At 42.4% G+C, this 116,624-nt stretch overlaps 4 protein-coding genes and 2 pseudogenes across 5 annotated transcripts; 3 read left to right on the forward strand and 3 right to left on the reverse strand.

Moving 5' to 3' along the window:
* Window positions 1-3,668: 3,668 nt before the first annotated feature.
* On the reverse strand, window positions 3,669-6,152 carry LOC148098009 (fish-egg lectin-like; annotated as a pseudogene). Its single transcript, XR_015716633.1, has 5 exons — window positions 6,061-6,152; window positions 5,717-5,784; window positions 5,378-5,630; window positions 5,257-5,337; window positions 3,669-4,025 (listed from the first exon to the last, which is right to left on the reverse strand). The product of XR_015716633.1 is annotated as a fish-egg lectin-like (transcript).
* Window positions 6,153-11,827: 5,675 nt separating this feature from the next.
* On the forward strand, window positions 11,828-14,417 carry LOC102797793 (fish-egg lectin-like). The gene is made up of 5 exons (XM_087830540.1): window positions 11,828-11,939; window positions 12,074-12,310; window positions 12,397-12,614; window positions 12,698-12,822; window positions 14,054-14,417. The coding sequence occupies exons 1-5, from the start codon at window positions 11,885-11,887 to the stop codon at window positions 14,193-14,195; spliced, it is 777 nt and encodes a 258-aa protein (XP_087686666.1). The 5' UTR covers window positions 11,828-11,884; the 3' UTR covers window positions 14,196-14,417.
* Window positions 14,418-20,011: 5,594 nt separating this feature from the next.
* On the reverse strand, window positions 20,012-25,897 carry LOC148098010 (uncharacterized; annotated as a pseudogene).
* Window positions 25,898-48,581: 22,684 nt separating this feature from the next.
* Window positions 48,582-57,671, forward strand: e2f7 (E2F transcription factor 7). The gene is made up of 13 exons (XM_087830527.1): window positions 48,582-48,801; window positions 49,280-49,384; window positions 49,843-50,151; window positions 50,343-50,502; window positions 50,681-50,920; window positions 51,535-51,690; window positions 51,783-51,926; window positions 52,039-52,215; window positions 52,382-52,466; window positions 54,919-55,255; window positions 55,721-55,895; window positions 56,170-56,537; window positions 57,118-57,671. The coding sequence occupies exons 2-13, from the start codon at window positions 49,280-49,282 to the stop codon at window positions 57,271-57,273; spliced, it is 2,412 nt and encodes an 803-aa protein (XP_087686653.1). The 5' UTR covers window positions 48,582-48,801; the 3' UTR covers window positions 57,274-57,671.
* An 8,198-nt stretch (window positions 57,672-65,869) lies between these two features.
* csrp2 (cysteine and glycine-rich protein 2) lies at window positions 65,870-78,786 on the forward strand. Its single transcript, XM_087831188.1, has 6 exons — window positions 65,870-66,035; window positions 67,945-68,063; window positions 70,188-70,356; window positions 72,935-73,064; window positions 74,930-75,023; window positions 78,574-78,786. The coding sequence occupies exons 2-6, from the start codon at window positions 67,952-67,954 to the stop codon at window positions 78,648-78,650; spliced, it is 582 nt and encodes a 193-aa protein (XP_087687314.1). The 5' UTR covers window positions 65,870-66,035; window positions 67,945-67,951; the 3' UTR covers window positions 78,651-78,786.
* Window positions 78,772-116,260, reverse strand: zdhhc17 (zDHHC palmitoyltransferase 17). The gene is made up of 17 exons (XM_087831187.1): window positions 116,181-116,260; window positions 102,920-103,023; window positions 102,285-102,407; window positions 101,033-101,110; window positions 99,994-100,138; window positions 99,633-99,697; window positions 98,602-98,764; window positions 98,326-98,451; window positions 96,151-96,293; window positions 94,376-94,478; window positions 86,368-86,490; window positions 85,697-85,759; window positions 85,509-85,602; window positions 83,550-83,633; window positions 83,291-83,448; window positions 83,053-83,147; window positions 78,772-81,625 (listed from the first exon to the last, which is right to left on the reverse strand). The coding sequence occupies exons 1-17, from the start codon at window positions 116,241-116,243 to the stop codon at window positions 81,487-81,489; spliced, it is 1,869 nt and encodes a 622-aa protein (XP_087687313.1). The 5' UTR covers window positions 116,244-116,260; the 3' UTR covers window positions 78,772-81,486.
* Window positions 116,261-116,624: the final 364 nt, after the last annotated feature.

Here is a 116,624-nt window from a genome sequence, read left to right on the forward strand (position 1 = left end):
CCATTCAAGTGGGTAAAAAAATATCTAATAGAGATCTCTTCTCTGAGATATAAATGTTTTTGTTCGTTCATTTGTCTTTTCAGCTAAACTAACCACGAGGATTCATATTGGGAAATACAGTGGCTTGCAAAAGTATCAGCCCCCTTGAACTTTTCCACATTTTGTCACATTACAGCCACAAACATGAATCAATTTTAGATTTTCAGATTAGATGGACAGCGTTTGTGAACAGAAGTTTTCAGATCTTGCCACAGATTCTCGATTGGATTTAGATCTGGACTTTGACTGGGCCATTCTAACACATGGATATGTTTTGTTTTAAACCGTTCCATTGTTGCCCTGGCTTTATGTTTAGAGTCGTTGTCCTGCTGGAAGGTGAACCTCCGCCCCAGTCTCAAGTCTTTGGCAGACTCCAAGAGGTTTTCTTCCAAGATTGCCCTGTATTTGGCTCCATCCATCTTCCTATCAACTCTGACCAGCTTCCCTGTCCCTGCTGAAGAGAAGCACCCCCAGAGCATGATGCTGCCACCACCATATTTGACAGTGGGGATGGTGTGTTCAGAGTGATGTGCAGTGTTAGTTTTCCGCCACATATAGCATTTTGCATTTTGGCCAAAAAGTTCCATTTTGGTCTCATCTGACCAAAGCAGCTTCTTCCACATGTTTGCTGTGTCCCCGACATGGCTTGTGGCAAATTGCAAATGGGACTTCTTATGGTTTTCTGTTAACAATGGCTTTCTTCTTGCCACTCTGCCATAAAGGCCAACTTTGTGCAGTGCACCACTAATAGTTGTCCTATGGACAGATTCCCCCACCTGAGCTGTAGATCTCTGCAGCTCGTCCAGAGTCACCGTGGGCCTCTTGGCTGCATTTCTGATCAGCGTTCTCCTTGTTCGGCCTTTGAGTTTAGGTTTACAGTTGTGCCATACTCCTTCCATTTCTGAATGATGGCTTGAACAGTGCTCCGTGGGATGTTCAAGGCTTGAGAAATCTTTTTGTAGCCTAAGCCTGCTTTAAATTTCTCAATAACTTTATCCCTGACCTGTCTGGTGTGTTCTTTGGACTTCATGGTGTTGTTGCTCCCAATATTCTCTTAGACAACCTCTGAGGCCTTCTTCTTCTTCTTCTGTCAAGTTTAACGGCAGCTTGCATCCAAAACTGTTGCATTACTGTCACCTCCTGGCTGTTAATCGTCCGTCATTCCTGAATCCTCAGATCCTCTTGATGAGACCAGTATTTCTCAAAAAACGAAAAACCACCACTTTCCCTTCACCATGACTTAACTCTTTAACCACTCGTTCAAATGTAAGTTCCCTTCCACCACTCATTTCACCCCACATCACCCTCCTGTGACTTGCATACTTCCTGCAACTAAGGAGTACATGCTCAACCGTCTCCATAGCAGTGCACCCATCACACAACCCAGTCGGATGTTTTCCTATCCTAAAAAGAGTACCATTTAAAAAGCAGTGGCCTGTTCGTATTCTACTGACAACAACCTCCTCCTGTCTATTTAATCCGCTACTCCTCTTAACTTCTATTGTGTTTTGCACCCTATACAAATGTCTCCCTTTTGTTTCATTATCCCATGCCATTTGCCAGAAGTTCCTACTTTCTGTCCAAACTACACTTTTCCCTTCAGATTTTGACAGTGGTATCTGTGCATCTATATCAACTCTTTTAACAGCTGCTTTGGCCAACCTATCTGCACTTTCATTACCCAAAATACCCACATGAGCCGGAGTCCACATTATTACTACATGTTTATTTTGGTCAGACAGTCTATGATGAGCAAAAAGAATGTCATACAGAATTTGCTGATGGGTAGTTGTGTATCCTTGTTCAATACTTAATAATGCCGACAATGAATCACTGCATATCAGTACTTTTGAGACTCTGCTGTCTTCCACCCATTCTAGAGCCAGCAGTGTGGCATACAATTCAACTGCATATACACCCAGACGAGTTGATGTTCTTTTCGCAATCTTGAAATTTAACTCCGGAATTACCACTGCTACACTAGTTGCTTCAGTCTTAGGATCTTTTGACCCATCTGTATAAACCTGTAAAAATTCACTGTATTTGCTCTCCAATCTGTTATAAAATCTTTGACAGATATCTGTGGTCAATTTCTGCTTCTTAGTGTCCGTTAATTATTGGTCTATGTCAACATTTCTCAATGTCCATATGGGTAACCTCTGAGGCCGTCACAGAGCAGCTGTATTTGTACTGACATTAGATTACACACGGGTGCACTCTATTTAGTCATTAGCACTCATCAGGCAACGTCTATGGGCAACTGACTGCACTCAGACCAAAGGGGGCTGAATAATTACGCACACCCCACTTTGCAGTTATTTATTTGTAAAAAATGTTTGGAATCATGTATGATTTTTGTTCCACTTCTCACGTGTACACCACTTTGTGTTGGTCTTTCACGTGGAATTCCAATAAAACCGATTCATGTTTGTGGCTGTAATGTGACAAAATGTGGAAAAGTTCAAGGGGGCCGAATACTTTTGCAAGCCACTGTATATCACCTCCCAGGAGATCTACCTCTGGACTCTGATATTTTTATTTTCAAGGAGAAAAATGGATTTCAAACATGCATCCAATGGCTATGTGCTAATAATGTTAGCATGTTGACTGTGTGTCATACTTCCTTATAGTATAATTTACTTATGGATGTCCATTCTCACATATTAAGGGCTACTGTATATGGTGAAAGTTTGTCAAGTAAGACAAAGTGGCATGTTACTTTTTGATCTTTCAGCTGAATCACTTTATCCAGAGAGAAGTTGTTCCTTTAACCCTGTAAGATTTAGTGTATGAGAACTACTCTGACATTTATGTGAGCAGGGCCAGAGTGACAATGAATAGATTAGGATGAGCTCTGGTGCAGGGTTTCATGTCTTATAAAAGCAGACCCTGGCCAGTGTTTTCCCACACCCAAGGTGAAATATCTGAACACAAACACAAGTAAAAACCTAATGTGTGTGCGAGGCTTCAGGAAACCCCAACAGTGTGGAAGGATAAGGAATAGGTTGGAAATAAAAGTGCAGATGACAGCATGATGGATGAGGATGACTGTGCTTACTTCTAAGTCCCATAATCTCAGGTTTATACCGTTACCACGGAGGATAGACACTAACAGAACTTTTTACATGTTGCAGAACAGATGTAGCCTCATGTCATTGTGATGTAAAACATGAATAGGAAACATGAGGACATCAGCTTGTAAGCTATAAGTACATGAACAAACTGTAAATGACTTATGGTTCAAACTAGCCTACCATCTTTTACTATTAGTTCATCTATAGATTCAGCATCAAAAGTAACAAATTCTTGACTTTGACATAATTATGACATTTACGGGTCAATGTGAAGCACTTCTGTTTGAACTGAGGTGGAAAATGGGTGCAGCTACTCTGCTGTATAGGAGGAGGTGTTGTTGCATTGTGCATCTCCCATAGTGGGATTTATAATAAAAGAACACCAGAGGTCTGGACCCTGTTAAAGTGATGAGTATATAACACCATCATAATCTCATGTAAGCTTGTCTACTATGTGCAATGATCACAAAGCAAAGAGCCAAAACAGTGACAGGAAAGCCAGTAGCTGTGCTGAATACAACTTGCAAAAATAAAAAACTGAATCCAAACATCCTCAACGAATCAAGAGTTTATGAAAGGATGGCAGGTGAATGATACAGAAGTAAATATCTGACAGCATTCTAGTAGTTATGCATGTTGTTACTGAATCACTTAAGTTGTAATCACAATAAAACAATCAATTATTTTCCCACGTGAATTTTTCATTGTTGACATAATGCTGATCAGTTTTTATATTGTTTTATGCGACAGAAGAGAAAACACTACAACCACTAGTATGAACATTTCAGGATGGTCCCATAGTCAGTCACGACCCACAGATTGCCACGATCATAGCTCACATGGCTGATGCGAGAGGGCATTGGTAATTTGGTCCAGCTCGTGCCTTGTGGAGTGCTGCTGTCGATGCCTTGTCTGTAGAGAGAAGACATTGATACTTAAATCATTGGATCTGTTTTATTTGTGCAATTGAGGTTTTGGCCTCAGCTCCTCGCCATATTATCTGTCCTGAGTTAAGAGTTGTAAGTCTCATGGTTGCTCGGTCTGGTGATCCAGTGATAATGTTTTTGATTACTTCATGTTCTGTGATTTGGGGGTTTCTCATGGTCTAGTCTGTTGCATTTCTAGCTCCTTTGGTTATTCCTTAGTATTGTTGGTGATTTCTAGTCTTTAGATTTTGTTAATGTTCTGTGTTACATCTAGTTATCTAGGTTTCTATGTTCGTGTATTTCCTGTTTTACTTTGGTAGTCTCATGTCCTGTGTTAGAGTTTTCTGTTTTGCTTCCTTCCTGTCTCGTGTGTCAGATTAGTTCAGCTGTGTCTCTCTTCTGTATTTATTGTGTGTTTTCCTTTGTTCTTTGTCGGGTCGTCTGCATTTCCTCTGCTCTTCTTCACTCCACATTTTCAGGTTTCAGGTTTTCTAGTTCAATGTTTCAAGTTTCATGTTCACCTTTTCCCAGTTTAGGTTTTGTTAGTTTCCTTTGTGCCATTTGTTTTGTAATATTTGTTGCAGCCCTAAATAAAGGCTTGCTTTCTGTTAACATCCACCTCCCTCTCCATTTGTCTGCATTTGGGTCCGCATTCTCTTCTCTCCACGCTGTCTGCCTTAGCAGGCGTGACAGGAAGAGGTAAATATGTTTAACAGATGTGAAAAATGAGATTTCTATGATTTCTTTTAAGTGAACACCTAAATGTATTATAGAGGAGAGACAGATCATTCAAAGAATCCACAACTGAAATCTGAAAATTCTGTAACGAGTTAGCTAGTTACTGAGTTTCTGAGTTACAGAAACTATGATGATTATAAGTAAACATTACTAGTTTTCTTTTTTAGCATTTGACTGGTGATTCTACACATGAACATTTTATGGCTCAGTGATCATTACAATGAAAGTCGCTTCTAGAAAGATTTAAGCAAAAATTGCCTTTGTGAGCAATTTGTTATTCATTTGTGGAGAGGTCATTCTAAGGTTGAAGAGCAAAATAGTGGTTGATCCATTGCATGGATAACAACAGAGAAGTCAAAAACATAATAACCTGATTCAAACAGAGACTGAAAGAGTCAAAGCAAAAAGAAAGAAAGAAGAAAGAACAGAAATACTGCCAGGGCTAGTTAAAATGCTATCAGACTAGATTAAGTGTTTACCTTTGGAAGACAGCTCCTCCTCTATTTACAACAAAGACACTTCCATCAGTCCCAATTTCAACCTTTACTGCATCTCACCATCTCAGCAAATATGGTGAGATGTCTTGATCATACAAATAACAACACAAATGATCATTAAAATAAAAAATAATTTACTGTGAAGTAGATGTTTTGACCCGAGTTCACTCCCCAGCATCCATATTTTGAGCTGCAACTGACATACATTAAAAGCCCAGGCAGGGTTGTCCAGCTCAGGGTGCTCTGTTCCCTGTAGGCTGAGGCAATGGTGCTTTTCAGACAGTGGATGGTGGAGGTGTCAGTAACTCCCACCACCTGACCATCACCTCCAGCATCCACCTGCTGTAAACTCTCACCTGAAGACACACAGAGGTACAGATCATTCATTCTATCAGCTGCTACTGTGCACACTCTACTGTGTTAAGTCTGTGATAAAGCTCACCATTCGCAAAAACAAAGCTGCCAGCTACGTATTTGTAGACCCTGTTGTTGAGGTCAACACCCCTTTTTCTTTTTTTTACACAATTTAGGCAAAGGAGGAAGTTGTGAAAGAGAGAAAATAAAGAAAGAGGCAAATCTCTGTTAGCGGAATTATCGCGGATCGCCCCGTGCATGATAACGCGTTGACACCATGCAGCCCCACGCATATATATATATATGCATATATATATATATGCATATATATATATATGCATACAGTGGAACCCCGACTTACGAAATAAATTCGTTCCAGAGGGTCTTTCGTAAGTCAAATTTTTTGTACGTCGAAGCACCTTTTTCCATCACCTTTTGAGTGAGGCGATGCTGGCTGAAGATGAAGTTCGTGGTGGAGGAGGACCTCGCTCATATTTATCAATAATTTCTCTTTTTGTTTCCATCGAGAGCACTTTATGCTTCTTCTTTTCACTCGAATTACTTGCAGAAAGTTTTTTCGGCCCCATTATGAATGAACGATAGGCTAATTGCAAACAAAAAGCACACAAAATAGCGCACTGCAACAACAATTCGTCTTTCACGTGGAACAGCGAAACGCAAGTACGAAAGCCAAGGGGTTATCACATGATTCGGAAGGCATTGTGGGCATTCTGGACTAAGCCAGCGGATTTCGTTACGCGGGCATTTTGCCGTACCACGGGCAGAAATATTGCCGTTAAGTGCCTTCGTAACTTGAATTTTTCGTTAAATGGGGTCTTCGTAAGCCAGGGTTACACTATGTATATATATATATATATAGTAGGGGTGCAACGATACACAAAATTCACGGTTCGGCTCGGTTCGATACTTTGGTGTCACGGTTTGATATTTTTCCGATACAAAAAATATGTTCATGCCTTTTTAATTTGTCATTTATTAAAATTATAAATATATATTTTAACTCAAAAGTACAGTTTTTAAATTTAATGTTGCTGAAACAACAAAGTAATAAAAAAAGAAATCTATCTGATCGAGAAATCACTCATCTTTGGAAAAGAGAGTTTATTACAGAGAAATGTCTCTTTCCAAAATAAAAGCTATACTATACGCTTCTTCTGGGCTATATTCTCAGCAGCATATTAAACATATCAGGTCCCCATAAGGAGAATCATGTGCTAACGGCTGTCTAAATGACTCGGGTAAAGTTTGTAGCATGCGTGCTTGTTGTTTTTGTCTGCTTCCACTTGTCTTTGCACTAGGATGATGTCGATGTAAATGTGCAGTCATATTCGTTATGTTCCCACTAGTGCTGTCAGCGTTAATCTGAAGTGATGTTAACGCCACAACACGGCAAATCTCCGTTAACGAGCTACCGCGGATCGCCCCGTGCGTGGAGCTGGACGGCGTCAACATGTAAACGAGCTAACTGCGCTAACACACTAGTTCCCACCAATGTAATTGAGCATTGCGTGGCACATCCAACATACTGTTTTACTTTTGTCCATGACACGCTTACCTTCAGGGTCACACGTCACATGAAGACCAAAATAGTTCCAAACGCCAGATCTGAATGAGGGTGGGGGAGGTTCAATTTGCCATGTTGCAAGGAGCTTAGCTTCTGTCTCGCTAGCTTGCCCTGCGCTCAGTGAATCTGCGTTCGACTACTCCGCCTAGGCTGCACTGTTGAGCGCAGATCCACTGAGCACTCAACACAGACAGCATCGTCAGAAGGAAAGTTGATAAAATAAATTAAAAATTTTGTATTGTTCGATACATATGCGTACTGAACCGAAAGCACTGTATCGAACGGTTCAATATCAATACGAGTATTGTTGCACCCCTAATATATATATGTGTGTGTGTGTGTGTGTGTGTGTGTGTGTGTGTGTGTGTGTGTAGGACTGAAACTGAAGGAAATGAAGAAGTGAAAATGTTGTGAAAGCTAACAAAGCCCAAGAAATATCTGATTCATACATTGAGTTTGTGCCAGTTCTGCTTTTGTGCAGAGTATATTTTGTCCTTTTTTTTCCTTCAGTGTTTTCATAAATTGGTGTTCTGTAAGGATTTTGCTATGAATGTTAACAGCTATCTCGCTTGGAAAGATGGCTGAACAAGGTTACTATCATATTTTGGTTTTGGTTATATTTAGGTCCAGGCCTTTGCTGTCATACTGCCACAGATGCCAGACCTCCTCTTTGTAGTTCCTACAATAATGGTGTCATCTGCAGATTTGACAGTGCTGTTACCAGTGTTGGGTAAGTTACTTTAAAATAGTAACTTAGTTACATTACTAGTTACTCGTTACTTTCAAAGTAACTAGTTACTAGGGAAAGTAACTTTGGTTTTACTCTTACTACAATTACAATTCTCTTGTTAATGTGTTGCTTCCATAACTTTGCCAGTCTTCTAGCTTGCTTACTTGCCACAAGTGCACTGCGCACCTACCAATAGAAAGGAAAAGATAATGTGCATATTTCCACGAGAGAAATCCCACGCCTGGACCGTCATTGACTGCTGCCATGATTCTAGCCTACGTCACAGCGTCATGTGCGCCTTTTACATCCAACACAAAAACTGCAGTCGTGATGCTCGTAAATTCTGCCTTCTTAATAGGAAGATGTAGGTAACACCAGACTGCCGATGAGCTGCATACAGGGCTGGACGGGGATAAAAAATCGGCCCGGGCATTTTGACTAGAGACTGGCCTGCCATTATAGGAAAAATCATAAAGCCTTTGAATGAAAACAAACGCTGTTGTGACAGTGATGTACACTGTCTTGATGGTATATATTAGGGGTGCAACGATACTCGTATCGATATCGAACCGTTCGATACAGTGCTTTCGGTTCAGTACGCATATGTATCGAACGATACAACATTTTTAATTTATTTTATCAACTTTCCTTCTGACGATGCTGTCTGTGTTGAGCGCTCAGTGGATCTGCGCTCGACAGTGCAGCCTAGGCGGAGTAGTCGAACACAGATTCACTGAGCGCAGGGCAAGCTAGCTAGACAGAAGTTAAGCTCGTTGCAACATGGCAAATTGAACCTCCCCCACCCTCATTCAGATCTGGCGTTTGGAACTATTTTGGTTTTCATGTGACGTATGACCCTGAAGGTAAGCGCGTCATAGACTAAAGTGAAACAGTATGTTGGATGTGCCAGCAATGCTCAATTGGTGGGAACTAGTGTGTTAGCGCAGTTAGCTCGTTAATGTGTTGACGTCTTCCAGCCCCACTCATGAGGCGATCCGCGGTAGCTCGTTAACGGAGATTTGCCGTGTTGTGACCTTAACGTCATTTCAGATTAACGCTGACAGCACTAGTGGGAACACAACCAATATGACTGCACATTTACTCCGACATCATGCTAGTGCAAAGACAAGTGGAAGCAGACAAAAACAAGCACGCATGCTACAAACTTTACCCGAGTCATTTAGACAGCCGTTAGCACATGATTCTCCTTATGGGGACCTGATATGTTTAATATGCTGCTGAGAATATAGCCCAGAAGAAGCGTATAGTATAGCTTTTATTTTGGAAAGAGACATTTCTCTGTAATAAACTCTCTTTTCCAAAGATGAGTGATTCCTCAATCAGATACAGGGCTCGCAAAATCGCTAGCCCGACGTCCTGGGGCTTTTTTCCAGTCGGGCTACCAAAATCTATCTCTGCCCTGCCCGTCGGCCTATCGTAGGAAGGAAAAATATATGTCAATGCTTTTGCATTCTTTCGGAAATGTAGCTGGGTAATTATGTCATTGGCATCGGCCACTGTCAATATGTGACATACTGAAATCGCGTTTGAATTTGCGCTTGTTTTTTGCTTTCACTTTGCAATCGCGTGAACTGTGTATAGAAAGCGACAGTACTGATTGGTGAGTGATGATAATTTGCGCACCAATTCCTCTGACATCGTCTTATCAATCGTTAGCTTACTATGCAAACATGACAAGTGAAATCTCCTGCAGCTTAAACATGTGAGAGGTTGATCGCGCAGAGAATCGCTGAGCGTTATGTTAGTGCGTGTGTAAAAGCAGCAGGATATATATTTTAGTTCTGCTGAGCCAAATAAGACAGGTCAGGGTGAAGAAGTGACAAAACGGAAAGGTTATGACAAATCAGACTATAAGGCAAAAAGAAAGTGCAGCTTTATGGTTTCATGGACAAAAGAATTTCTGTGGCTGCAATATGACGAGCTAAATAACCAGGGCTGCACATAAGTGGTCCGCAGGTGCGCATTCGCTGTCAAAATAAAAACCCGCACAAGATAAGAAGTTGCAACGAGTGTTTGCGTACATAAGATTTTCAGGAAGAGGACAGACATTTGTTTAAAACTCTTAAAGATGTCGAAGAAGCTCCTTTAAGCAATTACTGTGATGTTCCTCCACCTCCAAAGAAATGTCAGAAGGAGTCCGAACCACAAAAGAAGCACGTATTCTCGGAAAAGTGGTTGCAGGAGGTGAGCTGGCTTCAAACAAATGATGAACGCACAGAGATGTGGTGCAGAATGTGCCGTGAAAATTTAATAAATGACAAATTAATAAAAAGGCATGAACATTTTTTTTGTATCGAAAAAATATCGAACCGTGACACCAAAGTATCGAACCGAACCGAACCGTGAATTTTGTTGTATCGTTGCACCCCTAGTATATATGCATCAATCTATCAATCCTTTGTTGTAAGATTCAGATAATTATTTTTTAAAAGCGAGACATTTTAAATGAGAATAAGAAAGAAAAGTATTTCTTTGTGCCCCCCTCTCCCTGTTAATGCCCCACCTGGCCCCCCTGGCAAAACTTTGCTAGACCCGCCCCTGCACAGTTACCAGCTGTCAGCTACCTAAAAAAGGATCCTGGGGTTATTTGTCTCTCAGAAACAGTTCATAACTTCCCTTCAACTCATTTATGTCACCTAAAAGGTAAACCTGTTTCTCCATCACCTGTTCAGCTCTGATGATTCAGTGAGGACATCTCCTGGTTTCATCTTCATGTTTCCCTCTCACCAGATAACCAAACCGATATCATGACCAGCAGCTTTTTTGCAGCTGTGGCTCCAGCAAACATCAGCTGATGTTAGAAATTAATATTAAATAAATTCTAACAACAGCTGATCAAGCTTAAACGTGCTGCTGTTGTTTAACGCGACATCGGCTGGTTTCCTCTTCTTTTCTAAAGTAAAAACCTATGAAATGAACAGAGTTTAGGGTATCTACTCAAACGATGAGACAATATAGACAAATAAGTTGTAATGAACAAAGGCTTTGTCCTGAAGGGAACATACAGCTTACACATTGTTGTGCTACATCTTTGAGCTAATATTAAACTGAAAACAGTCCAATTTGTAGCCAGAGGACTGAGAAGTAATGCAGACTCTGTTGGCCAAAGGAACAGGCTTGGTACACAGGCAAAAAAACCTTGGAATTAGCTAAATAATGTAGTTATAGTTAAAGACGTATACTGCTACATATACATAGACATATAAATCACAGTTTTTTAAATGCTTGGATGATTATTTTTAAAATCATTACATTACAATCAATCATTACTTAATCATTACAACCTTGTTCAGCCATCTTTCCAAGCGAGATAGCTGTTAACATTCATAGCAAAATCTTTACAGAACACCAATTTATGAAAACACTGAAGGAAAAAAAAGGACAAAATATACTCTGCACAAAAGCAGAACTGGCACAAACACATCGCTCAATGTCCTGAGTCAGATATTTCTTGGGCTTTGTTAGCTTTCACAACATTTTCACTTCTTCATTTCCTTCAGTTTCAGTCCTACACACACACACACACACACACACACACACACACATATATATATATATATATATATATATATATATATATATATATATATATATATATATATATATATATACACATAGTTTAACCCTGGCTTACGAAGTTAGCGGGGTGATGGAAGGTTTGTATGTTTCATGGAAATCATTTTATCTTGGAAGAATCTTCAGAGTCTTTGCTTTGTGGTTGTACTTGAAAAAAATCCCTCTTTCACAACTTTCTCCTTTGCCTAAATTGTGTAAAAAAAAGACAGAAAATCTGTTTCATGTTTCACAATAATTGGTAAATTATAAAATGCACACTCACGCAAACGGTGCAGTGCAGTAGCTCAGCAAACATCCAGTAACACACCCAGAAGAGTCCTGCAGCAGACAGACTCAGGAACAAGATGAAAGCTATCGCAGCCTTGCTGCTAATGCTAAACTACCTGTCAGTCAGTCATGGTAAGTCCAGTTTTTCAAAATAAAACTACACTATCATTTACTATATTTGTTTAAACCAACCAAGAAGCAAATTTCTTTTATCCTTAAAATAAATAAAGGTTCCATTCATATGACTGATGGTTTTTTCTTCATAGGCGGCACTTGCACAGAGGGTCCACAACAGTTTCCTGCTGTACAGATTGATGCTGGACAGGGGAACGTTGTGATGACAGACAGCAACAATTATGCATACTTTCTGCTTGGATCACAGTGGTACAAAATGGGCTCACTCAACCTGAAGCATGTCTCAGTGGGACCTGCAGGAATCTGGGGTGTTGACCTCGACGACAGGGTCTACAAATACGTAGCTGGCAGCTTTGTTTTTGCAAATGGTGAGCTTTATCACAGACTTAACACAGTAGAGTGTGCACAGTAGCAGCTGTTTGAATGAATAATCTGAACCTCTGTGTGTCTTCAGGTGAGAGTTTACAGCAGGTGGATGCTGGAGGTGATGGTCAGGTGGTGGGAGTTACTGACACCTCCACCATCCACTGTCTGAAAAGCACAACTGCCTCAGCCTACAGGGAACAGAGCCCCCTGAGCTGGACAACCCTGCCTGGGCTTTTAATGTATGTCAGTTGCAGCTCAAAATATGGATGCTGGGGAGTGAACTCAGATCAAAACATCTTCTTCACAGTAAATTATTTTTTATTTTAATGATCATTTGTGTTGTTATTTGTATGATCAAGACATCTCACCATATTTGCTTTTCATGACAGAAAGTAACACCGAGCACCTGTGGCATCAGTGGCTGGATACAAGTGGATGGTCTTGCAGTAAAGGTTGAAATTGGGACTGATGGAAGCGTCTTTGTTGTAAATAGAGGAGGAGATGTCTTCCAAAGGTAAACACTTAATCTAGTCTGATAGCATTTTAACTAGCCCTGGCAGTATTTCTGTTCTTTCTTCTTTCTTTCTTTTTGCTTTGACTCTTTCAGTCTCTGTTTGAATCAGGTTATTATGTTTTTGACTCCTCTGTTGTTATCCATGCAATGGATCAACCACTATTTTGCTCTTCAACCTTAGAATGACCTCTCCACAAATGAATAACAAATTGCTCACAAAGGCAATTTTTGCTTAAATCTTTCTAGAAGCGACTTTCATTGTAATGATCACGGAGCCATAAAATGTTCATGTGTAGAATCACCAGTCAAATGCTAAGAAAGAAAACTAGTAATGTTTACTTATAATCATCATAGTTTCTGTACCTCAGAAATTATGCTGCTCTGGTTATCTTTGTCGTTACAGAATTTTCAGATTTCAGTTGTGGATTCTTTGAATGATCTGTCTCTCCTCTATAATACATTTAGGTGTTCACTTAAAAGAAATCATAGAAATCTCATTTTTCACATCTGTTAAACATATTTACCTCTTCCTGTCACGCCTGCTAAGGCAGACGGCGTGGAGAGAAGAGAATGCGGACCTAAATGCAGACAAATGGAGAGGGAGGTGGATGTTAACAGAAAGCAAGCCTTTATTTAGGGCTGCAACAAATATTACAAAACAAATGGCACAAAGGAAACTAACAAAACCTAAACTGGGAAACATAAAACTTGAAACATTGAACTAGAAAACCTGAAACCTGAAAATGTGGAGTGAAGAAGAGCAGAGGAAATGCAGACGACCCGACAAAGAACAAAGGAAAACACACAATAAATACAGAAGAGAGACACAGCTTAACCTAATCTGACACACGAGACAGGAAGGAAGCAAAACAGAAAACTCTAACACAGGACATGAGACTACCAAAGTAAAACAGGAAATACACGAACATAGAAACCTAGATAACTAGATGTAACACAGAACTTTACCAAAATCTAAAGACTAGGAATCACCAACAATACTAAGGAATAACCAAAGGAGCTAGAAATGCAACAGACTAGACCATGAGAAACCCCCAAATCACAGAACATGAAATAATCAAAAACATTATCACTGGATCACCAGACCGAGCAACCATGAGACTTACAACTCTTAACTCAGGATAGACAATATGGCGAGGAGCTGAGGCCAAAACCTCAATTGCACAAATAAAACAGATCCAATGATTTAAGTATCAATGTCTTCTCTCTACAGACAAGGCATCGACAGCAGCACTCCACAAGGCACGAGCTGGACCAAAATACCAATGCCCTCTCGCATCAGCCATGTGAGCTATGATCGTGGCAATCTGTGGGTCGTGACTGACTATGGGACCATCCTGAAATGTTCATACTAGTGGTTGTAGTGTTTTCTCTTCTGTCGCATAAAACAATATAAAAACTGATCAGCATTATGTCAACAATGAAAAATTCACGTGGGAAAATAATTGATTGTTTTATTGTGATTACAACTTAAGTGATTCAGCAACAACATGCATAACTACTAGAATGCTGTCAGATATTTACTTCTGTATCATTCACCTGCCATCCTTTCATAAACTCTTGATTCGTTGAGGATGTTTGGATTCAGATTTTTATTTTTGCAAGTTGTATTCAGCACAGCTACTGGCTTTCCTGTCACTGTTTTGGCTCTTTGCTTTGTGATCATTGCACATAGTAGACAAGCTTACATGAGATTATGATGGTGTTATATACTCATCACTTTAACAGGGTCCAGACCTCTGGTGTTCTTTTATTATAAATCCCACTATGGGAGATGCACAATGCAACAACACCTCCTCCTCCACAGCAGAGTAGCTGCACCCATTTCCCACCTCAGTTCAAACAGAAGTGCTTCACATTGACCCGTAAATGTCATAATTATGTCAAAGTCAAGAATTTGTTACTTTTGATGCTGAATCTATAGATGAACTAATAGTAAAAGATGGTAGGCTAGTTTGAACCATAAGTCATTTACAGTTTGTTCATGTACTTATAGCTTACAAGCTGATGTCCTCATGTTTCCTATTCATGTTTTACATCACAATGACATGAGGCTACATCTGTTCTGCAACATGTAAAAAGTTCTGTTATTGTCTATCCTCCGTGGTAATGGTATAAACCTGAGAACCTTAGTTCAACCTGATCTTGAACTAATGTTATCTTTAGTTCAAGATCAAATTTCCTCATTCACACACTGCAGGCTGTCAGAATGGTTGATTTGGTGTGTCAGTTCTACCATTTGACATCTGATGCTGATGTGATTTGACATCAGTTTCGACAAGCTTTGCCACACTCCTCTAAATAAACTGACAACTATCTAATGTGGTGTCTTGATGCATGCTCAGTCATCCAGGTAAGGAAATGCAGAGAGTTGATTTGATATTAAACAAATATGTAAGACTGCTTTCTTTCATTTGTGCAACATCTCTAAAGTTAGAAATATCCTGTCTCAGAGTGACGCTGAAAAACTAGTTCGTGCATTTATTACTTCCAGGCTGGACGACTGTAATTCATTATTATCAGGAAGTCCTAAAAACTCCCTGAAAAGCCTTCAGCTAATCCAAAATGCTGCGTTGAATGACTGTGTTGAATGCTGAGCTGAAGTCAATAAACAGCATTCTGACATAAGTGTCCTTTTGTCGAGATGGGAGAGAGAAAGGTGAAGAGCAGATGAGATGGCATCATCTGTGAAGCGGTTTTGGTGATCAGCAAACTGTAGCGGGTCCAGATTCAGTGGAAGCTGAGTTTTCATGTGCCTCAATACCAGCCTCTCAAAGCACTTAGTGATGATGGGCGTAAGTGCCACCGCGCCGAGTGTTCTTTGTACTTGTGAAATGTGTGTTGATCTTATCTGCATACTGCCGCTTTGCGTCTTTGATGGCCCATAATAGATCTGGTCTGGCTGCAGTGTAAGCTTCTCTATTTTTGGACTTAAAGGTAGAGTCTCTGATTTTCATCAGGTTGCGTAGCTTTGCAGAGAACCAGGGTTTATGGTTTGCATAGGTGATGACGGTCTTGGAGGCAGTGACATCCTCAATGCATTTGCTGATGTAGCTGGTCACTGAAGTTGTGTACTCCTCCAGGTCCACGGTGTCTGAGTGTGTAGCAGCTTCTCTAAATATATCCCAGTCTGAGCATTCAAAGCAGTCTTGCAAAACAGCTATGGCCCCTTCTGGCCATGTTCTCACCTCTCTGAAGGTTGGTCTGATCCGTTTGTTGATGGGTCTATAGACTGGGGTGAGAAGTATGGAGATGTGGTCTGATTGTCCGATGTGGGGGAGGGGTGAAGCCTTGTATGCATGCTGGATGTTTGTTAGTGGTGCAACAGATCAAAAATCGCACGGTTCGGATCGGATAACGGTTTTAAGTCTCGGATCGGATCAATTTTCGGATCAGCAAAAATAGAAAAAAAAAGACAAAAATTCAACTCGCCATTTATCTATTTAAGTATTTTTTGCCTATTAAAAACATTCAACTGAAGACTCATTCCAGGCACTTATATAAAAACAAATTAAGGTGCAATATGGACATTGTGGACCATGCTGGGCATCCTCTGCATCCTCTGCACACGGCCATAAACAACCAGAGGAGTCTGTTCAGTGACAAGTTGCTTCTCCTAATGTCAAGGACCAGCAGACTTAAAAAGTCCTTTGTCCCACACACCGTTAAACTGTTAAACTCCTTGCTGGAGGGGAGAGGGAGGGGAAACGGGGACAAAGGAGGGGGGAACAAGTAAGCTGTAGTGCCTTTTCACTGTGCAATAGTTTTTGTTAATATCCAACGGTGTAATAGACTCATTTGAAATGTGCCGTTCCCTTGTATTCTTATTCCTATTTATTCTATTTATCCCTTTTGTATACTCTGTATTTATACATGTGAATATGTGGTATATTTCTGCTCACATTCTGCAACTTCTGTCGGCCCACCCGAGGGATAAATAAAGTTTCATCTAATCTAATGTAATCAGTGCAGGGCTTTGTAGCTACCACTCCGCAACGAGTGGTCACGGTCACGTGGCTTTCCGTTGCCCTGGAGGTCCACCCATTTGTAGTTAGAGCAACAGAAGATACCTGGGACAGTTCAGCCATAACTTTAAACTTTTCCTGCTCATACATGCTCGGAACGATCTTGTCACACTGAAGTGGACGCGCAACGAGATATCTTAGCGTGGCTCAAGCACGTTCATCACAGTTTAAACCCCGTATTCCGTTTTGCACAACGGAACACGGCCTCCCGTCTGCAGCTAAACACCTCAATATGTTAGTAATAGCTTTAGCCCGGTCGGATTGGGCAACAAAGTGCTGCTTAAATGCTGCAAACTCCTCTGCTCCACCACTTGGACCGCTAGCGCTGACCGTAACTATCGCTTGACAGACTGACCACGCGCATCATACACATACTTTTTTTTTTTTTTTTCGAATCTTCGGATCACGTGCGTACCGAACCGTGGAGTGGGATCGGATCGGAGTTCGGATCAACTGTGATCCGTTGCACCACTAATGTTTGTATAAACAAGGTCCAACATATTGTCTCCTCTTGTTGCAAAGTTAATGTTCTGGTGAAATTTGGGTAGAACTGATTTAAGTGTGGCGTTGTTAAAATCCCCAGCGACAATGAAGAAGCCATCAGGGTGGGCTGTTTGCAGATCACTGATAATCCTCTAGAGTTCATTGAGTGCTCCACTAGCTTTAGCATTAGTGTTAGCACTAGGTGGGATGTAAACAGCAACGATGCAATTTCATCACAGTAAATTCTCTTGGGATGTAAGACGGCCTGCATCTGACTGCCAAGACCTCCACAAGTTCTGAACAGTGCACAGATACAGTCGCTGCATTCTTTTAAGAGTGTCAGCCTTGAATGGGAAATTACTTGCCAAAGTGACTCACTGTACTCAGGAGATCCAATTGCTACTCTCCGGCAACCATGTTGAGAAGATCAGTCTGTTTTTATTCAAAGCCCCTGAAACACCTCTGGTATTAGGTTATCCGTGGCTACAGCAGCACAACCCCCAAATAGACTGGTCTCACAGCTGCGTGACAGGATGGAGTGGAGTGATCTTCTTCCTGGAGCGTCCCTGCCTACCAAGCGATTGTACAGTATTTCTAAGCCTGAACGCGAGGCCATGGAGCGTTACATCACAGATTCCCTCGCATCAGGTATTATTTGGCCGTCCACGTCTCTTCTCTGGGCGGGATTCTTCTTTGTTAAGAAGAAAGATAAGACCCTGCGCCCCTGCATTGACTTTCGGGGGTTAAATAACATAACTGTCAAGAACAAGTACCCCCTCCCACTGCTGGCGTCCGCGTTTGAGCTCCTGCAGGGTGCCGTTATTTTTTCTAAACTCAACCTCCGCAACGCCTACCATCTGGTCCGCATTCGGGAGGGGGATGAGTGGAAGACTGCGTTTAACACTCACCTGGGGCATTTCGAGTATCTCGTCATGCCATTTGGCCTCACCAACGCTCCAGCGGTTTTTCAGGCCATGGTGAATGATGTCCTTCGGGACTTCATTAATCATTTTGCTTTTGTCTATCTGGATGACATCCTCATTTTCTCCAAATCCCGTGCTGAACACATTAAACACGTGCATCTGGTGCTGCAGCGGCTACTAGCAAATCAATTGTTTGTGAAGGGCGAGAAGTGTGTGCAGTCTGTCTCTTTTTTGGGCTTTATTGTGGAACAGGGGCAACTGAGGGCGGATCCTGCGAAGGTTAAGGCGGTGGTGGAGTGGCCGGAACCCAAGAACCGGAAAGTGGTCCAGAAGTTCCTGGGGTTTGCCAACTTTTACCGACGGTTTATCTGCAACTTCAGTAAAGTGGTGTCCCCTTTAACCCACCTCACCTCTCCCAAACAGCAGTTCCTGTGGTCGCGGCGCAGCAGGCCTTCGACCAGCTGAAACAACTGTTTAATTTTCTGCGCCTGTTCTCATCCAGGCGCACCTTAATCAACCATTCGTAGTGGAGGTGGATGCGTCGGACTCTGGTGTGGGGGCAGTGCTCTCGCAGCGATTGGAAGGTAAATTACATCCGTGTGCCCTCTTCTCCTGTCGTCTGTCTCAGGCCGAGCGCAACTATGACGTAGGGGACCGAGAGCTGCTTGCTATCAAACTGGCCCTTGAGAAGTGGCATCACTGGCTGGAGGGGAGTGAGCACCCCGTTCTCGTTTGGGCAGATCACAAGAACCTGGCCTACCTTCAAGCGGCTAAACACCTCAACGCCAGACAAGCCAGATGGGCCTTGTTTTTCACCCGTTTCGACCTTGTCATCACTTACAGGCCAGGCTCGCGCAACACTAAACCCGACGCCCTCTCACGTCAATTCTCACCGGTGGGGGATGCAGAGGACAGAGACAAACCCATCCTCCCTGCTTCCTGTATCGTCGGGGCAGTCACCTGGGAAATTGAGAGGCTGATCAGAAACGCCCTGCAGCAGGACCCTGACCCTGGGTCTGGACCAGCGGGCCGACAGTATGTCCCTGTGGCCGTTTGGGGCAAGGTGATCCATTGGACACATACACCAAAATTCTCCTGCCATCCGGGTCGACATCGCACCCTTAGCTTCTTCCAGCGTCTGTTTTGGTGGCCCTCCCTCGCCAAGGACGTCCGGGAATATGTGGCTGCCTGCCCTATTTGTGCTCAAAACAAGGTGCCAAGCTCCCCACCGTCAGGCCACCTGCGACCGCTCCCCGTCCCTAAATGCCCATGGTCGCACATTGCCGTGGATTTCGTCACGGGACTGCCGCCGTCAGCAGGTAATACTACCATACTCACAATCATTGACCGCTTCTCCAAGGCAGCACATTTTGTGACCTTGCCCAAACTTCCCTCTGCCTTGGAGACGGCTCAGCTGCTCACACAACTACATGGCATTCCTCAAGATATTGTTTCTGATCGGGGTCCCCAGTTCACCTCCCAGGTGTGGAGGGGATTTTGTTCTGAGCTGGGGGCCCGAGTCAGTTTGTCATCTGGTTTTCACCCTCAGACTAATGGCAAGGCTGAAAGGGCTAACCAGGAGCTGGAAGCGATGTTGTGGTGCGTTGCCTCCTCCAACCAGTCCTCCTGGAGCGAGCAGTTGGCCTGGGTGGAGTATGCCCACAACGCTAGCACCTCGACAGCCACAGGGGTGTCTCCCTTCTAGGCGTCCTTGGGATACCAACCCCCCGCTCCTCTCCGTCACTGAGGGTGAGTTGGCGGTTCCTTCAGTATAACATCACATGCGGCGTTGCCGACGGGCATGGCGGACTACCAGGGCAGCATTACAGAATAAGACCGTCATTGCGTTCCGGTCCCTGTTTACTGTGTCGGGCAGCAGGTATGGCTCTCCTCTAAACACATCCCGCTGCGGACTGAGTCTAAGAAACTTGCTCCTAGATTCGTCGGTCCGTTTCCTGTGCAAGAGGTCCTCAATCCTGTGACTGTGCGTTTGACCCTCCCTCGCACTATGCGTGTTCACAATGTGTTTCATGTGTCTCAGGTGAAACCGGTCCGGACCAGTCCGTTATGCCCTCCTTCCAGGGCCCCGCCACCAGCCTGGATTATCGACGGCGCACCGGCTTACTCCATAACACGTATTATGGATGCTAGGCGTCGCGGTAGGGGCTTTCAATTTTTGGTGGATTGGGAAGGGTACGGTCCGGAAGAGCGCTCTTGGGTGCTGCGGTCCGCGGTTCTTGATGATGGCATGGTGAGAGAATTCCGCTGTCGGCACCCGGACAAGTTTGGTAGGCTCCCGTTAAGGGTGGGATTAATCAACATTCGCCAGCTGCCATGAATTATCCACCATCAGACCCTGATGTATTTAACACGGTGACCAGGCTTCAGTCAGCGCTGGATCATTAGACTAAAATCGTTAGTAGTGTCTTGATCGTGTGCTCTTTCCAACTCGCTTTCGGATTGCTATTTACTCCTTTTTTTGTCTTTCACACCAGGAGGTGGAGAAGAGAACACGGGAGCTGGGTGAATGGACCGCGGGGGCCACGGCCAAGGGATTTCACTGGACTGAAATTGTTTCACTCTGTAAATAAATTCACTGTCTCATTGCAAGGAGATCTGCGCTCGAGTCCGCTTCTTCCACACACCACGACAGTTATGCTGCAACAGGTGTAGGCTGCTGGGGGATTCCCATGATGCATTGAGTTTTTCCTTTCCAGTCACCTTTCTCACTCAGTATGTGTTAATAGACCTCTCTGCATTGAATCATATCTGTTATTAATCTCTTTCTCTCTTTCACAGCATGTCTTTATCCTGTTTTCCTTCTCTCACCCCAACCAGTCACAGCAGATGGCCCCGCCCCTCCCTGAGCCTGGTTCTGCCGGAGGTTTCTTCCTGTTAAAAGGGAGTTTTTCCTTCCCACTGTCGCCAAAGTGCTTGCTCATAGGGGGTCATATGATTGTTGGGTTTTTCTCTGTATCTACTGTACAATATAAAGCGCCTTGAGGCAACTTTTGTTGTGATTTGGCGCTATATAAATAAAATTGAATTGAATTCCATCCAAAGAAATCATTAAAAGCCCCAAATTACCATGACATTCATGCCCATGATCAGGCTGAGCTGGCTGAGCAGAGAAAAGGAGTGTCACAACTAGGGATGGGTATCGTTTAGGTTTTATCCGATACCGGTGCCAAACCGCTACTTTTGAAACGGTGCCGGTGCTTAAACGGTGCTCAAACCGGTGCTTAAAGAATGGAAAACACAAAATTGGTCTAAAAACCTCTCATGTTCAGCTGGGGGGTTTTTTTGTAAAAAGATAACATGTTAGCCTTTTCTGCAGCTATAGGGCATATATGGCATCACTCTTGGCTGGAAGCAGTGCTTAAACAATGGAAAAAACACAAACCTAGTCCAAAACCCTCTCATATTTAACTGTTTTCCAAATTTTCGTTGGTTCTTTTAGCCTTTTTGGGCAGGGTGAAAGGAGTATCTGCCATCAAACAAGAAGACAGCTGCATGTAACTACGACGGTGGTGGTGGTGTTACTTCCTTTGACAGTATCACAGTATCAGCTTAAAGCACTTGTTGCAGGCTGCTGAGTTTGCATATTTTGCTGTGAAGTACAGCCAGACTTTTGACCGCTTCGCCTTGGGCGTTTTTAATCTGTAGCTCTGCTCTAAAAGAACGTACGTACCTGGACCCGCCTACTATCCTCGGAAACGTAAAATGATTGGCTAGAATTCAAAGTGTGTGACATCTCAGGAAAAAAAAGCACCGAAATAAAGCACCGAAATGTGCGCTGCTTTTCGGTCTGGTTACTACCGTTTATGTCAGAACCGGTGCCTATAACAGGGGTCGGCAACCCTAGGCACGCGTGCCGAAGGGTTAACTGATGGCTCGACCATAGCTGGACTGGCCATTGGACATACCAGGCATTTGCTCGGTGGGCCGATGATTTTTTTTTTTTTTTTGAAACGGTATAAACAATGAAAGGTGGTGGATTGGCCAGATGCTGGCTGGTGTGTAAAAATAACTCAGTTGTTTGTTGGTGGCATCGCAGAACTTCCACAGATTCAGTAAAATTAACAAGTGGTGGAGGCCAGCAGGTGGATGAGGGAAAGGGGAGGCAGGAGGAGGAGAGACCCGAGGCAGCCGACGGTCTGAGCGTCAGGTGAACTGAACTTCAGGTAAGAAGTTATGACCTGCAGTCTATCTGGGTCAGATATAAACCAAGTTTAGGTGGAGTTTATTTTCGTTGTGCTGACTTTTTACAGTCAGTTACAACAACTCGTACTGCGTGCTAGCTAGCATGACGGAGTTTCTATACAGCTGGGTGGGTGCTATGATGTTACTGATAGTGAACTTTATTTTATTCATAAGGTTAGTTAGTAGAGTTGCCAACCGTCCCGTAAAAAGACAGAATCGTCTCGTATTCAGAGAAAATAGTACGAGTTTCGTGTTGAGCTGAGAGGACGCAGTTTGTCTCGGACTTCAGCTGTTTCTTCTTCTCTCATTCTCTCCCCTCCCTCTCCTGTTGCTACTTCAACCATAAAACTGATCAATGATCAGCTGATCAGCTTTTCTCTCTTGTTTGTTTATCGCCCACTTTGCGCCAGAAAGAGGAAACCAGATGTCGCACTAAACACCAGCACGTTTGATCAGCTGTTGTTAGAATTTATTTAATATTAATTTCTAGTATCAGCTGATGTTTGCTGGAGCCACAGCTGTAAAGCTGCTGGTCATGATGTCGGTTTGGATATGTGGTGAGAGGGAAACATGAAGATGAAACCAGGAGATGTTTTTACTGAATCATCAGAGCTGAACAGGTGATGGAGAAACAGGTTCACCTTTTAGGTGACATGGATGAGTTGAAGGGAAGTTATGAACTGTTTCTGAGAGACAAATAACCCCAGGATCCTGACAGCTGGTAACTGTGCAGGGGTGGATCTAGCAAAGTTTTGCCAGGGGGTCCAGGTGGGGCATTAACAGGGAAAGGGGGGCACAAAGAAATACTTATTTTTATTTAAAATGTCTGGCTGTTATTAAATAATTATCTGAATCTTACAACCAAAGTTTTTATCTGATGTAAAATGTATAGAAATCATACATATACCAACAAGACTGTACATCACTGTCACAACAGCATTTGTTTTCATTCAAAGGCTTTATGGTTTTCCTATAATACCTGGGGGGCCGGTCTCTAGTCAAGCCCGGGCTGTTTTTTTGTCCCAGTCCAGCCCTGGGCACGACACGCAGTGAATTAATCTGAGAAGGTGCATCAAAAAATAAATGGCTGGGCCAGCGGTGCACATCGCAAATCAGCTCGCATACACACATTAGTTGTGCCGCTTCTTAATGACGGTATCTTAGCTAACAACCCCAACTACCAAATTCAACTTGTAATTGGCTAAAAATAACTTAGAGGGACGTTGTTAGCTTTCCATATTCCGACACTTCAAAAGCTTCAGGAGCTGTCTGCTCAGCGCAGCATCAGCACCACGGAGATACACGAATACATCCGTAGACTCGAGACACAATGCATTTTTGGGACTTTCAGGTGTTTGGACCAATGTTTTATTTTCTGATCAAACCAGAAATCTTTAATGAGCAGCTAGATTTGTCTCGCATTAACTGGCTGAGTTAATGCCAGTTAATGCAACATAGAAGCAGCTGGAATCCACAGCTGTGCGTGTTCATGGAGCTGCATGTTCACCTGCTGGACATCACAACCTGAAAAGTTTAACTGTCTTCAGAACATTGCAGAGGCCTTATTGACAGTATTTAGAATAGATAGAAGAATAGAATAGAATAATCCTTTAATTGTCCCACAAGGGGAAATTTGGTTGTAACAGCAGCCAAAAAGACACATATACAAACAAACAGTACACAGGACACAGAACAGAAACATACACAAATTTTCTTACATATTTACATTAAGGACAATGGTTACTATATACAGAGAGTACTGTACAGTTATTAAATTAAATAAAAATAACTACAGATAAGAGGCAAACCAGGTTGTAGTGCGAATCGGTTAATTAAATTATTGCAGTTACAGCGTTGATGTAAACATCTATGTTTGTTGGGAGCAGTTCAGATTGTACAGTCTGACAGCTGCAGGGAGGAAGGACCTGCAGAAACACTCCTTCATGCATCGAGGATGCAGCAGTCTGTCACTGAAGGAGCTCTGCAGTTCAGCAACATCTACATGCATGGGGTGGGAGACTCTGTCCATCAGAGATGTTATTTTGGCCAGAGTCCTTCTGTCTCCCACCACCTGCACTGGGTCCAGGGTGCATCCCAGAACAGAGCCTTCCTGATGAGTTTGTCCAACCTCTTCCTCTCAGCTGCCGATAAACTGCTGCTCCAACATACCACACTGCTGTAAAAAATGACAGATGCCACCACAGAGTCATAGAAGGTCTTTAAAAGCGCTCCCTGGACTCCAAATGACCTCAGCCGCCTCAGCAGGTAGAGTCTGCTCTGACCCTTCCTGTAAAGAGCATCAGTGTTGTGGCTCCAGTCCAGTTTATTATTCAGGTGAACACCCAGGTACCTATAAGAGTCCACTATCTCAATGTCCACTCCCTGGATGTTCACCGGTGTCAGTGTGGTGGGTCTGCGTCTCCGGAAGTCCACCACCAACTCCTTGGTTTTCCCGGCGTTGATCAGCAGGTGGTTCTGCTGACACCAGTCAACAAAGTCCAGAGTCCACTGTCTGTACTCTGAGTCGTCCTCACCTGTGATGAGGCCGACTATGGCAGAGTCGTCAGAGAACTTCTGTAGGAGGCAGCGTGGGGAGTTGATGGAGAAGTCTGCAGTGTAGAGGGTGAAGAGGAACGTGCCAGCACAGTTCCCTGTGGGGCCCCCATACTGCAGACCAGCGTGTCAGAGACACAGCCCTGTGACCTCACATACTGTGGACGTTCTGTGAGGTAGTCCAGTATCCACTGGGACATGTGGTGGTCCACTCTCGATAGCTCCAGCTTATCTCTCAGAAGTCGTGGATGGTGTTAAAAGCACTGGAGAAATCAAAGAACATGATCCTCACAGTGCTTCCAGGCTTCTCCAGGTGAGTCAGAGCTCGGTGCAGGAGGTAGATGATGGCGTCCTCCACCCCAATGCCAGGCTGGTAAGCAAACTGTAGCGGATCCAATGAAGACCTCACCAGGGGGCGCAGATGGTTTAGAACCGACCTCTCGAGGGTCTTCATCAGATGCGATGTCAGGGCTACCGGCCTGTAGCTGCTGAGGTCCTTGGGATGGGAGGTCTTTGGTACCGGTACCACACAGGAGGTCTTCCACAGCTGTGGTATTTTCCCCAGTGACAGGCTCAGGTTGAACAGATAACCTAGGATGCCACACAGTTCATCTGCGCAGCATCTCAGGAGCCTGGAGCTGACGCCATCTGGACCTGCAGCCTTCCGCACCTTGATCTTGCGAAGCTCGTTCCTCACTTGAAGTGCTGAGATAGGGGGGAGGGGGGTGTATGTTGGAGTCCACAGAAGCCGGGGGTGGGTGTAATGACTGGGAGCTGGGACGTGTGAAGCTGAGAGGTGTGAAGTCCTGAGATGAAGGACAGGCAGTCCCTGAAGATGAAGGAGTTTGCTGCAGGGGATGGATCATCCATCCATCCATTCGCTTCCGCTTCTCCTTTTCAGGGTTGCGGGGGGCGCTGGAGCCTATCCCAGCTGTCATAGGGCGAGAGGCGGGGTACACCCTGGACAGGTCGCCAGTCTGTCGCAGGGCCAACACACAGGGACAGACAACCATTCACGCTCACATTCACTCGCACATTCACACCTAATGCCAATTTGGATTTTCCAATTAACCTATCCCCACAAGCTGCATGTCTTTGGATGGTGGGAGGAAGCCGGAGTACCCGGAGGGAACCCACGCAAACACGGGGAGAACATGCAAACTCCACACAGAAAGACCCCGGCCTGATGTTGGAATTGAACTCAGGACCTTCTTGCTGTGCGGCAACAGTGCTAACCACCGTGCCACCATGCTGCCTGTTTGATCAAACCTATTAAAATATTTATTTAGGTCATTCACCCACCCCAAGTCTCCTGCAGCCTGGGGGGTTGGTTTTTATCCTGAGATTGTCTTCAGGCTGTTCCAAACCCCTCTGATGTTGTCCTGTTGCAGCTTCTCTTCCATCTTCCTCCTGTAGTTTTCCTTTCCTTGCCTTATCTTCCATTTCAGCTTCTTCTGAACAACTCTCAGCTCCTGTTTGTCTCCAGATCTAAAGACTCTCTTCTTCTCCTTGAGGAGAGCCTTAATTTCAGGATGTATCCATGGCTTGTTGTTAGAAAAACAACGTACCTTTTTGATGGGTATGGTGTTGTCCACACAGAAGTTCATGTAATCCGTAATGCAGTCTGTGATGCTGTTGAGGTCGTCCTCCAGGGGCTGCAGAGGTTGTCCCACACAGTAGAACGGAAACAGTCCCTCAGGTCAGCCTCTTCAGTCTCTGCCAACCATTTCCTTACTGTGCGTTTCACTACTGGTTCTCTGTGTACTAGAGGTTTATACACAGGCTGGAGATGAACCAGATTGTGATCTGAGCCCCCCAAGGGAGGGAGAGGTGATGAGCTGTATGCCTCCTTGGTGTTGGCATACAATAAGTCCAATGTTTTATTGTCTCTGGTGTGGCAGGTAACATACTGGGTGAAGGTGGGGAGAGTGGAGGACAGGGAGATGTAATTAAAGTCCCCAGAGATCAGGAAAAGGGCCTGAGGGTGCTGTGGTTGGAGTCTGCTGGTTGCAGTGTACAGGACCTCACAGGCTGCTGCAGCGTATTTGTATTTGGCTCTACGTATCTGTGTGAGCAGATTTTCTCTCACATGAGTGTCCTCAGGTAGTCGTCTGAATGCTGGACACTCGCAGACCTTTGTCTCTGAGTGGGAGACCAGAGATCACATTAACATGTGTCTCTGTATTAACAGACATGCCATATTGGCTTAGTTTATTTTTCTTATCATTGTTGTGAGGAGACCATAAATAGCATTTGTATTTTCTGTTGTACAGTTCATTTGCTGTTATGGATAAAAAGTGTATTTTTTTGTTTCGAAATAGCTGATAACTATTCGCTGATAGCTGCCAACATCTGCAAACAAATATAATTCTATAAAGTGGTTCTATATAGTGTGTAACTGTTCATATAGAGTGTTATTAAATTTATCGCTAATGCAATCATATGGCACACTGACTTCTGAGGAAATTGTAAATGACACTCGCCATCAGAAAGGTTGCCGACCCCTGGCCTATAAGAACATGGCAAAATAGCTGATTTTGACAGATTAAGTTGTAAATTATTTCTACAGATTTAATATTATGTGATAAATGACCTGCATAATGACAGATTAGTTTATATGTGTATTTTAAGAGTCTGCAAAATAACAGATCAATTTCCTAATCTGTGTATTATTTGCAGCAAAACAGGGCCAAACATGAAAAGAGTTGCATTTTTGCTATCACTAGCTAAACACAGATCCAGTGACAATGTAATGTAATGCACGGTTTGCACAGTTTCCTTCTTAAGTGTTTGTGTGGACAGCTAAAAGAAAAAATTTTCCTTCATCGCCCTTAGAGCAAACTGAAAATGAAAAGGATCTGTGAACATGTGGTGCTTAAACTGAAACCCTGCCCCAGAGTTACTGGTGACACTAACATGAAACTGTAATTTTATTGATTTTGACAGTAAAACACACGGCTCACAATCTTACCTTTGGTACACATGACCAGACGTACTCACTGCAAAGACACTCCCATCTGTTACAATTTCAACCATTTTTGCACGGATCCCAGACACATGAATCCAGCTACTGGCGTAACAGCTGGTTGGTGAGAGACTCTGGTATTAAAATGGTGAAATGTCACTGTGGTGGGGCGTGGTCTGCGGTGCCGTGCGGACGCACCTGCACGGCATCTGCAATCACGCCCGCCGTGTTAAAACACGGGGACTCAGGGGTTGGTGTTGGGTGGTGGTGAGATGTAAATAAAAATGGCTCTAAACGATACTCCGTGGTCCCGCCGTGCCTTATTCTTGCCACATTGGTGCCGAAACCCAGGAGGCAGCACGGCGGGTCCGTATCGGAGCCAGGAAATGGAGGAGCTGGCCCAGAGGGTGGCCGAAATGGCGGCCGCCCAGCGGGAGCAGGAGGCGGAGGTGCGTCGCCAGCAGGAAGAGCTGCAGGACCAGTCCGAGCGCCACCTGTAAAGGATTGGGGAGCTGGCGGCGCTGCTCTGGGCTCTGGGTGGACGAGCCGCTCCCGCCAGCGCTCCAGCCAGCAGTGGACGAGCCGCTCCAGCCGGAAGAGGTGGAGAAACCGGGAGGGGAGATGGCGGTCCCCGTGCCAGGGGAGCCTGCTCGACCTGTGCCCGAGGTCGAGGATCGAGCTGCCCCGGAGCGTCAGATGCGCCCGGTAGTGAGCCCCTCCCGGGGCCGGCGGGGTCGTGCCGGCTTGCCAGGTAGCCGGCCTCCGGACCAGTTTCGCCGCTGCTGCTGGAGGCGTGGCCGACCCCCGGACAAGGCTCGCCGCCATTTGAGGTGTGGGCAGCCTCCGCAAGGGACTTTACTCTGTTCCAAGGTTGGGAACCGGTGGGGTGGGGGAGTAGGTATGACTCCCCGGCCTCAATCGGGCGATGGGGGTGTGTGGTGGGGCGTGGTCTGCGGTGCCGTGCGGACGCACCTGCACGGCATCCGCAATCACGCCCGCCGTGTTAAAACACGGGGACTCAGGGGTTGGTGTTGGGTGGTGGTGAGATGTAAATAAAAATGGCTCTGAACGATACTCCGTGGTCCCGCCGTGCCTTATTCTCGCCACAGTCACAATTAGTGAAAAAGATACACAATCATGAATTCAGTTACAGAGACTGCAAAATATCATTAAAGTTCAATAAAAACTAAAGTAAAACTAAAACGGGAAACATTTTAGTTTGCAAGGGAAAAAAATGCTGATATGCTTTTGCACTTTTTAAATGATCAAACTGGTCAGATTTGCCTGTAAAATAAGTACGAAGAAGCGTCAAATGTTTGTGTTTGCATATGAAATAAATAATTAAATGTCTTAAAACTGCCCCTGAAAAATACCACCGTACTATAAACATTCTAAAAAATCTCTGCACCTTTGCTGAACTACTGTACCAGGATGCATATGCCTATGCGCATGTCAAAGTATGTGAACCGTGAGACTGAACTGGTTTTTCAGGCAGTTCTGAATAGCTAGGAAAGGAGGAAGTTGTTTTTTTTTTTTTTCATTTACCAGAAAGTAAGGATCAGAACTGGTAAACACGTGATCCTACCACTGATAAATACTAATGAATGCAAAACAATAAACTACCTCTACTAAAGATAGCTCTGTCCAGTCGACTGCATATCTATCTATCTATCTATCTATCTAATCTATCTTGTCCATGACACTAGATATAAATAAAGATTGATTATGAACACAGTTGTTGATTATCCATCCATCTTCTTCAGCTTATCCGGGGCTGGGTCACTGGGCCAGCAGCCTAAGCAGAGAAGCCCAGACCTCCCTTTCCCCAGCCACCTCTATCCAGATAGATAGAGAGATATAGTTATAGATATAGAAGATATAGAAGCTCTGTATTTTTCCAAGCAGTGAGAGAATATTTAGTAACAGGGAAGTCTGTGATTGTATTTATAAGAAACAGTAATACGTGCTTGTAACACACTTGAGTAGTTAGGTATCATACCTCACAGGCTCAAATGTCTGTCGTTCAACATTATTATCTTAAAAAAGTATAGTTTTAATTAATTAAATTCATTTTATGAAATTATTTTTAAAATTAGTTTTCTTTAACTAAAATATAACTAAAATGTACCAGATTTGTTCACATATACGACCTATATCACATAATGGAAGTTTTTGAGACACTTGCCATTAAGATCCCAAATGCGGTTTTAATTGACGGAGTAACTGAGCACTCGGTTGATGAAGTTATACATTTCCTTGAACAGTATGGTGACATAGGCCACAAGGTTACTATAGATTCACCAGAATCTGAATTTAATAACATGCTTGTCGCTGAGTACGCTTCGGGTTTATCTTTAACGCGTTTGTCTCAGTTGTTATCTGAAATTTATGCATCAAAAGTTAGTGGTTCCAAGACAAATACTTACTTGGCAGACTTAAAAAGAATAGCCAAAATATCTGGGAGGTATTATGCAGAAGTCCTCAGTGAGGGGATGACCCAGATGACCCAGACGCCGGTCCCTTGCAGAGCTCAACCCAGAGACTCCAGTGGTTGCAAAACCAGAACCAGAAGATTCAAAACCTCCCGATTCAGTCTTTCCTCCTTCACTACCAGCCTCTCTTCCATCTAAGTCCCCTTCTGTTGCCAGTGGTGCTGAAGCACAAGGTGGAGAGAGGCATTCTGCCTCCAGTCCAGTGGCTGATCTCAACCCTCCTGAAGTACAACGCTATCTTGTGGAACATGTTGTTCGGAGTGGGGACAGCTCGCTGCATGCATTCCATCGACTGAGATCATTTTCTGGTAAAGTGCCCAGGAGTCTCTCAAGAGACAGATTATGATACATGGCGATCAGGTGTTGAATTAGCCCTGAAAAATCCATCTATATCTGATCTGCAGCGCACCAGACTGATTCGTGACAGTCTACTGCCTCCTGCCTGTAATATGGTAAAACATCTCAGCATTGACACACCACCAGAAGTCTATATGAAACAACTTGACTCAGCCTATGGCACTGTGCAAGATGGGGAAGAGTTATATGCCAAGTTCATGGACACCTTCCAGGACAGTGGAGAAAAGCCTTCGACCTATTTGCAACGTCTCCAGGTGGCATTACAGCATTCAGCAAAAAGAGGAGGTGTTTTAGAGAAAGACATGGACAACCGACTGTTGAATCAATTCTGCAGGGAATGTTGGGATAACAATTTAATATCGGAACTCCAACTTAAAAAAAAGAAACACAACCCCCCCAAATTTACTGAACTTCTATTACTCCTTCGAACTGAAGAGGACAGAGAGCCAGCAAAGACATTAAGGATGAAACAGCATTTGGGACCGACAAAACAGAAAGCCACCACTAATGCCCAGTTTGCCAATACTGGGGAAGAAACTAACCTCTGTACTGTGCTAACCACTCTGACTAAACAGCTCTCACAACAGATGGCAGCTATACAACAGCAGCTTGCAGCTTTGACAGCACAGCAGTGTAATGTCAAACCACCGGTTGCTGCCTGCCCAGCTCCAAAGCCCTATGGGCCGAAGAAGGTTGGTAAGAATCCAAAACCTAGCGTCTCTAGCCCTAAACCAGGGTTTTGCTTCCGCTGTGGAGAAGATGGTCACATTAAGCCACAATGTGAAAATGCACCCAATTCAGCATTGGTAAGTGCTAAGCGGAAACAATTTGACAACAAACAAAAGTGGCAGAAGCAAAAGTCCTCTGCTTCTGAGGATTTAAACTAGTTCCAGTTCCTGTTGAGGGGCAAACAGGAGCTGAGCTGGACCAACCTTGTCCCGCTGAGAACAAAAAGCATGCCAAGTGTGCAAAATTGCAGACAAAGACAAAGATCCACACTAGATTACCACTAGGATTAGTTGGATCCAGATGTACAGCAGAAGTCAACATTGCAGGTTGCAACTGCCCGTGTCTACTGGATACTGGTTCCCAGGTTACCACAATTCCAGTTTCATTCTATAATGAGCATCTCTCCGATCAGCCATTCCACCCATTGAATGAGCTTCTTCATGTGGAGGGGGCTGCTGGTCAGTGTGTTCCATACCTTGGGTATGTTGAAGTTGCCATGACATTTCCAAAAGACTTTCTTGGGAGTGACTTCCCAGTTCAAACGCTTGCACTTGTTGTTCCTGATGTGAGACCTGATTTTCCAAACTCAGTACTCATTGGCATGAATACACTTGAAATTCTTTATGAACAATTCTCTTCTAGTAACTGTTCATCATTCCAGCCTACCTCTTACGGGTACAGAGCAGTTCTGCAAACTCTCCAAGTGACGTGCCAACAGAATTGTAATGATCATCTTGGTGTTGTGACCACCAGTGTTGGGTAAGTTACTTTAAAATAGTAACTTAGTTACGTTACTAGTTACTTCTATCAAAAGTAACTCAGTTACTTCAAGTTACTCGTTACTTTCAAAGTAACTAGTTACTAGGGAAAGTAACTTTGGTTTTACTCAGAATTCTCTTGTTAATGTGTTGCTTCCATAACTTTGCCAGTCTTCTAGCTTGCTTACTTGCCACAAGTGCACTGTGCCACCTACCAATAGAAAGGAAAAGATAATGTGCATATTTCCACAAGAGAAATCCCACGCCTGGACCGTCATTGACTGCTGCCATGATTCTAGCCTACGTCACAGCGTCATGTGCGCCTTTTACATCCAACACAAAAACTGCAGTCGTGGTGCTTTGATTGTACTCAGAACTCGGAAATTCTGCCTTCTGAATAGGAAGATGTAGGTAACACAAGACTGCAGATGAGCTGCATACAGGGCTGGATGGGGACAAAAAATCGGCCCGGGCATTTTGACTAGAGACCGGCCCACCATTATAGGAAAAATTATAAAGCCTTTGAATGAAAAGAAACGCTGTTGTGACAGTGATGTTCACTGTTTTGATGGTATATATGCATCAATCTATCAATCGTTTGTTGTAAGATTCAGATAATTATTTTTTAAAAGCCAGACATTTTAAATGAGAATAAGAAAGAAAAGTATTTCCTTGTGCCCCCCCCCCCCCCCCTCTTCCTGTTAATGCCCTACCTGGCCCCCCTGGCAAAACTTTGCTAGATCCGCACCTGCACAGTTACCAGCTGTCAGCTACCTAAAAAAGGATCCTGGGGTTATTTGTCTCTCAGAAACAGTTCATAACTTCCCTTCAACTCCTTCATGTCACCTAAAAGGTAAACCTGTTTCTCCATCACCTGTTCTGCTCTGATGATTCAGTAAGGACATCTCCTGGTTTCATCTTCATGTTTCCCTCTCACCACATATCCAAACCGACATCATGACCAGCAGCTTTTACAGCTGTGGCTCCAGAAAAAATCAGCTGATACTAGAAATTAATATTAAATAAATTCTAACAACAGCTGATCAAGCTTAAACGTGCTGCTGTTGTTTAGCGCAACATCCGCTGGTTTCCTCTTTCTGGCGGAAAGTGGGCGATAAACAAACAAGAGAGAACAGCTGATCATTGATCAGTTTTCATGATTGAAGTAGAAACGGGAGAGGGATTTTGGTTGCACTAAAGAAGTGAAGCATCACATCAAGCTCCATGACAATACCCCTTTTAAACACAAAGCAAGACCTATTCATCCCCAGGACATAGAAGCTGTTCGTAAACATCTTCGAGAGCTTCTAGATGCTTATCAGGGAGTCGGAGTCATCATTTTCATCACCAATAGTGGTTGTCAAGAAGAAAAATGGAGACATTCGACTGTGTATTGACTACCGCAAACTCAACCTGCAAACGATTAAGGATGCATATGCATTGCCCAACTTGGAGGAATCGTTTACAACACTCACTGGATCGAAATGGTTCTCAGTGCTTGATCTCAAATCTGGTTATTATCAGATAGAGATGGATGAAGCTGATAAAGCCAAAACCGCTTTTGTAACGCCAATTGGGTTTTGGGAGTTCAACCGAATGCCTCAAGGAGTTACTAATGCACCTTCAACGTTCCAAAGACTCATGGAGAAGTGCATGGGAGACTTGCACTTGGGCCACCTTGGAGTGGAACGGACCCTTGACCTTGCCAGGACTCGGTTCTATTGGCCAAGAATGGCAGTGGATGTGGAAAATAAAATAAAAACCTGTGGCCGGTGTATTCGCCGGAAAAGCTTGCCGGAGAGAGCTGCTCCTCTTGTTAACATTCGGACATCACATCCACTTGAACTCATTTGTATGGATTTCCTCAGTCTCGAGCCCGATACCAGCAACACCAAAGACATCCTGGTACTGACAGATCATTTCACCAAATATGCCCTTGCCATTCCAACACCAAACCAAAAGGCAAAAACTGTGGCTAAATGTCTTTGGGAAAACTTCATCGTTTATTATGGAATTCCAGAAAGACTCCATACAGATCAATGGCCAGACTTTGAGTCGAAATTGATAAAGGAGTTATGTGCCCTGTTGGGAGTCCAAAAGTGTCACACAACACCGTACCATCCAAGAGGAAACCCAGTAGAGATGTTTAATCACACTCTACTGGCCATGTTGGGAACTCTTGAACCCAAACAGAAATCCAAATGGAAACAGTTTGTAACACCACTCGTCCATGCATACAACTGTACCAAAAATGAAGTCACTGGCTACACCCCATACGAAGTAATGTTTGAACGTTGTCCTCGTCTCCCCATTGACCTCGCTTTTAATCTTCCTGTACGTGAGAAAGAACATCAGACACATTCACAGTATGTACAAGACTTAAAAGCTAGGTTGAAAGAAAGTTATCTGCTATCTTCAAAGAATGCTGCAAAGAACGCTGAGAGGAACAAGACTCGATTTGACCAACGTATTATACCATCCAAGCTGGAAGTTGGAAGCAGTGTTTTGGTGCAGAACATGAGGCTGAGAGGTAAACATAAACTTGCTGACAACTGGGAACCAGATGTCTTTGTAGTGCTGGAATGTGCCAAAGATCTCCCCGTCTACACCGTAGAACCAGAATGCAAAGACGGCCCAATTCACACATTGCACAGAGATCTCCTCCTTCCGTGTGGGTTTCTTCCTGCAACAGAGTCAGGAACATCAGGTGAGACTATTCCAATTACACCCTCTTTAACTCGTCAACAGACCAAGAAACAACAGGAAGCTCCTGAGTACTTTGTTGAAGAGAACGAAGTCTGATTAATCTTAATATCTTTCTTTCACTGTCATTGAGCACAGCACTACTTATTCTCAGGGAAGACTAGCTTCAGCTTCCTCACAATTTCTTGTAGTTTAAATGTTTTTGATACCTGCAGATCACTCTGTGACACTTTGGAGTTTTCACCCTTTTTGTCTTGTGTAGTATCTACTTTAGTGCTGCCTGATCTGAGGTTTATAAGCACATATTATCTTATTTGCTGCTTTAGATCATCATCATACTGCATTGGCCAGTTACACTCAAGCTCTAACACCTGACTTTCTACTCAAGGCAGCCTCACAGCTGCCACCTCTCTGCTGCACTCTGCCCTCTTTGATGAGGCTCATCAAGGTGTGTTTTAGCAAAACAAAGCTTTAAGATTTCCCCTTAGGGGCTCGTGCAGGGCGTCTACCCAATCCAAAAGGTCAGTGGTTTGCACGCTTTGTGGAAGTATCCTCAGGAAAAATACTGAACCCCGATTGCCCCTGTTGCATACATGTGAGCGCTGACGTGAATGTTAGACAGATTGGTTAGGTATAGAAAAAGGTGATTTTGTGTGAATGAGGCTTGTAGTAAAATAGAGCTTTGAGTGATCCGAGTGGAAAAGCATTATGTAAGTACCAGTCCTCGCTACTCTCTGAAGGACTGAGGTGAGGCCTGCAGTGTCTTGTTTTCTCCTTTTTCACCTGCTAATCAGACATGGGTGTGTGAGGTGCAGTTAATACCAGTGTCATTTATTAGGTTTTACTAAGTACATAGGCGGATATTTTATCACACAGTTGGAATAAACTTTTTGCTTCAGTACAAAAACACTTGCTTGGTGAGATGATGCTTCATTCTTTTCATTTTTTACTGGCAGTTGCGACTTTTGTGTTTATCTAGACTGAAGGGAGCGGTGCCACAAAGAATGCCGTTCAGCCACACAGAGCAGTCTATGGAAAACCCGGAGAGGTAGCCTGTTTAAAGCTAACTAGACACGATCCAAAAGAGAATCGACCCAATTAGACCCCAAATCAGGTCTCATTTTCCTTTCATAAAGGTCAAATAAATCAAGGTACAAATCCATTCTTTATCGGAAAGGAAATGAGACATATTTACAATTTATAAATGCATTGTACATAAAATACAACGTATATTTGCACTGTTTATAAATCTAAAAAACAAAAAAGCCATTTTCTTTTCTTTGTGCTTGTGTTTTAATTATGAAGCTGCAGATCTTTATAAATCTATGTCACTTAACCAACAATATACCACGTTTAGCCTTTCATGTATTTCATAAAATAGAAAAATGGAAATGTGTGGAAAATAGTGTGATGCCAAGTGTCAGTTACTTGAAAAAGGTAATTAGTTACTAATTAAGGAATACTTCTCCAAGAAAATAATCCCATTACTTTCCTGATTACTTATTTTCAAAAGTAATTAATTACTTTATTACTTAGTTACTTTTAAAAAACATGATACACAACCTGAATACGTAATAAAGCAACAGACCTTTTCTTTTACTTTTAATCTTTTAACTTTATGCACAATGCATCAAGCAAAAATTTAATTGTACGCAACAGTCTTTGACTTGAAGTTCGTTTAACTTATTTTCTGCATATTCCAGCATATAAAATATGATAATCTTTGGTGTTTACACTCACTTTCAAATAGATGCACGTAAAACACACTCCCGTGGCTGCCTGCTCGGTGCTTGCTCAGATTCAGAGTTTAATAGAAAGAAGTTTTCTTCCCACGCAGAGTGTACCAGTAGATGCTACTGTTTTTGTCACTTTTTACAGAATCAAACTCAAAGTAATATAAGTACTTCTACGCTGCATGGTTGTACTCTCTCCCGCACTCCATATTATCCATTGTTGATCAACACACGTCTGTTGTTGCCACGGATGTTGCACGCTCGCACGTCACTGTCATGAGACAGTCTCACAAACAAAATCACGGTTTAGTAACTCAGTGCTACGGGAAAGTAACAGTAATCTAATTACTTTTTTCCAAAAGTAATCCCTTACTTTACTCATTACTTGAAAAAAGTAATCAGATTACGTGTTACTGCCCATCTCTGTATATGAGGTTTAAAACATGCATTGCCCAGTTGCACCATTGCCTGATGTTCTACTGTAAGAATTCTCAGAACAAAAAAAGAATCTTTTTCTTAACTGCAAAATCTCTGTGAAACTTTGTAACCAGTCAAGCATCCCTGCAACATGACACCTCCACCTTCCTCTTCACTCATACCAAAAGCTTTGTGGGTGGATTATCATCTGATGTGTTTTGATAAATCTAATATTTTAGTTCATGTTAGGTTCAGTTTTATGATCTGATTCACATTTGTACAAGTTATAGATCATAAGCGCAGTAAGAAAAAAGGCACAGAAACTGCAACAACATCAGACGCTATTAGTTCCTCTTTCAAATGCTTCCACAGTGTTGACCTCTCAGGTTTATATTTTATTTTTTTTTTACCTCTTTACCACTGCAAAAAGGCCATGCTTGTCATAGGTAGGTTTTGGGACATCAACAGCACCTTTTCATCTTGCAAACGTATTACAGAAATATGTTAAAGCATGTAATATTTCACAAGATTATACTTGAATTGAATATATATATTCCACAGGAACACTTATTAAACAGTCTTTTATGACCTTTGGTTATGACTTGTGTGTTTCTGTGTATACAAGGAAGAGGTTTACGTGTGACTTACAAAGAGAAAGAATTCTGTTCAGACGGTGACAATAGCATGAGAGACAAAAGCCAAGGAGCGAAACCAGGTTGAGAAAAAAAGAAAGGTGGAGCAGAGAAAATGGGACAGAGACTCCTGTTGTCTAGTCCCCTCTCTGTTACTGTGATGGCCAAACCCACGGCCACACTCTAAAGTCGGTAACTCCTGTATTTTTCATTTGAACACAATAGCACACTTGAGTTTGGTGGCCAGGGCTTAAAGCTGTTAAATACAAAGAGAGATAATTGGAACGCACCACCACTTCCTGCTGAAGGGGGAGAATGTGTATTTTCTTTAATTAAAAAAGCTTTTGTAATTAAATTAAATATTGGAGTTCAGGGTTTAGTGGTTTTTGATTTTCTTCTTCGGTGTTTAGTTTATTTAAAAAACTAGACTGTACTGCATCATTTTTGTGGTTTATGATTGTGTTTTGTTTAGTTAGCCCTCGTGTGTCATAGTGGTCTGATCAGCCATTATAAAACCCTTGTGTGTAATTAGGTCAGTTAGGTTTGTTGGGGCAGTCATTTGGTTTGCTAAGTTCACAGTTCTTTGCCTGAGTCCAGTTTTGTTTCTTTGACCTCTTTTATGAGTTCAACATTTATTACTGTATTGTAAATATAATTTTTAGGTTAAATAGAGTAGAATAGAATAATAGAATTAAATAAATAGAAATAGAATAGAATTAAATAAATGGAAACCCTATTTTTCTAATAATTCCTGAGATGACTCAGTCCATCACAGTTACCCAACCCTTCTCCCCTCACCTCCCACCCCCACTTCTCCTGCCAACATACAAAGTGTGTGAATGAAGCACAGAAGAGTGAGGAGAAAGTAACTTGGACTCCAACCCTCATCTACCTTACCCACTCCTTCTTTAATCTGCACCGGCCCCTTAACTACCATCGCTAAGCTCTTATGCTCTTTTTATGCCAGCTGTTGCCATGGAAGTTGCCACACCAGATCTCTGGCTCCACCTATACTTGGCATCTTCTTCTGTCACACAAACCCATAGTTTCCATTGGCACCATGCTGACCAATGGCACTTTTGTGAATTAATCAAAAATAAGGCAGTACTTCCTATTTTAACACTCCTTATAATAAACTATTGAAAAAAACCTCCATATGTTGTTAATGCTGCAACATTCATATATTTTAGATAAAAGAAGTTACTGTATATGTGAAAGAATTTGACTGAGCTGTCTAGATGAGTAGAGCAAGACTTAGGTGGCTCTTCAGAAGAACAAAATAACAAGAAATACCAACAATTGGCGTCTCCTTTTTCAGCTACAGAATGGTCCAGTTGCTCCACAGTTGCTTTAGAGATTTTAATTAAAAAAATATCAAAAGTGATGTTAAAGAATATTTTTATTTTAAACTCAGCATCTTTTGAATTATTTTTTGGTTTGGCCAAAACAAAACACATAAACAAAGTTGTCTTATTTATTTCATTTAGACACAAACTTTCTCCAGGTTGTAACTGCTGGCAGTGGCAGTAAACCCCCAGCACCGCCCCCAGATACCCACACACACACACACACATGCACATAAGCACCCAGTGCTTTAAAAGCCTGACAGCATATGCTAGGAGTACAAATTACTTTCAATTACTTAGATAATATAAATAATGTAAAACATAGGCAGTGAAGACAGATCACTTTTCAGCATCTGCTAACATTTGGAGTTCAGTGGTGACCCTGCTGAGGCAATGTGTTGAGAAATCGAGCCCTCGTGCGACGATCTGTTTCGCTGCAGAGTTGTGCTGAATCCACTGAGCTCAGCCCCCTGCAGACATCCGACGTTCTCCATTACCCATACATCACACACACATATGAACCCTAACGAGCATCTGGCCAGTCGACACTACATCAAACTGCAGCAGATTGTTTTCCTCTAATGCTGCTTTTGTCCTGCTTGCCAGGTAGAATCGGATCACGTCCCTCTGCAGATGTGAGTATCAAACACTACCATTTACACTAAAGGCGCTCATGATAGAGAATACCTCTCTCAGATGTGGCTTATTTTCTATCCACGCCATTCATCTATTATTATTCATGTTGTGTGATGTATCATCTGTCTGTAAACCGGCCTCTGGCCTCCTCGTGTTTTCTTTTTTACAGACAGTTGAGATGGAACTAATGCAATAAAGACTGTAACATCTGTGGCCTCTGATGACTTGTGTTTCCATTATTTTTGTATAACTGCATGTCTACTCTAAGATTTTGGGATGCAACAGTCATCCCAATGCCCCGACTGGTTAATTCAAATGTCCAGTGTGTCTGGAGATATCTGTTTAATTTTTCTTTCAGATGCATGAAACATAAGCAGATTTCCATAGAATTTGTTATGCGTAGTTATTTATGAGTCCTTGTTAAGACAATATGACAATGTCAATGTCGAGTCTTGGATTACTCCTTTATGCTGTGCCAAACTCTGCTCGGATCAGCTGGTTGTTGTGTTTGTAGTCCAAACAGGTGCGTTGCCAACAGGGAAGCTGCAGAGTGCCCTCTGGTGGACAAACTACTTTAAACTCTCAAACTTGAACTTTAAACAAAAAGGGGGGGGGGGGGGGGGGGGGGTTATGTCAGCCGTTTTACCTATAATATAGAAACAATGATATCCTAATAATCATGAAAACCCCCTAAAACCCCTGACCTCAAATCAAAATTTCCCAGTTCCGTTTTGGAGAAATTCAGCATGGTAAACTGCACTGTGAGCCTTATCATAGAGATCGGCGAAGGCAAATGGAGAGAGAAACGCTGGGCCGCTACAGACCCAACAAACTCAACTGACGCCCTGACGACAGCCTAATATGGACAAATCACAGCCTGCTCAGCTGAAAACACAAACACAGAAGGATCCAACTCCTTAAACACACATTTTCTCAGTATATTGTAACAATAGCACTGAAATGTTGAAACGAAGAAATTGCAAAGTTTCTTTGTATCTTTGTTCTAAATTTGATGCTATCAAGTGTTTCAAAAAAAGTTAGCGTTGCCATGACGATTTGTAAAGATAAATCCAGTGTACAACTGCATTTTATGTTCTTTGAGTTTATTCCTAATTCCATATTCTTATTTAACACTCTGGGTATTTTTTTGGTATCTTAGAAAAATGTAAGCAGTGAATGAAATATATGTTTTTTAAAAATGTTTAAAAAAGCCGTTTCCATTTTCTAAGACATCGGGGCTTTCAACATTTGCATGCACTGCGTGGAGTAAAGCACTTCTTAATTTGTTTGCATTGCTCTTGAATTCAGCTAACCAAATACTGATGAATGCCAGATTTGTGTGTGTGAGGAACAATTTGTGAGAATTCGACAGAAAGGTTTGAGAAACATCACTTTCTGGCTAAAGACCAGTTTTTCCTTCCCACTGTCGCCAAAGTGCTTGCTCATAGGGGGTCATGTGATTGTTGGGTTTTTCTCTGTATGTATTATTGTGAGGCGACTGTTGTTGTGATTTGGTGTTGAATTGAATTGAATTGAATTGAATTGAAATAAAATGTGCTTTTTGTTGGGGTCCATGGGTGAAATGTTCTTCATTAATGTAAAGAATACATCTTAGCAGTATCTCATTGCCATTTCAGGGGTACCTATTAATGATTTATCTAGTCACAGTCATCAGTTAATGAGAGTGTCAGAAAATAATGTGTTACATGGGTGATGTGGTTTGTTTTAGTTTGCAGGCTGCTTTTAAAAAGCTCGCTGCCAACACAACACACAACAACAACAGTGTTTCTCTCTTATTGTATTTAACAAATAAATGTTTGATATTTCCTAAAGAAACAACAGCAACCAAAAATTGTAGTTGATAAACAGTCTTTTAGCCAAGTGAAGTATACATGAAAAGTGAGAATATGCCCCGACTGCATGTACAGTGGGATGCAAAAGTTTGGGCCACCTTGTTAATAGTCATTATTTTCCTGTATAAATCGTTGGTTGTTACAATAAAAATTGTCAGTTAAATATATCATATAGGAGACACACACAGTGGTATTTGAGAAGTGAAATGAAGTTCATTGGATTTACAGAAAGTGTGCAAGAATTGTTTAAACAAAATCAGGCAGGTGCATAAATTTGGGCACTGTTGTCATTTTATTGATTCCAAAACCTTTAGAACTAATTATTGGAACTCAAATTGTCTTGGTAAGCTCAGTGACCCCTGACCTACATACACAGGTGAATCCAATAATGAGAAAGAGTATTTAAGGGGGTCGATTTAAGTTTCCCTCCTCTTTTAATTTTCTCTGAAGAGTAGCAACATGGGGGTCTCAAAACAACTCTCCAGTGACCTGAAGACAAAGATTGTTCACCATCATGATTTAGGGGAAGGACACAGAAAGCTGTCTCAGAGATTTAAGCCGTCTGTTTCCACAGTTAGGAACATATTGAGAACATGGAAGACCACAGGCTCAGTTCAAGTTAAGGCTCCAAGTGACAGACCAAGAAAAATCTCAGATAGACAGAAGCGACAGATGGTGAGAACAGTCAGAGTCGACCCACAGACCAGCACCAAAGACCTACAATATCATCTTGCTGCAGATGGAGTCGCTGTGCATCGTTCAACCATTCGGCGCACTTTACACAAGGAGATGCTGCATGCAAGAGTGATGCAGAGGAAGCCTTTTCTCCGCCCACAGCACAAACAGAGCCGCTTGAGGTTTGCTAAAGCAGATTTGGACAAACCAGCTTCATTCTGGAATAAGGTGCTGTGGACTGATGAAACTAAAATTGAGTTATTTGGGCATAACGAGGGGCGTTATGCATGGAGGAAAAAGAACACAGCATTCCAAGAAAAACACCTGCTGCCTCCAGTAAAATGTGGTGGTGGCTCCATCATGCTGTGGGGCTGTGTGGCCAGTGCAGGGACTGGGAATCTTGTCAAAGTTGAGGGACACATGGATTCCACTCAGTGTCAGCAGATTCTGGAGACCAATGTCCAGGAATCAGTGACAAAGCTGAAGCTGCGCCGGGGCTGGATCTTTCAACAAGACAACGACCTGAAACACTGCTCAAAATCCACTAAGGCTTTCATGCAGAGGAACAAGTACAACGTTCTGGAACGTTCATCTCAGTCCAGACCTGAATATTATTGAAAATCTGTGGTGTGAGTTAAAGAGAGCTGCCCATGCTCGGAAGCCATCAAACCTGAATAAACTAGAGATGTTCTGTAAAGAGGAATCGTCCAAAATACCTTCAACCACAATCCAGACTCTCATTGGAGCCTGATTTTGTTTAAACAATTCTTGCACACTTTCTGTAAATCCAATAAACTTCATTTCACTCCTCAAATATCACTGTGTGTGTCTCCTATATGATATATTTAACTGACATTTTTTATTGTAACAACCAACCATTTATACAGGAAAATAATGACTATTAACAAGGTGGCCCAAACTTTTGCATCCCACTGTACATCTGACTCCAGGACCATGGATACTGAACCTTCTGTTTTTAACCAATGGGGTGTTTTTATCATGAGAAAAAATTGCCTGTGGAACTGAAAAATCTGACTTCAAAGATCTTAAAGAATACTGACAGATTAGTGACTAACTTAAAAACAATATGAAATGTATAAGGAAATCCTTCTGTAAGGCTTAAATTCCTGTAGCGAATAGAAACTTATCTTGAAAAAAAGGTTTTGCCCAGATGTAATTCATTCAATTTACTGTAAATATTTGTACATCGACATACAGCAGTTCATCCTCAGCAGACACAAGTCAGCTTTTGACATGTGACTAGTGTTTTGGGCTTTTACAGTTTACATACAGTTCCAATATTATATTATATTATATTATCCATCCATCCATCCATTCGCTTCCGCCAGTCTGTCGCAGGGCCAACACACAGGGACAGACAACCACTCGCACTCACATTCACTCGCACATTCACACCTAGTGGCAATTTGGATTATCAATTAACCTATCCCCACTGATCAAATTCCCCAACAGACAAGGCCTGCCCAGACCTAATGCCCAGGAGGCATTGAAAACATTAGCACTAAACCTTCCTCAGCATAATGCTCCCACTTCAGCTGCAGCATCGCCTCAGTTATCAAGACCGCATGCACCTTTAACACCAATCCCAGGCACGCCAGACGCACTGGCCTCTATTCAGCTACTTCCTGCAAGGTACCGCAGGAGACCGTTAACAGCAGATGAGATGGATTACATCCAGCGCGGTGGACCAGAGTGACATGAAGTGACGCCATCACTGCAGCCAAAGTCCTTATATGTTGAAGATCAGTATGTCTTTAATCCTGTTCCTCAGCACAAGAGAACCTGATGCCACATGTAGAATAAAGTATTACATGGATCCTGTTAAAATGTATATATGTTGATTGTTAGTTGTTTAAGTGTATATGAACTCCATACAAACAGATGTTCACTGTAAAACATGCTGCAAAGGCACACTAAAAAGCGGCACGGTGGCACGGTGGTTAGCACTGTTGCCGCACAGCAAGAAGGTCCTGAGTTCAATTCCACCATCAGGTCATTCTGTGTGGAGTTTGCATGTTCTCCCCGTGTTTGCGTGGGTTCCCTCCAGGTACTCCGGCTTCCTCCCACCATCCAAAGACATGCAGCTTGTGGGGACAGGTGTATTATATTGTAGTTTGCTGGTCTGGAGCATTCAAGTGTGTTAATACAATGTCATAAACTTCTCAGGAGACAACCCAGCAAGTTCATTCCATGGTCAGACTACGCTATCCTCAGAGAAATTCCAAAATAAAAATCCAAGCACTACATTTGAGACTCTACTACCACTCTACTCAGTTAGCATATTAAATGTTAGCGTTATGACAGTACAATTAGAAAAAGACTGGTTTGTATATAGCACTTTTTTCTATGCCTAAGTGCTTTCTATCTAACATTAACACCCTGTTAGATTGCAACACACTGGAGAGCAACTTGGGTTTGCTCAAGATTAATTTGGTATACATACTGGAGCAACCAACGATCAAATCACCAACTTTCAATTAAATTTTATTTATATAGCACAAATCACAACAACTGTTACCTCAACGCACCATAATACAGAGAAAATAGAGAAAACCCCAATCATCTGATGGGCAAGCACTGGTGAGAGTGGGAAGAAAAAACTCCCTTATAAAAAGAAGAAACCTCTGGGAGAACCAGGCTCAGGGAGGGGTGACCATCTGCCACAACCAGTTGGGGTTGAGGTGAGAAAGACAGGAAAGAGACGTGCTGTGGAAGACAGCCAGAGATTAATAATAACTAATGAATGAATGCAGAGTAGTGTATAAAAACAGTGTGTGGAAAAAGGTGAGTGAAGAAGAAACACTCGTCATGCATCATGGGAACAGCAGCTTAGACCTATAGTAGCATAACTAAGGGGGGGGGGGGATACAGGGTTATCTGAAATCTCTCTCTAAACAGGACATGGCTGTACAGCTTAGGTTTGGTTGAATATGTACAAACCAAAACACTTATAGAACAACGAGGGTTGTACAGATAAGACCAAAGTGGGCATGTTTAGCCATAATGCACAGACTGGCAAAAAACATGTCACAGCAACACGGCACACATCATGCCAATGATCAAGCACAGTGGTGAGGGGTCAGGATTTAGGCTTGTTTTACAGCCACAGGAACAGGACACAGTGAAGTCATTACATCAATCGCAAACTGCTCTGGAATACTTTTTAATAAAGAGCAGCTTGCGATTGATGTAATGACTTCACGGTCCCCAACCCCCGGGCCTCGGTCTGGTACCCGGTCCGTGAGTCGTTTGGTACCGGGCCGCGAGAGTTGAGGCTCAGGTGTGAAATGTATAGTTTTCAGGGTTTTTATCGGTTTTCAGCGTTATTTTGTTATCGTTTTTATCGTTAACTCTGTTTTCCTGGGTCTTTTCACGTGTGTTATGAAGAAATCTTCTTTTTTTCAGTACCAGTACTAGTTTTATTTTGTTGTATTTATCCGCCACACCTTAAAGGCCGGTCCGTGAAAATATTGTCGGGCATGAACCGGTCCGTGGCACAAAAAAGGTTGGAGACCGCTGTTCTAGAGTCAAATGTGAAGCCAAAGCTTGGCTGAAACTGGGTCATGCAGCGGGACAATGACTCCAAGCATAGCAGCAAATCTAAAACAGAATGTCAGAAAAAGAAAAGGATTAAGGGGAAGCAATAGTCCAGTCAAAGTCTAAGAGAGTTGAACACAAAACCTACAAACCTCGTTGAAGAGACCGATAGAGTCATACAGAAAACAGTTACTTCAAGTTATTGCTGCTAAATGTGGTTCTACAAGCTATTAAATAACAAGCTGTACTTAGTTCATCACAGGACTGCAGAATGCTGTGAAAACATTTTTTCACATGACTGTATGTTGTTCCTGTCATGTGCAGCAGTTTGGGATTCCCTCCATTATTAGTAACATTCTCCAAAATTATTTCTTGTGTGTTTACTGGTGATGCTTTTTTAGGATTATGTCTGAAACCTTTCCTAAATGCCAGTGTCAGATGTGAAATGTCTTTACTGAGATCAGTGTGAACTGTAACAACTTTTCCAGGGGAGTAGTTTAATAAAAGGTCAGAGCAGCGAAGCTGGGACAAGAGAAAAAGTCTGTCAGAGTGACAACAAGTCAGAGGAAGGTAACAAAGGGCAGAAACAGATAGAAGTGGAGGGAGTCCACTTTAAAGCTTGAGCTTTAAAGGAAATCTCCACTAGCCTGTTGTTTACTCTCAGTCTAATGGTTACTGTGTTCCCATAGTAAATGCTGTCCTGAGTTTCGTTTAGTGAATTTAAACAATTCTCTGACTATATTGCATTAACAACCACCACAGAACATGCCTGAACTTGCTGACCTCAAATCAAGCCAAACACCAACAGAACAAAAGGCTTGAATGCAACTGGATCAGTTAGAAACACTGGTTGCTTTCTTACTGTTGGCCTTCAGTTCAGTGCTACAGTCAAAATGAGGGAATATCAGAGTAGCACCAGGATAAATAAAGGTAATCATCGTTGTGTCATTTTGCAAAGAAAATGATTAACAGAGTGTGCAGTTGTCATTTTGTCACAAGTAACTATCCATCCGTCCATTATCTGAAGTTTACCCAGGTCCCTGTGATAGGAGTTAGCAGTCTAAGCAGAAACACCCAGACCTCCCTCTCCCCAGCCACTTCATCCAGCTTTTTAGGGGGAACACCAGTGTGTCAACAAGCCAACCCAAGAGATATAATCTCTCCAATGTGTCCTGTGTCTGCCCTAGAGCCTCTCGGGGTAGGAAAAGCGAGTTTTTATGCATGAATGACATGAATTTGAATGACAGCAAGATTTTCTTCTGTTTTTTGGTGACAGCGTGCTGTCTGTGAGTGACAGTGAAAGTAGTAACTAACAACTATTTGAGAAACCACAGAATGCCTGAGATCAATGTTACATTCATTTGAATTGTTACCTGGTTTATGTTTTCCCTTAAAAAGCGAGAAAACAAACTGTAAATTGATGCATAAAAAGCACAAATTCTTGCACTGCACTAGAAATCCAGCAAACTATTGGACACCGACATTTTTGTCCCCAAATGTACCATGTAGTTTAGTAATAGAATTATTTGTTTTATCTCTTCATCTCTTCAAACTTGAGAAAAGCAGTCTGCTACAGTCATTATTTGCAAGCCAACCTTTTCTGTGAGACATAACTCAAATTTAGCAACCCTACAATCTTGAAATACAGGCACGTTTCCTGCGCTTTGAGATAAACACCTTTGAGGTTACACGTTTTCGTTATTGTCTGCTGTAGCTCACATCTGACTGGGAGCTGGCGGCGTGCTGTGTGTACTGGGGGCTATTATGCAAGCATTTGGGGTTCGTGACTGAGAGCTCGTCCTCTGCCGCGAGATACCAGTTTGCATACAGGGCGGGATCCCGGCTGCTAGAAAGTGAGCCCACTTTCCCACCGCCGCTTTTCCCGCTATAGCCCAAGTACTGTTAGCGCCACTCGCGCTCCTCCCCCTTCTGCCGCCTCCCATCTGTCTGTTTCAGCAGCTAATCAGCTAATTACAGCCGTCCGCAGAGACTAGCGCCGGAGTGATTAAGCTGAACATATTAAAAGCGCCTTTGTAGGCGCAAAAAAAGTTCTACTTGCCGCTGCTAGGACCATGGGAGAAGACGCAGACAAGCCAAACTTCTCAGCTGAGAAACAAAGATCGTCTATAGAAGTAACTCCTTGACCTCTCAAGTGTCGGCTACTCACAGTATGCCTAAAAGGAACAGGCTCTGAAATAAATGTCAGAGTTTTTATTTTAAATAAATTTTAGGTATTACCAAATACTTACTAAAGAAATCGCAAACTATAAGCACAGGGTACCCACGAATTTTCGCACTGTAGTGAGAAGGCCGGTCTTTTTATTATTATTATTATTATTGTTGTTGTTGTTCTTTTGTACTTTCCCCATCAAATTTACTCACTGTCTAAGCTTCGAGTCGTGTAAATTCTTTTAATTAAAAACCTAACAAAAACTTTTAGAATAAATTAAACACCTTCAAATTTAATCAGCCAGAACTTCAGGTTCCATGTAGGTAAATAAAATCACTAGAGTGAGATATCTTCTTATCACCATCTTCGTGAACATAAACGCGCCGGTTGCCCCGCCAACACAGATCTGGAGGCGTGGACGTCCGGTCCCTCATTGGTATTATCTGAGGCGCGCACCCGAGTACTGAGTGGCTGGAGCCGTATGACGGAGTCAGCAGCTGACCGCTGATTGGCTGAGTGACCCAGCTGTAGGAGAGCGCCAGAAAACAAGCTTGAGCGGGTGATGTTGGATTCTCCAAGGAGTAGTATAGCTGAACAGGAGTCTGAGGAAAGGATTTGAGGAGGACTGCCTGCTTCTTTCTGAAGAGGGAAATAAACTGCTATGTCGATCTGAAGGAGCGGCGCCCTGACAAGTGTGTAAAACGGGGACGCAGAGCCACACTTGACGATTTCATTCATTCAACAGCGAAGGTAAAGAGTGGTGATTTCCCTCCGGAGGGTTTCTGATTTCTGCAACACAGCTATAATAGTGTCCCTGGCTAGGTAACTAATTAATGCTAAGTCTTACTGACTAATAATATCCATCGGAAACGCATTTACCTCTATTCACAGGCTCAGCAACGGCTAAAGCTGTGGACCCATTTGCATAAAATAATTTACGGCCGCAACTCGTATCGCAGCTTAGAAATAACATTCTACTAACGTTGTATATTAATACCTGTAGCTGTAAACTTATTACTGTCAGCTAAAAAGTTAATGCGGCACTTCAGCTGTAAAGTTACAGGGTTGAGGGTTGAGGAAGAGCAGCGCAGTTAGCTTTATGAAGGCTAGTTAGCCGATGCTCTTTGCGCCAAATTCAGATGACCACGGATCTGGGTTTACTTTTAAGTGTAACTTTATAATTCCCATTCTCAATATTTGTCTTTACTTTGGAACGCATTTTTCCCAGATGGAGGTTCAATGCCTCGCACTGAAAGACCTCTCAAGTCCAAGGAAGAGTTCAACGGTGGGGCCGGAGGAGGAGGAGGAGGATGGGGCTCGCGGGGAACAAAAGGTAGGCTAAGGTGGCACCCTGCTTTAAATCAGGTGATGCAGGTTTTATAAGATTCATCTGAAAGAAAGCTTTGAAATCAGAGCGCTGTGTTCAGTCACGTGAGAGCTTCTGAAGAGCTTAAGTCCGCTTATTGCTTTTGGCTTTCAGTAGCAAGGGCTGTGGGCTACAGTGCTAAGATCTTGAGGGTTGTACAAATCAGTGTGAGTAGCTTGATTCCTCCAGATTCAGGAGCAGGCCTCCGGTCTCAGCATATGGGTGGCTTATTCGGATCTTTGGAGATGTGTGTTTATATAGTGGATGAGTTGGTATGAATAAATTCAACCAGGATTACATGTTTTTCTTTCATCATTCTTTGCTATAAAATGACCCCTTTGCAATTCATTCTGTATGAGAGGATATTTGAGCCTTTATTAAGGCAAACCTGCACTAATTCGATCACATAACTGTCTCCATCACAGGAGAACATGTGTGCAGAGAAGAGAAAATCAACACCGCTAAAATCTGCAGAGTCCACCCTTCCTACTTTGCTGATCAACAGAAAAGGTGCTCCCTCTGAGCTCACCCACATTACCCCCATCAAACACACGTCTCTGACCGAACCCTGGACGCCGACGGCTAACCTGAAGATGCTGATCAGCGCGGCAAGCCCAGACATCCGGGACAGAGAGATGAAAAAGGTGCTGTTTAGACCAATAGAGAATGATAAAGACCAGCCAGCGAGCCCAGATAATGTGGTGGAGGATCCAGAGGTGGAAGATTCTTGTCAGGTGTGGTGTTTTTGTTTGTTGTTTTAAAAAGGACATTTTAACACAGATTGGATTTATTGTGTTGTAGTTTAAATTAATATACTCCGAAAAATATATTTTATTGAAGTCCTGTTTAAAGACTAGTCATTTAAGCTGTGGGTTGTTGGATTGGTTGACTAATCCAAAAGACAACGGCATTGATCTCTGTCCAGTTTGAAGCCGCTGATGAAGAGGACGATGCAGAGAAAAAGCCGAGCAGAAAGCAGAAAAGTCTGGGTCTGCTTTGCCAGAAGTTCCTTGCCCTTTATCCTGATTACCCACCGCTTCACAGCCCCATCTGGATCTCGCTGGATGAAGTGGCAGCCAATCTGGGTAAGAACCAGTAATTTGAGAGCAGCAGCAGCAGTTGGACACAGGGGAAGGAGATGACTACAATTAGTCTCACTGTAAACTCTTCATGGGGCCAGGAAAACACTGCTATCGAATTTGGGAATGACTGCTGCTCAAATCGTGCACACGTTTTAGAGAAATGTTCCTGTAATCCTGTCAGGGGTGGAACGGCGGCGGATCTACGACATCGTGAATGTGTTGGAGTCCCTGACGATTGTGGGGCGGATCGCCAAAAACAGCTACACCTGGTACGGTCGTCAGCGGCTGGAAGCCACCCTGGAGGAGCTGCAGCGTAAGGGCCGACAGCAGGGCTACCACCTCCAGATGGAGCAGGTCAACGAGGCCAGGGAGACCGGACCGGGCCGAGAGGATGACGGGGGGGAAGGAGATGCTGGAAGCGGTAATAAACGGAAAAATAAAGACTGGAGATGAAGAGTTTTGAGTGTTTAAAATGAACACTATAAGGAGAGTGCGCCTTTTCTTCCATATCGGCTCCAAATAAAGATAAATAAACCGTAGTCTTCATTAGACAATATAAGGATCACTTCAGTTGCCTGCATGTAACAGTTTAGGTGTAGGCTTATTTTCACGGGCAAATGCTTAACACTAAAGCTGAATAAGGCCTTAAACCCACAGGGATGGATTCAAGCCTGGTTACCGTAGCGACGCTTGTCTGCTCACAGCTTGTCATTAAGAGGTTGTACGTTTGCAGACTTATGATGTGGCTGGATTCTAATAAAGATCTAGTTTGTAAAAGTTGTTCTGAGGTTTCAGGTTTGATTTCACGTCTCTGAAATGTTTTCATTCAGACTGAGGTTGTAGAAAAAGAAAGAAAGAAACAAGTTTATGTTGACAAGTACTTTGAATTTCTGTATGGAGTTTTGGTGCCTGTTATTAATGAATAAAATGTTATTAAACATACGAGTCACTGGTTTTTCAGTGGGCTGGTTTTCACTGCTAATTAAGAAAGCAGTAGCTTTTTACACTGTCCGTTTCTTCTGCTTGTCTTTGCAGCCGGTAGCAACAGGAAAGACAAATCTCTGCGCATCATGAGCCAGAAGTTTGTCATGCTTTTCCTGGTCTCCAAAACTCAGACTGTTACCCTGGATGCAGCAGCAAAGGTCCTCATCGAGGAGAGTCAGGACTCATCAAGTCACAGCAAGTACAAAAGTAAGAAATGTGCTGCATGTGTATAGTGACGTTTATAGATTCCAGGAAACAGTATTTCACCGAACTAAACGCTGTGTCTGTGTGATCTCCAGCTAAGGTGCGGCGTCTGTATGATATCGCCAACGTGCTGACCAGCCTCAGCCTCATAAAGAAGGTTCATGTCAGAGAGGAGAGGGGCAGAAAGCCGGCCTTCAAGTGGCTCGGCCCGGTTGAATTCAGCAGCTGTGTGAATGCTGGTGAGAGTTAAAGATGACTTTAGTGAACTCTGCTAGAGTAACTTGAAAATATAAGACTGCGTTTGTCATCATTGCTCTTACCCTCAATCAGCTGTCATCCATCTACCTGTAGGAAACACGTTGAATGTAGCAGCCATCGCTTCATCTGAGTCTGCACAGCCACTAGCAGGACAGGAGCTCAGAAAAGCAAAAATGGCACGTCATGCCTCCTTCAGCATCACGCCAACATCTGTTGCAGTCCAGCGGCAGGTCAGCTCCGCACCCAGCAGCCCGAGGCGTGAAGTAACCGGTAAGAGATTTTATTTTTGGGGGAGTTGTTTGTTTCCAATCGGGTGGCGGGAGACGGCCAAGCGTCCCCGAGCCTTTTTTTAAATCTGCAAATCGTGCGCTTTGACTCTGCGGAGCAGCATAGAGCTTTTTCAATATCTCGTCTGTTTGTTGTCTCTATGCTGCAGCCCTGCAAAACCAGCCTGTGGATTATTCCAGACGGACTACAAGCAGCAGTGCAGCGTGTCAGCTGCAGTTTGGAAGTAATGCTGAGTGAGTAAACGCTAACACACAGATACTTGCATGCACTTGGTTTAGATTTATCGGCGGTCTCCCAGCACACACAGCTCTTTTTTTTCTTAACCTTTGCCAGCACAGACTATCAGTAATGTTAATGAAGGATTTTAAACTGGAACTGTATAGAACTGGGGGGTTGGGTCATCTCAAAGATCAGCTTTCTCCATCTAAAGTGTTACTATTAAACCAAAAGTTTTTTGTTTGAGTTTTTTATACATGACACATTCAGTCGTCTCTGTCGGGTTAAAAGATGCCGCGCCCTCTCCCTTACAGAGTCTATTTTGCAAACTTCTCTTATTCGTTATATTTTACATTCAGTGCCCGTGTTTGATTTGGCTGATGTGTTTCGCTCAAGGCTGCATGTAACAGGAGCTGACTCTGTGGACATTAATAGTTTTTGTCTCTATGAGTGTATAAGTTGGCGGCATACGTGGAGTACACAGTAGTTCATGTTGTTTCCTATTATTAACTAAACTACTCGTGGCCAAACCACGGCTGCCTCAAGGCTGTGGCTGCTAAGTGTTTTGTGGGGGAGTAAGATAATAAGACATGGAAGCGTGTGTTGAAAAGGAATATTTTAAAAAATGAAGTTAGGCAAAAGTGCACCGGGGGCAGTGGTAGCCCACAGGATGAGAGCTAGAAGCTTATGCCTGTGGCCAAGTCTGCGTTTCAGCTGAGATATTGTAGGGGCACACAGACCCAGCTCCAACACAGTGACCTTTGGATGAGGTCAGGGATTTTTTACCTGCATTTCAAACCATGGAAAGCAGGATTCAGGACCATAAAGCTTGTGCTAAAAAAACTGCAGTTTGTACAGTTTGCTGAAACCTGATTATTGTCATTTATTCACTCATTGCCACTGGAGGTTTGTTATGGCCAGTAATGTTATACTATTTAACAAAAAAAAGTGTTCTGATGCGAGAGCAAAGTTTTAAGAAAAGAACTTAATTTATTTCATCTTGTTATGTCTGCATCCTGCACACTTATTTTAACTTCAAATATCTAGTCATGTACGTAAAGCTCATGCTCCATTACAAATATGCCTTCACCTTCAATTTAAGTTACTTTTATATATATATATATGTATAGCGTCAAATCAGAACAGTTGCCTCAAGGCACTTAATATCGGTAAAGACCTCACAATAATGGAGAGAAACCCCAATAGTCAGATAACCACTTTGAGCAAGCTCGTGGTGACTAGGGCTGGGAAAAAAATCGATACTGTGTAGCATCGTGATATTTTGTTTGCTAATAATGTATGGATACAGGGACAGCAGAAATCGATATTTTGTTACAAAAAAGGTTTTTGTGCTCTGACTTCAGAGCATGTTGATCCTTTTTCTGAGCAAGAATCCTGACATTCCTTCACTGTCCAAATGTGTTTAACTTGTTTTTGGCAGCAATAAACATGACAGTTTACTTATTTTAATTTAAGACATGTTTTATTTTAATTAAGTTTAAAACTTTTTTATTTAATGTAAAATTATATTTTAATTTACTTTCAAATTCTGCAGTTGCTGAAGGGGCTGCATAGTTTTCATAAACTGCATAGTTCAGAATAGCTATAATTGTACCAGATGGTTGATTCAGTTAAGTTGGACTAGACTGTAATACAAACCGTTCAGTTTGTCAACAATCAAACTGAAATGAGAGAAAGACTGAGTGTGAGACTTTGATATTAGAGAAAATGAATATTGATAAAGTTTACCTTTATGTGCAGAATCTGAATATCGCAAAATATTTTTAAAAAATTGCAATAATATCGTATCGTGAGTTGTATGGTGATTCCCACCTCTAGTGGTGACAGTGGGAAGGAAGAACTCACTTTTAACAAGAAGAAACCAGCAGAACCAGCGAGGGGCAGCCGACCGCTGTGAGCACTTGAGGGTGATGGCAGGAAGATGGGACAAAACAAAACACATTGATCATAACTAACACATCTTCCCATGGGCTTCCCATAATACACAGTGCATCATGGGAAGCCCACAGCAGCCTAGGCCTATTGCAGGGTCACTAAGGGAGGATTCGGGGTTACCTGATCCAGCCCTAACTATATGCTTTATCTAAAAGGAAAGTTTGAAGCCTAATCTTAAAAGGAGAGCCATGTCTGTCTCACTGATTCAAGAGAAGGAGCCATTCTACGTTTAAATATCCTTGGAAGCACATGTAAGCCTGCTATCTGAGAGCAAAGTGCTCTCTTGGGGGCTACTGACGTGTACAAGACACTGATTTGTGACTTAACTTTCTGTGGTTCCTCTGTATCAGGAACAATTTGGTCAAAATGTTTAGAAGCTCAGGCTTGAGAAGCAGTGTTCTGCAGTATCTAATGCTTGTAGTCATAAACAAATGTTTCTCAATCAGCTTCTTGGTAAAAACTCTACAAGTATCAGGAGAAATATAGCTTACTTTTCTTTCCCCCCCTTTTCAGCAACCGACCCGGCACACCACCGCAGACTCAGCTCATACACAACAGCACTACTGTCCTTTCCCCCTCCTCCACCCATTCCACCCTTCTGGCACCACACCCCCACCCAGAGCACCTCTTTGCTGCTTCCCCGTCTTCCCATTGCTTGGCCTACCTGCCCAGCCTGTCCCAACCCTCCGTGGTCATGCTGTACAGACCGCCAGAAACGCCCAACCAGATGCTCGAAGGTCACACCTCACCCAGGTTGGAGGCAACGAAGAGGAAGAAGGAAGAAAGAGAGGAGGAGGAGGAGATGGTGCTTAAAAAGAAGGGGAATTCTGCGTTAGAGAAATGTGAAAAGGTGAGATGGTTTTCTGTGGCGACGTGGATTTTAATTTCTGCTGCTAATTGCTATTCTTGTTCCACTCCGAGCTAATTATTCGGTTCGGTGCCGTAATTCTGACAGTCAGAAAATCCTGTTAGTAATTCACCACGGCAGACAGTTAAACTGAAAATGGAAAATGTGCCGTGCTCACTGATCAGGGTAAGTCTTGTGTGGTGTAATTAAAGACTTCTCATCTCAGTAGAGTATAAGATAATTGATCATTTGAAGACCTGGTGCAGTTAATCAGGATACATAAAATCAAAGGTTCGGTGTCACATGCTAGGTTGGTCTTTTTAAAAGGTTGACTGAGAAAATAAACCGTGAGCCAGGAACATGACTTGACTTTGTTACTAGAAGGGGAGACGTGTTATAGTCTGAGTTTTAACAAACAAATGCAGATCATGAGGCTGTAACATCAGATGTCATTCCTGCTCTTTCCAGACTCGAGCTGAAGCTTGCAGGGAAACAGCAGAGTGCTCGCAAGCTGGTACCAGGGCTTCTCCCAGTCGAGCAGCAGGCCTCTGCAGAGAGCAGGTGATCGGCGAGAGTGGAGGTGGCAACAGCAGCAGTGAGCACGCTCAGCCGTCGCACTACCTTTACGTCCCCAACAATGCAGGTAATGCACTGTTTTAGGAAACTGGGTTGAGTTAAGCAGCACACAGAGCGACATGTTAACTGTATGATTTGCTGTGATAGTAGAGGGCTTGTAAGAGAGCGACACTATGATTTTCACTCTTTTACTGAGAATATTCCCTGCAGCAGGTCCTTTCAGATCCAATCCAGAGCACTTTATTCCCAGGATTTGGGAACTGAATTTTATTTATTTATCTTTGCTTTGTAAAAAAAAAATCCTTCAAACCTTTTAATCGGTCTCCTGTCCTCTTTTCTAGGATTAAATGGCCTCAACTTCCTGCTCTCAGCTGGACAACCAGCAGCCAGTCTAGCACTTCCTCCCAGCAGTGTTCCCACCTTGGCACTGCCCTATGTGCTGGTACCATCTGCTGCCCTCTCCCATTACCCCCTGGTGGCCGGCGGTCTACAGCAGCAAGGCTCTGATGCTCACACAAAACTGAGCTTTGGTCTGCCTGCCATGATGTCACCTGCCCACTTCATGGTGGGGGGGGCGCCGTATAGTGTGGTGCCGGTTCCACCGCCGTCCACTCCAGAACAGAGCGGGCTTTACAGGTCGTCAGTTGGCACGCCACATTCTCCCTCGAGACCACGACCGACCATCAGCATCAACACGCCAGAACCACTGGTAAGAACTGACTGCACTGCTGTAACCCTGCTCTCTCACACACACACACACACAGCTGTCTGCCCTAAAATACATCAATGTAATTAGCCTTCATAATGAAACATGACCTTTCTCGTATCAGGCACTTGCAAAATGTCACAACACAGCTTGACACGAGAGCAAGTGCAGCATCTGTTTTGTGGAAGGTTTACCCTCATTTACTCTTCTGGACACTTTGTGTCACAGCAGTTAAGACTGATTAATCTCCAGCTTGTTAAATGGGAATGAATTTTACTGCCTGCAAAGACCAGTGTAGTGATGCTGGTTTAGCTCTCATAGAGAGAGTTACTGGGCAGCAAATTCACGCGACCTTATAAACAATAGGACAAGTCAATGACCACGTTGTAATGATGCATTAATCCCACTCTCGCTTTCAGTGTGTAGAGTTACGTCTACCCACCCATTTTCTTAGATAATATTCAGTCTACTGACTTCCACTGACCTTTCAGCAAGTGAGATTGTATCTACTGCTGGCAGTGGCTGCTGTTTATGCGTTGGGTTGTCTGAATGTTCCCTAAATGCATTCTGTCTCTCTTTACAGACTCCACATACGCCCAAGGAAACCCCAGCATCTTCTTCAAAGGCTTTCTTTCAGACCCCGGGCACTCTGGGAAGTGTAGTCAGTGCTGCGCCAGCTGTCCGAAAAAGGGGATCGGCACAGAGGAGACTCGACATTGGCCACCATCCAACCAGCTGAAGAGACGGGAGCTTGTGTTGACCGGGCTGTCTTAAAAATTGAGGGTGGTGAACCGAAAATGAAACAAAGAATATGGTTTTAAACCTTTGGTGCTATGTTTCTAAAGATAAATTAAGAACTTTCCAAGAGTATGGAATGTTTTCTTGTAAATCCTGGAGAGTCTCATATTTTGCTAATTGACTGGGTTTTATTAAAGGGGTGTCACACTGTGAAATAAGACACTCAAAACTGTCGAGATGTCCTCAAGGTTAGGTTTAAGACTAAGGCAGTATTACCAATGCAACAGTGCCCTCCTGTGATGGGAGCCGGTCACAGCTGCGTTTTATGTTTCCTCCTAGAATGATCAAGCTACCTATTTACAAGGGCTGTAACAATTATCCTAAAGCACATTTCATGTTATGCTTTAACAAAAAATAATAATAATAATTATTAAAATTATATAAATATTATTATTAAAAAATAATATATACATATTATATTTTATTTTTTAATAATAAAATGTATATATATATATATATATATATATATATATATATATATATATATATATATATATATATATATATATATATATATATATATATATATATATAATTTTTTTAATAATAAAATTTATATAATTTTAATAATTTTTATTATTATTTTTTGTTGTTGTTGTTGTTGTTATTATTATTATTATTATTATTATTATTATTATTATTATTATTATTATTATTATTATTATTATTATTTTAAAGGGGACAAATAACCAGAAACAGTCTTTTAATGTTACAGCTTTCACCAAACTGGCACACTTCAGGCATTAACTTCTCTGCATGGGTATCACAGCACAGGAAAACAGGCATGCATCACGGCATCGCCGATGATTCGATCACTGTTTCGAGTTTTGTTTTGTAATCGTTACACCCTTGCTAATTCCTCACCCTTTGTTGTAGCCCAGTTGCTATTTATATCTTAGTGAAAATATGTCGATTACAGGGTCTGTAATGAAACATTAAGTTTTTAGCAGTAAGTATTTGATGAATGTACACAATTTTGTAGTAATCGGCCCATTCAGATTTAGATACACGAAAACAGGTGTAATAGGACACGTGAGCTGCTGAACGTCGGTTTACAATGACGGTGGTTGGACAATCCTTCCATTTTAGACATTAAATGATCACTAAAGCCTTAAACGTTTACAGCCAGACAAGTATCTGAAGGAACAGTTGTTATATTTCTCGATGCTTACGGGTGGTTTCGTGTTCTCGTCAGGAAGACGTGCCCGGCTGGTGCTATGTGCATTCTTATGTGTAACCACTGTTACTGAGTGCTGAAAGACAATGTGACAATTCTCTCAGGTACTTGAATACTAGTGACTGTGCTAGAGTTGGATTGGGAAAAGTATCAGAGTACTGTAAAGTGTTTTTCCTTCTTTGTTTATACAGGGAAACTAGTGCCTTAGTTAACGGGGCATGTTGCTAAGAGAACATCGTTGTTGCCTCAAAACAGATTTTCTCAGGTTGTCAGTGAACGAGGCCCAGACAACCCAATAATAGGAGTTATTCAGGAGAGCTTAGCTATGTCACGCCAAAGGCTGTACAGATAATCCACTCTAACCAGTGGGTGTGTAGTTTATGTCAATATTTTTAATGACTTATCCATAGTGTCATTTACAGTGTTTATTGTCTCTGTCCTGATTTTAACAATAATGGTTATTGCACGGTTCGTTTAGTAGCTGCAACAGCTGGAAACTCATTGCTGTTCTTTCATTGTAACTCTGCACACACGATGTAGTTCAGAGCCAAACATTTCTGTGTGACTTGGAACAAAATAAATGATTCAGACCAGCTTTACAGTCTTTGTCTGTATTTCCAGCAGCTCCATTTTATCGTGAGGATGTCAAAGAAGAAAAAAACGATTTAACCGCTTTGTTTTTCTAATCTACAATCAAAAGGGGCAGGAAATAAACACAAGAATCCCAATGTTAATACAATTACAGATGGCTTCAGTTTACCAATTTGGGAATGTGCAGATGCCACTAATAATTCAAATTCATAATGGCCCAGCAGATGGAAACAAGTGATGCTAGTGCAGACAGATGACGCTTCATCTGTAACACAACTCCTGTTGGTGCAAACTGAACTGATTTGTGTATTAAACCGTCACATATGATCCATGTGATCATCAGTATGATAAAGCCAAATATATGTAATGATTCGCATGTCTAGCAGAGGCAGTACAGACTATTAACATTCAGGCTGCACATGTAGGAAAAAAAAACCTGGCGTTTCGATTCTTATCTGCGATGAATTGGAGTTTCAATGCTGGACAACACATTTAACACATCAAGTGTGATCTCGGGGTCAGATCGGGCTGAGTGCGCAGCAATTAGAAAACATACCATCTGTGGATACAAACATGTAGCTATCAAAGCTTTTTTATATCAGCAGTAAAAGCGAGCCGAGGGAGCGCTCGATGGATGTCTTTGGCCCCTGTGAGGCATTTATGACACTAAAGCTCAGCAGATGGAACAATTAACTTTATATAGACAAACAGTTTAGCCAAGTGTCTGCTTTGACCAAAAACACCAGAAACAGAGGGGAAAGCAAGAAACTGGCATTTAAATATGCATTACTGTTAGTACCACCCCGACCATTACTACTACAAAAAAGAGAAATTATTACTTCCACTCGAAGAGGTAATATTGTTACACTCACATGCTCAACTGCTCATTAACACAAATATCCAGCAGCTAACCACACAGCAGCAACTTATTGCATTTATCTACAACTTCAATGTAGAATCAGGATGGGGCAGAAAGATCTGGAAGACTCTGAATGTAGCATGGTTATTGGAGTATTTCAGAAACTGCTGAGCTACTTGGATTGTCCCGCACAACCATCCCAGGGTTTATTACATAGAATGGTCTGGAAAAGGGAAAATATCTAATGAGTGGTGGTCGTCAAGATAAAAAATGCCTTGTTGATAGCAGAAATCAGGAGAATAGCCAGATTACTTCAACCTGATCAGAAGGCAACAGTCAATCGGTGAGAGGAACATCTCTGAAAGCACAACATGTCAAAGTGTCACGGGGTGGAAAGGGACAAGTTATCTAGGGTTTTTTGCTATGCATATTTTGCTGTGTTTTACCTTTTTAATATTTTAATATTGTACACTGGTTTATTTTTATGAGTTTTATTGCATGTTTTTATGGTATTTATTGACTCCGCCCCTACCTGATTATGAACCTGATCACACTGGTGGAACTTGGCGTCAGCAGTGAGGAAGATACAGCGCCAGCGACCAGGGACGCGGAGCGAGCGGTTCGACTGCTGCAGCAACAGGAGGCCAAATTAGAGGCGGCGGACGGGCTGGTGCCGATTGTCAGTTACAAGAAACGGCGGGCAGAGTTGAGAGCTCTGCCCACCCGGGGTAAGTCCTTTGACTTGTCCCCTTTTAATGAATGATAGCTGCCTAAAAGAGTAGTAACTGCCGCTGCCTCCTTTTCTTTAGCGCACCGGGGCGCAGAACGCGGAGAGGAAGACGAGGACGCCGCCGGGTTTCCCTTCTGCACCGCTTCACTGGATTTTTAATTCTTAGTGACTCTTATACCGTGGCGGACGCCACTGGACTTTTAATGTTGTGTTTTATTGATTTTTATTGTGTTGTCCCCTGGCCAGGGTTGTTTTCATTCATTTTACATTTTTAACTGTTTTAAATATGATAAATTATATTTTAGTCATATAGTTTTTAATTCAGTGCTTTCCCTTGGCTGCTCCACTGCTCTGTCCGTTTGGAGGAAGGTTTCCCTCCTTTAAAAACACTGTGGAAATAAAATCTCCTTCACCTCGGTTACAAAAGCTTGCAGCAGACTGGGTGCCATTTCTGTCAGCTAAGAACAGGAAACTGAGGCTTCAGCTCTCACAGGCTGACCAAAATTAGATGATGCAAGACTGAAATGACATTTCCTGCTCTGATGAGTCTTAATGAGTCCAGACTGCTTTGAAGTTGTAGAAAGACACTAGTAACTAAAATAACTACTTGCTAAGTCGTGGGATGCAGAAGAGCATCTATGAATGAACAACAGGTCAAAGCTTGCAGCAGATGGGCTGCAGCAGCAGAAGACCACACCAGGTGCCCCTCATAAGAACTGAATATCGAGGCTACAATCATACCCACTGTTAAATATCCCAATTCTTTGATCTTTGGGCTGAAGGAAGAACAACACTCAATGCTCAATCAACAACCTCTTTAATCAATACAATTCTCTCTATTCCATACAACACTGAGCATTACCAACGTCCGGACAGGAGATGTGAACGGGAGGGTGTCCGGCAAAATCTCGAAGTGTCTGACCGTTTCTCACATTCTTATAGCTTCAGCCCCCTCCAAACTAAGCATTCACAATCTTTCTCTCTCAGTGAGCCTAAGTTACGGCCTTGGCTTCTTGTGCAGTATGCTTTGTTCTTTCTACAATCAGCAAAGCAAGGCCATGATTCTCTGCAAACAGTATTCTCTTTATAAATCAGCAGTATGAAGTACCATAGAACAGTGTAATTCATTCACAGTAAATCTGCAGTTCAATGTAATACAAATCAGTCTAATCAATCTAATAATTTCACCTTCTAACTCAGGAGTTTAATGCAACCTAAAACTACATAATGATTCATAAGCTTAAATCAGAAGTATAATGTAACATAAGACAGTGTAATAATCTAACACCACTCACACGGGCCGGACTTTAAAAGATTGGAATCTGCCTGGATGACTCAGATGGTGGGGGTCAGAATTTGGGGTAAACAACAACGGTTCAAGTTGCTGGTGGTGGGATGGTTAGGGGGATTTATTTTTTTTTTACACTTTATGCCCCTTGGTACTAAATGAGCATTACTTAAAGACCAAAACCTACCTGAGTACTCTTGCTGACCATCTCCCTAAAGTACAGTGCACCCATCTTCTGATGGCTGATCATCTGAGATCTTCTCAGATCATCTGAGATCTTCTCGCAGGATCCCCCACGGAACATAGGCAAAAAAATACACGTAGACTAGTGGGGTAATCTCCCACACCCCTCCTATTCTTACTTTTGTTCGTCTTGTGAGCTTAGAAGCCTCCGAGGTGAGGTACCCCCACAGCACTGCACCCAGTAACTCCAAGAAGGCACCCTGAACTGTCACTTGGCACATATGTGTAAACAACATCAGGACTCGATCCACAATGTGAAGGTACAAGGAAGCAACGTCCTTGTCTACTGGGAAAAAACAACATACAGGCAGCAAGATGATACAAGCATGCCGGCTCTGCCCACCGCCCACTGCTACCTGACACACATTGCAGCCAACCACTTCACCACCTCCTGCGGGTGGTGGACCCAAAGAAAGGCAGGCCCATGTTGCCAGGTTGGGGCACTCAAGCTCGCTCCCCAGGCTGGCTTCAGGGTGGGGCCCAGGCAGGGGACACTGGACCCTTGATTTCTTTTTTTCTTTTTCAAAGAGGTCGTCTGAATTGCTCTTTGTCTGGATGCTATCAGGGGGCAGAATCTAAGAAGAATGTACCCCCTGGATCCCATCTTAATGCCAGGTTCCATTCACAGTACACGAGCACATTAAATATTAAAAGATGAAACCGCCAGACAGTTTAATGCTTCTTGAACATTTTTAACAGGAAATTGCTACACAGTAACATCAGCATTGGTTTTTATTGATTTATATTTATGGATTTAACTCTTGCATTTTTCTTAAAATCAGAAACATATAGTTTTATTCCTGAACCTGTTTTATTCTGTCTCTGTGTAGTAATACATTACTATAGTATTGACTTTAAAGTACTTGTCCATCTTAAGCTTAATGACCAGTTATTTGTTTTTTCCACTCTAGAGAGGGTTAGGGTTAGTTTCTCTGTTTCTTCTCTGCATGCTCAACATTTAATGCTGTGAAAAACACATTTCATTTCCGTTTATGAGGACATGGCTTTTCTCCTCTCAAATACTTGTGACCATATTAGCAGCAGCTCTACCTGCCTAAATCTGTTCTTTATTATTGCGCCTTAGTTTCTGCTGTTAGAAATTCTTTCTGAACACGAGGCTTATTAAACCCAGGTGTGCTGCCACATTCCTAAAACTGTCACAAAACAACAGAGAGCTCTTTATTGAATTCATTTTTTTAAACTAACGTTGCTACTTTTTGTAGTTTTACATCAGGTGTTTACATCATTCATACTTCATGTACACTTTCCTCCAGTTCACTAAGTTTGTTGTTGTTGTTTTTTAATAATATAGTCTATAATATTAATGCATTTCTTTCTTTTGTGTATATTCTGGGTCTTGATTTTTCTCCTATCACTATATGCAATCATGGAAAATTGTCCCAGAAGCCTCGGGGAGCACATCGTGTTAGTTCCTTTGGTTACTCATAGTTCCAGCCCTCCTCTTTCTAACTAATTTTATTTTTACCCAGAATGTTTCTTATAGTGGAGCAAGGTACCCTATAGCTAAAGCTTGAGATTCCTGAATACTTTCTGAAAATTCATTTAGTTATTACAGCATGCCCCGAGTAGATCTGTCCAGCTTCCAGAAATGCCTTTTTAATGAGATACAACAGTTACTTTAAATTTTAATGGAGGGATTTTTTTTATTTGTAGCAAGTTTGTGGTGGGCTAATGGTAAGGTATAGCTGGAAGCAATCAAGCTGGAATTTATCTCGTTGGTTTGTAAGCTTTTCTGCATTATCTGCAGGCTCTACCAGAATGTTCTCTTTACTGTTGCAGTAGTGATGCTTCATTAAAGACACAGGGAAATGTCACAGAATAGCGGTTAGCTACCATTCATGTCAAACTCTTCACTTTGCTCAGTGCTCAGCTGTTTGTTAGCCAGTTGTATTGTATTTTTGTGTTTAAACTGTAGCTTTGACTATACCTTTTTATTTTCACACAATCGACAGCATAACTCGGAACATAAATGAAATGTAAAAATAGCAACTTTCTAATTATAGCTGATTTCTGTTTTCAGGTGTCCCAGTACGCACTTCATTTATAACACGCTATAAAAAAATTCCAGATCCCTGCTTTGTTTCAGATGCTGGTTGTGAGCACAGCAGTCCCGCTTACCTGCAGTTCAAATCTTCGGTTTGCATGAGGCAGCCAATCACAAGGATGCTATAAGGACACAGCATGTCTTTATCCTGTCTTCCTTCTCTCACCCCAACCAATCACAGCAGATGGCCCCGCCCCTCCCTGAGCCTGGTTCTGCTGGAGGTTTCTTCCTGTTAAAAGGGAGTTTTTCCTTCCCACTGTCGCCAAAGTGCTGCTCATAGGGGGGTCATATGATTGTTGGGTTTTTCTCTGTATCTATGAAGCGTCTTGAGGCGACTTTTGTTGTGATTTGGCGCTATATAAATAAAATTGAATTGAATTGAATAAGGGAATGGGGGCGGGAGCTAAAATGGCAGATAAGACTGCATCAAGATAAATGAGGATTATTTTGAACTGAGTCATGCAAAGCCACTGTATTAGGATGAAAAAATACAGAACAGGAAACGATAAGAGGTCCTCTTTGAAGGGTCCACTCATTTCAAGAGCGATTCTTTCTGTGATTTGACTTTTTAATTAATTACTGTTGTGTGTCTTACTGAACTGTGCTGAAGTCAATCTTTCACTTAGAATACGGCTTTGTATTAGTTTAAGTTTTCATATATAGTTTTGGTATCTATTTATAAGAATCGTCGGTCCTTTATGTTTGAAGTTTATGATGTAGTCATTGGAGAGTGTTGTACTGGTGAGTGCCGCATCACTGCCATTGTCTCCAGAGCTGTAGTGTCTGATACAACTGATTTCTTTCTTTATCTTGCCTGAGTGATACAAAACAAAAACAACAACAACCACAATTTTCTTGTAGTGGTTTTTACATTCTGTGTCCAGCAGGGTGCAAGATTACAGCAAATTTTACAGCAGTGGTGATTTAAGCCCTGACAAATTTTCTGGGATACTGCAAATGATTTCCCTGTAAATGGATGCATGTGCAAATGCAAAGATATAATATTGTCTATTGTATTAAAGTCTATTGTCTCTGTCTCCTTTCCTGTAATCCTAACAGGAAGACCAGCTTCCTTTTTCCTGCACAAATCCGTGAGTTTTAAGACAGACTGCACTCCGGCACACAGCTGGTGCTTCTGCATGCTCGCTGTAGTAATATATTCAACCACATGATCCAGTATAAATGGATAAGACAATAATTCTATATTTGAAACCCGAGCCACTGGTACGTGACATGACATAAAATAAAACAATAAGTCTTTTGGGGTTTTGTTATAGGAATAATCCACCATCATTATACAATCCTACTGCCACCATAATTATCCCACACAAAAGACAAATTAAACACTTTTCACAACCTCACAACTTGGTTACTCGAAGGGAAACTATTATCAGCTGGCTTGTGGTCTTAACTGATATGTCGCATTGCTTCATAAGCACTTTATGATCAGTAAGGCTGTCACTGAACCCACGTTTTGTTTGTTTGTTTGTTTTAATCAGTCTACCTTCAGTGTCAACATAAATCGTTACTCTTCCGACCGCACGGGAAAGCAGCAGTGCTGAGTTCACGCCCCTGGGTGAAACCCCTCCTTTCTCTGTGAATGTGCGGAGCGGAGCGTCGTGTGGCAGTACGGTGCGTGTGTGCTGGAGGTACCGCAGAGGTTTCTGGATATACCATTCACACTCTGAGGTGGAGCTCAACCACTTTTGGATATTGGCTGTTTTTTCTTCTTTTTAAAAACTATTTTAAGGTAATTTTTTTTGTTTAACCGGTTTGGGTTCGCGGTGTGAATTAATCACTGTTCCAGTGACAAGATAAGACAAAAAGATTACAGAAATTATTGAATTAATGTTGTTGGTGCAAAATGTTTGTAGACTAGTTATCGGGACACTTTTGCGCGGACTGTTTTGTGCGTTTCACTGATAACTTAGATATACTTAAGAAACGAGGTTCAATGTCAGAAAACAGCAGTGAGCTACCGTTAATACAAAACTCTTTGCTCGGTGTGCAGCTGTTCATTAGCCAGTTATAATCAAGTATCGCTCAAACTGGTCAAACTGTGCCTAAAGGGCAAAGTCAGCAGACAAATGCATCTTTGTGATATCAACTTTAACTTTAACTGCAGCTTTTTTGTAAGGGTGACAATATTATTAATAATATAAATTCACTGTAAAAATGAAAACAAAAAAGTTACAGCTCGTGGCTGACAGAATAAGAATTTAACTCCTGTCTGTTTTCAATATGTTCATATTCCAGAATAATATAAAATAAGGTCGTCAAAGGAGCTTGCAAAGAAAAGCGTCTGGACTTCTTTAAGTTACTTGAAGACGTTTCACCTCTCATCCGAGAAGCTTCTTCAGTTCTAAGGTCAAATGGTGGAGAGTCCCAGATATAAACCTAGTGGGAGTTTCCCCCCACAGAGGGACAAAAGGACCCCCTGATGATCCTCTAATCGCCTGAGCCAAGGTGTGGAACTGGGTGTGGGTCCCAATCAGCCAGAGGTTGTGGGAGGGGGACACTCCCACTAGGTTTATATCTGGGACTCTCCACCATCTGACCTTAGAACTGAAGAAGCTTCTCGGATGAGAGGTGAAACGTCTTCAAGCAACTTCAAGAAGTCCAGACGCTTTTCTTTGCAAGCTCCTTTGACTACAATGACCTGGATGACTGAGAACCTTCACAGACATAAAATAAGGTCATTACCATTCACTGATATGTTATTGTTTCAACTGTCCCAATGCAGTCTGTAGTCTATGCGAGAAATGGCAGGAAAAAACATTAATTTCTTATTTTATAATAAGTTTCAGATTTCCTCTCTTGAAAAGGGTTCAGTGAATCCTTCTTCAGGAGCTCCGTGCAGCTTCATTAGTCTTGCTTCACTGGAAGACTGCGTGTCCAGCCATGATCTCAAAGCTCAGACTCTTTCTCAGATAGACTGGAATACACTCCCACAGCCAGCACCGGCAGACTTGTTGGCCTGTGCACTTCCACACCGACTTTCTCATCAGCTGCTGAAGTGTAGCATTAGTGGGCTTTGATCCCTTCTCATGCTGGGGGCCTGTGCTGTAGTCTCTAATCCAACAGGGAGGAGACCTGTGACAGAAAAGATTAATAGTCTCGAGTGTTCTGCTGTGTTTAGTTTTCCCTCCTCAAGTAATGAACAATCACAATTTAATTTCCAAACTATGATATCATAGCAGGTTTGTTTTGTGCTGACATGTGAGGGAAAACTGAAAATGTTGCATTTGCATTTAGTGGGATTTAATCTGTAATTACAGGCAAATGGACAAACATTGGGGAGACGCACGGTGTGACAAGACACTGTTTATTTCTCACTTCTTCTGTGCTGTTAATGTTTGCATCCTTCAGCCACAGCTCATCAAGAAACAAAAGCTCTGAGGCATGGCGCCCGCAAGCATTCCTCTGGGTATTAGTCTGCCCTTTTGTCAGGGCTGACTTTGTTTATGCAGTCGGGATAGATGTTGTGGCCTGTGGCTGTAATTTTCAGTTAAATCATTGCTATTGTGATATAAATCCTGCAGTGCTTTAATATGACAGAAAACACAGCTGTCCTTTTTTTACTCACTCGTGTTTGGAAGTTCAGAGGAGGAACAGACGAGATGTTTAACCTTTCTCATCATCTCTGTGTCTCTTGTCAGAAACACCATGCCAAACTGGGGCGGAGGCAACAAGTGCGCAGCATGCCACGGGACGGTTTACCACGCGGAGGAAGTGCAGTGTGATGGCAAGAGCTTCCATAAATGCTGTTTTCTCTGCAGTAAGTACATGTAGCATCAAAATGCAAATACAACTTTATCTGGAATAAGATTGAGCAACGTTCCTGTCATCAGCGTAGACCCCGCCGAAGCAGGACGGCGCTTGAACTCTGTTTCGCCTCCTCGGGTCACCTAAGAAAGCTTTCTCTGACATTTCGCTCACTAATCCTCACCCCAAACCAGCCTCAAAATGTCAGTGGAAATGTTCCAGTGAAGACCTCGCGAAGACATCAGGATGTTTCTCCATAGAGCTGCTGTCAAGAAAAGAGCAAAACAGTGTGAGCCACAAAAGGCGGGTTTCTTCTTTTTGAGCAGCTCTATTACAAAGACAGCTTTGTCTGACCCAGGAGGTGATGAGCAAGGCCACTCGCTGTTCCTTTTTTGTCCAAATTCTCTGTTTTCTGACATTCACTGATTTATAAGAAAGTCACACAGCCTCATATGACTCTGTGTACACTATCTGTGTCTTTGTCTCACCTATTTATTCACAGTCAGTGCCTGTGGCAACACATGGGGAATACTAGTGTACATGTAGTTGAAGCAAAGAGGAAGTGCCGTCAAAAAACCTAAAAGTGCATCACAAACTGAGGAGGGCAAGTCAGGATTTAGGTGCCATTCAACGGGACATGCAAGTCTTGTTTTGACAGTGTTGGCTGGGAGACGTGCAGACGTGAATGGAGACATTTTTCCTGCCAGTTGTGTGAAACCTGAAACCAGATTCAGACAGTCTCGTAGCGAAGGCCATTGTGTAAAGAATTCAGCTAATCCCAGCAGCCAGCGTGGGCACAAGCGTGCAGCCTAAAGCGCCCGTGGAGCCTTTGTTTTTACAGACGCTGCTTTCTCTGCTAAGACAAACCTGCCAAGATGCTGTCAGTTTTTCCAACACCTTTGGTATACAGCCAGACTCAAGCTGGAATTGATTTTCTTTAACTTCTTACTTTATGTTATTTAAATACCTGCAGTTGCAATGAAAGTGGTGTTAAAGTTATAAGAGAAAACACTGGAATTTGAAGAATCTGTTCTTGTTTTGTTGATTATTGTAGATGTGAGAGGTCTTTGAACCTCTCATTCTTAGCAGCTGACCAACTAGTTTTCACATTCTTGAACTGGCTCTTCAGACCTTTGTGCCTATCAGATATTTTACTTTCCCCCCCTGGACACCTACTAGGAGTAACCCTTGTTTCTGTCATGTTGTTCATCTGGACGTAGCGTTTTCAGTGGGAGAGATATTCTAATGTTCGTCAAGCCGCGTCTTTATCGATGTATACTGAGGCGTCAAAACTGGTCATTAAAGTTACACGGGAGGATAAAACAGAAACTACAAACAATCAAATAACAAAGTTATTGTTGACAGAAACTGTCAGCTGACACTGTAAATTACCTTTCCAGGTACATTATGTCATTAAGTTAGTTACGAGGGGAGCTGGAGGGCCATGTTTCAGACACTGGGTGGAGAATTTTGAGCCCTGCATGGCTAATTTAGGAAATCCCAAAGAACACAGAGTTAGAAGTTAGCATAATAGGTGACAACAGACACACAGCTCACCTGCTCTTTGTGTGCTGCTTGTGAGAGGGACGCTGTGGCGTGGGTGTGGTCTCTGGCCAGCTGCAGAGGAGGGGGGATGCAGTGAGCTCCCGGGGCGGCGCAGGGCGGGGTGAACAGGTGTGCTGGGATCTGACAGTGATTGTGTCTCTTTATATGTTGGCAGTGACAGTTGGAGGGAGAGCGGGAGTGTCTGTGTCCCAGTCAAGAAACCACAGTATTAAATAAAAGTTCTGCTGTCAACATATTCGCTCCAGCGTATGTTTCTTGGGTCCAACGTTACAGACGCAGTTTTTAGAACACCGACTTTAAGGGAAGAACGACTGTAAAGGGAAAGAAACAAGGAGGAGGAACTGAGGGGCTGCACTAAAACCCAGTAACAGATCGAATATGGATGGATCTGTGCTACTCGAAAGGAGTCTAATAATAAATATTAGAATTTCATCTAATACTCAGAATCTTTATAGTATTTCAGACATGTCATGTGCTACATTTAGGCAGTAAATACATGTAAATGTAACCAAGTGAAAAGAATTTTAGAAGACCTTTCCTCTCACATAACTGCTGCTCTGTGTGTCCACAGTGGTCTGCAGGAAGGGTTTGGACAGCACCACTCTGGCCAGTCATGACCAGGAGATCTACTGCAAATCGTGCTACGGGAAAAAATACGGTCCTAAAGGCTACGGCTATGGACAGGGAGCAGGAACACTCAACATGGATCGGGGAGAACGGCTGGGAATCAAGCCTGAAGAGTAAGCTGGACTTCAATGAATGTTTCATTCATAGAGCGCCAGAATCACAGCAACAGTCGCCTCAAGGTGCTTTATATTGTAAGGTAGACGCTACAGAGAAAAACCCAACAATCACATGACCCCTATGAGCAGCACTTTGGCAACACTCCCTTTACATAATGATTAAAGCGTAACTCTGACTAACTGTGATCACAATGGTTATTTCAGTTAACATGTCCACATGGTATTTCATGACATCACTACTGTATGCAGTGATGTAACTTTGCTGTATCCTGGCTCCCGTCTGAGTTCTGGTGATGTTTATTGTTTCTGTGTGGGAGTTTAAAAAGTGTTAACTTTGTGTAAATTCCCAACAGTGTTGCCAGTAACTATGAAACTATAATATCTTAACAAAGCATCATTCATCAGTTATAATTACACAGATGTAATGCTGCGGTGTGGTTGTCGAGGCCACTGTTTAGTGTTGCATTATTTGTAATGATCTTTATAAGCTGTGGCTGCTGACTGTCACAGTGCCATTGTCAGCACGTACTTACTGAGGTTGAAGCTGATCCCAAACACACAAACTACTTCACACAAAAACCAGAAATAGAGGCTATTATGTAGCTATGTAGGTGAGCGCTGTCCTGTAAAATGAATCTTTGCCTGATTTGAAAATATCACCAGATGCAATTTAAATGCGTACAAATGGCAATAACAAGACAATCTGTATGTTTGCATACAGATCAGCTTGCCCGAGTAGTGTCGTTCAGAGTAAAGATTTCATAACCATGAATAAGCCTCTGCTCTTCACAGTCCCCGCCCACCACAGCGCTTTGAGAGAGGAAAGAAACCTTTAGGGATATTGGCTAAACTCCACTTCTTTATCAAATCCAGCTTGGCTTAGTCAATTCCCAGATGTAGATCCACAAGATTCCTACACAGTATGGAAGGAGTAGTATAGAATTTGGATTTGGATAAAGAGACAAAAAAAGAGTATGGAAACATATTTTTGTTTTTACACTAATGCGAATATTCAATTCAATTCAATTCAATTTTATTTATATAGCGCCAAATCACAACAAAAGTCGCCTCAAGGCGCTTCATAGATACAGAGAAAAGCCCAACAATCATATGACCCCCTATGAGCAAGCACTTTGGCGACAGTGGGAAGGAAAAACTCCCTTTTAACAGGAAGAAACCTCCAACAGAACCAGGCTCAGGGAGGGGCGGGGCCATCTGCTGTGATTGGTTGGGGTGAGAGAAGGAAGACAGGATAAAGACATGCTGTGGAAGAGAGACAGAGATTAATAACAGATATGATTCAACACAGAGAGGTCTGTTAATACATAGTGAGTGAGAAAGGTGACTGGAAAGGAAAAACTCAATGCATCATGGGAATCCCCCGGCAGCCTACATCTATTGCAGCATAACTAAGGGAGGATTCAGGGTCACCTGGTCCAGCCCTAACTATATACTTTAGCAAAAAGGAAAGTTTGAAGCCTAATCTTAAAAGTAGAGATAGTGTCTGTCTCCCGAATCCAAACTGGAAGCTGGTTCCACAGAAGAGGGGCCTGAAAACTGAAGGCTCTGCCTCCCATTCTACTTTTAAATACTCTAGGAACAACAAGGAATATTGCCTTTAAAAACGAGAATTTCTGGAAATAGATTCTATAACCAGTGTTTACCTCCAATAATAATCATTTGATTCAACAGCTTTTGGTGCAGAGCTGCGTTGCTTTAAAACTGTGAGACAGGACACTGGGGCCTGTCTTTGAAGAGGATACAGGCTTCTCACTGTTGACCATTAGCTACAGTAAAATGCCATGCACTAACCTTTGTGGGTTATAATGTTAGTACAGTAACTCACAGCACAGTACATTGTAACAGTGGGTTTAAATCCATTCCTTTACATGAGAAACATGTTGGTCCTTTGAGGTCTGATAAGATCTGATTCATCTGCCATGAAGTCTGCAGATATGAATCTTGGAAATGGTGTCATTTTAAAAGCGACCCAGAGTACAAGATGAGGCAAGTCTGAAATTCAAAGTAAAGATCTAAGAGTGAAAAACATCATCTAACCGAACAGGATCGTTGCTTTCCATCAAGCTTCCAGCCTGTAGCCCGGGAATGGGTTGGGTATATTTTCTAAGGCAAAATTGCATCCAAGGTTTTGTTACACTGCATAATTATTGCCCTGCCTCAGACGTCAGGTGATTCGATTATGAAAGAGTTATTATGTAACCAGAAGGATCTCGCTCAGCCTGCTGTATCCTCCATCACAAAGACCTTCATTCAGGGGCCACTGAGGCTGGCAGTCACCCTTCGATAAGCATTGCTCCGGGCCCCATGGTGCCCTGCTCATTTTCCCACCATTGGCAGAGAACAGACAGCAGAGCAGTCGGGTTTTTTTCTGGATCTTAATGTTTTGGGTCATACTTCGTTCAATACTAGCACCACAGATAGTCTGATATGTTGATTTTAGGACTCTTTGACTTTACAGGCCAATGTCAGTCTGACTAAAATGAGAGTTGAATATGTGAACGATAAACTTTTCCTCTGAAATAATTTGTCGTATATTTGCCCTTTCCCACCCGAGGACCCAGACTCACAGACCCACGACCAACCCCAACCCATCCAAATTTGCTCAGAAGTTTGGCGGTTCGGAGAAATGCGCCCGGTGTGGAGACTCGGTTTATGCAGCCGAGAAGATCATGGGGGCAGGCAAGGTGAGAGTTTTACCTGAAGTATGTTTAAAGATCACACCACAAAGATCGTGGGCGACCGTGGCTCAGGGGGTTGGGAAGCGTATCTGTAACCGGAAGATCGCCTGACCTGTCCTGGTCGTTGTGTCCTTGGGCAAGATACTTCACCTACCGCCTACTGGTGTTGGCCAGAGGGGCCGATGGCGCGATATGGCAGCCTCGCCTCTGTCAGTCTGCCCCAGGGCAGCTGTGGCTACAACTGTAGCTGCCTCCACCAGTGTGTGAATGTGAGAGTGAATGAATAGTGGCATTGTAAAGCGCTTTGGGTGCCTTGAAAAGCGCTATATAAATCCAATCCATTATTATTATTATTACAGATCTCCACTCTCTCTGCTTTTCAGGCTTTAGTGAAACTGGCACACAGTGTCCACTTTGTAGGGCTTCACCAAAATCACACAAAGGCTTCATGTCAAGATCACGTTTGTCGTTCTCAGTTGTGACGAGAACTAAAGTTTTGTGTGGTTTGATGGATCGTGACCCCCATGAGCTGGTACGTCACTGAAAGCTGATCGATCCAGTCTTGGACATAATAAACATAACAGCAGGGGCGTGCTACTTTACGTCATTTATAGTTGGTTGCTCGAGGTTCACAATACTGAAGTCACAAGCAATCCAGTGAATCTTCGGCTTCAGCTGACATTGGATATGCCTAATATGGTCGTGTCAGGCACTAAACTCCGGTTTGTGATAGGCAGCCAATCAGAGAGTGCTTACGGCAGATCTGCAACAAGGACTAACAAACAACAACAAAACAACAGAGTTGAAATCAGCATATTAGGTGCCCTTTAAACGAGAGAGATGCATCTCTGAATATGAATCCAATCTGAACTCTGAATTGAGGCATCTGCTCAAGACATTGTCCAAGTCAGCTATTTAACTTTCACTAGTTCAGCCAAGTTTCAAAAATTATTACCCTTGGCACAAAATGTTATGAATGTATTATTACGTTAATGTGGCCTTGCTTTAAGAACACACAACTGCACCTTTGTGCTGTTTTTGTTCTGTTTGCACTATAAACACCTTTAAATCAGTTGATGGCAATCTGCAGTGTGATTTAATGTTATTCAGAAAACACTTTTCTCGTGTGCAGACTCCACTCAGCGCTACACAAACACAGCTTTAGCATGAACAGTCCCAGCACAAATGAGGTCCTTGAACTCCACTGGATCACAGTCTGCAAACCACAGGGGTGAGACTGGTTTGACTGGATTGAACACACATGGTCTTGCCTGTGCTGAACCACACGCTGGAGGTTTGCTGCGGTTTTTCCTAATGAGAGAACGCAAATGCTGTTTTTGTGATTGAAGCCGTTCCACAGAGTCTGGATGGGAGCTTCCGGACAGCTGGTGTTAATCGGACTAAGCCTGCTATTGTCAGTGCTCTGATGTACGTCTAGGGACGTATCGGCAGGATGTTTTCAGAGATCAATAACTCTCAGAGCAGTTGCTCATATGAAAAGAGTCCATGGAGGACAAACGATTTGTGTGCTGGATTTCTGTTGCCTCTCAAAGTGGGAGGAGTGGATCATTTCCTGTCAGTGATCACTTGTGGCTTCATGCATGAGCTGAGTAACAGCTGGTGACGTTATCAGAGCTGTTAATGTGTTTCCTAATGGGAGGATAGGCTCTTCTCATTGGCTAAGACATGACCTGTAATTTTCTGTGTAATGAAAACGCCCCAGGCCGTGGGAAAGCCAAGTTGCTTTAATTGGATTTAATAAAAGCACTGATGATACATGATCCAAGAAGCCTGTGCAGTTTAATCTAGATGTGGCATAAAAGCATAATAGCTGATCAAATGAGATCAAATCTTCCTGCTTTTCGTTGCAGCCATGGCATAAGAACTGTTTCCGCTGTGCAAAATGTGGCAAGAGCCTGGAGTCGACCACCCAGACTGAGAAAGATGGAGAAATCTACTGCAAAGGTGAGATAAATCTAAATAATTTGCAATGCTTCATTCCAGCATCACAACAGAGTGCTTCAGACACAATTTAGATTTCCAGAAACGTCTCCGCTACCATAATAACTCCACCCAGGAATTAAGAGAGATTACTTACAGCTTCTACAAAGCAATCCCAGCACCAGCGCATTTTCCCACCGGATAGATCGACACTCCATTAACGAGTTAATGAATAATATTCAATTCAATTTTAACTGAGTTCAGTTTTAATTCAGTAATTCAGTTCAGTTGCCCAGACCTTTATATGATACAGAGAAAGCCCCACCAATCAGACGACCCTCTATGAACAAGCGCTTGGCGACAGTGGGAAGGAAAAACTCCCTTTTAACAGGAAGAAACCTCCAGCAGAACCAGGCTCAGGGAGGGGCGGGGCCATCTGCCACGACCGGTTGGGGTGAGGAAATGTGTGGCATACCTCACTTCATGGCTCGAAAGTCAGATTGCAAATGTATGTTGGAGAACACTGCTGTTCAAACCTGTTTGTGTGGGGGAACCGGTCAGATTAAAGTTTGCTTAAAAGGACCTCCTTGTAATCCAAAAGGAGGAGAATTAAAACTGTTTTTATTTTCCACACAGCTGCACCAAGGCTCTGTGTCAAGTAAATAACACAGAGTAAACTTGAGTAAAGTCCAGGAATAACAATAAAAATATGGGGCTAGAAATGATTGTGGTAGAAAATGGAGTCAGGTTTGTTTGGACTCCCCATGTCCTCAAATATCTAACCAGGAAGACTGACAAGTGGTATTGCAATGACATGGTACAGGGTTTCAGAGCCTCTAAATGTGTGTGTTCCTTTAACTTTCTGCTGCCATCAGCATTATTGAAACAGTAGAGTTTGTGACCAAATTCCTGCAAAGCAGATAACATCTGTCTCTGATGTACATTTGGTTAAAAGCTTTTTAGCATGCTAGTATGTTAGCATGTTCATTGTCAGCATGCTAATGCCATTGCATTTACATACATCAGTCTCAGGACTGAGCCAGGGGAACATTTAAAGCTGCTCACTTTTAAGATTGTGCTGTGTGTCCTGTTAGTCTTGTGACTTGCACAAGGGATGAAGCCTTCACATAAAAGACAGAACGGTTAACTTCAGCTAATTGTTTATTAGATCAGTAATGGCATTATGCAAATTATTCTCTGCTCCTGTGCCAGTGAATGTGACCATATCAGCAAAAAGTCAAATGGGATGGACTTTCTGAAGTGAAACATGCTGTCGCTGGTGTTGTCGCATGTTTGGCTCTGTCATATTAACAGAGCCTCACCAATTTGACCTCCACAACAAGCTCTCTCTCTCTCCTCTCAGCACAATGGGACGCTTTGCTTGAACAGAAGAGTGATACACACCGGCAGAAACAGTCGTAAACACAACTGTCAGCAGATCTTGTTTGCTGTACGTCACAAGGAAAGCGTGCACTGATGGGCAGGAATGTTGCAACTCGGCTCTAAAGACAAACACCCTCAGCTCTGCTGCCGCTATCAATCAATCTGACAGCTCGCTGTCCTCTAACAGACACGTCCGCTCTCTGCTTCAGCAACATCTGGATGTTGTTACGGTGCCCCGCCTGAGTGTTTCAAAGACAGATGTGGACAGCAGGTCCGATGTTTGCAGACAGAGCTCAAGGAAACGCTGCGGTTTATTGAATGAAATCTAGGAATGCTACACAGAGAATGGAAATTCTGCAGGTCTTTGTTTTACCACAATCCAAAGAGCGGGGGTATTGAACCTTAACACGTGCGTGTTAAATAAACAGCTAAAGCTGGGAAAGCAGGCGCTGCTGCTACTGAAAGGACTGGAAACACGTACACACAGGAGGTTTCTGTTGCAGTGATTAGATCTGCTCAGTCACTGGGTCATAGAGGTCAAAACTGGAAGTGCAAGCGACAGGAAAGCAAACTGCTTTCACAGCAGACATCTTGACACAGTTGTGTTAATGGTTAAACCCACCTACGGACGTCCTGTTGGTTCATGTTGTTGGTTGGTTTATGGACCAAACGAATGGTGAAGAAAGGTGATTTTAAGTGAGTTTGAACGTTGCGTTGTTATTGGTGCCAGACAGGCTGGTCTGAGCATTTCAGAAACTGCTGATCTGCTTGGGTTTTCCCCACACAGCCATCTCTAGAGTTCATCAGAGAAGGGTCCAAAAAGAGGAGAATAGCCCGACTGCTTTGAGCTGATAGGAAGGCAACAGCAACTCAAATAACAACTCATTACAGCCAAGGCATCATGTACCACTCCTGTCAGCTGACGACAGGAATCTGAGGCTACAGTTTCGTCTTGATGCATTCTCAATCATCCAGGTAAGTAAATCTCCAAAAGTTGATTCTGTTCATCTGGACGTAGCGTTTTCAGTGGGAGAAACGTTTCGTCATCATCCAGGTGACTTCTTCAGTCTCAGCTCACTGCAGGTTTCAATCTTATAAACAGGACATTTGCATAATGACTGAAACCAGCCCACTGAAGGAACAATGGGCTGGGAGGTCACCTTCATCATGATTATGCAAATTCTCATGACCACTGATCAACAACCACTGATCAAAGACCATGAGTACCATTCACAGAGAGCTGGGGAACGGCTGCAATCACAGCATGGTAAGATGGTGACAGATGTACCCTTAGGCCCCTCCTCGATTCAGAGATGGCCTCCTTGACTCAGCGCTCAAACCAGCAATCCTCCCTGCATAATCATGATGAAGGAACTGACCTCCCAGCCCATTGCTCCTTCAGTGGGCTGGTTTCAGTCATTATGCAAATGTACTGTTTATAAGATTGAAACCTGCAGTCAGCTGAGACTGAAGACGTCACCTGATGATGACGAAACGTTTCTCCCACAAAAGATGAACAGACACAACTTTTGGAGATGAGGCTACAGTTGTCATGAGCTCACCAAAATTGAGCAATGGAAGCGTGGAAAAACATTCCCTGGTCTGATCATCTTGATTTCTGCACAGCAGCCTCTGTGCTTGGTATAAGCACCATTAAAACATGGATCCAGCCTGCTTTTTATCCCCGCTTCATGCTGGTCATAGTGGGGTAATAGTTTGGATTTTCTTGGCACATTAGTATCAAATGAGCTTTGTTCACCGCGACCCTGCCTATGTGAATACAGTGTACGTCTGATGGCTGCTTCCAGCAGGATGACACTCCATCTCAAAATGTAACAGCCTTGACAGTCACTAGATCTCAATCCAGTAGAGCACCTCTGAGATGTGGTGCAATGGGAGATTCACAACCTGGATGTGCAACCAAGCAAACTGTGTGATGCTGTGAAACAATATGGATCAACGTTTGGAGAAAATCCAGCACTTTGTTGAACCCGTGCCACCAAGAATCAAGTTGTGCAAGGAAAAGCAGCTCCAACCTAACACGACGCAGTGTTGTTAGCTTGTGTTGTGTGTCATTTCAGGTTTACACAACAATAAATTATTTACTGGCAGCAGTGATTTAAGAAGCTTTCAAATAGAATGACCATTAGAAGTAGAGAGGTTTGTTGATGTTTCTTCTTTCCCTCCACAGCATGTTATGCCAAGAACTTTGGCCCCAAAGGGTTCGGTTATGGCCAAGGAGTCGGCGCTCTGGTTCACGCTCAGTGATGGCTCGGTGGGACCACAGTCACTCGTCTACATTCCTCTGCCCAACATGAACATATTTCATCCTCGATGCTTTGATGCTGTTGATACAAATAATAAAAACAAACATGAACAAACCAACGGGTCACATTTGACTGTATTTTATTATTAAAGCCATTAAAACTGAACCATGCCCATATGTTTACATCTGAAGCGGAGTAACAGTGATGTCTGGAGGTGGGCAGAGAGGCACTGGATATGATTATGTGCTTTCTTTTTTTCTGCTTTTACTATCCCACATGGTGAAGGTGAGAGAGGCGGGGGAGGGGGGGGAGACAGAGGAGACTTTTTAGGCTGCTGGAAGAACTAGTGAGGACTGAGATGGCTTTGAATTCATGTCCTGTGTGAGCCTGAAGTGGTGAACTGCCCTAAAGAAGAACAAAACTAGCCTGCATATATCTATGTTCACTTAAAAGGCATTATTAGAACACAAGAGGCTAGTTACTGATATGAAATGTACAGCTGGGTCAGGGCCGTCTGACCATTAAAGCACACAAAACAAAGCTGCTGTGTGTCATGTTCTTAGGGCAGCAGTGACATCAGTGGTTAGTAAAGATGTAATGATGTAATGATGACATAACCGTCCCCTTCTGATGATGCAAACACTAGGCTCAAAAGTTTCGGAGGCCTTTTATATAATATAACCTCCCTCTATCCTTAAAACTATTGCATGATCACATTTCAGCTTTTAAAAAACAGAACCAAAATAAAACAAAAATGGCATCTGCCTTAGTTCTCTAGTGTCTTTGCTTTACAATTTGTACATCCAGTGGTAATAACAAACCCAGCGGTATATAAGGTAGAAATAAAACAAACAAAAAATGGAACATTCAAATATATTACACGCTTGCACAGGGAGGGTCCCACTGGAAAGCTGGCGACCTGAAGGACAACTTTCACTAAATACACTGGATTTGAGAGAAAGAAACCTAAAAAAGGACAAATGAACAAAATGCAGAAAAGTACTTGCAAATACTTAACATTCACTATATACAGATACAGGGCTCGCTTGGCTGTCACCATGAAGACGACGACGACGACAGGGGCGGCGACAGCCCGGCTGTCCCAAGCATCATACATGCAGTGGAGCTTCTTAAGAGTTAAAACGCCTATAGACAGCAGTGACGGACATCACTAAAAGCTACAGTCATACACTTGGAGTATAGTCACTCGAGTTTCTCCTTTCGGCTTGTTTGGAAGAAATCCCCCAAACGCGAGAAAAGAAAAAAAAAGGTCCGGGAGCACTGTTGGGCTAACACTGATGAAAAGAAAGAGCAGAGGGAGATGATGTTTATGTACAGATGCACATTCTTGACATCTCAGGTCATCCTGCTGCTGTGTGGAGCAGGCTGCGTGTGCGGGGGTCCGAACAGAAAGCGACGCGAGGCGGCCCGTCCTTTTCCTTCTGTGTAAACAATGGAAGCGTCGGCGTGAAGCTCTGCTTCTGTTCAGTAATGGCCAAAATTTAAAAAAGAAAAATTCAAACTTGAAAAAAAAGATATATCAGTGCAATAATGTAGGCAGACAAATGACACGACAAACAAATAAGACTGTACAGCTTCTGAAGAAAAACACGGAATGAAACCCTCGTAAACTCATCTGTCCTCCCGCTGCCTTCTCTTAGACTCTGCAGCTAATAAATACACTCGCTGTAGCCGCCTACAGGCAAACGTCTCTGCCCTCCATCTTCTACAGCTACACGTGCGCACGCCTCATAAAACCTACTCAGCTAAGTTGATCTGAAATGTAAAGATGATGGTGCTAGAACATAGTTACTTTCTCTATAAATAGCTTGAAAATAAATATACCTCACATAGTATCACATTGTCTGTAGGATCGTTTCTGTCGCGTTTCTTAGAGCGGTCGCCGCTGAAGGAGTCGTTCCCCGTGCGCTCCCAAGCCTGCGTTCTTACTGCACAGCAACTACTCCGGGGTTAAACCCCTCCTGTTTGCACTAAGCCTGTGTCTCAGAGGAAAGCAGCTTTAACTGGAGCAGGTGAGGAGTGGGACTTCTGCAGCGGCTCCCTTTAACCAAACTCTCTCCTATGACAAGTTCAGCACTGGTTGGCAAATGATCAGCTCCGCTGCAAACTCATCACGGTGCAGAATAAAAACAAAAAACAAGACCTTAAAAGACATTCCCTTATTTCTACCATACTTTAAAACGATTTCTTGCTTTTTTTTCATATACACGTATATATTTTAAAAAAAAACAACTTTCTTTTATCTTTCACCACAGTTAGTCGTGACAGGAACGGCAGAGCGCCCGAACCAATCAGAAACAGACATGTACGGGGCACACGGACAGGGACACCATAAATAAGATATCGAGTGGGGGACGGGGAAAGAACAGCGTCGCCTCTTCGTGGCTCTACTTTTTCTGCAGTGTCGAGTCTCCGGATAGAAGAGCTTTTAAGTTTTGTAATTCCTCTCTCCTCGTCATTTGTGCCTGGCAGCAACGCACCGTCCAAAGAGCTCAGGAGAAGAGAGGAAGAGAGCTGGTCAGCGGCAAAGGTAGAGTAATAGTAGTAGTAATAGTAGTAAAGGTGGTGGTGGTGAAGGCCAGGGGGTGGGTGTGGTGTTGCCCCGTAACAGCATGCTAGTCCTGGCTGATTCTTTTTGTTGTTGTTGTTTGATCGGTGAGGGAGAGATGGTCCAAAAAGCAGGTGCTCACAAGAACGCCATCACTCAGATATGCTCGCCAGAGGAGGGGTGGAGAGGGAGAGTGAGGGTCGTCCATTTATCCATCCACGCTCTGCTCACGCTCCCCTCCCCTCTTCATCCTCGTACTCCTCCTCCTCTACACCAGCTGGTAGCCCGAGCCAGACGTCTGGTCGTATTCTATTGTGTACTGTGTGGTCCAGTCCACCGTGACGGGCCGGATCAGGCCGCAGCAGCGGATTTCAAAGAAATCTATGAGGTTTCTGATGCAGCCGTGACTGCAGAGAGACATGAGAGGGGAATTAATGCTGCAAGCTTAAGCATTTTATACATACACATATAGCAGCCTGTTATCTGCCCTCTATTTATTCATTCATTCATTTATTCAAACGTCTTTGCACTCTGCACCATTGCATGTATAAAAATGCTGTACTGCTGTGTTAAGTACACCGAGTTTAAAGACAAAAACAGAGCCGAATTCTTTCTGTGTACAAATACAGGCCAATGATACATCTGAGTGAAATTATCTGCACTATCTAGTACTAATATCTAGTGTTCGACTATATGCCAGTACTAATATTAGAGCACTTCGCTCCCACTCTGCAGGCCTACTTGTTGTTCCTAGAGTATTTAAAAGTAGAATGGGAGGCAGAGCCTTCAGTTTTCAGGCCCCTCTTCTGTGGAACCAGCTTCCAGTTTGGATTCAGGAGACAGACACTATCTCTACTTTTAAGATTAGGCTTCAAACTTTCCTTTTTGCTAAAGCATATAGTTAGGGCTGGACCAGGTGACCCTGAATCCTCCCTTAGTTATGCTGCAATAGACGTAGGCTGCCGGGGGATTCCCATGATGCATTGAGTTTTTCCTTTCCAGTCACCTTTCTCACTCACTATGTGTTAACAGACCTCTCTGCATTGAATCATATCTGTTATTAACCTCTGTCTCTCTTCCACAGCATGTCTTTATCCTGTCTTCCTTCTCTCACCCCAACCAATCACAGCAGATGGCCCCGCCCCTCCCTGAGCCTGGTTCTGCTGGAGGTTTCTTCCTGTTAAAAGGGAGTTTTTCCTTCCCACTGTCGCCAAAGTGCTGCTCATAGGGGGTCATATGATTGTTGGGCTTTTCTCTGTATCTATGAAGCGCCTTGAGGCGACTTTTCTTGTGATTTGGCGCTATATAAATAAAATTGAATTGAAATTGAAAATACTGTTTAGAAATGTTTTTCCCCCTAAACTTAATCAGTTCAGTAAAGGTCCTGAATCTATTTTGCCTTATTTCAAATTGATGCATTTTCCTGTTATGGTACCAACTAACAACCAAACATCTTCCACTTTTTTGAGGAAATTCAAAGCCAAGAAACTGACCTGAACAGCTGCTCATTGTCCATTTTAGAAAGAAATCACTAAATAGAAAAAACCTGCTTCTGTTTTCTTGTTTCTCACTTTTTGACTTAAAAAAAATTTCTGTTTCTCACCCTCAATAGTTTCTTTGGAAATAATATTTAAAATGATGCTTACACTGGAGTTTAAAAAAGACAACACTGCTGGGAGAAGTTGGTGTCGTTAAACTTTTAAGAATGTAAGAAAACCACAAACTCCTTTTCCCCCTCACTGTGCAGAAGCATCCTCTGCTCCAAAGCTGGATGACACAATGCTTTAACCTCAGCTGCAGCTTCAGTGAGCTGCTGAGAATGAAGGTCGCTTACTTAAAGGGGCTCTCGATGGAGGTGGCTGTAACTTTAAAGTGCTTGTATCTCCGAGCGTTCATCCTCTCGTTGGTGGTGATTCCGAGAGCGGCGATCTACAAGATGTCAGAGCAAACAGGTGAGCCGCAACGTAGCACGTGACTCGCTACTGAGACTCAAAGCGATTACAGCTGTTCTCACTTATATCACAACACCACCTCTCTGCTTTTCCCGATGTGAACATGACGTAAACTCGCACCTGATAGAGCTGACACATGATGAGCACGGCCACCCACATGAAGTGGAAGACACTGTTGAGGAACATCCAGAACATCCAAGGGGAGCAGGAGGCGATCTGTGTCAGATAGAGCCAGAAACCATCCTTGGCGTAACTGGTGGCGCAGTGGATCCTCCAGTCTGATTGGGGGAGGAGCGAGGGAGAAGCAAAGGCATTAGCAGAGAAACAGGAGCGGCGTGAGAAATGAGCAACGTTTTTAAAAGTGGTATGTTCTGCTTACAGGAGATACAGCCGTACATCATCCAGCAGATCATGCAGAGCAGGAAGAAGAGGTAACCCATGAAGTAGCGGTGATTCCCACTTCCTGTACACAAGAAACGTCCAGTTCTCAGTTTAATTGTTTGAACAGAACTGAAGGTTAGATAACAGAGAAATGCACAAGTAATCATTCATTAATGCAGTGCTTCAAGTTAAGAACACGACTACTGGATTTGAGCTTCTCCCTTAAAACTCTGCCCTGTCACTCGAGTAATCGCTGCTCACGCACACGTGGCTCTGTTCTTCCCCAACACTGCACCTTTACTTTCACCCACACTTCCTGTGCTCCAGGTTAAGCTCTCGTTCTTCTCCGAGCATCAATCTGGTTGGACTCGTGCTGTGCTGGACAATAAAGAGCAGTCTGATCCACTTGACTCTAACCCAGACTTGTGCCAAATACTGGACTGACTCTATACAGAGATCAAGGAAACTTTGGCATGTGCTAAACAAAAAATATCAGCTGTTGATCCTTTTCTCTTGAAGTTCAGCTACATTTTTACTGAAGGTTTTGCACACATATCTGCAGGTTTTAACAAGTTAAATGTTGGTAAAATCCTTCTTAACAACTTTAAATTGTGGATGGACCAGCAGAGACACGGTGCATCATCTGATTGCTTTTATACATTTTCAGCCTACATGTATACCATCCTGAGTGTCTGTGCATGAAATGTCCATGAGAATATTTGAGTAGGACAGGCTTTAAAATAACCTTAAATAACCTATTCCAGTGTTCAGAGAGACTTTACAATGGGCCAAAAGTAGAGCTTGTACATGATATGACACATTAGCTTGGCCCAGCTAACATTACTGGTTACATTTGTTTAATCAAAAAATTCTTTTACTTCAGGATTTAAGGACCCAGTTTTATTGTGAAGGAAAACATTCGTTAACTTGGGGGTATGCAGGCATGTTGTATGATTTGTTACGCTACAGTTGCGCAGCAGTTTTTGGGTAAAAATACAATATTTTAATATTAGTAATATTCAATTCAGTGTATATAATTGTATCGACTGGGTTTATGAGCTCTGTGGTGCCAGCAGGCTGAGAGGACTGTCAGGAGGAGGGACCTGCTGTTTGTTCAGACTGTTTCCTCACTTTCAAAGCTTCATTCTGACCGCATGCTTTCAAAGTGTTACAAGCCCTCTCTGCCACGCCTTCCTTCCCCTACACACTGCTTTTCACACCACAATCCTCAGCACACATACTTTCCATTAGCACTTCATTTTAAGGCTGGTTTGCTTTGTGCTCCTCTTCATTTCCTGCACCCCGTCATTAAACCATTCGTCATTGTTGCCTCGACTCTTTGTTTTTACAGGTTCTTTACTTTCTATGACAAATTATTACCTGCTTGTTTATTTGTCTCAGTGGCTGTGCATTAACTCGAACCTTAAGGTGATCTAAACCAGCGGTCTCCAACCTTTTTTGCCCCACGGACCGGTTTATGCCCGACAATATTTTCACGGACCGGCCTTTAAGGTGTCGCGGATAAATACAACAAAATAAAACTAGTACCAGTACCGAAAAAAAGAAGATTTATTCATAACACACATGAAAAGACCCAGGAAAACAGAGTTAACGATAAAAACGATAACAAAATAACGCTGAAAACCGATAAAAACCCTGAAAACTATACATTTCACACCTGAGCCTCAACTCTCGGGCCCGGTACCAAACGACTCACAGACCGGTACCGGGTTGGGGACCGCTGATCTACACTACGGCCCTGCTAGTGTTCCACGACGTGGCATAAAAACCTATGCACACTAATTTGTCTCTCTGTTGTGCGGCAGCAGAGTAAATTGAAAGCAGAGCCTTCAGTCAGCTTAGCTGTAGCTTTTATAAAACATGAGGAAAAACATGAGCTCTTTGTGCATGTGCTGTTGTGATCCTCGTAAATCTGCAGTGCTGTTTCTTAACCTACCCACACAGTTCCCCACCCAGGGACAGTGGTGGTCAAACTTGGCAATGCAGCGGTTGCACACGGCGCAGTGTTTGGACCGAATGGGCTTCCGTATCTGCGGGGAAAAACAAATGATACGTGTTTAGCGTTATCTGCTTTGCTGGAAGTTAAAGTTTGCTTGGGGACAAAAACAAACAAAAGAGTTTTACCAAACAGGTGCTGCAGAATATGCTCAGATCCAGGCTGCCCGTCTCTGCAAGCTCCACAATTGTCTGGGGAGGGTAAAAAAAAGAGAAAGAAAAAAGAATGAAAACTCTGGAAATTCATCTTTGGCATTGCAACACAAGACCGAGCTGAGGCTGAATGCTCACACTGGAAGCTTGGCTGACTCACAGTGAATTGGGACAAAGGCTTATATGAATTTAAGATCTCAATTCAATTTCAATGCCTTTCTTTTTACGACTCAGTTCCTGCGTTAGCTAATGTTGTTCCTCTGGTGTTTTATCAGCTTGCTTTAACAACAAATCTCAAAGTAAAGTAAATAAATCCAAAATTTGACATCAAAGGACAGCAAGAGTTGGACGGGGATCCTCCACAGGGAACAGAGGGCTCTGTCGCCTTTGTTCTGAGGCGACTGCCCAGCCGCTGCTCTGTGCTAACAATGCAGGGTAAATTTAGCTCTCATCAATCACAGGATGGGGATGTGGGGCCCGATAACAAGAAGAGCCTCTGTTGTCTCCTATTAGTGTGTGATAATGAGAGGAAGAGAGAGACATTAGCCCTCGTGCCAGCATACACCAACACGTCAAAACAAACGCTAAGCTCAGTCCACGAGAACAGCCTCTCTGTGAAATAAACCCAAAAAATTTACAGGTTTTACCTTTTTCTTCTGCTCCTCGGATGCTTTGATGATTCCTGGATCAGACTTCCAGGATTTACCAAAGTTGTAGAACAGAGCCAGGGTGTTAATGAGGAAGGGCACGTGGACGGTGGCAAAGGGGAGATGTGCATGAGGTCAAGGAAGAAGACAGGTTTCCATTTGTAACTTTAACGGTGAGCTCCTCAGTTTAAACCAGTGTAGCAGCCGCGGTGGCCGATGTAAGGCGATAAGAAACAGCCACGTCTAGACACATTTATCTTGTTGGAGATGTAACACTTTATCAGCAAACTGTTTCTAAGCTGGGAATGTTTCACATTCCTGAGTTATAAGAGAAGCAGCGTGGGATTTACTTTCCCTGGAAACTACTGCATTATTGTGCAAGAGAATAGAAACACCCGGCCCGATCTGTTGCTTCAGAAGTGTTACTACACTGAGTTAGACTTTCTCTCGTCATAGCAGCCTGACTACGAGGTGAACTGTGACGCAGGGAGCAGCCGTCTCATCTCCACCCACCCAAGCGTCAGCCTGTCAAAGCAGCTCATAGCAGCTTCTGATTTAAACAGTTAAAGTATTTCACAGAGAATCAGAGTTATTACATAACTGAGTTAACACATGCATCTAAGAGCATGTAAGGCCCGTTCATCATAACAGAGATGCTCTCTTCCTCGGCGAATACGCAAATCAGCAGCCTGTTTCACGGTCCTGTGTTTACCCGTAGACAGTGTGCGCTGTGCCAGCTTTTGGCTGCAGTCTAAGTCAGCTTTGCAGGTGTGCATGACTCAGCTGAATCCCAGAGAAAACAGCAGAGTCACACTGTGGAGTCCAAACTGCCAAATACTCACATCTGTGTCTGAGAAAACCCTGGAGTAACATGCAGATGTGAAAAAGTACCAGAGAATTCAGACCAACACTAAAGCATGAAGCAGAGAGTGATTCAACAAACTACAGCCACATGAGTTTCAGTCTACAGATATAAACACTCTTTCATAGCAGCTGGTTTAATTGGTGTAACTGGCCTCACACTAGTGACTGTGATGCCCATTAACTGTGCTCAACATCACGGTGATCCTTCTAAAAGGTGGCAAATGTGTTGCATTTATGTGCTGAGATCATATTCGGGAAATTGAAACATCTGAACTGATTCTAACGTACAGGGATCCTAGATTTGGTATTTAGCTGATTTCCACTGTCTGTTAATCCAGAAAGAAGAGATTCTATAACCAAAAACATAGTTTTGCTAACTATTTGTTCAACATCTTAGTTTACAGTAACTGCTGACTAGAAAGAAAGCTTCTTTTGGCTGTTCCTTTATTCACAGGGGGTCACCACAGAGGGTGGACCACCGTGTTTGATTTGGCAGATGCCCTTCCTGCCATAACCTCCAACAGATCTGTCACCACCCGGGACCAAACACAGGATCGTTTGGTTGTTGGGTTAAGGTGTAAGGTGTATACTACTATATGATGGTGCCACTAATATCTGGTGAAATTAGTTAACTTCATGACCACAGCTGCACTGAGGCTGATGGGAACACTTGGAGTTGTGCAGGTATGTAGCCATCTACCAAGATCTGAACCTGAAAATGAGCAGAGAGGAGCCTGAACGCCTGAAGCATATTTAATATGTATCAAGGATTTCATGTGAGCCTCACACTGATGCCCGGAAAAGTCAAAGCATCAGCAAAGTCACCAGGATACATCACAAAACTATTGCACTTTGAAAAGTGCCTGCATTCTTTCTAGAGGCCTGCAGGGGGCGACTCTTTTGGCTGTAAAAAGATGCCTAAGTGCAGAGAAGCCTATGAAAAAATGACTCTCTTATTTCCCTTATGAACTTAATAAAGATTTTCTTAAATAGTTTATGGTCCAAATCATTTTCTGTTTACACTAAAACAACCAATAAAGTAGTTGTGAATTTTCAGCTGACATGCTGTGGCTGAAAATTCACCGCTGTGCGAGCGTTGCTCAGTTTCTCAGTCAGAACTACCCCTGGCTTGGTCACAATCCCCTATTTTAAAATCTCAAACTTGACTGAAAAACAATAATTTAATTTGCAATTGATCCAAAAGTTGGTACATGAAATATGGACCGAACAGAGAACAGGCAGCTCTAGCCACAAGCTAGGCCTTTTAACCAGAAGAGAGAGCTTGGCCTTTTTACTGGCCTTCAAAAAAAGCACGTTTATTGTAACCATCTAAGCTGTATCATCTTCTGACTCAAATATTGGCTACAGTTGCACAACCTGATCCTTTTTTTTTAAATTAAGTGCTGGACACAGAGGATGCACACCAAACATTTCATGCTGAATCTTCTGTCAAAAAATGCTGCATGTAAATAAGACGTGACAGGTTACACCAAACCTCCTAACTGACAACACTGAAGCGGCAATAAGGGTTCAGGATAACAGAGATCAGCAGCAAATCAGTATTGTAAGCAGCTATGAAGAAACACTGTGACCACTGTGGTTTTTGTTGGTGAGAAAAACCCTCCAGCACCTCCATGACTGCACTGACTAAGTGATAGAGGCCTATACATCCCTTAGAGCGCATTGATCTTCATAAGTGTCTCTGTAAGGACCTGGGTGCTGATACTGCGCCCTCTGAGATGACCCGCTAAGTTAAACACTCTCTGAACCACATAATTGGTCTGCTAACTCAATGACTAGTGAAGATGCTGAAGAGGGGCCGGTGATCAATGCCAATCCTCAGACAAATGGGTCTCAATGCTTCCTTGGGGAGTGATGGTCAGCATGTCCCCACAGCAGCCATTTTTCTTTAGAAGGCCTCGGCGGTGGAAAGGCAGCTGACACACAGGCTGAGAAAGAGGTTTCCCAGAGTCATACGTGTCACTAATGACAGCATGCAGAGGATGTATAATTAAGCAAGTGCAGGATAAATGGTGCATAATCATACTGATTAAACAAAAAGCTGCATGATTGCCACAAGTCTCTATACTCTCCTTCCATTTCAATGCCATATTTGAACCATTTCAGACATTCACCTGCTCGAAACCCACTTAGGAGAAACCTCTTCCCTTCTTTTCCTTCTTAGTACTGAGGAAAATATGATCCAAGTCTGGAAAAGGCTTAAACGTGCTCTTACAGAGCTCCACCCACGTCACTTGATCCCATTTCAACAGCAGGCCTGAGAACAATAATGGACTCACAATGGCAGAAAGTGGGTCAGAACTCTTAGTTTAAACCTGGGAGGAAGAAGAAAGGTGTGCAACGTGTCTGTCAAACTCTTTCTGTCAAATTCTGTGCATTAATATTTTGACTGCCTGCTTATTACAAGTCTGTGTGAATCTGTGGATTTTCCCACAGCATCAGGTGGGTGGGGGTGGGGGGACATCAAAGTTCAAAACAAGTTCATCTGAGCTGCAGGCATGCATGAAGCTGGGGAGTCGTCCAACCTCCAGTGCAGGGCCTCAGTGCGCAATTTGTTTAACCGGGCCCTGCAGGGTGAGAGAGGGTAAGCCAATGCCTCCCCTGACAGCACAGTCTGGAGAATACAAAGAGGACATTCGAGTGCGCCTTAAACAAAGTGCTAGATAGAGCTGGAACAACTTTCTCACGAGCATATGGGAGAGGGACGAGATGAGTTACCCATCGATGTTAAACTCATTTTTGGAACATCTGAATTGATCTCCGTCCACCACGGTTGCATAAATAACAGGAATAAGAGCTGGTGAAGCAAGACATGCAGTCAGTGGAGTGAAGACATGATGGAAATATGACATGTTGGTTTCACATTGATATACTGTATATCAGCTGCTATTTTCTGCCTCTAGTGACGCAAACATGTCACACTAAATGGACTTTATGGTTGATCTGGTTTATTTTGAAGCCTGCTTTCATTTAACTTTCTTCCTCAAATATGGAGATGAATGTCTACTTGTACCCTTTTTGTGCATTAAAAAGACTGAAAACGATGAAATTGTTAGAAAGTCCAGGAAAGAGTGGCTAAAACTGTGGCTGTTAGTCTCTTATAGCAGCGAGCGCTTATGGCAAGCTTTAGAGAAAACATTCGAGAGATGCTTTGAGTAGCTTTAAACACTTTTACACATGTGGGCAAACAATACATCCAGCTCATCCTTAATCTGAATTTTCTTTTAGTTAACAGCATCAGAGAAATGCTTACTTAAAACCTTTCTGTGTCTCCTGCTGTTGCTATGCAGGAGTGTAAACAGTGACATTAAATTTATCATCATCTAGTTATAAATGATGGTAAATGGACTTGTTCTTATATAGCGCTTTTCTACTCTGAGCACTTGAAGCGCTTCATACAACTTTATACAATTCATTCACCCATTCACTTTTTCTAAACTGTTAAGTGCTTACTGTCTAACATTCATACACAGTCACATGGATGCGTCGGAGAGCAACATGGGGTTAGTATCTTGCCCAAGGGTATTTGGGATCGAACCACCAGCCTTCCGGTTAGTAGCTGATCTGCTCTACCACCTGAGCTACAGCCACCCCATGATCCAGTGTTCTCGAGAGCACGCCACTTCATTTCCATAAATGAGATTAGAAACATTCTGAGTACTAATGTATAAAACAAGCAGTCAACTTGACAACTGGGTGACAGGCTGACCGGTTTCCAGCAGACATGCCACACTCTGCAGCGCTGCACGAGAAACGCTGACCTGCCTACACACTCTGGGACATGAATCGGCATGCCCTTCAACTGAATATGCAGAAGAGACCTCTCACTGCATACATGGTTAAATCTGAAATCTTTCAAAGGGCTTATTTTGGTAAATGATTCATGTGCAAACACAATGTATCACCAGCAAACCTTTGCTCTTTTTCAAGATGAATGCACACATGCTAAGCTGGCAGCTCAAGAGCTTGTCTGCTGCTGTAATAGAGCCGTGTCAGCAATATATGGTTAATGTAATCAAAGTGCACCAAACATGCGTGAGAAATCTGCCGAGGACACCAGCAGCATTTAAATAAAATAACCAAAACCATCTTCAGAGCAGCGTTATCGTTTTCAGCAAACTCAGTCCAAAGGTATCCTGCTCTGCCTTCCCATTAGGGGAGCAACGAGGCAGAAAATTAAATGCCGTCCACAAACGAGACCTCTGCTTTCATTTCCTGTAATTAGCAGCGTCAGAACAGAAAGCCAATTCTTTCACTGATTTAAAAAAAAAAGTGAACGCAGCAGTGCTGGGAGCAACAGGCACTCTCTCTGTTAGCCTTCACCTACCAGCTGCTACACTACACGCTCTCACAAATATTAACACAGAGCTGCAGAAAACTGAGGAGCTCCTTCATTTAGACACGCTCGAGCTTTATGATTCCACTTGTTTCACGTATTTTCAATCAGCTCCTTCTGCTCTTTGCATAAACATCTCTCTCCTCTGACCGCACCTTTATTCCAACTTACTGCTCTGTAACCTGCTCACACAAGCAATTTTCCTGCTAATCTTTAGTTAGCTTCTGCCAAAAGTATAAGCTTTATTCTACAGGGTGGGAAATTTATATGGATACACCGTAATAAAATGGGAATGGTTGGTGATATTAAAGTCCTGTTTGTGGCACATTAGCATATGTGAGGGGGGTAACTCCTCAAGATGGGTGGTGACCATGGTGGCCATTTAGAAGTCGGCCATCTTGGATACAACTTTTGTTTTTCCAATAGGAAGAGGGCCATGTGACACATCAAACTTATTGGTAATGTCACAAGAAAAACAATGGTGTGCTTGGTTTCAACGTAACTTTGTTCTTTCATGAGTTATTTACAAGTTTCTCTTTATTCACAGCCATTGACATGTCGAAGAGGTTAACATGTGAGGAGCGGATCGAAATTGTGTTGCTATCTGGTGAACGCAGTAACCGGGTCATTGCAGCAGATTTCAATGCAAGACACCCTACGAGACCACCCATCTCCCGTGCTACAGTTAGCAAACTGCTTGCTAAGTTTCGTGAAACTGGTTCAGTGTTGGATTTGCCAAAATGTGGACGCAAGAAAACTGTCACTAATGAAGACACATCAGTGGCTGTCCTAGCTTCATTCAGCAAGAGCCCACAGCGTAGCACTCGCCGCATGTCACTGGAGAGTGGCATTAGTCGAACATCCCTTCGGCGGATATTAGCTACTCACAAATGGCACCCTTACAAACTCCAGCTACTGCAGCATCTCAACGAGGATGACCCAGATCAGCCACAGAATTTGCAGAATGGGCAAAACAAAAATTGGAACAGGACCCTCAGTTCACGCAGAAGATTTTGTTCAGTGATGAGGCAAACTTTTATGTGAATGATGAAGTTAACAAACAAAACCACCGCTATTGGTCTGACACTAACCCGCATTGGATGGATCCCTCCAAGACTGTTGGAACAACTAAAGTGATGGTTTGGTGTGGTATATGGGGTACAACGATAGTGGGTCCATTCTTCATCAATGGAAACCTCAAGGCCACTGGATATTTGAAACTGCTACATGATGTGTTTCCCTCTTTATGCACTGAAGCTGGCACGTTCCCTGAGTTTTTCCTAGAAAGTGGATTGGTCGTCGTGGGCCAGTTGAATGGCCCCCAAGGTCTCCCGATCTGACCCCTTAGACTTTTATCTTTGGGGTCATCTGAAGGCAATTGTCTATGGTGTGAAGATACGAGATGTGCAGCACCTGAAACTACGGATACTGGATGCCTGTGCTGGCATTTCTCCTGCGGTGTTGCTATCAGTGTGTGAAGAGTGGGAGAAGAGGGTTGCATTGACAATCCAACACAATGGGCAGCACATTGAACACATTTTATAAGTGGTCAGAAACTTGTAAATAACTCATGAAAGAACAAAGTTACGTTGAAACCAAGCACACCATTGTTTTTCTTGTGACATTACCAATAAGTTTGATGTGTCACATGGCCCTCTTCCTATTGGAAAAACAAAAGTTGTATCCAAGATGGCCGACTTCTAAATGGCCACCATGGTCACCACCCATCTTGAGGAGTTTGCCCCCTCACATATACTAATGTGCCACAAACAGGACTTTAATATCACCAACCATTCCCATGTTATTACGGTGTATCCATATAAATGGCCCACCCCGTAAAAGATTCTCCACACCCAGCAATCACATTTACAAAACATGTACTCGTATTTATGACTGATTCATGAAAGGGTCTTTGTAGCATGACTTATCCATAAATCAAGATTAAAGATACTGCTTTAACATATAAGTGAACTAACCCCAAACATGTGGACAATAATTTTTACAGTTAAATGACGTGTCACACACACAAGTCCAAGAAAAATATGACAGCGGCAGGCTGAAAAGAGCTTCACAAGAAGCCAACTGATCGCCTTTTTTAACAAATAGATCAGAAGTGGATGCTGAGGAATTCGTCAAGCTGGATCCTCAGAGACAGTTTTTTAAATCTTTTAGTGCTTGTTCAAAGCAGCAGCCACAGTGCTGATAATAAAGCAGTGTCAAACACTGAATCCCCACATTGCAAGTCTCTCTGTCTGCAAAAGACTCTTAAATCAGCTAAAGTCCAAAACTACACACGAGTTAATTCAACATGTTCATGGAAAGTTTTCTGTTTGAGACCATCTCCAAATAATATCACTGCTTTCTGCTCCGAAAACAGTTTTTACACTTTTTTTGCACAGATATTGTGAGTGATACTAAATTTTCCTCAGAGAGAGTAAAGACTGATGTCCTCGCAAACGCGCTCATCACAGAAAGTGTTTCTAGAAGTGTTTTTAACTCATCTACATTATTTTATTACATTTCTATTTTTTTGGCTTTAGACAGCTGTTTGAATCACTCCCATTTACTCTCTTTTGTTACTGTCAACAATGTCACAGTGATGACCTATCAGGTTTCCAGTTTTACTGAGCTTTGTTTTTACCCTTCTTACAAAAACTGCTAATTTCATCTTCCTGAATCTTCTCAGTGAGCATGACCTGTAAAGGCAGGCTGTCTTGGTGCTCTAATTTCAGATCCTTTGATATTTTGTGCATTGGATGGTGTGGAGTCCACGAAAAACAAAAGGATATCATTCCAGAACCAATAAAACCAGGTGGTGTACATCCAAAACTTGGTCGCCAGGTAGATTCCCAGAGGGAGAGCGCTGTGCATGGAGTGGTCAAAAAAAGCCCTACAGAGAGAGAAGAGAAGCTGTTTAGCAGTAGGCGGCACTACCTCACTACACTTTCCATGAATGCTATTTGTGCAAACTTTGAACACATCAGCGTGATGCATTCACTGTTGCTAGACTGGATTGTCCCACATAGGCTACGTTCACACTGCAGGCGAAAGCCCATCAAATCCAATTTTTTTGACCCTATGCGACCCATATCCAATCATGGTGTGACAGTGTGAACGGCGCAAATCCGATCTGGGTCACTTTCGTATGTGGTACTGAATCCGATACATATCCGATGTTTCAGAAAGCGACAGCTGTGTGAACGGTCAAGTCGCATTAAATCCGTCTTTTACGTCACTGACACGAGACAGACGCCAATTATCAGCGCCCGAGAAGACATCGTGAACGCTTCCTGTCCATCCGGTGAAACTGTTGGGAAGACAACGTTGGAGAAACGTGAACATTTTATTTGTACTGTATAATCTGCAGATTCTGACAGAAATCTGCAACTATCCTTTGAAGCACCGCTCCTCTAAAACAGCAATAAGGATATTTATTCTGTTATTTACATTATTATGTAAATAACAGAATAACTTGAAGCAAAAATTGGAAAACGTAAAGTCCGAAGTCTTTATATTAAGGGCCATCAGTCAAACAATATTGTTGCTCTGGGTCTAAACACAGCGCGTTGTGTGTGACGTCTTCTTTTGCGCATGCGGCCGCTTTGAGCGTTCACACTAGAGCGCGTTTGCTGTCACATTTTATTTGTAGTGTGAACGAGCAGACAAGAAAATCGGATTTGATCAAAAAATCGGAATTGAGCATCAAGACCTGAAGTGTGAACGCAGCCTTAGTCACAACTTTGGCCCTGAATGACACATTTAACCCTGCTCTTTTGACCACATGTGGACTCAAGGAAGTATGACGCTTCCTCTCTCTGTGCTGCAGTCAGACAGCTGCACAAATACACGAAGCCATTAGCTGATGACAAACTGCAGCTTGACTCAGCATTTACTCACACGACTATTTGTTAAACCAAGTAAGAATTCCAAGATTGTCAGTAAATATGAAGCTGACACCATGGATGATGAATGTTATTGTAGCCAGAGAGCTAACTGCAAGGCACAGTGAACCCTACCAACAGGCCCAGATGGTGGTGGTAATGGGGATTAAACAATGAGTAACAAAGTGTCTGTATGTGTGCATGGAGAAGGGGCCGAGCGTTTGAAAAAGGATCAGACAATGAATCTGTGTCAAGTTGTGATTCTGTTCATGTGCAGTGTGAGGACACTTAGGTGTGCGCGATGGTCACACTAAACTCTACAGACAGATTTTTCCTCATCCTAGTGCAACACACATTTCTATCTGATTATTAAAAATGACACATCCTTGTCAGGTGTTTGACTGAGTGCGAATCTTTTGGCAGCTAACAATGTTTCCTGTGGGGTGAAAACTAAAAGCAGAACAGAAACATTTATGAGCAAAAACAACAAAACAAATCCAGTTAAACTTTTTCTCTTAAGTCCACCTCATGTGAGCTCCAGTTCAACCGCTACAGTTGAGGCCACTTGAGATCTAATCAACCAACATTTAAATGCACACAATTACCTAATGATAACAAATGTGCTAAATATGATGTAATGATCTCTTTAGTAATCTCTGTACTGTTGTGATTGAGACATACTTGGAGAGGAACTGCACTGCGACCCAGACACCGGCGTACATGACGCCCTTTATCAGCCAGGAGTCGATGTCCAGGTCAGCGATGAAACCAACCAACCAGATGACCACGAAGGGCGTTCCCAGCATCACCTTCTGCCTGAACTCCTGGAGGAGCAGAGACACGTGGACGGGACAATGAGGGGGAGGGAGAAATGGTAAGTTTGACTGTTCTGACAGATGCCATGATTTCAAAGTGTATTTTTCAATTAACTGTCTGTTTATACCACTCAAAGCTGTAAGTCCTTCGACCCTCTCCTTCATAGTTGATGTTGACAAAAATGCATAAGACCTTTTGATCCTGGGTTGCGTAATGAATCCATATTGATAGCCTGACCAGATTTTTTTAATCTCCATTGATATTTTCCATAACTTTAAAGCTTTTTAGACCAGAAAATAGGGATGGGTATCGAAAACAACTGTTTCAATTCCTTGGAATTGTTTGCCATTTTTGCAAACGATTCCCTTATCGATTCCAGTCGCCCCAAATGACGTCACCACGTTGCGGAGCGTCATTTACCTGGCAGGAAACATGGCGCCTCAAACGCTAAAAAGTTTGGTTATAACTTTACGAGAACAGATGACAACAGGGCAACTTGCAAAGTAGATATTTCATTTAAGAGAGGAAACACTACGAATATGCAAAAGCATTTGCTCACAAAACACACGATGACCTTAAATGAATGTCGTGTTTTTAATTCCGCTCGACTCGTGAATCTCAACCCAGCAGCAGCGGTAACGTTTGCACGTCCTCTCCCGTTAATGCGGCAGGTAAATAATCAACTAACAGTGCATATTATGTTAGCGCGATCTGCCTTATTACAAAACCTGCCATTACTGTGCATTTAGGTGACCATGATGAGACAGACAGAGTCTGGCTCAGATGCTGGCAGTTCTCGCTGCAGTCTACCGTAGCTTCTCCTTTCAGGCCAGGATAGACGAATGTCACCGAGCAGTGACTCAGTTTGTGGTCAAAGGCTTGAACCCATTTGCCACAGCAGATGATTTTCAGTAAGTGAATGTGTTTAATTGTAGGCAGGGACATTACTGGATATTCTTGTGTAATTGCTACAGAAGAATATTTATTTTATTATTTTACATTTACAATTTTTTTCCCCCGGGGACCCTGTGACACCCCATTGAAGAGCCGTAGGCTGTGGATCTCTTAAGATCTCACTGTTGGGTTTGTAAGGCCATGTTACTCCTAAATTTCTATCTTGTTCACAGAGAAGATATAAAACAAAGTTCTAAGCTAATCGACCTTAGTGTTCTCATTTTAAATAAAAAAACCAGAATCGGAAATGGAATCGGAATCGTGAAAATCTTATCAATACCCATCCCTACCAGAAGGTAAAAAAAATGGTTTCCATGGCAAATATCTCAATTTCAAGCAGCAATTTAATCAAGTTAGCTGCATTCCACAACTAAACCTACAACTAAAGCTCACTACAGCACACAGCCTGAAACTAAAGGCTGGACTAATGTGGACACCCCAAAATGGGATGGTGAGTTTATCTTCTACTTCTCAAATCTATAAACATATTCAGTTTGTTTGTGTTCTAGATTTCTGTCTAATTTACCTTAATGAGCTAAGAGTATCCAGGGAGACAGACAGAAAGATGGAAACAGAAAAATGAAAGCAGAGTTCAAACAGAATTTTAAGCACTGTTAATAACTACTGTTCTAAAAAATCTCTTGAGAGAAAGGGGGAAAAAGTCTGGATCTTCTATGAGAGTGGGAATTATTAAGCACAGACATAGGTTACTCTGGCTTTAACGCCCACTTAACACATCAGTCAAGCTCAGACTTTCTTTAAAGGTTCTTTATCAGGATGGAAGTGAATGACCATGATGACGCATCATAACAGATCTGACTCTCTGACAACTGCAGACATGCTGTGGCAGTGCAGAAAGAGGCTAAGCCTGAGCAGGCAGGTCTGAGCATGTCTGCTGGAAATGAAAAGATGAAAGAGCTTTAATGGCAAAGTTTAGACAGCTGGACCTGATTTTATTCTTCAAATGCGACTTGGACTGCTACGATGATAATCGTTTTTTGTGTAGCATTGATGTTGTGCCTTTCACTTATTTACAAAGCCTCTGCGCTTGGTTTCTGGCTAGTGTAACCATGTCTGTGTTTCTACCTTGTCCATCTTCAGTCTCTTCAGGTAGGACGGGCTGTCGTAGCCTTTGGCCTGCCGTGCTTCCTGTAAGTGATTGATCATCCAAACGTTCTTCCTTTGCTTGGCGAGATCCAGTGGTGTTTCGCCCTGAAAAATAATAAAAAGAACAGCTGCTGCGTACATTTAAAAGACATATTTTAGCTGTGTGCGCACTGAAAGAAGATCCAGAAGAGGCTGCCATCCTGGCTAACAGCCTGGCACGGTTACAGGGAGACGCTGATTCACAGCGTGGCTTACCTTGATGTTCTGTGCATCGACGTTAGCGTTGGCGTCCAGCAGCAGGCTGATGACGGTGGTGTTGCCGGCCAGCACGGCCCAGTGCAGCGCCGTGTTCTTGTGATATTTGTCACCCAGGTTGACAGACACGTTGAAGGTGAGCAGCAGCCGGGTGGGATCCACACTGTCACACAGAGGAGGAGATCCAGGCAAGATGAGTCAAACTAAAGTGCATCTTACAAACAGGCTCTTCATAAAAAAATGGTTTTATTTACACACTTCCTCATCGTGAAACCTTCGCGCTGCTACATTGCGACCATTTCCTTCTATATGAACCACGAAGTTAAAATGCAAAATCCCAGAAAAACAGCTGATTAGGGAATATTCATATGAAGCTGAGGAGCAACATGAAGAACCCGCCTTTGTGTGACCACTGTGTATATATTTATTAAATACTATAACTAAGTTCTACTATAGAATTAACATATCTTGTCAGTGGTAAATTACAGCGGTAGGGGAAGGTATGCAATCCCACTGGAATTTCCTGTTTTTTTCCTCAATTGATTGGTTGTAAAACGGGACCTGATCTTAATATAAGCCACAAGAACACAAGAAAACACAGAAACAATTAGAATCTTCTGTGGTTTTACTGAACTTTATTGCATTGCTGGTGGAAAGTCTTGGATTTAATAACTGTGCAGACCTCCTTCAGCAGCAATAACAGCACACTAGCATCTCTGGGAGCGAATTCTAAGGACGTCTGATGTCAACAGCTCTCCGCGATGACTCTCTTCCTAATGGGGCCCTCTCCAAAAGACACATTTTCTCAGTCTGGATTCATTTGAATCTGGATTTAGTTTGATGTTTAGGGCCATTGTCCTGCTACAGAGCTTCCCTGACATCATCTTGTAAAAGAGCTCAATAAATTTGGGAATACAAACCAGTGAAGTGTTGCCAGTTAAAATAAACTGTTTGGACATAATTGTGGATTAAAGAATGATGGGACAAATTGAAAGATGCAAAGTAAAAACAGACATTTAAAACAAACACACCTGTGTGTCCTGTAAGCCGCCCACATTAGTGGAGTCATGCCATTCTGATCCATCATGTCCACATCCTGTTACAGAGGAAAGACAAATGACCACATCTGAAGAAGCTGAAAAAGCCACGGCGAGGCTAAAGAGAGGCAATAAGGCTCCCCCTGATGGAGAGAACTGGCATTATTAAAATACAGACTACTCTCAGAGTGGCTTTAAAAAACAAACAAACAACCGGAAAGCAAACCAGCGGAGGGATATATGTTACTGTATCTCACACTGGCAGCAACAAGACTTTTAACCATATGCCAGAAAAATCCACATAAGCACATTCACTCTTGTGAAAATACTGAGCTGCAGCGTTTGTGTTCTCTACCTGTCCTTTGGCAATGAGGTAGGCCACGATGGAAGTGTGGCCGAACTGGGCGGCCAAATGGACGCAGCTGCAGCCCTCGCCATCGATCAAAGACGGGTCAGCACCATATTTCATGAGCTGCACCACCATAGATAGATGGCCTTGTCTAGAAAAGATAAACACACAATAAAGGGATCATTTAAAAGACGCACAAACTGATCTTGAAGTTTTACTGCACAGCTAGCACAAGATAAAACGATGTGTCTGTTAGAGGCCCAGGCTTCCTTAATTGCTTTGAGTTGGTGACCAAGGTAAACATCTACATCTCAAATGGCCCTCACATGATTGATGAAGCCTTGAGGCTGACGGCCTGCCTCTTCTTATCATTTTATTTCTATGGTGGCTGCATGCTTTTACTGCATACAGTATATTGGATCTTCAAACTGGCTTTTTACGACCAACACTGTCTACAATATAAACGTCCCAGAAAGGGCAATAAAGATTTGAGAAACTACAGGTGAAAATGACAGAAATTCACAGCTTCAGTTTAACTTTATTGCCTGAGAGAGTTAAAGTGTGTATCGGTTTCCCTGTACTGTTATTTGCTTATTATTCTGAGGTCATCCAGATTGAGGAGGCTGGGGGCTTTTTTAAGGTTACCGGGCGCTGGAGAGGAGGCTATGGGGGTCAAAGCAGAGGGTGACACACGACTCCTTGGTGTCAGTGTATCAGTGACGGTGCAGATGCCTGTCGTTAAATGTATCAATAATTCATGAGGAGACAGCTTCAGAGGCGTGGATGTCATGTGAGCTCTTCCTTGTTATTAGTGGTCATTACAAAGAAAATCGATATTTAACTCTGTCAAACACTGAGGTTTAAAAAGAAAAAAGAATAAACAATAGATTTGGCTCAAGTTCACAAATGTTTGTTCGAGTGAAGCTCTAGCATTGTTGAACGTAACACAGAGAAGCTAAAATGTGTCTGTCAGATTAAAAAACATAATGACGAAACATAAAAACACTGATCTGTGGACTGTGAGTAGCATATATCAGCGTGTCACCTGGTAGCCCAGTGCAGAGGTGTGGAGTTGAGGTCTCCTCCCAGTTGGTCAACTATAGCTCCCTTTGATATGTAGTACCTGCACACACAAACACAATCACCAGGTGAAGCACTGCACTTTGCATACCTGTCATATGGACCTCCTATTAATAGGTGTGGCTGTATAACAAATATAAATCCCCTCTTCAGTCTTTTATGGTTGCTCAACACAGTTCTTTCACTATTTTATTTACAACCTGGCACTCGAAATGCTCGAGTTAAGACCAACTTGGCAAGATTTGGCATCTTGACAATCTCTCCATTATTAAGAATCAAGTTGAAACATGTTTTTGTGAGGTTTTAAACTGAACTTAAACTTTTAAATTGTGTCACTTAAACGAAAAGATTGAAAAAGAAACATTTTTTATAAGAAACAAGCTCATTTATAAGGCTGTTCAACCACATTTTAAAGCTTTAAAAAAATAAAATCAGATTTTAATATCAGATTTACATTAATTTAGGAAAAAGTCATTCTTTAAATATTTAAGTCTATAAGCTACATAGCCTGCTAGATATGCAGCTATTTCACATTGATGTAAGCAGAAATGCTGCATTTAATCTGATTACACTGTAAGTTTGTCAGTGTAGTATAATCAGAAAGATTTTTCTTCATTGAAAGTTTGGTTACTGGTGTAACATGGGTTCTCTGAAAACCAGGTGAGCAAGTTTGAAAGAGACCTGCTGTTCACAACCACAAACATGCACCTAGTCAAGAGCAGCTACATTAAACCCAACATCTGCCTCATCTGTCAATGGAAGTGCACCAGTACAATTCTCTGTCATTTTAATGCCAGTTTACTGGCAATGTGATGGGATATACATTTCACTGTACTGTGAAAGGCTGCCTCCATGCCTGAAACTAATTATAGTTGTAGTTTATAATCCTGTAAATGGCACTGCAGGTAATGAATATCCACATATTTTACTGCATCAACATAAACTATTAAAAAGGAAGTGGAAGTCAATAAAAGGAAAAGCAAGATGAAAACGCAAATGAATGAATGGAGATCAACACAAATAGAAACAATTGTTTGACTCACTGGGTGGGAAGTGTTACAGTTTTACAAAAATATTGAAATGTGTAAGACTAACTTGGTTTGTTTCTTCAATTCAGTTCTTTATATGAAACCAGAAGACGTCTTGTACATTTTGTTGAGCTGACCAAAGAGCTCTAACTACCTGACAACCTCAACACATGATGTGAATTAACTCACTTGACCAAGTCTATCCTGTTGTTGATGGCGGCCCAGTGAAGGAGCGTTACGTTTTCTTTGTCTGGCTGCCGAACATCGAAACCTGCCTCCACCAACTCCCTGCAGCGCTCGAAGATGCCGTACCTAAGGCAGAGGGGGAGGATTAAAGTATGTACAAATGCACAAACATAAACAAACACAGCATGAAATACATAAAACTAAGAGATGCTAAGAAAATCTACACACAAAACTGGAAAATAAAAAAAGCAAACACCCAAACAAGACACCCACACTGTGGCATAAGATGGCAAGTGAATAATCTCAACCTCCAATCAAAATAACATAAATCTAGTCTCCAGTGTTACAGCCACTTTTTCATCAGGAACATATTTTCAAGCTTCGTCTCTTCCCAACAATAAGTCATCTCATGTCCTGACCTTCTTTAGCATTCAGTGAATCAGAAAACCACCGATGAAAACATTCAGATTTAAAACCTGCGGTATGTTGACAACACAAAAACACAGAAATAAACACAAAAACACAGAAATAAACACGCAAAGATGCGGGCTCCTATTAGACCAGCTGGTAACTAGACAACAACGTCACCTTCATAAGTCACACTGCTGTGATAACAATAACACACACAATCCACTTACTGTGTGGCTTTGACAATGTCCCAGGTGCTGTAGTCATCCACGTGGTTTTTACGGCTGACATTCTCGCTGTAGCCGTGATTGTAATGACTCTGGGGTTTGATTTCCTACAAGTAAACAGGGAGGACAAAAGACAGTTAAGTTCCTGCCTATGTTGGAGGTGACATCACAGGATTTTTGTACTAAAATTGTAAATTTCCAATTAATAAAAAAAAGCAAGTCCAGGGATCAGAGCTCACATCACAATACTGACATTTTTATGGCAAAAAGCTGAAGAGTTTAGAGTCTCTGGGAGTAAAACAATGCTGTTAAACAAGGCTGCAGAATAACATGTGACTCTTCTTATCATGCTAAAAAGGAGCTAAAGACCGTAAGCACCGTCAATATAGTGGCAATAAAAAAAATCTGACAAAAATCACCCATATGGAAAAGATATATAAAAATCTTATAAAGTTTGTATCTGTCTTGTGTGAAACTTGCATGAAAAGCATACAAGAGTGAAAACAGATATAAGATCCCTTGAAAAATTATACAATGAAACTAGTATGTTTTGGATACTTACTAAAACAATATATGAAAGTAATGAGAAAGTGGCCACTTTCATGAGTAAATCATGTAAGTTTTTACTATTTCTTTTCCATATGGGCAATGACTACAGACAGATTGTCTTGAACTTGTTTGCTCAAACTGGTAAATAGACTGATTCTTACATAATAATGGATTAATAATAATAATGGATTGCATTTATATAGCGCTTTTCAGGACCCTCAAAGCGCTTTACAATACCACTATTCATTCACTCTCACATTCATACACTGGTGAAGGCAGCTACAGTTGTAGCCACAGCTGCCCTGGGGCAGACTGACAGAAGCGAGGTTGCCATATCGCGCCATCGGCCCCTCTGGCCAACACCAGTAGGCGGTAGGTGAAGTGTCTTGCCCAAGGACACAACGACCGAGACTGTCCGAGCGCTTTTCTAATCTCCCGGAGTACTCAAAGCGCTCATACCACCCATCATCTACTCACACAAGCACCGTCTTCTATGCTTTTAAGTTTTACTAACTACCATTCAGACATATTCATACTTCAATGGATGCACTGGACAGCAACTTGAGGTTAATACTTTGCCCAAGGATATTTGGCATGTAGACTAGGAGGAGCCAGGGATCGAACCACCAACCTTCCGAACAGTAGACGACCTGCTCTCCAGAGCTACAGCCACCCGTTTCTCAATCCCGTGGGGCTGAGCGCCATTTGTCCCTCTAAGAAGTTGGACTTGGACAGCATGGAGTCGAGTAACTAGGTAGCATGACGGTATTTGTAAAGGTGAAAAAGCCTCGTTAATATCAGAAATCAGAGGGCCAGAGCAGGCCAGACTGCTTTGAGCCAATAGGACGGCAACAGTAACTCAAAAAACCACTTGTTAAACCAAGGAATGGAGAAGTGCATCTCTGAATGAACAACAGGCTGAACCTTGAAGCAGATGAAGACACATCAGGTGCTACTCCTAAGATCAGTAAACTGAGACTACATTCGGAGAACAACATTTGGAGAGCAGGAGCAGAATTAGCTGTAAAGAGTATGAAAGCATGGATCCATTTTGCCTCATGTTATTGTTTGTGCACAGACTTGTTTGACGAAAGTTGACAACAAACTGAGTCAAATTCAAAACTGTCAAAAGATGAGAGGACACAGGCCATCACGTGTACTGCAACCCTGACAATATGATCTAGAATTACTACCAGACTTGCCTTTTTTGGAAATAAAATCACATCCACTGTATTTTCTTTGGACATTTGTTTGAAATGTGGTCATAACGACCAAAGAAATGTTAAGACCAAAAAGGTGATCTGCCAGTCACACCAAACTTCTGCTCATGTGTGAGTCCAAGTAAGTCCAGATATTACCACCAACAACGTAAAGGCAAAAAAAGAAGAAGAAAATATCCCCACTGGGTTTGAATACTGGGAAAATGTTCAAGATACCACACCACACATAAAGAGTTGTTTACTGATCCTTAGATGCAGTTTTGGTTTGGCTTGGTTCAAGCTGCAAAAACATAAACAGATGGTCATTATCCGACAACAGCAGGGTCAACAAGGGCACATGTGACAAAATACATATGGAACAAAACTCGCAGTGGAGTAAAAACTTGGACGGGAAATTAGATGACTATAACCAAATGCTATGAAGCAAGCGTGTAAGATCGGCGAGGACAACAACTGTTCTGTAGACATTTGCAAAAGAACTACACGATAAAGACGTCAGTCAAGATTCATTTCATAAATTTGTTTCAACAAGAGATGAAAACAGATGACTTAAGGAGAAAATGTGTCTGCGTGGGCCTTCATTTGAACACATTTTCTAAACTTACTTGCACCCTCAGCACTGACACTGAGGAGCTGCAGCAATGTCACTGATTGCATGCACCATCACAGCAAGCATATCTGGCCCATAAAGGCCAAAAAGGCTTTGAAAAGACCACTGTGACAGAAACAAGTTTAGGACGCAGTGCACTGCAGGGGACAGGCTCCTGGAAATGCAGACACACAGTGTAGTGCTCCAGAACACTTCAGCTTTTATATAAATAGCTAATCACAGTATTCAATTATAAAAAGAGAATAAAAGCAGCAGGAGACCAGCTTGTTGTGTCCTGCAGCTGCTGAGGATCTCTTCTGTCACATGGATGTGGTGACTGTGCTACTCACATTCAATTAGCCTCCATGGTAACGCCTCAGAAACCACAATTAGCCTCGATCACCCGGAAATGAGAGCTGCATCTGGTAAACACAGAGGCTTCCACTCTGCCTTTAGCCAGTGAGACTCGTAACTTTGAGAGTGGGCACTGAGCCAAATGTAAAACTGGGCTAAGCTGCTTCTTCTTCATTGCTTTTTAAAATGAAAAAGGACATACACACAAGGCAGAGAGAGAAACAACTTTTCCTTCGGGAAAAGGAGAAAAGTCCAGAGGAAAAAGCAATACAGACAGGTTTGTTTAACAAGAATATAAGAACTTCACTAGTTTATAACAATTTAAAAAAGAATACACAGCTCAGTGAGATGCTTCTTTTCCCATAGAGCCATCTGTACAAACAGTAGCATGTTGAGCTACAAGACAAAAATTACAATTTACTTTATTTTGATTAGCCCACAGAGTTAGATGCATCAAAGCTGAGTAAATCTGCCAGTGACAGCTGTGACTGCAGCCTGCCAGCGGTCGCCCTAAACACTACTGAGCAGCGACGTATAATTAATACAAAAAATATGTACAAAGTGTCCACATGTGATCGTCTTTTGAACAGCATTCTCTGAATCTTTTTGTTCAACTGCATGAGCAATAAACATATTTTCCTGTGTTAGCACTCAGTGCTATCTATTTATTTATATCTTCCAGACATTTATGAAACATATGGTGGGACACTCTTATAAAACCAATCAACCAGAGCACTTGGTTGAGTGATCACTGTGTACATCCTTTAAAGCCCAAAGAGTTCAGATGACTGTTTGACAAAGTAGAGTTAATGGTAATGGCATTTTTATGAAGCGCACTACAACACATGACCTCAACATGGCATCTTCACATCTGTTTAATAAAATAAGAAGCACTTGTGTTTAGGGCTGCCACAATTAGTCGACTAGTCACGATTACGTCGACTATCAAAATCGTCAATGACTGATTTAATAGTCGACGCGTCGTTTGAAGCTTTGTAAGATCCCAAAAGACGCAGGAATAAGTAGTAGGATTTAAGAGTGTAATAACGGACTGAAACAGAAGATGGCAGCACTGCATGTACAAGGATGCCAGCTGCTGTTAAACCCCGAAGAAGAAGAAACTGTCCCAGAATTCATAGCGCGGCCCAGCTCAGATTCCAACAATGGCGGCAGCTAGTTAGTTTTAATATTACTCTTATTATTCTTTCTGGGTCACAAAATAAACGTTTAACATATTTTCAGGCGAGAATGTAGCTGTGTAAACCTCAAATATCTGCTCAGTTTATCAAGACACCACATATTTTCAAAAGCGCTCCGACGTTTTCGGAGACGTCTGTTACCCACTAGCTCGATAGCTAGCTGGGGGCTAGGCTCACTAGAGCCGTGAGAACACCGGACTCCCGGCTAATCGTTTTCAAACCCACCACCGTCTTTCACTACTCAGGTTAAACATGATATATAAGTCACTTAGATAACTTAAAAATGTTATTGTTTGGCTTTTTTCAGTATTTTATTTGTTCCTGAGTAAATCTGTTTGGCTGAGATTAAAGTTATAGTTTTTACACAGCTGAATAAACGTCAAGCAGACAGCTGATTATCAGAAGTGTGAGATGCTCAAGAATTTACTCCGGTGTCCTGTTATATTTTAGATAGCAAGGAGTTTATTAAACTTCACCGAAACAATCTGCAAATGTCATTAAAATTCAATAAACTATCATCTTGTCTTTATTTTTAATTAGCACATACCTTAAACACTTAAAGCTGTAAGCTAATGATAGTTATATAAGAGCAGATGCTGCTGGTGCAATAAGCTGTACGTTTTATGTCCAATGGATGATGATCTAATTAGTCGACTAATCGCAAAAATAATCGGTGACTAGTCGACTATCAAAATAATCGTTTGTGGCAGCCCTACTTTGGTTTTTTGATGGTATTAAAAACTTTACCATCAAGATTTCTAAATACCCTGGTATACCATAGTAGTATCCAAGCCTACTTATGGCTTTCAGAAAATAAAGCATAAATGCAACATCCAACCTCTTTGCTTTTTATCTAGTTCATGGTAGCAGGGGCGCCTGGAGTCTAGCCCAGCTGTCACAGGGTGAGAGGTGGGGTACACACTGGATAGGTCAACAGTCCATCACAGGGCTAACACAAAGAGGCAGATCATCATTCCCACTCACATTTGTAATCAGCAATTAACCAAACACATGTGCCTCTGGACTGTGGCAGGAAACTAGGACGAGTAAATGTAAACTCCAAACACTCGGGACCTTCTTCTTCTAGCCCTGTTACAGTAAATGGTATTATTTACTTTGTCTGGCTTAACAATATGGCATTGTCTGCTTTTCGAACCAGGCCTCAAAAACCAGTATTAGCAATATTAACATCAGCCATACGTATCAAGTGCAAAAAACGTAGCACTAAAAACAAATACAACTTAGTCTAGGGTTTCGGAAAGGAAATGACATTGCTTTCTTTAGATTGAGGCAATTCTCTATGGTTCCTAAATCTCAGGCACCACTATTCAAACAGTGATGAGGGAAGGAAAAACAAGCTACAACCTATAACTTTGTTTTACATGGTAAATCAGGTTGAGGGAGAGGATAGAAGACGAGGGTGGAGCAGAGATATGAAGGTGACTACTTCCTGCTTTTTTCTTTCTATTTTAGGAGCATCAAAGCTGCCAGAATTCATTTGCATGTTCACTGCCAAGGTTTAGTCATTTGACAAAACCACATAACCCCATGTGTTCCTCAGTTTAGTCCAACTGCCAAGGGGAGGAAATAAAAAAGTGGGTGTAAAGAGCTGCTGAAAATTATTTAAATATGATCATGACTGCACTGAACTTTTTTTTTTTTCAATGTTTGGCTGACAAACAGAAGCCGGATATGTGAAATGTGAAACTCAAAGCCTGAATATTCAGTTGTGTGCAGTTCTGTTCTGCTTTCCTGTTAGCGGAGAAGAGCGGGAAGAGCGGGCTCATCTATAGACTCACAGACACCAGATGTTACATCACTTTCTCCAGCACCATCTCTTTCTTTGTGAGTAACCTTTGACCCCTCGCATGTCTCTGTGGTCACCCCCACCATCTCGGTCTCTCCTGGCATCAGAAAAAAAAGCCGAGGATGACATTTGTGACTCTAGTGATAATTGCAGCCTGTGCCTCTTTAAGCCTCCTCGTTGTGTACCTGCTGACTTGTGATGAATACAACAGTTAGGTAGGAGGAAGGCGGGATAACATTACCAGTTAAACAGCATCTACTTCACTAATGCCATTGATTTAAGGTTGAAACCTTATCTTTTGAGGGCGTACACTTGGCTTCTGTTAGTGGAGCTGGTTGGTAGGACATATGGCAACAGTTCTACAGGGGGTGGTGGTGATCATGTGCCTTGGACAGTATCACTATTAAAAATAAGCAGGTATTATGACAGTAGAATCAACAAAGTCAGTTGACATAACTGTAGTAATACTTCAATAAAGGGAATCAAATCAAACTATGAGGCCAACAATTTGATTTTAATCTGAAGTGCATTAGGCAAAAATTGTATCGCATCTGCAACGCCTAGTTTGCCAAGACCGGAGTTCTGTCTGGGTATAGCCATAGATCACAATTGGGTTTCGTCTGAAATTAGAGCTATTTCAAGGAGTTAATTTAATATTCAAGACACAGTTTGAATGCATGGATCAGGAAGCGGGGCAGAGGAGAAACACCGCTTTTATGAGAGAAATAATAAGAAGGCTCCAAGCATTTTCCAAGTTACCACTGCAAGTAGCTGAGCATGTCATCAACCTTTATGTGCGCTTTATGGACAAAACAACACTAATTTGAATTTCCAATGAATTTCCAAATAAGACAACCCTTTATTGTTTACATTCCTCAAGAGGGGAAATTTGCAAGTGGCAGGCCGAGCTGGTTCAAAGCAAACAAAAAGCAAAATAGAGCCTTTCTAAGTATACAACTGAACTTGATGCTTGATTTCAGGTGTCTCACACATTTAGACTTGCTTGGCTCTTCATGATCTACAGAATGACTCCGGTTGCGCTAAAGAGAGGAGCAACTTCAAGCCAAGCCTACTTATGTATGCAGGAAAAACACAATTTATGATGAGTTACTACTGGTGACGGGTAGATGTGAAGCCAAAGGTCATTTTGTGACAGCTCCTGAGCAATGATGCAGCAGGAAACAACACAGAATTCATGGCACACAGAATTGAGAAAGACCACGTTTAGACAAAGAGAGACCCAGCTGTGTTCTTGCTGTTATTATTGAATGGAAAACTTTATCAGCTTTAATATATAAAAGTAATAAGCACATTTTTACCTGGTTTGAACTTTAGCTGGCCTTCTCTTCCTGCATATAATAAAAGTGCTAGCTTACTTGCAGTGAGCACAGAATGATTATTCACTAAGTTAGTCTGAAAGTGGCAACTCCACACAAACACGCAGGAAGGACTGTGTTAGGGGAGAAAATAAGATGAGGGTTCTCCTCATTTCATTTCCATTAATGAGGAGAGTCTTTAATTTTTTAAATCTTATCTTTACCAAGTATAATCTGCAATAATAGTAACAGCAAGCTCATTATGGCATTGTACAGCTCACTGCTACATCATCACAGAGAGGAAGCATTCAATCTATCACACAAGAAAGGAAAAGAGGAGAAAAGCAGTACTCTGTTTATGTATTTAAATGGAGGAACCAGTGGGTGTGGATGCACATAATCCTGACAACACAGAAAGACCACATGCTTTGTGTGAGAAAACCACTTGCCCTTCACCTATTCAAGGGATGCTTTTGTCTATTATCACTTAAATGTCTATAAATGCAGTTTCTGGACTGCAAATTTTGAGTTGGAGGCTCATACTTGAGTCAGTTTAGTGAGTTTTAAAATAAACTCTCCAGTCCATACAGCTTTCATACACAATGAATGCATCTGATAGGGTCTGACAGAACAGTGAAAGAACACTGAGATATTAAACATCCAGATGAGTTTCAGTACTGTCAAATATACATATGCTTTGCTTCCAATTAAATTCAAAATAATCTTTATTTATCTTATACTGGTCCTTTGTGCCACCACTCAAACCAAGCCAATTTAATTTCTCTTCCCCACCTGTGTGCCTGAGAGCGGTATATTAAAGATATCTGAACTTGATGGCAACATACAGATCCAGCGTTAACAAGCCGTCTGAAATGCAACATTTAGAGCACGGAAAGCATCCATGATTGGCCACTGTGACATCACCTATCAGTTCTGGGCTCAGCATTAATGTTGTTGGTTTTTTTAAGCCAAACGTAACCATACTTGGACAAAAAGATGGAATGTTGACTTATGAGGAAATGCTAGCTTGGTTAGCAAGCTGTATCCATAAAGTGTAATGCACGGCTAATTACAGTTAATTATCAGACAAGTAAAACATGAGAATTTCACACACAAAAACACAGGGGTGAAGTCCAGCTCAGTGACTCACCCAAATTCAAGCAGAGATAAAGCCTAGCAGAAAGTGATAGAGCTACCTGTGTCTGGGCAGCTGTCAGTCCAAACAGCTCAAAGAGGGGAACTATCCTTAAGGCAAAATCATTTTTGCAACAAGCAGTAAACATGCTTTTACTGCTCTAAAGTTGGGTATTTTAAATGACTTCCTTTTGGAGACAGTAGAAGAACTGCAGTTATTGCCACTTCTGCACTTACTTTATTTCTCAGCTCCAGAGGTTCGGCTCCATGATTTTTCTTCATAAATCACTGGTTGTTTGGATCAGCAATTTCAGTTAAATATATCGTATAGCCAACAAACACAATCATATTTGAGAAGTGAAATGAAGTTTATAGGATTTACAGAAAGTGTGCAATAGTTACTTGAACAACATTAGGCAGGTGCATAAATTTGGGCACCCCAACAGAAAAATTACATCAATATTTAGTAGATCCACCTTTTGCAGAAATAACAGCCTCTGAACGCTTCCTATAGCTTTCAATGAGAGTCTGGATTCTGGTTGAAGGTATTTTGGACCATTTCTCTTTACAAAACATCTCCAGTTCAGTCAGGTTTGATGGTTTCTGAGCATGGACAGCCCGCTTTAAGTCACACCATAGACTTTCAATTATACTCAGGTCTGGGGACTGAGATGGCCATTCCAGAACTTTGTACCTTAGATTTTAGGGCTGCCACGATTATTCGACTAGTCACGATTACGTCAACTATCAAAATCGTCGACGCGTCGTTTAAAGCTTTGTAAGATCCCAAAAGACGCAGGAATAAGTAGTAGGATTTAAGAGTGTAATAACGGACTGAAACAGAAGATGGCAGCACTACATGTACAAGGATGCCAGCTGCTGTTAAACCCCGAAGAAGAAGAAGCTGTGTCCCAGAATTCATAGCGCAGCCCAGCTCAGTTTCCAACAATGGCGGCAGCTGGTTAGTTTTAATATTACTCTTATTATTCTTTCTGGGTCACAAAATAAACGTTTAACATATTTTCAGGCGAGAATGTAGCTGTGTAAACTTCAAATATCTGCTCAGTTTATTAAGACACCACATATTTTCAAAAGCGCTCCGACGTTTTCGGAGACGTCTGTTACCCACTAGCTCGATAGGTAGCCGGGGGCTAGGCTCGCTAGAGCCGTGAGAACACCGGACTCCCGCAAATCGTTTTCAAACCCACCGCCGTCTTTCGCTACTCAGGTTAAACATGATTTATAAGTCACTTAGATAACTTAAAAATGCTATTGTTTGGCTTTTTTTAGTATTTTATATGTTCCTGAGTAAATCGGTTTGGCTGAGATTAAAGTTATAGTTTTTACACAGCTGAATAAACGTCAAGCAGACAGCTGATTATCAGAAGTGTGAGATGCTGGAGAATTTACTCCAGTGTCCTGTTATATTTTAGATAGCAAGGAGTTTATTAAACTTCACCGAAACAATCTGCAAATTTAATAAACTATCATCTTGTCTTTATTTTTAGTTAGCACAGACCTTAAACACTTAAAGCTGTAAGCTAATGATAGTTATATAAGAGCAGATGCTGCTGGTGCAATAAGCTGTAGTTTTACGTCCAATGGATGATGATCTGATTAGTCGACTATCAAAATAATAGTTTGTGGCAGCCCTAGTAGATTTTGAGCAGTTTTTAGGGTTGTTGTCTTGGTGAAATATTTTATAGGCACAATTTCAACTTTGTCACCAATTCTTGAACATTGTTTTCAAGAATCTGCTGGTATTGACTGGAATCCATGTGACCATCAAGTTTAACAAGATTCCCAGTACCTGCACTGGACACAGAGCCCCACAGCAGGATGGACTGCCACCAAATTTTACTGTGGGTAGCAAGTGTTTCTCTTGAAATGCTGTGTTATGTTTCCACAATGCACACCGCCTCTTCTTATGTCCAAATAACTCGATTTTAGTTTCATCAGTCCACACAGCACCTTATTCCAAACTGAAACTGGCTAGTCCAAATGTGCTCTAGCATACTTCAAACGACTGTGTTTGTGGCATGTGCGCAGTAAAGGCTTCTTCTGCATTACTCTCCCATACAGGATCTCCTTGTGCAAATTGCGCTGAATAGTTGAACGATGCACAGTGACAACATCTGCAGCAAGATGATGTTGTAGGTCTTTGGAGCTGGTCTGTGGGTTGACTATGACTGTTCTCACCATCCATCGCCTCTGCTTTTCTTGGCCTGTCACTTCGGACCTTAACTAGAACTGTGCCTGTGGTCTTCCATTTCCTCACTATGTTCCTTACAGTGGAAAATCACAGCTGAAATCTGTATCCCTCCCCTAAACCATGATGTTGAACAATCTTTTTTTTTTTTTTCAGGTCATTTGAGAGTTGTTTTGAGGCTCCCATGTTGCCACTCTTCAGAGAAGATTCAAAGAGGAGGAAAACTTGCAATTGGTTACCTTAAATACCCTTTGACTGATCATGATTGGATTCACCTGTGTATGTAGGTCAAGGGTCAATGTGTTTACTAAACAAATGTTGTGCTCCAATAATTAGTGCTAAAAGCATTCAAATCAATAAAGTGGCAGGGGTGCCCAAATTTATGCACCTGCCTAATTTTGTTTAAGTAACAATTGCACACTTTCTGTAAATCCTATAAACGTCATTTCACTTCTCAAATATCATTGTGTTTGTTGGCTATATGATATATTTAACTGAAATTGCTGATCCAAACAACCAGTGATTTATGAAGAAAAATCATGGAAATTATCAGGGGTGCCCAAACTTTTGCATACTACTGTATGATAGGGCCCTTATAGGTCAATCTCTACTATTGAAACAGGCAGCACAGCTGAGAAAGACAGCAACCGCAGTTGCTGGGGACAATGTGATGGGACTAGTACACCAGAAAACTGTCTCTGCCCCTGTTTGGGAGTATGTTCCAATGATAAAGATGAACCAGACCACTGTTGAACTCTTCAAGCTCCAAAAGCAGTTTATTAACCACATGGTTTTACTACACTGCAAGTCTGCCATCATTCCTGCTCTTACTACTGAAAGTGGTATTATAGTTCACTGCTGGGTATACGGCAAAATAGTCTTTAATATTGTAAAGAACCTAGGATCAGTCAAAAGACAACAGAACACTGACGCCTTCATGCAAACCCATTCAAAAGTGGCCACTTGACTGTTCATGCAATATTACTATTTGAGCTCTTACTGGCCCAATATCTGAAGAAGATTCGTAAATTCAGAGCTTGAATTTTACTATTTGGATCACCAGCCCAAGTACATCAACTCATCCTGCCAGCATCTTGGAGACATTTAAGATATGAATTCTTTTCACTGCTAGCTTTAACAGTTACTGAGCATGGTTGAGGGTAAACAAGCCTACTTGACCTGCTGGCCAGCAAAAAAAAAAAAAAGAACTGTTGAGAGTGAAAAGCAAGCCATCCGTCACTGAAGCATTACCAGACTGCATTACATTCAACCAAAACTCTCCCTGATGATTAGATTACCTGCCAAGCACAGATGGCAACTAATGACAGGCTGTGTTCAATAGCTAACCTAACAAAATATAACACTACCCTGAGGTATGAAATGTTAAATTGTTATATAGCACTCCTTAAACATGACTTTCTACAATGCTAAATAATGGTAAGCTGGTCACCTTGGCCTTGAATAGATTTGCAACTAGGTAAATGGACAAACTTTCTACAAATATGCTGCATTCAGGCTAGCGAATTAGTTAACACTTTAATACTACTTCAGTTATTTTCAGACATGTCACAAATTATCCTCTATTATTAACAAAAATAATAATTAGTTCATCTTAATATATTACAAAAATACATAGGCGGATGAAGTATTCAGATTCAGAAGTAAAAGGACAAATTTAATAGTTCTGTGCTTGTAAATGTAAGCATAAACCAAAAAACAGCTTACAAAGAACAACAATTACTCAATGCAGACTACATATATCTTTTTATTCATTTTAAGTGTGTTTTTAATTGCTTTCTGCATTAGCTGACTGTTCAGTTCAAAAACTGACATTTAACTACAACTTTTGAACATGACAGCTGGAACCAGCAAATGTTTGGAACCAGCTGTTTGACTAGTCAAATAATTGTTTTGGCTCTGGATACAACAGCTCCTAATAACTAATCAATGCACAACTTATGTGACACAGCGGATAAACACTGACCAACAGGACAACACCAGTGTTTGCCTCACATATTAGGACATCTCTAGTTAATAAAACAACAACAGTCTTAAAATGTTCTGTGTAAAAAAACTCGTCCATTAGAAAAGCTGTCAGATAAACGTAGTGAAGTGAAACGTGCCATTTCCCTCTGAATTGTTGTGGAATATTAACAGAAAGGAAACACTGGAACACCTCACATCTCTACTTATGTACAGTATTTACGGTAATATAGGGAGTTACAACCAGCCTAGTAATAATAATAACTTACCATGTCTAATGATATTAGGTGACAGAAAGCATTGAGACCCGGGTGGTCCGCTCCTACACAAACACCATTACTGACAACTGTTACCTCTGTGTTAGCTAACTGGTTGTATGCACAGAGTGCAGTTTTTAAATCTCCATTTTTAGCTGTTCGCACTTTACTGATATTAATATTATTATTATAACGACCGACAGTACACAACAGCTTCATACCCACCTATACTACATATACATCACAGCAGCTAGCGTGAGTCCTGTCAGTTTAGCTACAAAGCTAACGTCGTACAAGATTAATCAGTAACCTTACTTCTTCCCACATGAACTGAAACGGGGACTACAGGCTTGTTTACTCGCTGTACGATCACTTCCAGGGAAAACACAACCTGGCTTAACGTTACCAATAACACGAGCATCTGCCCAGCGTTAAAGGCTATGCAGCAGCGAGAGGGGGCTAGCGCTAGCACCTTTAGCATCGTTAGCTGGCTGCCACCCCCCCACCGGTGGTTTTGCAGGGGGCATCGGGTTTTCCAAAAAAAGAAAGAAAGGGGAAAACACAGAGCCACCGGCACGCAGGGCGAGGTGACGCCTTTACTTTGCGTTCATGTGTTCGTCCGAAGGCGTGAACCCAAGTGACCATACCTCAGGATGGAGAATAGGGACGCAGCCAGCTTCTTTCTCATATTCCTCCATAGCGTCGGCCATCTTGGTGGTGATGCTCGCTGAGCATTGTGGGAAACAGGAGGCAGTGCAGGGGGGAACAGTCGAGGAGGAGGAGGAGGAAGAGAGGATCTGTCAGAAACACTGGTGATGTACAGGTCACAGCACATAGAAAGGATGTCTAAAGTTGTACAGCAAAAATATATTTACTATGATTTATTATGTTTCCTATAAAATTATTCGGGGGTTTTTGTGTTAGTACCCCGTTCTGGGGGTGGGAAGTGTAAAGATGATGGTTTGTTTTCCATCCATCCTCTCATCTTTTTCAGGGTTGCTGGAAAAACCAGCAGCAGTACCTGCAGCAGAGTAGCACGTTATTGACTCTGCCACATTGATTTTGTATGTTTTAGTTACTATTTTTTCTGA

Source organism: Neolamprologus brichardi, chromosome 17 (genome assembly GCF_056152115.1).
Source record: "Neolamprologus brichardi isolate AB-2024 chromosome 17, ASM5615211v1, whole genome shotgun sequence".
Lineage (NCBI taxonomy): Eukaryota > Metazoa > Chordata > Actinopteri > Cichliformes > Cichlidae > Neolamprologus > Neolamprologus brichardi.

Bases quoted from the DNA above. Each gene is read 5' to 3' on its own strand.
- LOC102797793 (XM_087830540.1), top strand. From the start codon at position 11,885: ATGAAAGCTATCGCAGCCTTGCTGCTAATGCTAAACTACCTGTCAGTC. The intron at 12,615-12,697 runs GTAAATTATTTT...TTTTCATGACAG, and splicing joins ATCAAAACATCTTCTTCACA to AAAGTAACACCGAGCACCTG. The intron at 12,823-14,053 runs GTAAACACTTAA...TTCTCTCTACAG, and splicing joins GGAGGAGATGTCTTCCAAAG to ACAAGGCATCGACAGCAGCA.
- e2f7 (XM_087830527.1), top strand. From the start codon at position 49,280: ATGGAGGTTCAATGCCTCGCACTGAAAGACCTCTCAAGTCCAAGGAAG. The intron at 50,921-51,534 runs GTAATAAACGGA...TTGTCTTTGCAG, and splicing joins GGAAGGAGATGCTGGAAGCG to CCGGTAGCAACAGGAAAGAC. The intron at 52,216-52,381 runs GTAAGAGATTTT...TCTATGCTGCAG, and splicing joins CCCGAGGCGTGAAGTAACCG to CCCTGCAAAACCAGCCTGTG.
- csrp2 (XM_087831188.1), top strand. From the start codon at position 67,952: ATGCCAAACTGGGGCGGAGGCAACAAGTGCGCAGCATGCCACGGGACG. The intron at 70,357-72,934 runs GTAAGCTGGACT...TTCCCACCCGAG, and splicing joins CTGGGAATCAAGCCTGAAGA to GACCCAGACTCACAGACCCA. The intron at 75,024-78,573 runs GTGAGATAAATC...TTCCCTCCACAG, and splicing joins TGGAGAAATCTACTGCAAAG to CATGTTATGCCAAGAACTTT.
- zdhhc17 (XM_087831187.1), bottom strand. From the start codon at position 116,243: ATGGCCGACGCTATGGAGGAATATGAGAAAGAAGCTGGCTGCGTCCCT. The intron at 101,111-102,284 runs GTGAGTTAATTC...TTGTGTGTGCAG, and splicing joins AACAGGATAGACTTGGTCAA to GTACTACATATCAAAGGGAG. The intron at 85,760-86,367 runs GTAAAACCTGTA...TACCCTCCCCAG, and splicing joins CCGAGGAGCAGAAGAAAAAG to ACAATTGTGGAGCTTGCAGA.